This window comes from Oncorhynchus mykiss, chromosome 22 (assembly GCF_013265735.2).
Source record: "Oncorhynchus mykiss isolate Arlee chromosome 22, USDA_OmykA_1.1, whole genome shotgun sequence".
In the NCBI taxonomy this organism is placed as follows: Eukaryota; Metazoa; Chordata; class Actinopteri; order Salmoniformes; family Salmonidae; genus Oncorhynchus; species Oncorhynchus mykiss.
In genome coordinates this window covers 25076643-25188707 of record NC_048586.1, presented here as the reverse complement: position 1 = coordinate 25188707, position 112065 = coordinate 25076643, and the positions used below count along the sequence as shown (strand labels likewise).

Here is a 112065-nt window from a genome sequence, read left to right as displayed (position 1 = left end):
AAAACAGTCCTATTATTTAGCATCTGCCTCATCTGACCACTTTTTTATTGACCGAGTCACTGGTGCTTCCTGCTTTAATTTTTGCTTGTAAGCAGGAATCAGGAGAATAGAGTTGTGGTCAGATTTACCAAACATCACACCTGCGGGACAGGTACAGGATGGCAACAACACACTGCCCGAGTTACACCAGGAACACACAATCAGTGTTCAGACTGTCCACAATTTTATTTATTATTTATTTAACTAGGTAAGTCAGTTAAGAACAAATTCTTATTTTCAACAACGGCCTAGGAACAATGAGTTAACTGCCTTGTTCAGGGGCAGAACAACAGATTTGTACCTTGTCAGCTTGGGGGTTTGAAGTTGCAACCTTCCGGTTACTAGTCCAATGCTCTAACCACTAGGCTACCCTGCCTAGGCTACCCTGCCAATAGACTGAGAGAGGCTGGACTGAGGGTTTGTAGGTCTGTTGTAAGTGATGGGGTCAAATTGGGGTCATGATAGGGGCTGCACAAAATGTTTGGTTTATTATAATAATTGATTATGCTTTTGTTGTATTAATAGAAAGGTAGGGGCTATGGGACCCTCCTCCTCCACATTTATAGAGTCCTAGACTAACAGATTAACAATATATACAGTGGGGAGAACAGGTATTTGATACACTGCCAATGTTGTAGGTTTTCCTACTTACAAAGCATGTAGAGGTCTGTAATTTTATATCATAGGTACACTTCAACTGTGAGAGACAGAATGTAAAACAAAAATCCAGAAAATCACATTGTATGATTTTTAAGTAATTCATTTGCATTTTATTGCATGACATAAGTATTTGATCACCTACCAACCAGTAAGAATTCCGGATCTCACAGACCTGTTCGTTTTTCTTAAAGAAGCCCTCCTGTTCTCGACTCATTACCTGTATTAACTGCACCTGTTTGGACTCATTACCTGTATAAAAGACACCTGTCTACACACTCAATCAAACAGACTCCAACCTCTCCACAATGGCCAAGACCAGAGAGCTGTGTAAGGACATCTGGGGTCAAATTGTAGACCTGCACAAGGCTGGGATGGGCTACAGGACAATAGGCAAGCAGCTTGGTGAGAAGGCAACAACTGTTGGCGCAATTATTAGAAAAGGGTAGAAGTTCAAGATGACGGTCAATCACCCTCAGTCTGGGGCTCCATGCAAGATCTCACCTCGTGGGGCATCAATGATCTTGAGGAAGGTGAGGGATCAGCCCAGAACTACACGGCAGGACCTGGTCAATGACCTGAATAGAGCTGGGACCACAGTCTCAAAGGAAACCATTAGTAACACATTACGCCGCCATGGATTAAAATCCTGCAGCGCACGCAAGGTCCCCCTGCTCAAGCCAGCGCATGTCCAGGCCCGTCTGAAGTTTGCCAATGACCATCTGGATGATCCAGAGGAGGAATGGGAGAAGGTCATGTGGTCTGATGAGACAAAAATAGAGCTTTTTGGTCTAAACTCCACTCGCCATGTTTGGAGGAAGAAGAAGGATGAGTACAACACCAAGAACACCATCCCAACCGTGAAGCATGGAGGTGGAAACATCATTCTTTGGGGATACTTTTCTGCAAAGGGGACAGGACGACTGCGCCGTATTGAGGGGAGGATGGATGGGGCCATGTATCGCAAGATCTTGGCCAACAACCTTCTTCCCTCAGTAAGAGCATTGAAGATGGGTCGTGGCTGGGTCCTCCAGCATGACAACGACCCTAAACACACAGCCAGGGCAACTAAGGAGTGGCTCCGTAAGAAGCATCTCAAGGTCCTGGAGAGTCTCCAGACCTGAAACCAATAGAAAATCTTTGGAGGGAGCTGAAAGTCCGTATTGCCCAGCGACAGCCCCAAAACCTGAAGGATCTGCAGGAAGGTCTGTATGGAGCAGTGGGCCAAAATCCCTGCTGCAGTGTGTGCAAACCTGGTCAAGAACTACAGGAAACGTCTGATCTCTGTAATTGCAAATCAAATCAAATCAAATGTATTTATATAGCCCTTCGTACATCAGCTGATATCTCAAAGTGCTGTACAGAAACCCAGCGTAAAACCCCAAACAGCAAGCAATGCAGGTGTAGAAGCACGGTGGCTAGGAAAAACTCCCTGGAAAGGCCAAAACCCAGGAAGAAACCTAGAGAGGAACCAGGCTATGTGGGGTGGCCAGTCCTCTTCTGGCTGTGCCGGGTGGAGATTATAACAGAACATGGCCAAGATGTTCAAATGTTCTTAAATGACCAGCATGGTCCAATAATAATAAGGCAGAACAGTTGGAACTGGAGCAGCAGCACGGCCAGGTGGACTGGGGACAGCAAGGAGTCATCATGTCAGGTAGTCCTGAGGCATGGTCCTAGGGCTCAGGTCCTCCGAGAGAGAGAAAGAAAGAGAGAAAGAGAGAATTAGAGAGAGCACACTTAAATTCACACAGGACACCGAATAGGACAGGAGAAGTACTCCAGATATAACAAACTGACCCTAGCCCCCCAAATAAAGGTTTCTGTACCAAATACTAAGTTCTGCTTTTCTGATGTATCAAATACTTATGTCATGCAATAAAATGCAAATGAATTACTTAAAAATCATACAATGTGATTTTCTGGATTTTTGTTTTAGATTCCTTCTCTCACAGTTGAAGTGTACCTAAGATAAAAAATGACAGACCTCTACATGCTTTGTAAGTAGGCAAACCTGCAAAATTGGCAGTGTATCAAATACTTGTTCTCCCCACTGTATATACACATTATAAGATTTAAAATTGTTTCACAGTTCTTTTCTAGTCTCCGCCTCTTATAAAGAAACGGTCTGGGAGAAAAGTTACTTAGACATACCACTATAAATCAACTTGAGGAGTGGACATTTACTGCTAAGCCTTTAGATAACACTGAAATTATGTTTGTATAGCTGTGGATGCATGGGCTTGGTCTCATGAGTAGAAGGTAATGATGTAGGCAGTCACATCACAGGGGTTTGACTGCAAGCATGATAAAAGCAACTTGGGACTTTTCCTATTTTGCAGAACTCAGGAGAGACATCAGTTGTATGTGTGATGTTTGATCTTTGACTTCTGTCTACAGCTGTATTTTGATAAAAATTGTTATGATTTATAAGTGCACATTTTAAGTGTTCCTTATTTGTTAAGTAATTAAAACAGAGCACAGAAAAACTAAAAAAACATTTGGCGAGCTTGCCAGGAGGGAGTGAGTGCAACGCTACTGGACGGAACCTGAACCCCCTTCTCTGATCACCAAATTATAATGTAAGCAGTCAACTGTTATATTGAAGTCCGTAATTTATAAGAATTGTGTGTTCAGTGTTTCGCTGGTATGTAAAAGCGCTGCCTCCCTCTTGTAATTGTAAAAGCAAAGGAACCTAAAATGTGCATGTATAAGTCAATGAATGTGTGGTAATTGTTGTATGTCAATGTGTATTATATGTTATATGTATTAAGAAGAGTAGCTCGCCTTCTAGCTTGTTGGGGGTGCTGGGGTAACTTCAAGGGTACTCAAGAGTAGTTAGGGATCAGAAGCTTTATCTAGCGTGAAAGTTCTGAAACAGGCCTATGGGGCACCTGGAAGATGGGAATAATATGTTGTTTGTCCTTATGTGTTTGGTGTGAGTGAAATGCGCAGTGGGTGAGGAGATAACCAATTCTCGATTTGTTTATTTGGTCTGAGGACTGAGAGCCGTTAAGTGGATTTTTGATAAGGAGGAGGACGAGGAACAGTATATAGATAAAGGCATTCAATTGGAATAGTATAAGAAAATGATTTTTGGAAGTGAGGACGGCAGGAAGGAGTTCTGTCATTGTATAAGAAAAGACGAGTTTGATAAAGATAATACCTATAAGACGTATATTACCCTACACCCTGAGGAACTAGTAATAACCTCAAAATATTTTGTATTAGTTGAAATACGACCTATAATTACTTGTTGAATGATAGTTAAGGAGCCTTTTAAGTGGAATTGGTGAAGAGGAGGTTGTGTTTTATGGACACATGAGAAGACAGTGGAGGAAATAGAGATACAACTGATACAACAGCCACTATTGATATTATTACAGGTTAGATAATAGGTAGGAAAGGCTAACATAGGGCACCTACACCAGTATCATTACACGGCTGACTGTCAAATAAAACCAAGCTAACGCTTGTATGACGTCCCTACAATGCCTGGGCATGCTCCTGATGAGGTGGCGGATGGTCTCCTGAGGGATCTCCTCCCAAACCTGGACTAAAGCATCCGCCAACTCCTGGACAGTCTGTGGTACAACGTGGCGTTGGTGGATGGAGCGAGACATGATGTAACAGATGTGCTCAATTGGATTCAGGTCTGGGGAACGGGCGGGCCAGTCCATAGCATCAATGCCTTCCTCTTGCAGGAACTGCTGACACACTCCAGCCACATGAGGTCTAGCATTGTCTTGCATTAGGAGGAACCCAGGGCCAACTGCACCAGCATATGGTCTCACAAGGGGTCTGAGGATCTCATCTCAGTACCTAATGGCAGTCAGGCTACCTCTGGCGAGCACATGGAGGGCTGTGCGGCCCCCCAAAGAAATGCCACCCCACACCATGACTGACCCACCACCAAACCGGTCATGCTGAAGGATGTTGCAGGCAGCAGAACGTTCTCCACGGCGTCTCCAGACTGTTACGTCTGTCACATGTGCTCAGTGTGAACCTGCTTTCATCTGTGAAGAGCACAGGGCGCCAGTGGCGAATTTGCCAATCTTGGTATTCTCCGGCAAATGAAAAACGTCCTGCACGGTGTTGGGCTGTAAGCACAACCCCCAACTGTGGATGTCGGGCCCTCATACCACCCTCATGGAGTCTGTTTCTGACCGTTTGAGCAGACACATGCACATTTGTGGCCTGCTGGAGGTCATTTTGCAGGGCTCTGGCAGTGCTCCTCCTGCTCCTCCTTGCACAAAGGCGGAGGTAGCGGTCCTGCTGCTGGGTTGTTGCCCTCCTACGGCCTCCTCCACGTCTCCTGATGTACTGGCCTGTCTCCTGGTAGCGCCTCCATGCTCTGGACACTACGCTGACAGACACAGCAAACCTTCTTGCCACAGCTCGCATTGATGTGCCATCCTGGATGTGCCATCGCATTGATGTGCCATACCTGAGCCACTTGTGTGGGTTGTAGACTCCGTCTCATGCTACCACTAGAGTGAAAGCACCGCCAGCATTCAAAAGTGACCAAAACATCAGCCAGGAAGCATAGGAACTGAGAAGTGGTCTGTGGTCCCCACCTGCAGAACCATTCCTTTATTGGGGGTGTCTTGCTAATTGCCTATAATTTCCACCTGTTGTCTATTCCATTTGCACAACAGCATGTGAAATGTATTGTCAATCAGTGTTGCTTCCTAAGTGGACAGTTTGATTTCACAGAAGTGTGATTGACTTGGAGTTACATTGTGTTGTTTAAGTGTTCCCTTTATTTTTTTGAGCAGTGTATTACTTTTAATCTACACCCTTAAGATAATATTAGGAATTGAAGTCTAGCATGTAGTTGTCTATGTGAGGCTCGTGTGTGAAATATATTTGAGTTTCGTAGAACCATTTACTATAGCCTGGAGTAAGTGAGAGTAGAATTAGGATTTCAGTGTCACCCACTGTTGTTTAAACCACACTGAAAGGAGATAGAGAATAATTTATATAGGTATATTCATACATATTACACCCACTTTAGGATTACCCTATAGAAATTGCTAAATACATTACACGCAGACTAAATAAAAAGCCGGAGCACCATCGCACAGTCAAACCATAATGAGGAGATAGGCGCAATGAAGCCTGTCACGCCTATTGAATATATGCAAAATAAGTTTCCTGCTGTGGAATTTACATTCACTTTTAAGAAATGGCATGTCTGGACAGAGATGGCAGGAGAACATAGATATCCAATGGCTGGTTCATTCAACAAGACTAGGTTGGATTTAGTCAAGGAGATAATTCAGACAGGAAGAATGGATAAGGAGATGAAGAGAAGTGCCCTTGTATGAGAAACTGTGATGGGAATGATGATGCTGGAAGAAAAAGGAGGCACAGTTCAATCCACAAAAAGGAGTGGAAGACCCTAGACATAGAAGCCTGTAGAAAACAAACTAACTACTAAAGAAGTAAAAGAAAAGTACAATGTGTCACCATCCATGGGTGACCTATTCAGAGACCTGAGAGAAAGGGAAGAAAGAAAGAGAAGAAAGAAGACTGGAAAATGATAAGTTGTATACATTATGAAAAGAGGAAGTTGATAGAAGATCTGCAAGTGCTAATTGCTGATAAGATTTTAAGAGACAATGGACACAGATGATGTGGATGAAAGTAAAAAGCTAAAAGAGGAGGTCAGACAAGCCACGGATATGGTAAAGACAATACCCGAGGGAGATTGAAGAGTGTGACATGAGGACGACTAGACACTGCACTGGAGAAGGCCCAGCTTGCACAGATCGAGAAAGGAAGTGGTGATATTACTCGCTGCTAAAGTTGTTTCTACAGGCTCACCACAATCCCAGCCTGCAAGGTATGTGCTTTTCACCACTCAACATTATGGTGACCCACAAACATGGACTGGGAGAGGAGGTGGGCCCGCCAGAGCCCTTCGTGAATGGAACAACACTCAATGCTGGACCTGTAGGCAGTTGTGGGGGAAATGGAAGAGGTTACAACAGGGGCAGAGGATACTTTGGGTCTGGCAGAGGAAGAGGAAACTCAGCCGTAGTTCCACTCACCCGGAGCTGGAAATGCCCCCAGGGGCTACCTATGGACAAGGAGGACAAGTTAATGATAGAGGACAACCATGGCCAATGGGAAATCAGAACACCAACAGCTCATATTTCCCTCAGAATCAACAAAGAAGGCGCCCGACTCCCCTGCTCCAGTGTCCCTAGTATGGATTCAATGATGGAAGAGAAGAGCCAATGGTTACTCTTAATGTTAATGGATATGACCTACCATTTCTAACAGACATTAGAGCTCACTGTTCCTGTTTAGGCAAACCTGGACAAGTTGTTTGGACTTCTCTGAGCAAATCATCAGTAACAATAACAGGGACATCGGGACAGCCTAGGAATGTGTACTGGACAAAGACTTGTATGATGAACCTCTGCTTGACTCTGACATGGTGCTGTTCGTTGATGGTTCTGCTTATATAGATCAAAGCACAGGGAAGAAACATGTAGGATTAGCTGTGGTAGATGTGGAGGGTGATTGAGGTTATACGGCCCCTACCAGACCATTTATCAGCGCAACAGGCAGATTTATTAGCTCTGACCACAGCTTGTGAATTGGGGGAAGGGAAGGCCCTTACTTTCTACTCAGATTTAGCATATGCTACTGGGATTTGGAAAGCAAGAGGGTTTACTAATACCACAGGCACACCTATTAAAAAGAGACCTTATGTTGAAGAGTTGATTGAAGCTATTTGAAAACCTAACACATTGTTGAGGTTGAGGCACACACGTGTTGGTGTGATTATGCTAGAATTGGTAACATCATAGCTGATGAGACAGCCAGATTGGCTGCTTCCTGTTGTCACACACATGCATTCTATTTATAGTCGTTTGTGTCATCTGAAACTACTGATCTTGAGAAACAGCAGCAGGCTGATATTCTCAATCACTCAAAGTGTGGAGGGAGAGAGGGTGTGCTCTCTGTCCTAGGTCTGGCTTATGGCTACATCTTTTGTCTGGCATGCCCTGTTTACCATCAACCATGATCTTTAATATTTGCAGATTGGCTCATGGATTGCTACGGATTTCATAGACATGGTAGAGCGAAAAGAAAGAAAGAGATACTGCCTGGTGATAATTGACAGGTTTACCAGGTGGGTGGAACCATCCCACTACCAACTGTTATTGCCGAACAGTTGCAAAATTGCTAGTTAGGGAAAGTATACTCAGGTTCGGAGTGCCTTAGGTTTGTCTGCAGACAATGGGACCCATGTCATAGGAGATGTGGTTATCCAAGTGGCCAAAATGATGGGTGTTGACCAGAAGTTTGTGTCAATCTATCAACCGCGGCGTAACGGGAGTTACTGAGAGGGCTAATCAGACCCCGAAAGGCTCCCTTGCCAAACTAAGCCATTCCACAGGAATGACATGGGTAGAGGGATTACCTCTTGTCCTTATGAAAATCTGCAGCAGCCTTAACAAAGGTATTGGCTGTACACCTTATGAAATGTTAATAAGACGACCAATGAACACCCCAGGGGTGAGACCTATGACTGACCGACAGATAGACATAACTAAAACATAGTGTGACCATTTTGAGTAAATGAAGGAACTAGCTTCTGTTGTAAGTGTTCTCCACTCTCACACTAGGAAAGCAGCAGAACCAATCCAAGAGGTCCGGATGGCACCACCTCTCCCATTCCAGGCTTCTCCCATGTTGGCAACCATCCTGCTTGGAGGACACAGAGGTGGAAAGAGGCTGAGATCCACTGATGAGAAGGGCCGGAGGAGAAAAAGGGGAAGACCACAACCAGAGGGCTGAGACCAAAGGCCATAAGAACCAACAGAGGGTTCAGCCACAGAACCTGAAGAGTTATGTATCTGCAACTCAGGGAATGTGGATGTAGGAAACACCACTAATTGCCTGTCTTACACAGGCCTAAAAACAGATACCAATAATTTTTATGTACTTGTTTGGAAACAATTTATATTGAGGGTAAATATGTCAAACATAGGCAAATGCATGGGGACACCTCTGGATCTGTGGGTGTAATGGCTACATTTCCCTCCCCATGGGATGGAAAGGATGTTATCTGGAGAAAACTGAACTGACAGCAGCATCGTTACCTGCTTCTGAGCTGCTGAACAGTTCTTTGCAAATTAGTTTCAGATCGAATGGCAGAGCTAAAAGAGCAGTGGCTCAAATTAATGAGGCTTATGGACACGTGCCGTCTCAGGTAGAGATGGCAGCCCTAGTAATCTTTCCAGGTGCAGGAGTTGTAGTAAGGGTAAGGGGATTAACAATTTGACATACTCCATGCAGGCCCTTACTAATATGACTGTACAGGGTTTTACCCAGTTGTCACGAAATGTGCAGAAATAGAAGGCAGTAGTGACCAGAGACAAAATGGCACTCAAGTATATATTGGTTGCAGGGCCCTTGGAATAGACGATGAGGATTACTGTGTGATGTTGCTTACTGACTCCTCTGACAACACTATTATTGATGACCTGGCTAAATTAAGTTGTACTCTGGGAAAAGCTGACAACTGTCACGGCTGGCTGAAGGACTGGACCAAAGTGCAGCATGGTAAGCGTAAATTTTTTCTTTATTCAAAAATGACCCCGACAGAACAAAGAACAAAAAAACAAACCGTGAAGCTTTGGGCTATGTGCCCTGAACAAAGACAACTTCCCACAAAACAGGTGGGGGAAAAGGGTACCTAAGTATGTTTCTCAATCAGAGACAACGAGAGACAGCTGCCTCTGACTGAGAACCACACCCGGCCAAACACATAGAAATAGAAAATCATAGAACATAGACTGCCCACCCAAATCACAACCTGACCAATCGAAAATAGAGACCTAAAACATTCTCTACGGTCAGGGCGTGACAACAAAACCATCTTTGACCAAATTGGACACTGGTTTAATGGTGTATTTGGAAACGTGATGGGTAAGGTAATGATGTTCCTGTCTGCCATGATTGTTCCACTTCTGGTAGGACTACTGTGTTTTGCTGTTGCTTTCTGTATAATAAAGTACTTGGCTAAAAAACTATTGAACATTTGGGGATGTCAGAAGAAGGGAGCAAATGTACCTAATGTGGTAAAGGGAAGTAGGTAGATTGTGTACATATGGGTCAACTGAGAGACGAGTATAGTGATAGGATAAACTATACTAAAGGGGATTTTAATGTGACTTACAGCGACAGGTGTAAACCTTTCCAGGATAGAGGAAGGCATGACAGCACCTTTTGGATGGATGTGGGTATGCAGCGATAAGGGGTATCTCACTTTACCTCCGGGATGAGGGGGATGCTGTTATTTGGGGAGAACAGAAATGTACATGTTAAGAATTCTTTCCAATGAGACAGGTAAAACCAACTCTGGGGAACTGAAGCATGCCAAACGACTCATCCCAGACAATCAGGAAGCCTATGGTCATGTCCTACACCCGAGAGATTTCTGGTATGCTCGTCATACCCTCCTGGGGTGTGGCTGTCCTGGGAAAGTGGGTAAACAATTTTACCTACTCTCTACAAGCTCATATGAATTTAATGATCCGAGGGTTTAGCGAACTCTCATTAGATGTTCAAAATCTGAAAAATCTGTTTTTGACAAAATTGGTGACTGGTTTAATGCTAAATTTGGAAATGTAATGGGGGAAGTTATGTTGACTTTTTTCATTGTTTACTCCTATACTTGTAGGAGGTTTTCATGATTTTGTCTACAGTTTATATTTGTAAGAACATGACTGACTGTAACTGCTCTTGAACATGCTGGAGTAATGGTGTTGGTGGAAGCATACAACTCGTGCTGGTGCTGTTCTGGTTTCTCATAATCCCATTGTTTATTCAACTCGTGTGGTTCTTCCCAGAACTCAGGAGGAAATGGGAGTATAGACAGACACGCCCCACCCCCACCAGCATTCCAGGAACCTCAGGAGTTGTTTCTACCTTTAGCAGGCCATCCCTGAATTCAAATGGATCCGGAGGATTGCCAAATCTGTTTGATTTCAGAGGAGAATAATATGATGGAAGGTGTAGGGGGAAATGGGGGAATGATGGGGTCAAATTGGGGTCATGATAGGGGCTGCACCAAATGTTTGATGTATTATAATAATTGATTATGCTTATGTTATATTAATAGTAGGGGAGGGGCTATCGGACCACTCCTCCACATTTATAGGGTCATTTATAGAGTGATTTCCTGCAAGACAGGAATGTCAGTGTTCTGCCATGGCCAGCGAAGAGCCTGGATCTCAATCCCATTGAGCATGTCTGGGACCTGTTGGATTGGAGGGGGAGGGCTAGGGCCATTCCCCCCAGAAATGTCCAGGAACTTGCAGGTGCCTTGTTGGAAGAGTGGGGTAACATCTCACAGCAAGAACTGGCAAATCTGTCCATGAGGAGGAGATGCACTGCAGTACTTAATGTAGCTGGTGGCCACACCAGATACTGTTACTTTTGATTTTGACCCACCTTTTGTTCAGGGACACATTATTCAATTTCTGTTAGTCACATGTCTATGGCACTTGTTCACTTTGTGTCTCAGTTGTTGAATCTTATGTTCATACAATTATTTACACGTTAAGTTTGCTGAAAATAAACGCAGTTGACAGTGAGAGGATGTTTCTTTTTTTGACGAGTTTACATAGGGCAAAGCAGTCTCTAAAGTGCAGGGTAGAGTATCGGGTGGTAGCCAAGTAATAACAGTGACTAAGGTTCAAGGCAGGGTACTGGGCAAAGGCCGGTTAATGGTGAACAGGCCATAGCTCGGGTGGCTGACGTCTTGATCTCTTGGGCCTTTCTGTGTCACTGGGTGCTGTAGATGTCCTGGAGGGCAGGCAGTGTGCCCCCGAGGATGTATTGGGCTGACAGCACCACACTCTGGAGAGCCCGGAGGTTGCGGATGATACAATTACTGTACCAGGCCATAATACAGCCTGACAGCATGCTCTCAATGGTGCATCTGTAGAATTTTTTGAGATTCTCAGGGGCCAAGACAAATTTCTTCAACCTCCTTCGCCACACTGTCTGTGTGAAGGGACCATTTCAGGTAGTCAGTGATGTGCACACCGAGGAACTTGAAGCTTTTGACCCTCTCCACTGCGGCCCGTCGATGAAGATGGGGGCGTGCGTGGCCACGCCATCATGAGTGAACAAGGAGTACAGGAGGGGATTTAGCACACACCCCTGTTGGGCACCCATGTTGAGGATCAGCGTGGTGGAAGGGTTATTGCCGACCATCACCAGTTGGGGTCAGCCCGTAAGGAAGTCCAGGACCCAGTTGCACAGGGAGGGGTTCAAACCTGGGGCCCTGAGCTTAGTGATGAGCTAGGAGGGCACTATGATTTTGAAGGCTGAGCTGTAGCCGATGAACAGCATTCTTACATAGGTACTGTATTTCTCTTGTCCAGGTGGGATAGAGCAGTGTGCAGTGCAATCAGAATTGCGTTGGCCGTGGATCTGTTGGGGCAGTATTGTAGTGCATCTAGGTTGTCAGGTAAGGTGGAGGTGATATGGTAGTATTAATTAGCCTCTCAAAGCACTTCATCATGACAGAAGCGAGTGCTTCCGGGTTGATGGTCATGTTATGAAAAAAGTGCCTTTGTTTGTTTTGGTGTTCGCCAGCGTTCAGAGTTAGGTAGCTGAAGTCTACGCCCCTTCATTGGGGATTGGTCAACAGTAGGGATCCTTCAATGAAGTGTTTGTTGTCATTCAATGAGAGACGACCATGTTCATGCTAATTTTTTTCACTTGAAATATACTACACAAAACATCTTAGATGTAAAAGGGTGTGACTAAGACCTCTGCAAACATCAAAATTAATTACAGATTTCTTGAGTTATCTTAGATTATTTCAGACTATTTTGAGGAATTGTACTTGCTGATTTGGCTACAGCGTCTCAAGACGGACAAACAGTAATATTGACTCTTCTTTCTAGTTTTTCAAGCCAAGTTATTTTAAGGGAGTATGCGAGCGCAGATGTTCACTTCACCTAGCTGCATTCTACACACTGAGGCATATTGATGAGACACTAAGAAGACGTTGCAGTTCAGTTCAATTGTTTATTGAAACTTGACATTTAATTAAGTTCCTCTCATGCATCTCCGATCTCACCCTATCACCTGGTCTTGCTCTCCACCATCAAGCTGGAATTGCATCCCTCTCTTATTTTCTCTACATATTTTTCTCTCCTTTCCCTCTCATCCTTCTCCCTCAAGACATTTCTCCTATCATCCCCCTTCCTGCGCTAGAACCTGTCATTGCTCTGGTAACTCCCGGAGTGTTAACATGATTGGCAGGCGTCCCTGGCATGACGGAGCCGGTGTCTGATGTAGGCGGTGTTACTGTAGACTGGTTCATCTGTGGAAGGGATCATCTCACATCAGATCAGTTACTCTCACTCCAAATCAGTTACATTACAGTGCCATGCGAAACTATTCGGCCCCCTTGAACTTTGCGACCTTTTGCCACATTTCAGGCTTCAAACATAAAGATATAAAACTGTATTTTTTGTGAAGAATCAACAACAAGTGGGACACAATCATGAAGTGGAACGACATTTATTGGATATTTCAAACTTTTTTAACAAATCAAAAACTGAAAAATTGGGCGTGCAAACTTATTCAGCCCCTTTACTTTCAGTGCAGCAAACTCTCTCCAGAAGTTCAGTGAGGATCTCTGAATGATTCAATGTTGACATAAATGACTAATGATGATAAATACAATCCACCTGTGTGTAATCAAGTCTCCGTATAAATGCACCTGCACTGTGATAGTCTCAGAGGTCCGTTAAAAGCGCAGAGAGCATCATGAAGAACAAGGAACACACCAGGCAGGTCCGAGATACTGTTGTGAAGAAGTTTAAAGCCGGATTTGGATACAAAAAGATTTCCCAAGCTTTAAACATCCCAAGGAGCACTGTGCAAGCGATAATATTGAAATGGAAGGAGTATCAGACCACTGCAAATCTACCAAGACCTAGCCGTCCCTCTAAACTTTCAGCTCATACAAAGAGAAGACTGATCAGAGATGCAGCTAGGAGGCCCGTGATCACTCTGGATGAACTGCAGAGATCTACAGCTGAGGTGGGAGACTCTGTCCATAGGACAACAATCAGTCGTATATTGCACAAATCTGGCCTTTATGGAAGAGTGGCAAGAAGAAAGACATTTCTTAAAGATATCCATAAAAAGTGTTGTTTAAAATTTGCCACAAGCCACCTGGGAGACACACCAAACATGTGGAAGAAGGTGCTCTGGTCAGATGAAACCAAAATTGAACTTTTTGGCAAAAATGCAAAACGTTATGTTTGGCGTAAAAGCAACACAGCTGAACACACTATCCCCACTGTCAAACATGGTGGTGGCAGCATCATGGTTTGGGCCTGCTTTTCTTCAGCAGGGACAGGGAAGATGGTTAAAATTGATGGGAAGATGGATGGAGCCAAATACAGGACCATTCTGGAAGAAAACCTGATGGAGTCTGCAAAAGACCTGAGACTGGGACGGAGATTTGTCTTCCAAGAAGGCAATGATCCAAAACATAAAGCAAAATCTACAATGGAATGGTTCAAAAATAAACATATCCAGGTGTTAGAATGGCCAAGTCAAAGTCCAGACCTGAATCCAATCGAGAATCTGTGGAAAGAACTGAAAACTGCTGTTCACAAATGCTCTCCATCCAACCTCACTGAGCTCGAGCTGTTTTGCAAGGAGGAATGGGACAAAATGTCAGTCTCTCGATGTGCAAAACTGATAGAGACATACCCCAAGCGACTTACAGCTGTAATCGCAGCAAAAGGTGGCGCTACAAAGTATTAACTTAAGGGGGCTGAATAATTTTGCCCGCCCAATTTTTCAGTTTTTGATTTGTTAAAAAAGTTTGAAATATCCAATAAATGTCGTTCCACTTCATGATTGTGTCCCACTTGTTGTTGATTCTTCACAAAAAAATCAAGTTTTATATCTTTATGTTTGAAGCCTGAAATGTGGCAAAAGGTCGCAAAGTTCAATGGGGCCGAATACTTTCGCAAGTCACTGTACATTAAATACATTCAATTCTAGGGTCCAGAGTTTTTTTTTTGGTCAGGTTACAAGGTTGTGTGAAGCTCTAGGATGTAATCATTATGCAACATACATAACTTAAAATTACATTGTAAATTGAGATTCAATTTTCTCCCCAAAAAGATTGTCAAAATAGTTTACCTGTGCTGTATCTTTGCCTCTTTCTCCATTGAAATGCAACCACAGCCAGCACACTAGTAAGAAACACTGCTGAGCATCCACCCGCTGTGATGACAATCCACAGTGCTACCCCTGTATCCCCACCAACTGACACATCTGGGGTGCTAGATGAAGTGTTGGTTGCAGTCATGTTCTGTGAATCTGAAAATCTAAGAATAAATATCCAGGCCACTAAAACATGCTGGGTTAAAATCAACTACATTTTGATTATTTGGTAACCCAGCGCTGGGTAAATATTGGACAGAACACACACTGGTAAATTTTGACCCAGACAGTTGGGTTGTTGGGATTACCCAAACATGGGTTAATTTAACAATCAATTGGGTATTTTTTAACTCTCATAGTGGGTTGGCTTAGCAGCTGGCTCTTTTTAGAGTAATCCTTAGGTTATTTTCAGGATGTGTGGCTAGTTAGGAGTTTGGCTTTCAGGTAGATCATATTGGCCACCCATGTCATGCCTGTTCATCATGTAAAGTTTACATACAAATTTCCCCTTATTTTGTGTGCATTTTCCACATTCATCTAGAATAGTAAGATTACCTCATTAGAATATGTAATAAACATACTACCTTATTGTATCCCAACAGTGAGATTTACATAGGCTTTTAGGGGAATTCATACACTTCTGTAAGGCTCATTGAAGCTACAAAAATGCTAATGTTTGATAACTATAGAACAGAATAGATGAACATTAATGAATGACATTTACTCTCATGGGTGAATAAAAAGCCACACCCCTACTAAACTATGCCTCCAGTCTTCTGATCTGACACACTGGGTCACATCTTTAATGCAAATTACCTAACTAAGTGACCCAATGCCTGCAACACAGCAGTTGGGTCAACCAAACCACCCAGTATTTTTTGTATAATCTCAAACACAAAGAAATTAAATGTTTTACCCTAAATTGGCAATAAAGCCTTTGAACTTAAATCATTTATAAAGTGCTCAAGGGGTAGACAGCATCCAGATAACACTGAAGATTGGGGTCTGAAGGAAATTAGGACTCAGATTCTGAGCTTCTGTCTGTTCCTGCAAATAACTCTAAGCTAAAAATAGCCTCAGAAAATACAAATAAACTGCTCTTACCGGAGATGACACTGACAGTTGGGTGTGATTCCCTGTCCACCCGCACATTCAATCTAACAATGTGTGTCTGGATGGTTCTGCCTGTGGAGACCACACTGCAGGTGTAATCCCCTGAATCTCCCCAACTGAGACCCTGGATACTCAGAGATCCATTATTCTGGATCTGCATCCGGTTGTTAAAGATGGTTGTCTTGTGGTCACCATCTTTGAAAAATTGTACTATAGACAGCAGCTTATTTTTTCCAGGTAGGCTATATCTCCATTCAACCCGACTTTGAGGTTCAATCTGCTCACTAGGTAAGGTCAAAATGATGGACTGACCCTCAAAGGCTGTCCTTGTCTCAGCCACAGCCAACACCTCTGGGACCTCTGTAGGGAGGAAGGAGGAGATGTTTATGTTAGTGGAAATTTAAAGTAAATAGGTCATCGTAAGACAATCAATAAATGTTTCTTACCTATGGAGAGAAGCTGGAGAGTGAGGAAGACGATGATATGATGGGGCTTCATTTGTCCCAGAAGCTGATCCTATGAAATCTGTGTCAGGTAGGACTGTTTGACGATGCACTAACTGACTAGGTATCCCTCTTTCCCTTGTATCTCTCGCTCGCTCTTCTCTCACACCTCAGTGCTACCATGGGTTTTTCTATTTTACATAAAACGACATCGCTGAACCACAAAATGGTTTCTCTAATGCCATGGCTACAGAGAGCAACACAGTCTCCAATTGCAGAGCCTCTAGAGCATAAATTGCATACTCGTGCCACTACTTCCTGTGTACAAGGATGTGGTTACTAAAGTTAGAACCCTACACAGTATAGGGCTGAAGGCCATTGCCAGCGTGGGTCAGAGGAGATGGTTAGGTTGTGGTTGGAGGTGTGTTGATCTATTGAGTAGGCTCTATGACCTGAACACAACCGTGATCTCTGCAGATAAGCATCATTTATTACATCCAAGTCCATTCTGACTGACATACAGCCCCCAGTGGTTTAATGTTTTGCAAGTTCCTGCCATATGTGTCTGCTAGCTTGTATTGCTCTCTCTATGACATATTAAAGTGAAAAACGTATGAAGCCTGTCATACATCACCGAAGCACCGACATACACAAATAATATTAATTTATGTCAGAACATGTTTGTAATAATTACCTGAATATTGTTAGCACTGCTCACATAATCCATACATTTATGGGCTTTATTCCATGATCATAGAGCCCCACAGTGGAGGTGTCATAATACCCATAAAACCTAGCAGTCAAACAGGACAATGGTTCCAATCATTTTTCCCATAGTGGATTTTTCAAAACACTTAAAATAAGGGCAGTGTTTCGTGTAGGCTTATCCTGGCATGATGTTTTGATAACCATGTAAATCTCTCGGACAAGGTGACTTTTATCAATATATTGGGCTCTGTTTACTCTGACATTCGAAAATGTTAATTAGGTATCAAAGTAGAGATCATGCCAAACTATCCCTGCAAGCTCCTGCATATCATATCTAGCTGTCACCTTTGCTAACAGGTATTGTGCCAATTAAAAACTTGCACAAGACAGTTCACAGAATAAACCATTTAAAGAAATTTAGCAAATGTATTCAATACTACATTTAGCTAACAGTTGATAGTCTCGTCCAGATCACCATGGCATTTGTAGTTCTTTATGATAGCCACATTAGCAGCTAATTAGCATTTCATTTTTGTATGGTAAATACAGGCAAATATATTGATAGTCACCTTGTCCTAGAGAGATTTACACAGTTATCAAAACCATACCGCAGGGTAAGCCTACACAAAACATAGCCCTTATTTTAAGTCTAAAATCCCCTTTGGGAAAAATGAACAGTGGAAAAACGATTGGAACCACTTTCCTATTTGACAGCTAGGTTTTGTGGGTATTATGACTCATACTGTGGTACTCTATTTTGGAAGCATTTGTTTGAAGCCCAGTCAGAAGAGGCCCAACCTAGCAACTACCGCCCTCCTTGTGCATATCATTATGCATATAGGCTATCGATCTTATTGTAGTCATTATCATTAGGCCTAACCATATTTTTTATAAACTATTGCAAATCATGTGTGCTAATCTTTACTCTAAATTACAGGTGTAATTATTAGTCCAAAGAGTTGCAAGAGTTTCTATTAGACGAATTCGTGAAGAAAAGTTTTGCAACAGAATCGGCATAATGAATACACCCCTGGTGTCAAAGTCATTCCATGGAGGGCCGAGTGCCTGCGGGTTTTTGCCCCTTCCCTGTACTTGATTGATGAATTAAGGTCACAGATTAGTAAGGAACTCCCTTCACCTGGTTTTCTAGGTACTCCATGGAATGTTTGACCCCCCTGCTCTAAATCATTGAAATAATAATTGTTTGTAGCCATTGAACACTTGTCTGTTTCCCATCATAATAGTACAGTGGCAAACCTGGGCTATGTTCAGTACGAAAAAACATAATAGAACATTAAATGAAACGGAAATGGTACTGTACTAAACAACCAGTTGAAAAATGGGCAGGGGTTGGGTTAAATACATCACTCATTGCTTCAAGCGACACCCCATAACACCCATCAAATTGAGAAAACGTACCTCAAAGTCTGTTCAAGAACGTTTTGGGAAACAAAACATTCCACAACATAGCAAACGTTCAATTGAACTGAACTCAATCCAGGTTTGGAAGATTTTAAGGTCTTTTAGTGGAGGGTAGAGCTCTAGGTAGACCCTCCCGCCAAACTTCCCGGGGTTCAAACTAAGTATGGTATAGGGGGGAATTTATAAAAAACGTTTGGAATGTAGGTCTATGCTATTGTATGGCTACCCATGTCATGGTCATGTCCAAATCATCCGAAAGTATCTACAATTGATTGTGAAGCTGAACAGAGTCACTTATAGATGCTATGAACATGATGAGTGAAAAATGCTCATATAGGTCCCATGACTTGAATGGGATTTGTGCCACACATGCTAAAATGTTAGCATGTGGGAACAGTGCCAGTGAAACTAAACCAAAGCATGAATTGCTGTCAAACCTTGTCCATCAACCTGGACTCAGGGATAGACGTAACATAGTAAGGATAAATCCGGGACACTCATTTGTCTGATATGTTATGTGTGTATTAATTTGTGTATGTCCATCATCCATTTCATATGATATGCTACGAATTACAATTTGTATGGTATGCTGCAAATTGCAATATGTACAATATGGTATGATTTGCAATTCATACGAATTTGCAAAACTTCTATGTAATGAATTACAATTTGTTGTGGCTAATGTTAGCTAGGTGGCTAACATTAGCTAGGCTAGGGTTAAGGTTAGGAGTTAAGTTAAAGGGTTGGGGTTAGCTAACATGCTAAGCAGTGCACAGTAGCTAAAATGTAGTAAGTAGTTGCTAGTGCTAAAGTTGTCTGTGATGAGATGTTCGAGCTACACAACCAACCTCCCTACCTTTGTTTTTGCCTTAAGTAACCTTCTGTCTTCTGTAACCATACCAAATGTAGCATGTCATACTAATTTGAGTGTCCTGGATTTACATTTAGTATGTTATGTCTAGTCTGACTATGAGACCAGACTGTATCCATAGACGTCTTACATGGTAAGGAAATCAATGGGTGGGTTTGAGCAGATAGCCTAATGAAGCCTACTGTAGACGAAAGTTGACGAGTAAAGTCTGGGGAGGTGCATCTAGCTGAAAGTCGGACACTAGTGGTTTTCCAACAGCAAGGCTCAGCTCAACTTGTCAGTATCAACAAAGCTGATATTGTTGATATAAGTTTTTCTGGATAAATGTCCAAATAAACTTTTTATTTAACTGGGCAAGTCAGTTAAGAACCAATTCTTATTTAAAATGACGGTCTAGGAACAGTGGGTTAGGAACAGTGGGTTATCTGCCTTGTTCATGGGTATTCACACCCCTGAGTCAATACTTTGTTGAAGCACCTTTGGCAGCGATTACAGCTGTGACTCTTTCTGTGTAAGTCTCTAAGAGCTTTCCACACCTGGATTGTGCAACATTTTGCCATTTTTCATTTCAAAATTCTACAAACTCTGACATTGGTTATTGATCATTGCAAGACAACCATTTTCAGGTCTTTCCATAGATTTTCAAGTAGATTTAAGTCAAAACTGTAACTTGGTCACTCAGGAACATTCACTGTCTTCAGGGTAAGTAACTCCAGTGTAGATGTGGCCTTCTGTTTTTGGTTACCGTCCTGCTGAAAGTTGAATTCATCTCCCAGTTTCAGACAGAGACTAGTTTTGGTCTAGGGGTTAGCCTGTGCTTAGCTGTTTCTTTTTTGTCCTGAAAAACTCCCCAGTCCTTAACTATTACAAGTATACCCACATCATGATGCAGCCACCACTATGCTTGAAAATATGGGGGGTGCTACTCAGTATTTTCCCCAAACATAACACTTTGTTTTCAGGACAAAAGGGATATTCGGTGTCTGCTTTTTTATTTTTTTACCCATCTACCAATAGGTGCCCTTTGAGAGGCATTGGAAAACCTCCCTGTCTTTATGTTTTTGAAATTCACTGCTCGACTGAGGGACCTTACGGATAATTGTATGTGTGGGGTACAGAGATGAGGTAGTCAATCAAAAATCATGTTAAATACCTTTAGTCCATGCAACGTATGTGACTTGTTAAGCTACATTTTACTCCTGAACTTATTTAGGCTTGCACTAAAATATATAAGGTTGAATGCTTATTGATTCAAGACATTTCAGCTTTTCATTTTTTATTAATTTGTGAACATTTCAATAAATACAATTCCACTTTGACATTATGGGGTGTGTAGGCCAGTGACAAAAAACATTTGGAAAAGGATATTTAGCTAGTCTACTGGCCGTGACTTTATTTCTGTAGCTAGATGGATTGCTGTCATTCTGTTCCTGGAACTGCCTATAAGACCAGTTGTGAGAACCAGCATGAAACAGAAAGTGACTGATACATCAGACTGATACATCAAAATACTAATACCAAAGCAAAAACAAACAATAATGCATAATAAATTCACACAACTCAATGGTAAAATCAACCAAATTTGATAAGGTGATGCAAGGTTAGTGTTATTGGGGATCTTTTAGAGGACAATGCCTATTCACAATAGTGAAGGTATTCAAAGTATTTGGAGCAAAAGCCAGTGGGGGAGACACTGGTAGTGTTCAGCCAGAAAAACAGCTGTAATTCACAATGACTTGTCTTTCAATCCAATGGCTAAATAGAATTTGAGGATTGTCGATGGCTGCGGATTAAATGAGAGAGGTGCAGGCTACTTAACTTGGGGAAGGGTGAACACGTTTCACCCCAAAAGGCCACCTCTCTGCTTCGATCCGGTTCACACTAGTTTGTTGCATTGAGGTCTGTGTTGTGTGCGGGGCTCATTGTTCTCCGGTCAGGTCCACGCAGCTAGAAATTCAACCCACAGGTGTGCTGTACAATATTTCTTAACATTGTTGATGGAATCTGACGGTTCTGCCGGAAGATATTGATCTCCCTTTGCCATAAGTGCTACGGACTGGATAGTCTTGGAAAAGCAGAAACAAGTTGCACATCTAGTCTTGGGGTTGTTGCCACCAAAACTGAGTCCCAAATCATTGAGTTCAACTTAAGTACTTAAGTAAACAGTATTTATGTTCAAAGCATACTCTGTTTTCTGTGTTACCATATTCTAAAAATAATTGAGTGCCCCAAAAATGTGTGTAAATATTATTCATTCAGAGGAGTTCAAGATGCAGTACCTGAAGAATTTCCCCCCATATTATGTTCTTTGTCACACATAAAGTCATGCAGGTCCCCCCCCACACACACACACACACACATATATATATATATATATATATATGCATTCCAGGTGACTACCTCATGAAGCTGGTTGAGATAATGCCAATTGTGTGCAAAGCTGTCATCAAGGCAAAGGATGGCTATTTTGAAGATTCTAAAATATATTTTGACTTGTCTAATACTTTTTTGGATTTCATAGTTTTGATGTCTTCACTATTATTCTACAATATAGAAAATAGTAACTATGAAATAACAGATATGGAATCATGTATTAACCCAAAAAGTGTTCATGGGGGTAGTCACCTGGAATGCATTTCAATGAACAGGTGTGCCTTGTTAAAAGTTCATTTGTGGAATTTCTTTCTTTAAATGCATTTCAGCCAATCAGTTGTGTTGTGACAAGATAGGGGTGGCATACAGAAGATAGCACTATTTGGTAAAAGACCAAGTCCATATTATGGCATGAACAGCTCAAATAAGAAAAGAGAAACGACAGTCCATCATTACTTTAAGACATGAAGGTCAGTCAATCCGGAGAATTTCAAGAACTTTTAAAGTTTCTTGAAGTGCAGTCGCAAAAACCATCAAGGGCTATGATGAAACTGGCTCTCATGAGGACCGCCGCAGGAAAGGAAGCCCCATAGTTACCTCTGCTGCAGAGGACAAGTTCATTAAAGTTACCAGCTTCATAAATTGCAGCCCAAAACAGACACATCTCAATATCAACGGTTCAGAGGAGACTGTGTGAACCAGGCCTTCATGGTCGAATTGCTGCAAAGAAACCACTACTAAAGGAGACCAATAAGAGACTTGCTTGGGCCAAGAAACACAGGCAATGTACATAAGACCAGTGGAAGTCTGTCCTTTGGTGAGTCTAAATTTGAGATTTTTGGTTCCAACCACTTGTCTTTGTGAGATGCAGAGTGGTGGACGGATGATCTCCGCACGTGTGGTTCCCACCGTGAAGCATGGAGGAGGTGTGATGGTGTCGGGGTGCTTTGCTGGTGAAACTTTTATTTAGAATTCAAGGAACACTTAACCAGGATGACAACTACAGCATTCTGCAGAGATATGCCTTCCCATCTGGTTTGGGCTTAGTGGGACTATCATTTGTTTTTCAACAGGACAATGACCCATAACATCTCCAGGCTGTCGAAGGGCTATTTGACCAAGAAGGAGAGTGATGGAGTGCTGCATCACATGACCTGGCCTCCACAATCACCCAACCACAATCCAATTGAGATGGTTTGGGATGAGTTGACCGCAGAGTGAAGGAAAAACAGCCAAGAAGTGCTCAGCATATGTGGGGACTCCTTCAAGACTTTTGGAAAAGCATTCCAGGTGAAGCTGGTTGAGAGAATGTCAAGAGTATGCAAGCTATCATCAAGGAAAAGGGTGGCTACTTTGAAGAACCTAAAATATAGATTATATTTTGATTTGTTGAACACGTTTTTTGGTTACTACATGATTCCATATATGCTATTTCATAGTTTTGATGTCTTAACTATTATTCTATAATGTAGAACATCGTAAAAGCATCGTAAAAACCCTTGAATGAGTAGGTGTCCAAACTTTTGACTGGTAGCGTGTGTAGTGTTGTGTTGTATTTTGTGTTAAGCCTATTGTTATGTACGTTTGGTTGATTGTAATAATGTGTCTTTGTCCCTCTCTTCACTCTTTCTTTCCTGGACTGTAGGAGCGGATTGAATACTCCAAGACATTCCAGGGGAAATACTTCAACTTCCTGGGTTATTTCTTCTCCATCTACTGTGTGTAGAAAATCTTTATGGTAAGAGTTACAGACATAGTCTGACTGAGACCTAGATTCACCTCGGCCCGACTAGCCACTGGTTAGCTTGCTTGACAGCCTGAGAAAATCAAGTTTGAGTTTGGTATCTGTCAGTTTAGAGAATATTCACTGTCTTTTGATCTCTATTTAGTAACATGTATTGTGTCTAAGTTAAAACATTTGTTATTCTACCCATATTGTTTTTGCTTTCAAATAGAATGACCTTATACTTCACATACAGTCAGTTTATCATATCCACATCAGGCCCCAAAACCATATCTGTAGTAACCCTGTTTTTTGTCCCTCTAAGGCCACCATTAACATTGTGCTTGACTGTGTTGGGAAGACTGATCCAGTGATTAGAGGGATTGAGATCACTGTTAACTACCTAGGCATTCAGTTTGATGTGAGTTCTGCTGCTCATGCACACACACACCTCAAGTAATGTTAATGGTTGTCATTTTATTAAAATGTCCTTCTGTACTCAATCTTCACTTTTATGGGATCATTCCAAATGGAAATAGTAAGTTGTATTGGTGTGTTCTATTGTTGCTCCAGTTTTCCTTACATATCCTCTCCTCGGCAGTTAAAGATCTGGTCTCAGCACATCTCCTTCATCCTGGTGGGCATCATCATCGTCACTTCTATTAGAGGCCTTCTCATCACACTCACCAAGGTAAGCCAACTACAGACAGGAAGTAGTCAGTCTACCGAGGCATGTTATGATGTATCCTAACACTGATCTTGTTTCTCTCTAGTTCTTCTATGCCATCTCCAGCAGCAAGTCCTCCAATGTTATAGTGCTGGTCCTAGCTCAAATCATGGTCGGTATGTGTTTTGTTATATGCAAGATTTGTGACAAAGAGCAGAGGGCATATATTTCAGTTCAAATGCTTTTTTTGTGGTCAGTTGTCTATTCAATCTTTAGATAAGTTAGTGCAAAAGACAACTGACATCCTGCGTGTCTCTCTCTTGTTTCTCTTAGGGGATGTACTTTGTCTCGCCCGTTCTCCTCATGAGGATGAGCATGCCTCTAGAGTATCGCTCTATCGTGACCGAGGTGCTGGGCGAGTTGCAGTTCAACTTCTACCACCGATGGTTCGACGTCATCTTTCTCGTCCGTGCCCTCTCCAGCATCCTTTTCCTCTACCTCGCCCACAAACAGGCTCCCGAGAAGCACATGACCCCCTGACCCCACTTTGAACTTGACCCTTTACCTGGAAGCTCAGCTGGCGTCCAGATCTGAACTTTGAGTCTGTGGGATTTAGATTTTCTCTTTTTAAATCTCTGGTCCGTCTGTGTGGTGGCGAGAAGAAGACGTTTTGCCTGTGTTTCCTGAATCAGGAAGGGCCGACGCTTGGCCATGTGGACCATTGGTGTCGGGGGGATTCAATGGAGGGGAATTGGTGCCATGGAACGCTGGACTAATGTTGGGGTGAACGTGGGGGTGGAATGACTAAAACAATGTGGATGTGTCATCGTGCTGTTGAGCCGTTGGACACAGGTTCTGTCTAGCCTTAAATGAATCTGACCACAGGAGAACTGCATAGTATACAGCACAGACCAGCTTCACTGCAAACACTAGCTTTGTTGTATGAATGGATTGTAAAGACCATCACTACCTGAAGTGTACACTCTATTTTTGATAAACAGAATACTCAAAATTAAAGAAGAAATGTATCCCCAATGTCCATGATGCTATTTGCTAGCATCATTCATTGTGTCCAGTCTGTACATGTACCTAGGGTTGTTTGTTGGTGTATGTGTGCGAATATCTACTGTACTCTACTGTGCTTTCACACAGGTGGGAAAGCTACAGAATAAACCAATTTATGTGGTTATTAGTTACTCCGTTCCCTTTCTTTTAAGTACTGCAATGCCACTACATTTACCAGTTAAACAGAGAATAAGTGAATAGTGACTTATAGAAAGATCTGGGACTGGATACTTTGTCTCTGTGAGAGCGGTATTTGGCATCTGCTAAAATAAATGACCATTTAAATGCTATGTAAAAGACAGCTTTATGATTAAGGTGCAGGCCGATGTCTCTATATGGTTTTTGTTATAGTATAACACATTGAACTGGTATTACTAGTGTTATTTTTCTACATTGCAGGTGCTTGTAATAAGATCATATGAATCCATACGTTTGTTGGGTAACAGTGGCATCTAACTGATCAATGCAATTATACATCAATAAATATATAACAATTTATTACTATTTTAAACCAATTGCATTCATACCTTTAAACAGACTCATCGGAATGTATTTAGTTTGATCAGAGTTTTTATGCCAAGATATCCACATTATCCTGCATGGTACAAAGGTTGACGGGAGACAGAAAAAGTCAGGAAGTTGTTTCTAATTGGTGACTTCTCAGAGTCTCTCATCAACACTCGAGCAAGATGATGCTGCTGAAGACACAGATGGAGTCTAAGGGAGAGAAAGAGTCAAATAATTGTCTGCAATAGAATTGTGGGCAAATACAATTGATACTAACTTGCTTCTGAATACTTTGGTTCTAGTCTATACATTCAGAGTAATTTGAATCTAGTTCAGAAGGTACCAAGGCACTCGAGCACATTTATGTTATGTCACTCACTCTCTCTCGTGTCTGGGGCAGTGGGATGTATGGCTTATGTATGGCTTCCTCCTCCTCCTCCTCCACCTCCTCTCGGACTTCCTCCAGAGTGGCTGGCGTGTCTATCTGGGCTGGTGTGTGTCTTTGGGCTGGGGAGGGGGGTGGGGATGGGGACCTGGCTGTGGGGGAGGGGGGTGGGGATGGGGACCTGGCTGTGGGTGCGGGGGTGAGGAGCTGGGGTGTGATGGCCACCCCTTTGGCTTTGAAGTGGTTGTAGGCCTGCTTCCCAGCCACTAGGAGCACCAGTGAGCTGCCGCTGTTACGGATCAACCCCACCACTTGCTGGTGACTGCTCTGCTCCACGTTTACACCGTCCACCTCCACCACAATGTCATCGTCCTCCATACCCACCCTGTCTGCAGCTCCGCCCTTCACCACCTGAGGGAGAGAACACCGCAAGTGGTGAGCTGAGTTTGGAATGGTTTGAAATGTAAACAGTTGACAGTTGCTGAATGACCGGAGTGTTTCAGAGGTACACAATATATACAAAGTATGTGGACACCCCTTCAAATGAGTGGAATCGGCTATTTCAGCCACACCCTTTGCTGACAGGTGTATAAAATCGAGCACACAGCCATGCAATCTTCATAGACAAACATTGGCAGTAGAATGGCCTTACTGAAGAGCTCCGTGACTTTCAACGTGGTACCGTCACACGGTGCCAACTTTCCAACACGTCCGTTCGTCAAATTTCTGTAACTGCTGTTATTGTGAAGTGGAACGACTAGGAGAAACAACAGCTTAGCCGCGAAGTGGTAGGCCACACAAGCTCACAAAACGGGACAGCCAAGTGCCTCTGGAAGCAACGTCAGCACAAGAACTGTTCGTTGAGAGCTTAATGAAATTGGTTTCCATGGCCGAGCAGCCGCACACAAGCCTAAGATCACCATGTGCAATGCCAAGTGTTGGCTGGAGTGGTGTAAAGCTCGCCGCCATTGGACTCTGGAGCAGTTGAAACGCGTTCTCTGGAGTGATGTCTCATGCTTCACATTCTGGCAGTCTGACGGACCAATCTGAGTTTGGCGGATGCCAGGAGAACGCTACCTGTCCGAATGCATAGTGCCAACTGTAAAGTTTGGTAGAGGAGGAATAATGGTCTGGGCCTGTTTTTCATGGTTCAGGCTAGGCCCCATAGTTACATTGAAGGGAAACTTTAACACTACAGCATGACATTCTAGACAATTCTGTGCTTCCAACTTTGTGGCAATAGTATGTTTCAGCATGACAATTTGTCTGGAATTGTTTCGCTTTGTGCACGGGAGGTCCATACAGAAATGGTTTGTCGACATCGGTGTAGAAGAACTTGACTTGACTTGACAGCGCCCTGACCTCAACCCCATCGAACACCTTCAGGATGAGTTGGAACGCAGACTGTGAGCCAGGACTATTCACCCAACATCAGTGCCCGACCTCACTAATGGAAGCAAGTCCCCGCAGCAACATTCCAACATCTAGTGGAAAGCCTTCCCAGAAGAGTGGAAGCTGTTATAGCAGCAAAAGGGGGACCAATTCCATATTAATGGCCACGATTATGTAATGAGATGTTTTGACGAGCAGCTGTCCACATACTTTTGGTCATGTTGTGTATGAAATTGAGGTTTATTATGTGCTTTGTTCCCTTGATCTTTCCCATATCTGATTAACAGTCTTGTTAAGTTCATGTATTTGGGATGCAGTATCTTATCCGTTCGGCTACCCATTGGGTATAGTAGGTGCTCTACATTGTACTTACCTCATTGATGTACAGGCCACAGACCCCCTGGATACTGTTGAGGTGGAAGCCGTACCCAGCGGAGGTCTTCTCCATCTTACACAGCTTGAGGAGCGCTGTGGTGGCTGGGGCAAGGGCCGGGATGCACTCTGGGTAGCTGGGTGGAGGGCTCGCTGGAAGGAGGAATCCCATCTCTTCCAAGTAGAAAAGAGGAGACACGCCTCCCTGTGGAATATCACAATTAATCTCAGACCTACATCTCAATCCCCACTATAGTCTTCTTTACTGCACTGTCTCTCTGGCCACTTCCTGAGCCTGTAATATATGCTATGATAGTTACCAGGAAATGATTGCCTCTCAGCCTTTCATTTAAAAAACAATTCTGTAGGCTTTTTGTATGGTCTTCAAAGGGCAAAAATGTAGCACAATGGACTTAAGTGCAAAATGTTTATAATATGCATCTGGCAGAAGTAAATAACACATACTTTTACATATATATATAAAATGATATAATTGTGAAGCCTGTTCGATATAGCTTTTTGATTGAAAATGAAAAGCACTCAACAAATGTAATTGAATGTTATTATCATTATTATTAAAGATTAAGTGACATGATCTGGAAGTAAAGTGGAAAAGGAGGTTACTTTCACTGAGTATTCAAAAAGTTTGAGTGCTCATCAGGATCAACTCCCCCCTCTCATTTAATATAATCCAAAAGGAAAAACTGATGCTAGATCAGCACTCCTGCTCTGAGACACTTAAACTGCCCCAGATTTGTTGGCCTATGTGCTTTAGCCAACTCCTTTGACTGTCGTTTCATTCATTTATTTCCTAAATCCAACAGGAAAGATTTCTCCCTGACTACTCACCATCTTGTAGAGCATGTCCGTGTCTTCATCGACCACCAGGAGGCAGCACTTGTTGCCACATTGCCTGATCCTGTCCACCACCTGCTCATGGCTGCAGCTGTCCACTTCCTCTCCCTCCACGGCAACCAGCCTGTCCATCTCCTTTAGTCCCGCCCTATCAGCTGGGCTGCCCCTGTCAATGTCCTTGATGAAATGGCCTGCAGGTGGGACGATATTTACAATGCATGTCCTTATTGTGTAAAATAACGCAGACTGATGACTGCTGTTGGTGAATAGTCAAATATTAATAATCCTATGTGGCTATTAGTAAATGTGTTGTTATAAGGGATTCATACATTCTGAAAAGTCATTATAACCGCATCTTAATGCATTATACTGGTTGACTTTAAGTAAAGTGTAACCAAGTTTTCAAAATTCACACACCACACAAGCACACACACCTGTCTTGTTAGGCTCAGCCTTTAGGAAGTATCCATAGCCGTCTGATCCTTTGAACAAGTCTACAATGCGTGGCTTCAGTGGGAGGAACTTCACTGTGGCTAGCCCCGCACCAAGCTTGATGCGTTTGTTCTTGTAGAACTTGTCTGTGCCCTCGTCCACCAATAGAAACATGATTCTGCTGCCTGATGCCTTGACCTGACAGAGAGGCCACAACAGGGGCTCTTTAAGGATGCTGTAATGTCAAATAATTAGCAGATAGAAATGAATTGTGAAGAATAGACTGATGTAGAATAAAGACTTATGACATCTTTCCTTAACTTGACCAATCACATTTGTTTCTGCTCTCAAGGCAAAGCTGCCCTTAGAACAAAGATTGGAATCAGGAAAACTGATTTGCCGAATTATCATTGTCCCAACTCTTGCATTCTGAGTGAGTCCACATCACTAAGGTATTGCCATGGTCCACACACACCAACACAGTCATGAAGAGGGCATGACAATGCCTCTTCCCTGTCAGGAGGCTGAAAAGATTTGGTGTGGGCTACAGCTAAACCACTGAGAGCATCTTGACTGGCTGCATCACTTCTTGGCATGGCAACTGCTTGGCATTCGAACGCAAAGTGCTACGGATGGTAGTGCGTATGGCATAGTACATCGCTGTGGCCGAGCTCCCTGCCATCCAAGACCTCTATACCAGGAGGTGACATAAGGCCCTAAAAAGATTCCAGCCACCCAAGTCAGACTGTTCTCTCTGCTACCGCACGGCAAGCTGTACTTATACACCAAGACTGGAACCAACAGGACCCTGAACAGCTTCTATCCCCAAGCCATAAAGCTGCTAAATAGTTAGTCCAGGTGGTTAACCATTTAAGTGGTTAACCATTTAAATATCTGCATTGACCCTTTTTGCACTAGCTCTTTTGACTCATCACATACCCTGTTGTTACTCTTTATTATATATCCTGTTGCCTAGTCACTTTATTCCTACCTGTATGTACATATCTACCTCAAGTACCCCTGCACATCGACTCGGTCCTTGTCCCCCATGTATATAGCCACGTTAATGTTACTCATTGTGTATTTTTTTCCATGTGTTATTATTTTTCTATTTCTCTTTTTTTCCCTGTGTATTGGTAAGGGCCCATAAGAATGTAACTGTTAATCTACACCTGTTGTTTACCAAGCATGTGTCAAATAACATTTGATTTGAACATGATGTGTTGACAGGCTGTAGAATAACATGACAGATATTGAACTTAAAGTTCACCACAGAGTAGTGTAAATATGGGGTGAATCCTAACCTTCTCTACTATCTGGTCATGAGTGGCGTTCTCCATATTCTCCCCGTTGACCTCTATCAGACGGTCGTTGGCCTTGACCCCTGCCCTCTCGGCCGCACCCCCTGGGTTCACCTCTGCCATGAACATGCCCACCTCACCTGGATCAGGAAATGGAGGAAAGAAAATGGAGTTTAAAACAGAATCATAAAATCATTATCATTGGATATGCAAAAGACGAACAGTATAACACCCCTACTCTTACGATAAGTGCCATGCGATCTTTAGTGACCAAGGAGAGTCAGGACACCGATCCGAAAGATGGCACCCTACACAGGGCAATGTCCCCAATCACTGCTCTGGGGAATACATTTTTTAGACCAAAGGAAATAGAACCTCCTACTGGCCCTCCAAAACAACTTCCAGCAGCATCTGGTCTCTCATCCAGGGACTGACCAGGACCAATCCTGCTTAGGTTCATAGGGAAGCTAGCAGTGGGATGGAGAGTGGTATGCTTCTGGCTATGCGAGACAATGATAATGTGTTTATTTCTTGCTTGATCAACAAGCAAAACAGAGATGACAAGACTTGCTATGTGTCCTATCAGCTGTATCACACACAATCAAAGAAATAACCAAAGAGATTACATCTGTGTGTGTGTGTGTGTGTGTGTGTGTGTGTGTGTGTGTGTGTGTGTGTGTGTGTGTGTGTGTGTGTGTGTGTGTGTGTGTGTGTGTGTGTGTGCCCCACCCCTCTCACCTTTGACAGAGCGCAAAGAGAAGCCGTAACCCCCGCTAGACTTGGCTAGGTAGCAGAGTTTAGGTTTGGGTGCCTCTCCTGCCACTCCGTTCATGGTGGGCTGGGTGGGTTTGGGGTGAGGGTCAGAAAGATCCACCCCCTCAGTCTTGGCCTGCTTGTAGGATGCCACATCCAGAACATGGAAGGTGACGGATGCACCACTCTCCTTCACCAGGTCCACCACCTAACCCAGGGCACACAGCACAAATAGATGGGACAAAGCATGGTATGTTGCTACAGCAGTACCTATGGCTCTAGAGTTATCTAGTAATTCCACATTTACCAAACCCAAAATGGTACCTACTCAAGGCACTTTACAAGATTTGATAGGTGTGAACAATACCAGAGGATAAGGTTATTACCATACTATTATCTTACAGGACCAACCTTACTATTACTATGTTGCTTACACCTGTAGAATTTCAATACAATAACAGTGGAAGAAGCTAGGGGTTCATGTGTAATTGGACAACTACTAGCCCTGTCAGCTCCCCACCCCTCCTCACCCGTGAGTGGTCCATTTCATCCACGTAGGTTCCGTTGACCCGGAGAATGCGGTCTCCATCCTTCAAACCCGCCAGCTCGGACGGCCCGCCCATCTCAAGGTTCCTGATCAGGTGACCATCCTCGCCTTTCTCCACCCTCAGGAAGAAGCCAAAGCTATGACCTGGCTTCTTACTCAGAACTATCACCCTGGGCTTGTACCCAGCCATGTCCTACAACAGACACCACAGGGTAAGAACACAACATGCCACACCACATACTGATGCACACAGTCACCCTCTATTTTTACCCAGCCATATCATGCAATGCAGACAAGAGTGTGAGAATGCTAATACACACAAACTTCCCTTCTACTCCCAACAAAACTTTTGTTTTCACCCTCAAATCCTCCCGTGTGTAGCAGTGGTAAAGCCGATTTGATCTAATCTCAATGTCCTAAACTTCCACATTGTCAGACTTGCCAAATTACCTCAATAACGCAATGTGCTGTAAAACGTAGCTATTCTGTAGCAGCTCACAGGTACATACTGTACGGTAACTACACCCTCAGATAAATGGAAGTCAATTGGGTGTGGAGTGGAACAATTGCACAACATAAATCTGATTGGTCATATAGAAACAGAGATATGAACAGAGAGACAAAAAATACTAGATTTTACACAGAGATGTAACAGTGTGGGGGTTGTGCTGAAGACCGTGGTCATTGATTACACAGATTGATACTTTACTGACAGACCTCTGGGGTGTATTCTGACAATCATTACGGGCGAGTCCCTAACTCATGCGCACACACACCAAGATCTACACTCTTGAAGACCTTTGTTTTGGATAGTTTAGCCAACTGCTGACATCTCCAGAAGAAGGTTAACCTGCTATGCCAACTTTTCCGTGGCCGCGAGCGGGGTGTTAATGGTTAACGGCAGCCAGGGCCAGCTGAAGGTGCGAAGGGCTCTTTTAACTAGAATGTGTGAACTTTGACCCCCAGATAAAGAATGTCAACGTAGGAATCCTTATAATGTATAATAAATACACTGTTGTCACAGGGAGAAAGAAAGATGTGATGGGCGTAACTGTGTTCAGGTGTAAGTGTAGTGTAAGTCTGGGTGTGGTTCTGTGCTGATATTTATATGTCCTACAGTTTGCTCATCTATTTCCAACTGTTAGATTATGGTGAACACTGTAATATGTCAAGTTGTATCATTTAATCCATCACATAGTCACTGTAGATTGCAGTGTCTGCTGGAAGAAGATGGAGTCCTCAACTCCTTTAAGCTAGCCCAAGATGACAATTGCAAGGAAACTTTATCTACATTTGGGAAGAAACCTTGAGTGGAACCATGATGCTATTTAGAGGGATGATATCCCATGAGTTTGAATCCTCACTTAAGTGTGGGGGTACATGTCACATATTAACCCTAAAGTCTCACCGCTAGAGTGTGATATGGAACCCCTCTATCCACTGCTCCTATATCTCTGATCTTTCTCTATGTCAATTACACTCTTACAGAAAACACCTGCCAACACCTGCCACAAATAAGATAACCAGGACATGCAATATCAAAATAATGAGCAAATCGTAGAATTGACCATGTTAATAAATACAGCATTAATTAGAGAAACAGTAGAACATTCACTCACCTCCTCCTGTCTCTACTCCCAGTCCGAAGGAGGAGCTCACCTAATGCTCAGGTGTTATCTCTATCTGAGTCTTCTCTCTCTCCCTCTTTCCCCCTCTCTCTCTCTCTCTGAAGGACTTTGACAGTCCAAAGGTTGACCTAAATGCTGAGCTATTTAACAGTGTCTCATGGCAGGAGTGGAGATGCATGTCCGACAAGGTAAAAATCGATCTGCCCCTGAACAAGGAAGTTGACCCACTGTTCCTAGGCCGTCATTGAAAATAAGAATTTGTTCTTAACTGGCTTGCCAGGTAAAATAAAGGTTAAAAAAATAAAAAATAAAATGTCTCAACAGCCCAGTCCAGGTAACCCTTTAAAAAACCACTGTCACAATCACAACCCAGTCATCTGTTCAGATGGTCAAAGGTGACAGAAAATGGTGGAGAAAGCTACATAATGCAGGGTTAATGGGAGCGAAGACTAGCTGACTGTGGGCATATTGCCAGGATGGAAGAATTGCGTGTTTTATTATGGAAATTGACTTTATCTGTGGTATAGTCCTCCTTATAGTACGATTTCTCTCCATGGATGATGGAAGTAAATGAAGATAAGGTGCATCAGAACAAACCAAGCCACCAATATGAGGGGAGTCACACCCATCTTATGAATGGCTGAGGCCAAATGTAATATCTTTGAAAATATTTTGTGCGAATAGGAAACTTGAAAATATAGTTTGTACTGCATATTTATACTGTATACATAAATGCAACATGTAAACTGTTGGTCCCGTGTTTCATGAGCTGAAACAAAATATCCCAGAAATGTTCCACAAAAGCTTATTTCTCTCAAATGTTTTGCCCACATTTGTTTACATCCCTGTTAGTTAGCATTTCTCTTTTGCTAAGATAATCTATCTACCTGACAGGTGTGGCATATCAAGAAGATGATTAAACAGCATGATCATTACACAGGTGCACCTTATGTTGGGGACAATAAAAGGCCACTCTAAAATGTGCAGTTTTGTCACACAACACAATGCCACAGATGTCTCAAGTTATGAAGGAGCGTGCAATTGGCATGCTGACTGCAGGAATGTCCCCGAGCTGTTGCCAGACAATGGAATGTCAATTTCTCCACCATAGTTCTCCTCCAACTTATTTTCTGAGAATTTGGCAGTGTCCAACCAGCCTCACAACCACAGACTACGTGTAACCATGCCAGTCCAGGACCTCCACATCCGGCTTCTTCACCTGCGGGATCATCTGAGGCCTGGACAGCTGATGAAACTGAGGAGTATTTCTGTCTGTAATAAAGCACTTTTGTGGGGAAAAATACTTTTGATTGGCTGAGCCTGGCTCCTCAGTGGGTGGGCCTATGCCCTCCCAGGTCGAGCCATGGCTGTGCCCCTGCCCAGTCATGTGAAATCCATAGATCAAGGCCTAATGCATTTATTTCAATTGACTGACTTCCTTATGTGAACTGTAACTCAGTAAAATCGTTGAAATTATTACATGTTGTGTTTACGTTTGTTCAATATATATCCGCAATTGAATAAAGAGAGGCACGTTCCTTTTCAGTTTCAATAGGCATATCATGATGCTTCTGTAGTCAATGGGTGTATCCGAATACCGTACTAGCTTACTACATTCTTAAACTGCATACTCACTTCGGTGTTTGATCTAGTACAATTCACTCATCTTTTCTGACTCGTGTTTGACAACAGCTGATAATCAGATTATATTGACACACTACCAAAATGAATGAATGGCGGGGCTACAATAAGCTCGCACAGTCTCATGTCAGAATTAGATATTCATTCAAATGTCAAATTTCAAAGTTGTCCCAAATGTCAAATTCTGAATTGTTTAAGGTTAAGTTTAGGCAATAATGTTTAAGGTTAGGGTTAAGTTTAGGCATTAACTCTGAAATCTTAAGATTAGGCATTAACTCCAAATGGTTAAGGTAATGGTTAGGGTTTTGGATAGGCTTTGAAACAAAAATCGCAAAAACAACTTTCAATCGATGGATTCAAACATGCAACCATTGGCACCAGAAGTTGTTCCAAAGGTCAAATTTCAAAGTGATTTCAAAGAATATGGACTTGTATCATGGGTGACTTTACTGGGGAGTCAACGTAATCATGAATTAGATGACTCATTCGGAGTACTATTTTCAAAATGTCACATACTTAAAATGTACGATAGTATGAGTATTTGGACAGCGCCAGTGTTCGATGTAATGGTTGATTGATCTATGAAGAATGTTTTATTGTCAGGGGAGCCAGTTTGGTACTACTACTAGGGTGTCACATAGCCTAGCCATTAAGAGCGTTGGGCCAGTAACCGAAAGGTCTCTTGGTATGAATCCCCGATCCGACTAGGTGAGAAATCTGCTCTGGATACAAGTGTCTGCTAAAATCGAAATGGTGTGATCTGGTTGGATGAAACTCTTCCAGTTTCTGTGAACAGCTTAGAACAGTTTAAAAGTAATGAATCCACTCATATCTGTCTGTCTTTTACTCACTGATGGTCACTATAAAGCCAGACACACAGCTTGTCCAATGATATCTAGACGCATCTCAACTTAGTTATCAGTATGACAAAGTACAATCTTTGACAACTGAGTTTAGGGTTAAAGATTGAAATGTGAATTTGCTGGGACTGTTACAATCTGACCTGGACCAATACATACCTTGATGCTGGTAATCTGGGTCCATGTAACAGAGGTTTGAGAGGGTTCCCCCAGCTGATCTCTGCCTCCTGCTGTCAGGACAGAAGAGAAAATAAATAAATATTCACTCAAGGGGAAACCCATTTTGTACGACAACTGCAAGCCAGATTTATGAACTGGTTGTAGTTGTATGGGATTGAAGACAACGAGACAGTGAGATGAGAGAGGGAGAGAATCAAGAAGTGTGTGTTTGTGTGTGTCATACACAGATAGGTGTGTTATTGTGTGTGTTTGTTGTCGATTAGGTCAGAGACAGAGAGTCTGATGGGCAAGGGCTGCCCGAGGTCAGCATTCACTCAACCATTAGTCAAATCTGAAGTGATTTGGTGTCTGCACACGCACACGCACACACACACACACACACACACACACACACACACACATACACACACACACACACACACACACACACACACATACACACACACACACACACAATGCTGGGTGAGAGATGAGGCCCCATACGCAGGTGTGTGTCCCTGGGGTAAACAGTAGAGACAAGATGGAGCGTTGTTCAGCCAGGGAGAGAGATAGAGAGATGACCCTCGATCCAGGCAGGTACTCACCAGGGGCCTGGAGCTGTGTTTGAACAGATTGATGTGAGGGGCATCGGATAGGACAGGAGCCATGCAGGGCCATGAGACTTAGTATGTGAGAGAGAGAGACAGAGATCCTCTTCAGCTTGAGAAAACACTACTGTCTGACTCATTTCTGTTTGTGCGCGTGCGCGTGTGCTCGTGAATAGGTGCATATGTGGATTGGACCTGCATGGTTCAAATACTATTTTAAATATCTCAATTACTTTCACATACATTTTTAAATAACTATTCAGATATGTTTTATTTGAAAAGACAAGTAATTGAATATTGGAATACATTTGGAAATGTACTTGAAATGTGTTGGCATGTATTTGAAAATACTCAGATACACTCCCAGGCATTTAACAAAGGTATTTGAAAATCATTGTTTTAATACGGATTTGAAAACACGTTCAAATAGTAGGCTATTTATAGGAAATAATGTAAGAAGAAGATCCTAGCTTTATCACCCTGTTGCAGGAGAACGTTCTTGCAATGCAGGACATTTTAAACTGTTTAAATGTTTAAAAAGGCTTCCAAAGTTTTTTCATAAGGCTGAAATTTGAAAGTGGAGATTACAATGTATCAACCTCTACAAAAATATCCATTAATTACAATCCACATGATAAATCACATTTCCTGTTGCTGCAGGATTATTTCCCTGATGTACCAAACTGGATCAAATTAAGATCCTATATCTGTACACAGAAAATAAGTATTTGAATAACAAACCATTTGAACCCAGGTCTGGTGTGGATACCGACATCAGTGTTAAACCATTTGGAGTCATTACTGTTATACCGTCCGGGTGTAATCAACATGTCATCCCAGAGAGAGACCATGATGAATAACACTCCTTCCAGCGAGTAACAGTCGTCTCTCTATCTCTCTCGCTCTCTCTCTCTCCCTTTCTCTCTCTCCCTCCTTTGATTGGCACTTTGATTGGCTTGTTTAGGTGGGTAATTGGATCTGCAGATTGAAGTACCAGGCTAATTCAAGCTGTGGATAGTTTGGGTTCTGGGGCCTGGAGAAGTAGCGGACAGTCATCTCTCTCTCTGAGTGAGAGCAGTTTGCATTCTCATCACTAAACCACGGGCCTGTGTGATAGTCCCTTCTCTTCACAGCAATACCACGCCTCAGCAGGCAGCTAGCTGCTACAGTACAACAGGTCCTTTGATTATAGTAAAGCTGGTGTTACAGCCAATCCAGTGGCCCATTCATCTCTGCCTGCTTACTTCCATGTGGAAAATATGTAAGTGATGGAATAATATGGTTTAGCATATACAAAAATTGTTTGTTTTTGTAATTCTAATCTATGGAATACAAAACACCTGTGCGTTTTCTTGATGTATGTATTTTCAGTAATTTATGTAATTCAGGGCTCATCTGTAAAAAATATATTAAAAAAGACATGATTAGATATGTCAATAATAATAGACTATAGATCTCCTGAAGTCATAAAGTAGAAGTCTATCGTAATAAATTAGTCCCTGCAACAATGAGCGTTCCTAACTGCTTTCTCATTTTGAAGGCCTACTCCAATTGTTATTATACTAATCTTATAAAATCAATGTGGGTTATTTGCGCACCACTTGAGGGCGCCATTGGAACACTCAGTTGGCCATTCATAACTTTCTACCCCAGAGGACCATTGCCTCACACTCCCAACAGCGTACCCGCAAACAGAACCAACGACCAATCCCTCGCTCCCCCCACCCCCCATGCACTCAGCCTTTCCCCATATTACCCGACCGCTGCACTCTGCGCTCAGTCCGAGCCGCAGTCACTCCAACGGGCGAGGCGCAGCGGCACGGCGGGGTCCCCAGCCTTCCTGCAGTGCAGAGATCCACTCAACTCATGAACCCATACGGGCAACTGACAACTTCAAGGATACCGTGAATGTGTTTATTAGGAACAAAATAGGAAAATCTACAGACAAACATTTAATTTGGTTGGAGTATTTTTGGAAAGATTTAGGCTACTTACACATGTTTTTAGGGTTTCTATGGACAGTCATATGACCACAGCAAATGCTCACGAGCAATAATATAATGAGTACTTTTGACATTTCTCTTTAACCCTCAAGATGGATTTACAAACCCTGAACGAGACCTCTGTGTTCTTGGAGTGTGTGGAAGCGCAAGGCGCAGCGTCAAATGGAACGCCAAACTCCAGCCTGGAACTCACAAACATCACCACCTGTGGAAACGCTTACGTCGTCCTCAAACCGCAACATGTCAAACAGAAAGGTGAGGAGCCGGGCCACCTATATTTATTTTTATTCAAAAACCTAAATGAAATGACCAAATACGCCAAGCCAATGCATTTTCACGAAGCTGACACAAAACCCAATTCACCATAGCCTAAATTTCAACAGCAATAGGCGCTCAAACTACCGATTCGTTCATATTTCGCTCATTATCCAAATACCAGAGACAAGAAAACCTATTTTAAGCAAAGTTAATCTCAACTGGTAAATGCGAAGTGCAAATGGTCTAAACATTTTACCATGGTTATATTCTATAATTTAATTTAATAACAAATCAAATGATTGATATAATAATAATTGGTTCCCAATTAATATCATTTTAAAGGGCTGGAACATCATGTTTTGATTGTCGTAATCAGTGTCCCATTTATTTCTAAGAATTGTATGACAACCGAGTCAACCCTAGCGCAGATGCGTAGGTATAGCACAAATGAATTACAATAACTTGTCATACAGTGTGTGTACAGGTGGTGTGGGTGTGCCCGCGCGCGTATGTGTACAGTGATGTAGATTATTAATATGGGGACAGCAGAGAAAGCAACAGCGCATTCATGTATCCAGCCTAGCTACAATCCAACCCAATGCCAAAAACCATACCAATTCACACTTATTCAGAAATTCTAACGCTTGGGAATACCCCCCCCCCCCCCCCTTTAAAACCATGACTACCACCCATCCTTTGACAGACATCAATACTGCATTCTCGACCATAAATTAAGCTAGTTCCCATTGATCCAGTGTAGTCAGAAGACTGAGGCTTTACCCTCATACCAAAAGGTCAGCATTGCACTTAGACTAAATGTTTCAGCTGAAGACCTATTTGTCCACTTCTAACAAAGTGTCTCCTTCCCACGCTGTTGTTCACAGCTAGAGCTGTGTGTGTGTGTGCGTGTGCGTGCGTGTGCGTGCGCGTGTGTGTGTGCGCGCGCGCGTGTGTGTATGTGAGAGACCGTCTCTCAGATCAATCATGGACAGATGACGAGAGACATTTGATATCCAGTGAAATGTGGCAAAGACCGCATTCCCTTGCGTTAATTTGCTTCTCTCAGTGATTGAATTTGACATGCTCACACCATAATAAAAATCTACTGCCAATGAGAAATGGGCTGGTGTCAGGTGTCAGAAAATGTAATCAAATAAATGATACTAACCTGGAAATAGCGAGGGGTGATACAAAACAATTATTATTACAAACAAATTTTCGTCATGACATGATTGAGGTTTCTTGTCATACAGGAGCGGGAGTGAGTCGTGCATCGCGCCAACCTGTATGGAATAGAGTCACATCCTAAGGGGGGATGGGAACATTAGTCAGAAATATGTTTTGGGTAGCAGAATGTTAATAGATTTGTGTTTGTCTCTAAATAGGCTATATCTACACTCATAAAAATACAAGTGCAAGTTGTACCCAAGTAAGGTTCTTGAAAGCGATGCCATAGGGGAACCATTATCTGCATGGTTTCTGAAGAACGATACATGGAATGGTTCTTTGAAGAACCATACAAAAATGCCCACGTACGAAAATATTGAGACAAAACATAGCGCACGCATGTTTCCCGTTATAAATCGGATTTGTAAAACTGTGCTCGCGTGAACAAGCCTCCATTCACCTGTATAATTTGGAATTAGTGGAATTATTAGGACAGGGAATGCAAAATACGAATTGTTCTTCAATATTTAGTTTACCAATAGATTATTGGGTTTATATGACCTGCCTTGATATAGTCTATGAGATTAAATAGGCAATAGGCAGGCACAGCGATACTGTAGGCTGCACATGATGTCAAATATTTGACATAAACTACCGGTCTCTTTACTGTATTTACTGTATTAGCAATACTTTATGCTCTATCTGGAAAATGACTGTGTCCGAACGAGTAAACAATGGCAAACTGTTGTGGACCTGTCAGCAGAACGTTTGAATTCAACAATGTTGTATATGAACTTTCCCCCCAAACGAAATATGAGGGACCCCCCGCGAATTCTGAAACATTGTATGGGAGGCTACAAAAAAAATGCAATTGCAGTATTACTGTTTTTGTTCTTCTTTACTTTAAAAAAAAAGTATTATTGATATTCATTACTGCATTGTTGGGAAAGAGCAAGTAATAAAGGCATTTCACTGCACTTGTGCACGTGACAATAACAACTTTAAACTTGATACATAGGCCTACTTCAATGTAAAATATCAACTGTTAAATTCGACTGTATACCGATATTATAAACTGCACTGCCTATGATATTGCAAAACTTGAAATATATTAAACCTATCTATTTACTAGACTACAAGGTACAATTGAATGAGAGATGCACATGGTTATTTGTTCTATGGCTCATTCGGGAATATTAACTCATCAAGGCCAAAAAATGTGAGGAACATACTGCATTCTGCAATGGTTATGAAAATAAATAGGAATAATATTTGTGTCTAATTTCTATATCGATTTATTTTAGACTTCACTTTTCTCACTAATGGCAAATGGTGGCATTCTTGTTAGTATGTTTTCCGGATTTTTGTTTTTTTATGAATAAGCTTTTCACCATTTGCACAAAATATTTACTTGCCAGCTTTCAACACAATATTTCAACCACTAGCAGATGTGCATACACATAGTCTAAAGTTTGCCAGGAGGTGAACACATTCTCACATCAATTACTTAAAAAAAAAAATGAATGCCAACTTTTGCGTGAAAACTGGGGACACACATTTTGGGGTATATTTTGTGCATATTCACGGTTTATAAATGAGGTTCATGACTGGTTTTGAATGGCCCTGCTTTCAGGGTTTTAGGCATTATTTGCATATTTACCAGGGTGCCTTTCGAGTGAATTTGAGAGTTACCAGTACCATCCATGACTGTGTTTGCTACGGATAGAGACATGGTTGTTGCATTCATGAATGTGCAGTCATGAGGACTTCACAGAGTAATATCCTAAGTGAATTTGTTGTATTTAAAATGTAATACAAAGCTTTACCCTAATATGGTGCTTAGAAACGAATAGTTTACTGGCCATATCTGGCCTGCAAATCACATCATGGTGGCTTGCAAAGAGTGTAATTCCTATTGGAATCCAGCCAGAGTGGGCATATCTGACATTTTGAATTTGATTCCGAATGACTGGGTTTGGAAGACTAAGATCTGATACTACCTTAAATATCTAAACTGGAACAACCATTTCAGTAATGGGTGCAATAAATCCACTATTGGAATTGTTGAAAAACATTTGTTATTAATATTTCAGTAGCATAAGATTAATTAATCAATGTACAAAACAGAGTTATGGGAAAAAAGATATGTTAATGATCGGCATGGTTTTGGTTCAACTCTATTCTTAAACAGCAACACTGCGGTTCTTTTACACCAATGTGTGTCACTGTAACTTCTGTGTCGGTTTTCGCGCCCTGATCTTGATAAGGCAGGGTTTACACATACAAAACACACACCACCAGTCCATGGGAAGGGTTAACACGGTTTATTTAAAAAAAAATCAGGTAGGGGCAAGGTTCCTGATGTACAAAACCCAAACAAACAAAGTAAATACGTCGCCATCAGTGGAAGAGCCTCCACTCTTGGTCTTTGGGGTTCACTCCTTGTTGAAATTTTCAGTTCCTTTATTCCGGTAAACCTCCTGCTCCACTGTATGCTCAGTCTCTCCAATAGCCGCCGCCGCCGCCTCCTCCTCCTCCTCCTCCTCCTCCTCCTCTTCCTCTTCCTCGTTCACCTGCCGGGTTCAAAAAAAAGACAAAGAAAGCAAACCCAGGGTGCCGTTAAGTAGAGGACCCTGATTGGTTTCACCTGTCTGCCGTTTAGTCTCTAATTACAGCTGGAGACAGGTGTTGCTGTTCTGCTGCAGTCTGGCAGTTTCCCCTGAGCTGTCCATGGCCCTGCCTCTGGGGATTACTTCCCATTGCTGTCCATGGTCCTGGCAGCCAGACAACACAGATTCCTCGCAGGCACATACCGTCCATCCACCAACACAACCCCTGATATCGCTACACTACATTTACATCGCTCTTGTCCAGAGCGAATTACAGGAGCAATTAAGGCTAAGTGCCTTGCTCAAGGGCACATCATCAGATTTTTCACCTATTCGGCTCAGGGATTTAACCAGTGACATTTCTGTTACGTGCCCAATGCTCTTAACTGCTAGGCTACCTGCCACCCTTGACTCTTTATAGTGTTAATTTAACTCTTGATCACGACTAACATTTTACACTGAAAAATCAACACTAGTGAACTCTGGCCAATTTGCTGTGTGATATGAAAGGGACACATCTGCAGGCTTCCATACATTTCAAGTACCTTTTAGAATTCTGAAGAACCGTAGATGCCACGTCAAGAACCCCACACTTACCTCAACGGTTCTTTATCGGCCAAGAGTTCTCCAAGGAACCTTAAGAGCTGGGGAATAACCATTTCAGGACCTTCATTTTGTTCAGTGTATTCAGTCTTGACACCAGCCAGTACGATACTGGTCCATACCACACCTTGTGTTCCTTTCTGTAGTGGTCTTTGTGTGTGTGTCTGCATGTGTGGTGTGTGTGTGTTTGACCAGCTCTCTGTCAACAACAGCATTTGGTTCAAACTGAGGCTGCGGAGGGAAAGGGGAGAGTTTTGTGCTCTTCACTGTCCTGTCTGTAACAAACACAAAATTTCAACAAGCTCTCACAGTCTCACTGCAGCATCCAACGTTTGTCCATAAACGTCAAATGTTGAAGGTTAATTATAGGCAATCATTCTGAATGGTTAAGGGTTAAGGATTGTGATAGCGTTAAAACAAAAACAACTCAACGGTTAAGTTTAGGCATGAATTCCGAATGGTGAAGTTAAGAGTTAACAAACAAGTGCTCCTTGAACACGCAACCCTCAGAGCCGGACCTCGTGGCTTACGCCCATCCGCCATCCCTATCCACTAATCTGGACCGACGTGAAATTTTGCAGTAGATCTTGAATGACCTGGCTATATATTTAGCATACCCCTCGGGATCTGCCACAAGTTCCAACTGGACCACACAAACATTATCAGACTCGCGCGCACACACACACACACACACACACACACACACACACACACACATACGAGGACTGTGATCGCAGCTGCTGCCATCATCTTTAGTCACTCAGTCACCTTAACAATTTCTCAGTCTGTCCCTCTGTTTCTATCACTGTCTCTCTGTCCCTATGTGTTTTGCTCCATGCAAAGTATTTATAAAGCAGTAGACTGATGCAGACAGACATACAGTGCAGCTGGTTGAATCACATAGAGGGTTGAGTGATTTCATGGCAATCCTCCGTGACCAGAGGACTATCGGATCAGCTCTAACGGATTCAGACTACCCACACCAGCTTCACTGTCAACGCTCTACTCATTGTAAAATAGACGGCCATTCCTGATTTAAACTATTTTTCACAGGACTGGGATCGTTTCCATGTAAATTCCATCACTTCAACATCAATTGACTTCGGTTGCCAAGCAATTACATTTAAATTCATCATGTGAATCGATGGAGTTGAAATGTAGTTGACCCTGGTTTGTGTTAAGGTAAAGACTGCCATCATGCATGACTGTAGACTGCATGGGCTATCATATCAAGAGAAGTGACCCCCACAAGTCATCTAACATGGCAATGAAACACACAGCAACTCAGGTCTTCTGGCAATCTCTCTAACTAGCCACAGTACATCACTACATACAATTTCACAGTGTTATAGCTGCTCATAATGGATATTGTCTTTTATGAAAGTACTTGACAGTTGACACCTGTCGTATCATGCTTATGACATCGTAAAGTAGGTTGGTCAAAAGTAGTGTATTGTGTAAGAATAGGCTGGCATTTGAGACCCAGGCTTTGTATCTGTAAGATATTGGCACACTGCCTCCAGGTTTCTTTCTCATTATTTTTCTCTTGCACATACTCCATCATTCTCTTTCATACTTTCTTGCTCTCATCCATTTTCTGTCCCATTCTCCCCTTTTCCCCCTCTCTCTCACACACTTGCACAATGATTCTCTCTCTCTCTTTCTCTCTCTCTCTCTCCCTCTCTAGCTCTCCCTCTCTAGCTCTCCCTCTCTAGCTCTCCCTCTCTAGCTCTCCCTCTCTTTTTCTCTCTTTCTCTCTCTAGCTCTCCCTCTCTTTTTCTCTCATTCTCTCTCTAGCTCTCTCTCTCTCACACTTGCTCAACCCCCTCTCTTTCACACACATTGCTCAAGTTCTGTTGTATTCCTCTAATGGAGGTGGTCTATCACATCACTGTGAATTTGCAGAGTTATGCTGTGAATTTGACAGTAATTTATAGGCAGCTAATTCGCAAGTAAGTTACTGTATTTCATTTTACAGTATACCTACTGTAATCGTAATACAGTATCAAAGCAAGTACTGTGTAGTGACACAGAGTACAATTCCGTACATTTGACTGTATTATACAATAGAGTATTTTACTGATATTACAGGGGATAGGTGCAAGCAGGTTGGCTTCTTGTTAATGTGTTTACACAGTACAGCATATCAAGGAATATTTTGTGTTTTATATTACTTGCACTTCAAGAGGCCTTAAAATAGGCCTCCAAACTGGCATAGACTACAGGGGAAAAACAGACCTAAAGGACATGGCAAAATGCTCAACCATTAAAGCTTTAAGGCTTGTTGCAACTCCTGTCTTCCCCTATACATTTTAAATCGATGGGGCACTATAACCACAAAATAGCAATTATTTCCCCGCCCACAATATTCTCCCACAATGCACAATAATTTACACTATCATCGCTTCACAGTATTTTACTGTTGATAAAACAAAAAATGACAGTTTTCGGTTACAGTGTACCCTGCTTATACAGTAGATATACAGTGGCAAGAAAAAGTATGTGAACCTTTGGAATTACCTGGATTTCTGCATAAATTTGTCATCAAATTTGATCTGATCTTCATCTAAGTCACAACAATAGACAAACATAGTATGCTTAAACTAATAACACACGGTTTCATGTCTTTACTGAACACACCAAAGGGTTCACTCCATCTCCCTCACTGGCTGAACGGGTCTATTTAAGTAGAATTTTGGGTTAGAAGAGACAGATATGACATTTACTGTGGTAGATTAGCCATTAGCTATAACATTTACGTGTATCTTACTCTCTGAGGAGAACCTTTCTTCAGCTAAGCCCAACTGCGCATTTGGGTCACGGCACCACTGTTACGGATGTCACGTTGCTTGCTTAGCGAGTACCACATCCCCTTCGATTTGACTTATACCTGGCTCGAACTCGGAACCTCTGCTTTGCTAACACATGTGACCGCCCTCCTTGACAACGTTCCAACAGTTTGAGACATCCAAAAGGTACTAATTGGATGGCTCCATCCACTACATTTCAAGATAGCTGTGGAGTGAGCTTACAGTATGCTCTTAACTCCATTACATTTGCACAGTGTGATGAGGGTGAAAAGAGCAAATTGGGAACTAAACAAAGGAACTCACAGCCTTACAGCCTTTATAGCCTTAGTAGCTGACATGATCAGGTGTTCATGAAAGACATCTCACATAAAACACAGAAAAAAGCTGTAATACAGTATAATTTATGTTAGGCGAGAAACAGGCAATTTAAAATACTGTTGTTGTGTTGTTGAAATTCATAATATATTCAACCACATGTTTCATAGTAATGCTAATGTTATTTGAACCATGCAGATGTTCTGGGTATGTGTGTGTGTGTGTGTTCTGTATGTGTGTGTAAGTTACAGTGGTGTAAAGTACTTACGTACTTGGGTATCTGTGCTTTACTTTACTATTTATATTTTGGACAACTTTTACTTTTACTTCACTACATTCCTAAAGATAATGATGTACTTTTTACTCCATACATTTTCCCTGAGACCCAAAAGTACTGATTACATTTTGAATGCTTAGCAGCACAATACAATGGGGTAATTCACACACTTTTTAAAAGTACATCCCTGGTCATCCCTACAGCCTCTTATCTGGTGGACTCACTAAACACATGCTTTGTTTGTAAATTATGTCTGAGTGTTTGGAGCATGCCCATGGCTATCTGTAAATAAATAAAAAACTAACAAATGATGCTTAATATAAGGACTTTGAAATTATGTATACTTCAAATTTTGATACTTAAGTATATTTAAAAGCAAATACTTTCAGACTTTTACTCAAGTACACTCTAAAAATAAAATATTCCTTTCGGGTTTATTCAAATTAAAACTGTTCTTTGGGGTTAATTTTTGAACTACCCCCTCTCCCCTAGTATTATTGTTATTGTTATTACTACAAATAATACTAATAATATGCAAAACAATAACCCAATATTTTAGTTGTCAGTGTTTATTATGATTTTAGTGGCAAAGCTGTATTCAAAAAATCTAAATATGGATTCACAAACTTCACCCTCCCTCCACCTCTGATGAATATAACAGGAAACCTGTTTGATCTCCATGCACTGCAAAATCATTCTGGCTATGGATACAGAGAACATCAACACATTAACATCCACATGCCAGAGGATAAACCCATTGGACTTGAGGCTCTTCTGGGAGTTATAGTAATTATACAGATGATTAACAAAACATGCACATGACAGAATTCATACTCTAGTTTATGTAGGTAAATGTGAATGAAAAAAAAATATTTTGATAATGGTTTTCATAATAATACCTTGTCCATAATGTAGAGGCCCATGGGATATTCATTAAGGGAAGGGAGGAGGATGGTAAATGTGATCTGCATAACATAACATACCAATGCCAATAGACATACCTTTGTATGCCAAATCATCTATATACTGGAAGGCACAGATACAAAAGTGAGCAGTTCAGTCATCTGCTCCCAATACAGCTGGCCTTCAACAAATTCTTATAGCCTACACATTCTTAGCTATTTGTTGATTGATATCCATTGACTTGTGTCCATTTTCTGTTTTAGAAAGATTTGAACAAATTTTAAAAGATAGATGGTGTCATCATAAAACAACCTTACCTTAAATTGAGATCTTTACGTTTTTCAGTTAGTGCCTGCACCTGCTGTCCTTTCAAATTCAAATCCAAATGTTTCAGTTGGGCAGTTCTTAGAAGAACCCTCTGGGGGCAGTTTTCAGTGCCAAGAACCCTAAGGTTCTTCTAAGAACTTTGAGGATCTTAGAAGAACCCTTGTCGAACCCCTCGTTTTTAGAGTGTAGTATTTTACTGGGTAACTTTCACTTTTACTTGAGTTATTTTCTATTAAGTGATCTTTAATTTTACTCAAGTTTGACAATTGGGTACTTTTTCCACCACTGGTAAGAATCGTATGATTCCAACGAAGCAGACTCAGTTGGTGTCATGTTTATCTGCTACCCTGTTCCCTGCTGACTGTTTAAGCTAAGCACACTGTGAAAGATATCTGTGCAGTGCAGTTCTGCATGATCAATCCAAAATATGCAGTGGCCATACAGCATTTACTGTGATATGGCCTCTGCAGAAGTCAGTGCATTCATACTTCTTGCGCTTCGCGGAGCACGAACACGATGGTGTTCTCCATTTTGCTCTACAACCCCCACAAGTGTCACAGGACTTGTTTGAAGGTAGCCTATACAAACAAATGGAAGCATTTGTGGCAACAAAAATAAGGGGTTAAATATGTGTCCAAAAAAAAAAATATTTCTCCTAGATATAGGACAGACACTTCAAAACCTTATTACTTAGGATTTATTCTTTGATTGTCTTTTTTTGCCATTTATGAATGTGTTAATCAATGCGTTTCTATGGGCTATAGTAGTAAAGGCCAAATTCAATTCAATATGTTATCAAATATATATCTATATTTTTTTAATTGGATACCTAAAGGAGTCCTAAAATTCAACAACTTAGACTTTTAGACGTTAAAAGATAGAGTTTGGGAGCAGCAAAACAGTGAGCGGACATCCACTTTTTATCTATGTATTGTACATTATTTTAGCCAGCTCCTGTTACATTTTTTTCTGAAGCCAGAAGCAGGCTAGTATCAGCTACATTTATGCCTTTACTAGACTATGGGGATATTTGATATATGAATGCTTCCACTAAGTAATTGAGATCAATTGACACCGTTTACCATGGCACATTGAGATTTTATTTAAACTGCAAAACCCTTACACATCACTGCACTTTATATATCAGGGTTGGCTGGCCTTCTCTAGTCACTCGTAGGCTCAGTCACTGGTATACTTTTATTTACAAAGCCATTTTGGGTTCACTACCATTTTATTTGGGCATTTTTATTGTTCAGAAATGTGGTGGGTACTCTCTTCGTTTGCAGGACTTCATCCTGCTAACTGTTCCAAATGTCCAAACTGAATTTGGTAAAAGGGCTTTTATGTACTCTGCGCCATCGGCTTGGAACGCCTTATAAAATACTTTTAAACTGGAAGAACTTATCCCAATTTGTGTTTTTAAATCACTGTTGAAGGATTTGAGGCTGATTCCCTGACCTGTCAATGTTTTTAATTAGCTGTTTTATGATTTTGTTATACTCTTGTGAATTCTATGGTTTTAACTAGATTACTTGTAGTTTTTCATGTTGTCTGTCTGTAATTGTGTAATGACTTGGTGCTGCCTATCTTGGCCAGGACGCTCTTGATAAAAAGAGACTTCAAATCTCAATGAGCCCTTCCTGGTTAAATAAAGATAAAATGAAAATAAAAAAGGTGTTGGATGTGCGTAAAACCCCCTCCATGTAGGCTACATGTCCATATGACAATCATGGAATGAGAGGTGAGCCAAGTGCATTAGCCAAGTATCCTCATCACCGTTTCCAAAGAGCGCCTCTTGTAGGCAGCAGGTAGTTGGCAGGTAGCATATCGGTTAGAGAGGTGAGCCAGCATAAAGTTCAAATCCCGAATCAGACGTTAAAAGAAATCTGTTGGGAAGTGGAGGGTTGCTGGTATCAGAGGGTTGCTGGTATCAAATCCTAGATGCTATTGCCTGCCGTTGTGCCCTTGAGCAAGGCATTTAACCCCACACAACAACAGTTTGCCCAGTTTGGCAGTCCCCGCACCTCTCCAAAAAATGTAATGTGTCTTTTGGAGGGGTTAAAAGTGGAAGTCAAATGTTTGTTGGACCTTGCAATTGCAATTGACCAATACAGTGATCATAATCGGAATCTTGTCTGGTAACCAAAGACGCGCTCCTCCAAACATATTCAAATTATTCAGTCCTAGGCTAAACTATATGGCTTATTGAGAATGTGCCTCACACATACAATTTATGGGAGCCTAGTATTTTTTATTTGAGGAGGTGCGACACATGCAGTATTAAGCCATGAAATGTGTTGATTGGCCAGTGAGTGGCCAGGCCTTCGCCACACCTACAATTTTCTTTATTCATCGATCCCAGCCCTTTCATGCCACCACCACCTATTGAGCTCCTAATTCCTAAAAACATTCGGATACTCCCCTGGACCTATAGCACCACCGCCAACGGTAAGATTTACCATTGTGTCAAAACAAAGCCCTCTGTCTCAGTGCCATAAGGATGAGTTTGTAATGGGCTGTATTGATTTTTATTTTCTACCTATGTCTCTGTTTCCCTCCACCCCCCCAAGTTGTATACCAGGGGTGATTAAGGAGAGAGGTTTCTCCTCTCCTCTCCTGGTACAAACAGCAGGATGACAGAAGTAAATGTGGTCAGGGAGTTATGGCTGTTCCCTGCACAGCCACTGAGCAAACAGGAAAGTAATTGGCTTCGATTAGGCTGAAACCTGTGTAACATATTTCATTAGGGAGACAGAAAGAAAGAACGAGGGAGAGTGAGAGAGAGGAGAGGCTGAGTGTATTTTTGTTGTCTTCCCTCTCCATTACCTGATTGTGGTGTGCATGTAGGCACAGACATAAATACACGCACGCACACATAAACACCACAAACCCAAACGCATAAACACACACACCCTACTTAGGCTCAACTTATTAATGCGAATGTGTTTCATTGCAGGTGCCTCCAAACACATTCTGAGCCAACACTGAGGTGCTTCCAAGTTAGAGCTGATACAGCATCAGTGTATTGCGAGAGAGAAAGTGTGTGTGTATGTGTGTGAAGATATTTTTGTTATTGCATATTGTCATCTTTTAGGACATGTGTTGTGTAATAGGAGTGTGTGGGTGGATTCAAACTTCCTCAGCACCACATAAGCTCCTGAAGTTACTTTCACCGTCGTCAAAGAAAGTAGGTGGAATACTTCCTCTTAAAACCTCAGTGTGTGATATCAGTGGCACACAGCTGTTCTGATGAAACAGAGAGAGACCTCCTCCTGGAGTTCTTCCTAAAATTCCTGTTGGGTTTTCAGTATCAGGTAAAGTTATGTCTTTAGCCAGGAACAGGAGGGTAGGAAAGAACAGGTCTGAAGACAGTGGATAAGAATGCCTCAAGATGAAAACATAATATTTAATATCTGTAAATCTGAGTAAATATTAGCACTTCAATCCACATACTCGTACATTCGTGGGAAATAACCTTCAATCTGGATAACAAGAAAAAATAAATTATAAGGCTAGAGAATTTGTTCGACCAATAATACCAACACAGTCAACTCCAAAACATGTCAGAGAGTAAGCATGGAGAACCAATTCCCAAAAGAAAACCAGACTCCTCGACTGACACTGACGATTTATGCTTTTCACCACCTGGAATGGTAAGTGTAGAAACCGCCTTGCTAAAGAAGATAAATAATACATTTTGAATACTTGAACTAGTCAGTAACGATATAAAGGAGTTGAAGGCAAGCCTCGAGATGAGTGACAAAAAAGCTGCGACAATGGAGAAAGAAACAAACAAGCTAAAAGGTACAGTCAATACTACTGAAATGGACGTTACTTGAAATACAGACTAGATCTATGCGAGAAAATCTGGTACTTACCGGTATTACAGAGAAGCCGGGTGAAGATCCAGAGTGTGGTGAAAGATATCCTGGTTAAAGCGCTACAGATACCATCAAAATAAATCAAGCTCGAAGGTGTACACCATTTCGGACAGAAAGGATATCGATACGAACGCCCAATCGTTGCCATATTTGCATTTTTAAGGATAAAATAATGGTTAAAAGCCTGGGCAAAAGACTCGCTGGCACGAAAATAGGCATGGATGATCAGTTCCCGAAGGAAATAGCGGAACCCACTCTTCAAAGTGAATAGACTAAAAGGGAAACATGTAGCTCTTGTAGTCAACAAACTGTACATTGATAACCAACTGTTCTGAGACACCAAGACTACTCCAAGGCCATTCTAAATAATACAAAGTTCCCATAGAGGAGACGAATAATGGAACACCCAATACTATCCATGGAAGAGAATACAACAATTGATGAAGAAATAAACTAGATACACTATACCATTCAAGACAGGTAATGTTATAAAATAATTAGTGTTCAACTTTATATTTACATAATTTATAGAGTGCATTCGGAAAGTATTCAGACCTCTTGATTTTTTCAAATTTTTTCCCCCTCATCAATCTAGACACACCCCATAATGAGAAAGCAGAACAGTTCAGGGGCAGAACAACAGATCTTTACCTTGTCAGCTCAGAGATTCGATCTAGCAACCTTCCAGTTACTAGTCCAACACTCTAACCACTAGGCTACCTGTGGTCACCTTGAGTCTTGAGTATGACGCTAGAGGCTTGGTACATCTGTATTTGGGGAGTTTCTCCCATTCTTCTCTGCAGATCCTCTCAAGCTCTGTCAGGTTGGATGGGGAGATTCCCTGCACAGCTATTTTCAGGTCTCTCCAGAGATGTTCGATCGGGTTCAATTCCGGGCTCTGGCTGGGCCACTCAAAGACATTCAGAGACTTGTCTTGAAGCCACTCCTGCGTTGTCTTGGCTGTGTGGTTAGGGTGGCTGTCCTGGTGGAAAGTGAACCTTCGCCCCAGTCTAAGGTGCTGAGTGCTCTGGAGCAGGTTTTCATCAAGGATTTCTCTGTACTTTGCTTTGTTCATTTTCACTCGATCCTGACTAGTCTTCCAGTCCCTGTCGCTGAAAAACATGGTGCCAGGATGGTGCCAGGTTTTATCCAGACGCGACGCTTGGCATTCAGGCCAGAGACTTCAATCTTGGTTTCATCATACCAGAGAATCTTGTTTCTCATGGTCTGAGTCCTTTAGGTGCCTTTTGGAAAACTCCAAGCAGGCTGTCATGTGCCTTTTACTGAGGAGTGGCTTCCGTCTGGCCACTTTACCATAAAGGCCTGATTGGTTAAGTGCTGCAGAAATGGTTGTCCTTCTGGAACGTTATCTCATCTCCACAGAGGAACTCTTGGAGCACTGTAAGAGTGACCATCAGGTTCTAGCGCACCTCCCTGACCAAGGTCCTTCTCCCCCGATTGCTCAGTTTGGCCGGGCAGCTAGCTCTAGGAAGAGTCTTGGTGTTTCCAAACTTCTTCCATTTAAGAATGATGGAGGCCACCATGTTCTTGGGGACCTTCAATGCTGCAGAAATGTTTTTGCACCCTTCCCCAGATCTGTGCCTCGACACAATCCTGTCTCGGAGCTATGCAGAGTCCTTTGACCTCATAGCTTGGTTTTTGCTCTGACATGCACTGTCAACTGTGGGACCTTATGTGACCGAATGCTTTGATTTGGTCTGTAGCAAAATTAGAAATAGTGTTTTTTACATTGGATAAAAGTAGAGACTCAGAGCTAGAAAATAGTGTATCATACACTGCAGTGAGGAACAATAGGAAATTAATTCTGCTTTGAAAGTTGATGAATTTGTAACCCCACTTTTGAGAAAATGACACTTGAATATTTTGGTATACCTACAGGAGAGCTCTTCTTTGTCTACACCTATTTAACATCAGTCACACCCCCTTAAGCCTTAGCCACACCCATCTCTTTAACCTCTACTGACTCCCCATCCCGCGGAGCGTAATCATCGCCTGACACTAATTAGTATAACGCAACGGACATAAATATCTCTAGAAAATATTCCTATTCATGAAAATCACAAATGAAATATATTGAGACACAGCTTAGCCTTTTGTTAATCACCCTGTCATCTCAGATTTTCTAAATATGCTTTACAGCCAAAGCTAGACAAGCATTTGTCTAAGTTTATCGATAGCCTAGAATAGCATTATGCCCTGCTAGCAGCAGGCAACCTTGTCACAAATCAGAAAAGCAATCAAATTAAATTGTTTACCTTAGCCGCCTACGGCTATTCTTCAACATAAATGCGTAAAACTACGTAAAATGCTGTAGACACCTTGGGGAATACGTAGAAAGTGTAAGCTGGTTGATAGCACATTCACAGCTCAATAGGGACTCATTGGAACGCAGCGCTTTCAAAATATGGGGCACTTCCGGATTGGATTTTTCTCAGGCTTTCGCCTGCAACATCAGTTCTGTTATACTCACAGACAATATCTTTACAGTTTTGGAAATGCATATTCTAGCATCTTGACCTGACAAAATATCCCGTTTAAAACGGGAACGTTTTTTTTTTCAAAAATGAAAATACTGCCCCCTAGAGTCGCAACAGGTTTTAAAGATTCACATGTGAGGCCTTGTGGCAAACACAATTGTCTAGATATACCATATTTACTGAATATTCTTCACTTATTAGATGATGCTTACCCAACACCCTTGTCTAAATTGATGGGTCATTTGACGGAAATGCTATAACCACCCCCCAGCCACATCTAGCTAAGTGGATGGCTCACTATTGTCTAGACATGTACACATGTTTATGAAATAAAATAGATGGCCGTGTTCACCACCAGACACACCTGGCTAACTTGATGGGTCATGTAATAATCCGACCGAAGTGGAGTCTTTTGATTAGACGTACAGTAGCTAGCTAGCTACTGTAGCTAGCTAAACAATGAACTGGCATAATCCCAAATCATACTAATACAAATACAAACATTGTCATAGCTGTAGTATGAATCTACAGGTAGCTAAAGCTAACAAACTAGGTTCAATGTTAGCTAGCTAGCATTATTCTATAACTAACAATGCAAATCATTTTCTGATTAGAATATTACTTCACAGATCATAGACGTAACATTAGTTAGCGAGCCAGCATGCAAACATTTTCTAACTAACTAACAGTACTCTTTACCTTGCAATGAAAACACCTATCTGACAAAATTAGAAATGTGTATTTGAAAATGTAGCTAGACTCTTACCAGTATACATGGATGAACACTTCACAGCAGACTGGAACGATTTAACTCTGTTATGTTTGTCACTACATCTTGTTTGGCCAGCAGTGTGTCAAGTCATTTTAGTTCACACTGACCGTGACGTGTGCATTAAGTATCCCATCACTTTTTCCAGCTGATCTGTTGATAGCGCCTGATGAATTCAGGGCATCAATGTTTTTGAGAAAAGTAGCAAAACCTTTTTTGTTCACAATGTCTGATGTTATATCTTTCAAAAACGGCACAGTAGAAAGGACTATCAACACATACTGAACAGCTCACATTATAGACAGAAGCATGCTACATGGCAGACCAATCCAAACTCTCGGCATGTCCAGCCCATCCATTATCTCAGCCAATCATGGCTAGCGGGAAGGTTCCTGTATTTTCTGTGTCTAAACCAACTTGGCTCCTAAGTTAACAATTGTATTCATATTTACAGATGAAATACACGTTTGTTAATTAATAAGGCACATGAAAGTTTGTATGTTCCAAAAGGCATTTCTGCCCAAAAAACACATTTTGATAAAAAATGAAAGTTTACATTCAAATGCCTCTCCTGTGAAGTAGTGAAATGTGACGTTTGCCTTGTTTCCTGAAATGAGTCACATATAGACCGGTATGTGCCTTTCCAAATCGTGTCCAATCAATTGAATTTACACAGTTGGACTCCAATCAAGTTGTAGAAAAATTTGAAGGATGATCAATGAAAAGAGGATGCACCTGCTCTAAATTTCGAGTCTCATTGCAGAGGGGTCTGAATACTTACAGTATGTAAAAAAGGTATATTTGTTTTTCATGTTTAATACATTAGCCCCCCCCCCCCAAAGAAATGGGGTATTGCGTGTAAATTAATGAGGGAAAAAATGTATTTAATCCATTGCAGAATAAGGCTGTAACGTAAATGTGGAAATAGTCAAGGGGTCTGAATACTTTCCAAATTCCCTGCTAATAGATTACACAAAACATAATTAGAAGAAAGGACAATTATTGAAATAATATATTTTCAAATACAAGGAACTAGAACACAAAAGTACTCAAAAGCCCGAAATTGGGTAGGAATCAACATGGTAGAGATAAAAACACAGCAAACAGAGGACATTGAAGGCACAGTACTGTATGTGGGTATGTGCGGGTGTATATGTGGGGGGAGTGTGTTTGTGATTGAAGATGGGGTGTGTGTTTTTGTGATTGGAAAAGTATGGTGAGCTAAGTGAGTGGAAAAGGAAAATAGTTGCATATGCCATAGTCCATGTGTGTCTGCGAGCATGGGTTGTGACAGAGAGTTTTCCATTTTGTGCAGATATGGGATATACATTTTAAAATAAATAGCAAATATAGTCTATTCATTGTCTTATGATGATGGAGCGGTCCCCAACCCTGTACCAGTAGACACCCACCTGAGCGACACACACACTAAGGAGAAGTCCTTATCTGTTTTATAAGCCAACTGGAAGTAGCCTATATGCAGCCAAGACAAAAAGATAAACACGGTCAGAGACCCACTAAGCAACTAAGAGTCTGAGCCTGCCTGGCAGGGCTAGTCCAACAAAGCCAAAGCCCCTGGGTGGGAATTTTTCAAAGATGTTGATGAGAACCTTGACGACCTTATACCTAGCTTGTGGGAATTCCGGTGGAGACCCCCACCCAGTTCTGGCAACACTAGATGTAGTAGCCCATGGGGAGGGGGTCACAGTCCGACAATAAGTGAGGGGGTAAATTATTGTGGCCTGGCGGCACAAAATATTCAACAGGTCTGACTGCTCAGAGATGCTTGGGAAAATGGTCACAACGGGGGACCAGCGCGTGTATGTGTTTTAGGGGAAAGGGGTGCATCTGAGCTTCGTCAGCTAGGATTTGACTTTGGTTAAGCAAATGTCCCCATTCTTACATGCCTTCTCAAACAGCTATATCTGTACACGCATTTGCATATTAAGTCTTCTCTTAAGTTGGACTCGTGGATGGAACAACTGTTGAACATCTGAGCTTGTGGTTGTTTGTGGGGGAAGGGTGGGGGGCGTGTATGTATCCCACATCTGTTGTTAAGGGGTAATGATGTTAGGGACAGTATAGGATGAATTTCCCAAATAATAATTGCTGACCAAAATCTTTTATTTTTGTAATGTCAGACCTGGTTATAGTTCTAAATCCTTCGTATTAACTGCATACATTATTACGCATATTATTAGTTAATTGTGGAAATAAATTTTGATATGTATATCTTTAAAGTAACAGTATGCAATACAATCGAAGTGAGGGCGTTGGAAAAGCTTTTTGCTGTTAATCTCCAATCTCTCAAAGGTCCTAGGATCCAGGTGGACAGGGGTGGCCTACCAGTCACTGGGATGACAATCCAATATGGGGATGGGGGTAGGTTTCAGTGGGTGGAATTGTGGATAACTATTGGAGGTTTACTCAGTAGCAGTGCAAATACAGTGCCTTGCGAAAGTATTCGGCCCCCTTGAACTTTGCGACCTTTTGCCACATTTCAGGCTTCAAACATAAAGATATAAAACTGTATTTTTTTGTGAAGAATCAACAACAAGTGGGACACAATCATGAAGTGGAACGACATTTATTGGATATTTCAAACTTTTTTAACAAATCAAAAACTGAAAAATTGGGCGTGCAAAATTATTTAGCCCCCTTAAGTTAATACTTTGTAGCGCCACCTTTTGCTGCGATTACAGCTGTAAGTCGCTTGGGGTATGCCTCTATCAGTTTTGCACATCGAGAGACTGACATTTTTTCCCATTCCTCCTTGCAAAACAGCTCGAGCTCAGTGAGGTTGGATGGAGAGCATTTGTGAACAGCAGTTTTCAGTTCTTTCCACAGATTCTCGATTGGATTCAGGTCTGGACTTTGACTTGGCCATTCTAACACCTGGATATGTTTATTTTTGAACCATTCCATTGTAGATTTTGCTTTATGTTTTGGATCATTGTCTTGTTGGAAGACAAATCTCCGTCCCAGTCTCAGGTCTTTTGCAGACTCCATCAGGTTCTCTTCCAGAATGGTCCTGTATTTGGCTCCATCCATCTTCCCATCAATTTTAACCATCTTCCCTGTCCCTGCTGAAGAAAAGCAGGCCCAAACCATGATGCTGCCACCACCATGTTTGACAGTGGGGATGGTGTGTTGCTTTTACGCCAAACATAACGTTTTGCATTTTTGCCAAAAAGTTCAATTTTGGTTTCATCTGACCAGAGCACCTTCTTCTACATGTTTGGTGTGTCTCCCAGGTGGCTTGTGGCAAACTTTAAACTACACTTTTTATGGATATCTTTAAGAAATGGCTTTCTTCTTGCCACTCTTCCATAAAGGCCAGATTTGTGCAATATACGACTGATTGTTGTCCTATGGACAGAGTCTCCCACCTCAGCTGTAGATCTCTGCAGTTCATCCAGAGTGATCATGGGTCTCTTGGCTGCATCTCTGATCAGTCTTCTCCTTGTATGAGCTGAAAGTTTAGAGGGACGGCCAGGTCTTGGTAGATTTGCAGTGGTCTGATACTCCTTCCATTTCAATATTATCGCTTGCACAGTGCTCCTTGGGATGTTTAAAGCTTGGGAGATCTTTTTGTATCCAAATCCGGCTTTAAACTTCTTCACAACAGTATCTCGGACCTGCCTGGTGTGTTCCTTGTTCTTCATGATGCTCTCTGCGCTTTTAACGGACCTCTGAGACTATCACAGTGCAGGTGCATTTATATGGAGACTTGATTACACACAGGTGGATTGTATTTATCATCATTAGTCATTTAGGTCAACATTGGATCATTCAGAGATCCTCACTGAACTTCTGGAGAGAGTTTGCTGCACTGAAAGTAAAGGGGATGAATAATTTTGCACGCCCAATTTTTCAGTTTTTGATTTGTTAAAAAAAGTTTGAAATATCCAATAAATGTCGTTCCACTTCATGATTGTGTCCCACTTGTTGTTGATTCTTCACAAAAAAATACAGTTTTATATCTTTATGTTTGAAGCCTGAAATGTGGCAAAAGGTCGCAAAGTTCAAGGGGGCCGAATACTTTCGCAAGGCACTGTATAATGGTACAGCTATATGGATACTCAATCATAATGGTACTTTTTAATGGTAAGTTTACAAACATATATTATGATACATAGAATTGAAACATGTATCAGCTATAATTGTAATGGCTTAGCAGATAATAAGAAAATACAATAATGTTTACTTGACTAAAATAGAAGGAATATAATGTATATTGTTTACAGGAAACTCATTCAAAATTTGTAATATACTCCTCCCATGGGCAAAGAAACTCAAAGGGGTGATGATATTAATTTACAATAATTTTGATCCGAATTTGTACATTACCCAATCAAATCCGCAAGGTAGATGGATTATTTTAAATATGTTATTGGACCATAAACACATTTGGCTCATTAGACTATGTGGTCCAAATAATGATGATCCACACTCCTGTGAAAATATATATAATAATTGATCAAGCCTACAAGCAATACAATACTCTATTATTTTGTTTGGAGACTATAATATCGTTTTGAAGACCTAAATAGGTCATAAAGGAACTCACATTACAAACTATCACCCTCATGCACTTAATAATATCACGTATGTATTGGAACTAGTGGATATATGGAGGCTTAAATATCCTGACCGAGTGATATGGTGGAGGCTCAATTGAGCTAGTCGTCTTGACTACTTTCTTATGTCATTCTCACTGGCACAAAAAGTTTTAAACATTTTAATAGGGTACAGAATGCGATCGGACCATCAAATAATTGGCATATACCTTACTCTTACAGAATTTTCACGTGGGCAAGGATATTGGAAATTTAATTAGCCTATTGGATGACAACTTGTTTTTAACCAGGACAGAAGGATTTATAACTGACTTTTCCAACATAACATAGGTACAGCAGGTCCCCTTATTGTATGGGACACTTTTAAAAATGCCTTTGGAGGCAGTGCATTTCAACACTCAACTTTAAATCAAAAGCAATTTAGGTAAAAAAAAGAGTTCATATTAACAAATGAAATAGACAGATTAACATTACAGATAGAAAGCAAAAACTGTATGACAGAGACATCGAAAAAGTTAGAGACAAAATCTAAAAGAACTGGAGGAAACTATTCAAGAAATATCAAGGGTAGTATATTATAAAAAAGAAAGCGAACTGGATGGAAATTGGAGACAAATGGAGTGGTTTATTTTCTTCAACATAGAAATGCATAGAAGTGCTACCAGAAATAATTTACTGAAACTTGTTACAAATGAGTCACCCATGTCTCACCAAAATATATTTTGAAAGAGGAAGCAAAGTACTTTAATAATGTGTTTTTTTGTTTCTGTTTCCTCCATCTCCACCAATTGAAGTTAATTGTAAGGATGGCATACCAGTTGAGGTATATCAAACCTTTTTTTATGTACTCAGAGGACAGTTATTCGCATGTTTTAACCACTCCTATAAAATGATAGATTGTCAGATACTCAACAAGAAGGTCAGATTTCACTATTACTGAAACAGGACCCAGGTGGTAAATATAAAGATCCAGTTCATTTTTAAAAAATGAGGCCACTAACAACACTGAAGTGTATGCAAAAACTCTAGAAAAATGCATAGCGCATAGAATTAAAAAAGGTATTCTCTGATATTATTCATCCTAATCAGACAGTTTTTTTTTTACATGGACAATACAGTGGAGATAATATAAGTCTAGTACTGGAAACAATAGTACACTATGGAAAATCTGGTTAACCAGACCTGGTATTCATAGCTGACTTTGAAAAGGCTTTTGATAAAGTACGACTGGAATTTATATTTAAATGCCTGGAATATTTCAATTTTGCAGAATCTCTTATAAAATGGGTTAAAGTTATGTATGGTAACTCCAGGTGTAAAATAGTAAATAATGGCTACTTCTCAGAAAGTATTAAACTGTCAAGAGGAGTTAAACAAGGTTGTCCACTATCGGCATATCGATTTGTTAGAGCCATCGAAATGTTAGCTATTAAAATCAAATCCAACAATAATATCAAGGGGCTAGAAACCCAGGGCTTAAAAACAAAGGTGGCATTATATGCTGATGATTCATGTTTTCTTTTAAATCCACAACTTGGATCCCTCAATAGCCTCATAGAGGATCTAGATAATGTGTCTAACCTCTCTAACCTCAACCAAATTATGATAAGTGTGCTTACTATATTACATATTGGATCACAAAAAATACAAATGTACTTACCAATAAAGAAGTGGACATACTTGGTATTCATTTCCCGAAAGAAATAAATTCTCACTACAATACATTTTAATAGAAACATAGCAAAAATGGATAAGATCTAGTAGCTACCATGGGAAAGGAAAATAACTGTCTTTTGTGGAAAAATGACCCTGATCAACTCTTTAGTCATACCCAGTTTACCTATTTGCTTATGGCCCTGCCTACAATTAATGACTTGTTTTTTTAAATTCTATTAGCAAAAAGAAGTTTTATTTGGAATGGCAAAAGTTTTATTTGGAATGGCAAACCAGACAAAAATAAACATGCTTATTTATATAATGGAAATGAATTTGGTGGAGGGGGGGGCGGACATTTTTTATATTAAATCATTAGACCTCTCACTAAAGGCTTCAGTCATACAAAAGCTATACTTAAATCGGAACTGATTGTTCAGCAGATTAGTAAGAATGGTTCACCGCATGTTCAAGAATGGTCTTTATCCATTTATTCAGATTACCTCTCACTTTCGGTTATTTGAATATGAAATAATCTCAAAAATATCGCCATTTTGAAAACAAGCCATAGAATGTTGGTTGCAATTTCAGGTTAACCCACCATAAAAATATTACAACAAATATAATGGTTAAACTCGAATATACGAATTGATAAAAAAAATATATTGTCGACTGTGGTTCAAATAATTAACTCCACTAATACGTCATCAAAGCGCGCAACAGAACATTGTACTGTCTACACTCGGTTTGTTGTATATAAACATTTTTTTCATTAAATAGATTTTTAATCAGAATTAATGTTTTGTTGCTAAGGATTCCACGATGTGGTTAGCCTTTATGGCTGGGACTGCAAGTTTGTGTTCCATTTTTTTGCGTGGATTCCGCGAGTGCTAGCTGGCTGTACTACAGACACCTGTCATCGTCATGGGAAAGACTCATTGTTATCTTTTCGTAAAACAACTGGTTGCAGTAAAGAGCCAACCTGGATTCTATGGAGATCCTGAGGGAAATCAACGAATACCAACAGCTTTACGCTCGAGTACCAACAGCTTTACGCTATGGAGGAACAACATACTCCATCATGGAAAGATCCGACTACCTCACAAAAGAACGTTAACTTCTCTAGGGTTATTGACTTGTTAATTGTCTACTCCATGTGTAACTGTGTTGTTGTCTTTTCACACTGCTATGCTTTATCTTGGCCAGGTCGCAGTTGTAAATGAGAACTTGTTCTCAACTAGCCTACCTGGTTAAATAAAGGTGAAATAAATAAATAAATAAAAAAGGGGGCAGCATTCTGAATTTTGGATGAAAAGCATGCCCAAATTAAACTGCCTGCTACTCGGGCCCAGAATATATGATATGCATATAACTGGTAGATGTGGATAGCAAACACTCGAAAGTTTCCAAAACTGTTAAAATAGTGTCTGTGAGTATAACATAACTAATTTGGCAGGCAAAACTCTGAGAAAAATCCATTCCATAGTTTTCTATTCAATGCCATTACAGTATCCATTGACTTAGGACTCAAATTGCAGTTCCTATGCCTTCCACTAGATGTCAATAGTCTTTTAGAAATTGTTTCAGGCTTGTATTCTGAAAAATTAGGGAGTAAGAGCAGTCTGAATGAGTGGACCCTGCCGTGTCACAGAGCTTTTTCATGCGCGCGACCTAGAGAGTGCCTTTCTTGTTTACCTTTTATATTGATGACGTTATTGTCCGAAATATTATTGATTATTTAGGCTAAAAACAACCTGAAGTTTGAATATAAACATCGTTTGACATGTTTCTATGAACTTTACGGATACAATTTGGATTTTTTGTCTGCCTGTTTTGACTGTGTTTGAGCTTGTGGATTACTGAAGAAAACGCGCAAACAAAAATAGGTTTTTGGATATAAAGAGACTTTATCGAACAAAAGGAACATTTATTGAGTAAATGAATGTCTTCTGAGTGCAACCATATGAAGATCATCAAATGTAAGGGATTAATTTTATCTCTATTTCTGACTTGTGTAACGCTTCTACTTGGCTGGTTACTGTTTGTAATGATTTGTCTGCTGGGCTATGTTCTCAAATAATCGTAAGGTATGCTTTCGCTGTAAAGCATTTTTTAAATCTGACACCGTGTTTGGATTCACAAGAAGTTAATCTTATAACCTATGTAAAATATGTTTTGTTTTCTGAATTTTTATAATTAGTATTTCTTTATTTGAATTTGGCACTCTGCAATCTAACTGGATAGCGTCCCACATACCAGAGTTTAAACCCCAAAAAATAAAAACAGATTCATCTACAGACACGGACGATTTACTTACCGTTGAAGTAGAGGCTAGTGCTCTTGCTGGAATCCATGCAACACTGGAAAAGTTGTGTGTGGAGGTAGCAGGGCTGATGGGGAGTTTGGAATTTAGCTAGAGTGAAATTCTCACTCTCCAAGGAGAAAACAAGGCACATAGCCAAGGTAAAAATCCACAATTCCAACAAGGATTGTCTACTCAGGGAAAACAGGGTGATGAAGTAGTCGCTACTAGATATACAAACTCTTAGTAGGCGTAAAAATAAATAAAAAATCTGGGATTCCTGAGGACGCATCCAATAATCCAGAGGGCGCAATCAGAGAATTCATGCAATCTGCTCAAAACTTCCTATAGAGAGTGTAAACAAGGTAGCTTTCCACCGAGTACACATACTTGGAGCTCGGAGCAACAAGACCAACGGTCCCCGACCGATCACCGCAAAATTTGAACACTACCAACGAAAGGAGCTGATCAAATGCAGGGGAAGGGAGCTTAAAGGGACCAAATTCGGTCTCAATTACCAATTTCCAAGGGGCATAAATTAACGTCATAAAAGACTGTATCCGGTACAAAGGCAAAAAAGGAGAAGGGTAAGCGTGCCTTTCTCATTGTGGACAAACTCTTTATAGATGGACAGCTATTCATAGACAGTGCCATGACACCATGGCCTTACTAAATTCTACAGGGACTTCAGGTTACACATTTTTTTTTTATGGGAACTGTAAAAATATCTGAACACTACGAAGTCGATATGAACACACACATACTCAATTACGTGCTCGCCTTACACATACAGACTTACACATATGCACACACACCTGATCTCGCTCTCTTCTCTCACTCTCTCTTTCTCTCTTTTCTCTTCTCTTCTCTCCTCTCTCTATTGTCGAGAACTGTTTTATAATTGAATACGTTTATTGTTTGTCTATTTTTTATGTATTTGTCTACAAGTTTATATATGTTTACAACAAGCAAGGGGAAGATATCAAAATAGGGGCATTGGGGAATAATAACATATAATACATTTGTACTGTTGTGAAGCCGTCTCTAGAGTAATGCAGGGTCTTTTTAATGATCATGTGAAACGTCAATTGCTCTGTAAATGCTGGGATGTGTTTTTCAATGATTTTAAAGGTAATTATGATGCAATTATGACGGTGACACGATGGACTACAATTATCATCATGAATATTAAAGCTATACGCAATACATGTTACACACACAGACACTCAACCATGCAAATTGGCGGAGTTATTATATATTTGGACATCACATATCATAGTCTTATTCTTATACAGACATTGTACACACTCTCACTAAATCACATCCAATATCATACACATCAACCTACTCAGATTTACTACACATGGAAAAAGAAATGGAGTGGTGAAATAATTTTCTGTCATGGACAAAGGAACTCAAAAGGTGTGATGATATTAATTAACAAAAATGAATGTGCAAATAGTCAGGAATGATTTGCAAGGAAGGTGGATCTTTTTTAAAATGAAATTGGACAAAAAAGAGATTTGGCTCATTAATCTATATGATCCAAATCAGGATGATCCATACTTCTTTGAAAACATTTTTCTAAATTATTGAATTTACAGGCAACAAATGATCAAATCATTACGGTAGACAGAGTTAAGTATCTCAATGGACCGTAAAGGTAATTACTCTACAAACTATCATCACCGTGCCCTTAAGGAAATCACAAATATTATGGACACATTAGAAATAGTGGATATTGGAGACTAAAAAACCTGACCTAGTGAGATATACATGGAGGAGACTTAATCAAGCTAGTCTTGACAACTTTCTTGTCTCTTTCTCTCTTGCATCAAAGGTTAAAATAGTTTTATTAATAGTAGACAGAATGCGATCGGATCATCATCTAATTGGCATTCACAAAACTCTTACAGATTTTCCACGTGGATGAGGATATTGGAAATGTAATCAAAGTTTACTGGAGGACAACTTATTTTTAAAACCCTAGACATACAAAAAAACCTAGACAATACAAAAACTAGCGTATCCACCCTAGTCACACCCTGACCTAACCAAAATATAAAGAAAACAGAGATATCTAAGGTCAGGGCGTGACACAGATGTTCTCTTTCCTGTCTCATCCTCTCCCACTGAATGAAGATTACAGTAAGGAATTCTTTCCAAATAATATAAAAAATAGAAAATTAACAAATGTACAGAAAGATCAGTGCGAAGGTGAAATTACAGAGGAATAACTTTTAGAGGCTGTAAAATCATTTCAGCCTGGATAAACCCCAGGGCTTGATGGCATACCTGTCACACCCTGACCTTAATATTCTTTATTTTCCTTGTTATTTTGGTTAGGTCAGGGTGTGACATGGGTGATGTATGTGCTTTTTGTCTTGTCTAGGGGTTTTGTATGTTTATGGGGCTGCCTCCTTTCTAGGTATATTGTATGTCTATGGTTGCCTAGATTGGTTCTCAATTAGAGGCAGCTGTCTATCGTTGTCTCTGATTGGGAACCATATTTAGGCAGCCATATTCTGTGGGTACTTTGTGGGTGATTGTTTCCTGTCTTTGTGTTCTCTGCACCAGATAGGACTGTTTCAGTTTTGCCACGGTTGCTATTTTGTATTTGTGTAGTGTTCACGTTATCATCTTTTATTAAATATGTTGAACACGAACTACGCTGCATTTTGGTCCTCCTCTCCTTCGACGGAAGAAAACCGTGACAATACCTGCAGAGGTATATCAAGCCTTTTTGATATACGAAAAGCTCCATTGTTAGATTGTTTTAACTACTCCTATCGAAAGGATAATCTGTCAGGGACTCAACAGGAAGGTCTGATTTCTCTATTATTAAAACAAGACCCAGATGGCAAATATAAAGACCCAGATGGCAAATATAAAGACCCAGTCTATCTAAAAAACTGGTAGCCCCTTACACTTCAATGTTGTTATGCGAAAATAGTAGCGAAATGCATAGCACTCAGAATTAAAAGGGTTTTATCAGGTATTGTTCATCCTGATATGACAGGTTTTTTTATATGGGCAATACATCAGAGATAATATATGAGAACTACTAGAAATAATAGAACATCATGAAACATTTAAGAAGCCAGGCCTGGTATTTATAGCGGTTTTGAAAAGGCATTTGATAAAGTAAGTCTGGATATTATGTATAAATGCCTGTATATTTTCAATTTTGGTGATTCTCTTATAAAATAATGTCACCATATCTATTCGGCATGGCCATCGGAATGCTAGCTATTAAAATCAGATCCAAAGTTGTCCATGTATACCGATGACTCAAGTTTTATATTAAATATGAAAGCTAGATCCCTGCAATGTCTCTAGATAACTTTTCTGTACTCTCTGGACTAAAACCTAATTATGATGAGTGTACAATATTACATATTGCATCTTTAAAAAATACAACTTTTATATTACCCTGCAGTTAACCTATAAAATGGTCTGATGGTGAAGTAGACATACTCGGTATTCATATCACAAAATATATAAATATGCTCCCCACAATGAATTTCAATAGAAAACTTGTAAAAATAGGCAAGATCCTGCAACCATGGAGAGGTAAATACCTGTCTATTTATGGAGAAATTGCCCTGATTAACTCCTTTGTCATATCTCAGTTTATTCGCTTATGCCTACTCCTGATGATTTGTTTTTCAAATCATATGAGCAGAAAATATTTAGCTTAATCTGGGTAGCTAAACCAGACAAAATAAAGCGTGCCTATTTAGAAAAGTAATATGAATTGGGTGGGTTGAGATTATTAAATATAAAAGCACTAAACCTCTCTCTAAAAGCTTTACGTATTCAAAAGTTTTCCTTGAACGCTAAATGGTTCTCAAGTAGATTACTAAGAAAAGCTTATCCATTGTTTAAAAATTGCCTTTTTGCCTTTGTGCAGATTGCCGTGTCTCATTTTTGATTAATTGACAATGATACCTTTTTCAAAGTATCTCGCTTTTTCAAACAAGCATTGCAGAGCTGGCTACAATTTCAATTTCATCCCCCTGAAAAGATAGAACAAATATTATGGCTCAACTCATGTGCTGGTTGATAAAATACCTGTATTTTTGGGAAAGATCTTTGAAATGGGTATTTTGTTCTTAAATTGTATTGTACATTGGAATGATAGAGTTATGTCCTTCATGGAGTGATCAGAATTGTACGGGAAGGTCTGCATAATCCAAGAGTACAACCAATTGATTATAGCAAAAAAATGGAGGAGGCAGGTGGCAATGGGAGGAGTTAGGGAACTAGTCTGTCTGCCCAATATAAAGGATCAAAACTGGTGGAGGAATAAAAATATCATAAACAGGAAAGCATACCAGTTTCATTTGAGGACCAGGATGTTGACAACTGTGCCATACAGATTGCAAAATAGTTGGGAAGAGATTTTTGATGTACCGACTCCATGGTACAGGATGTATGAGTTGATATATAAAACAACGCAAGATTAAAGACGTCGTCTTTTTCAGATTTTTTTTTTGGGCGGTACTGGCGCAGTGGCTTCTTCCTTGCTGAGCGGCCATTCGGGTTATGTTGATATAGGACTCGTTTTACTGTGGATAAATACTTTTGTACCTGTTTCCTCCAGCATCTTCACAAGGTCCTTTGCTGTTGTTCTGGGATAGATTTGTACATTTCACACCAAAGTACATTACATCTCTAGGAGACAGAACGTGTCTCCTTCCTGAGCGATATGAAGGCTGCGTGGTCCCGTGCTGTTTATGCTTGCATACTATTGTTTGTACAGATGAACTTAGTACCTTCAGGCGTTTGGAAATTGCTCCCAAAGATGAATAAGACTTGTCAACAACAAAAAATTCTGAGGTCTTGGCTGATTTCTTTTGATTTTCCCATGATGTCAAGCAAAGAGGCACTGAGTTTGAAGGTGGGCCTTGAAATACATCCACAGGTACACCTCCAATTGACTCAAATGATGTCAATTAGTCTATCAGAAGCTTCAACAGCCATGACATCATTTTCTGGAATTTTCCAGGCTGTTTAAAGTCACAGTCAACTTAGTGAATATAAACTTCTGACCCTTTTGAATTGTGATGCAGTGACTTATACTTGAAATAATCTGTCTGTAAACAATTGTTGGAATAATTACGTGTGTCATGCATAAAGTAGATGTCCTAACAGACATGCCAAAACTATAGTTTGTTAACAAGACATTTGTGGAGTCATTGAAAAACGAGTTTAAATGACTCCAACCGAAGTGTATGTAAACTTCCAACTTCAATTGTATATAAAAAAGCCAGACTACGGTTTGCAACTGCACATGGGGACAAAGATCGTACTTTTTGGAGAAATGTCCTCTGGTCTGATGAAACAAAAATAGAACTGTTTGACCATAATGACCATCGTAATGTTCGGAGGAAAAAGGGGAGGCTTGCAAGCCGAAGAACACCATCCCAACCGTGAAGCACGGGGGTGGCAGCATCATGTTGTGGGGTGCTTTGCTGCAGGAGGGACTGGTGCACTTCACAAATAGATGTGTGAGGTAGGAAAATTATGTGGATATATTGAAGTAACATCTCAAGACATCAGTTTAAAGCTTGGTTGCAAATGGGTCTTCCAAATGGACAATGACCCCAAGCATACTTCCAAAGTTGTGGTAAAATGGCTTAAGGACCACAAAAAGGTATTGGAGTGGCCATCACAAAACCCTGACCTCAATCCTATTGAATATTTGTGGGCAGAACTGAAAAAGCGTGTGTAAGCAAGGAGGCCTACAAACCTGACTCAGTTACACCATCTCTGTCAGGAGGAATGGGCAAAAAATTCACCCAACTTATTTTGGGAAGCTTGTGGAAGGCTTCCCGAAACGTTTGACCCAAGTTAAACAATTTAAAGGCAATGCGACCAATTTTTTAAATGTTTTATTTAGGTAGGCTAGTTCTCATTTACAACTGCGACCTTGCCAAGATAAAGTAAAGCAGTTCGACACAGAACAACAGAGTTACACATGTAATAAACAAACATACAGTCAATAATACAGTAGAAACAGTCTATATGCAGTGTGTGCAAATGAGGTAAGATAAGGGAGGTAAGGCAATAAATAGACATGGTGGCGAAGTAGTTGCAATATACCAATTAAATACTGGAGTGATAGATGTGCAGAAGATGAATGTGCAAGTAGAGATACTGGGGTGCAAAGGAGCAAGATAAATAAATAAATACAGTATGGGGATGAGGCAGTTGGATGGGCTATTAACAGATAGGCTATGTACAGGTGCAGTGATCTGGGAGCTGCTCTGACAGCTTAAAGCTAGTGAGGGAGATATGAGCTTGAGTGCCAGCTTCAGTGATTTTTGCAGTTTGTTCATTGGCAGCAGAGAACTGGAAGGAAAGGCAGCAAAATTAGGAATTGGCTTTGGGGGTGACCAGTGAGATATACCTGCTGGAGCTCGTGCTATGGGTGGGTGCTGCTATGGTGACTAGTGAGCTGAGATAAGGCGGGGCTTTACCCAGCAAAGTCTTGTAGATGATCTGGAGCCAGTGGGTTTGGTGATGAGTTTGAAGCGAGGGCCAGCCAATGAGAGTGTACAGGTCGCAGTGGTGGGTAGTATACGGGGCTTTGCTGACAAAACGGATGGCACTGTGATAGACTGCATCCAATTTGTTGAGTAGAGTGTTGGATGGTATTTTGTAAGTGATATCGTCGAGGATCGGTAGGATGGTCAGTTTTACGAGGGTGTGTTTGGCAGCATGAGTGAAGGATGCTTTGTTGGAGATGCTTAATGTGAGTCTGGAAGGAGAGTTTACAGTCTAGCCAGACAGACAAAACTTCTAATTGAGGGTATGTAAACGTCTGACCCACTGGGAATATGATCAAAGAATTGAAAGCTGAAATAAATCACTCTCTACTATTATTCTGACATTTCACATTATTAAGCTTCTAGTGACTCCCCATCCCGCATGAGGGAGCATAATCATCGACTGACACTAATTAGCACAATGCAACGGACATAAATATTCCTAGAAAATATTCCTATTGAAAATCACAAGTGAAATATATTGGGACACAGCTTAGCCTTTTGTTAATCACCCTGTCATCTCAAATTTTCAAAATATGCTTTACAGCCAAAGCTAGACAAGCATTTGTGTAAGTTTATCGATAGCCTAGCATAGCATTTTGTCCAGCTAGCAGCAGGTAACTTGGTCACGGAAATCAGAAAAGCAATCAAATGAAATCGTTTACCTTTGATGAGCTTCGCATGTTTTCACTCACGAGACTCCCAGTTAGATAGCCAATGTTCCTTTTTTCCAAAAATATTATTTTTGTAGGCGAAATAGCTCCGTTTGTTCTTCACGTATGGCTGAGAAATCGCCCGGAAATTGCAGTCACGAAAATTTCTAAAAATATTCCAAATTAGCTCCACAATATCGACAGAACATGGCAAACGTTGTTTATAATCAATCCTCAAGGTGTTTTTCAAATATCTATTCGATGATATATCCGCCGGGACAATTGGTTTTTCAGTAGGACCGATTGAAATAATGGCTACCTCTGCATTTTACGGGAGAATCACTCTGGGAGCCATCAGGTGACCACTTGCGCAATGTAGCCGCTTACGGGTATTCTTCAGCATAAATGCGTAATACTACGTCACAATGCTGTAGACACCTTGGGGAATATGGACAAAAAGTAATCTGGTTGATAGCCCATTCACTGCTCAATAGGGATGCATTGGAACGCAGCGCTTTCAAAACATGAGGCACTTCCGGATTGGATTTTTCTCAGGCTTTCGCCTGCAATATCAGTTCTGTTATACTCACAGACAATATTTTTACAGTTTTGGAAACGTTAGAGTGTTTTCTATCCTAATCTGACAATTATATGCATATTCTAGCATCTTGTCCTGACAAAATATCCTGTTTACTATGGGAACGTTATTTTTCCAAAAATGAAAATAGTGCCCCCTAGTCACGAAAGGTTAAAATATAGTGTTGATCCTAACTGATTTAAAGACAGGGCAGTTTTACTAGGATTAAATGTCAGGAATTGTGAAAAACTGAATTTAAATGTATTTGGCTAAGGTGTATGTAAACATCCAACTTCAATTGTATATATATATATATATATATATCATTATTTTTTAGAAAGAGTGTTTATAAACAGTATAATCTTTGAAAATTATATCAGAAATACCACTGGTGGGGTTATGTCACGCATGCAGCTAACAAAAACGTGCAAATGTCTGCTCTATCCAAAATTACAACCAACTATTTGCAGCATTACATCAAAAATGGAAGAGGCAAGCGGAAGGGGGAGAAAGTAAGAAACTTGTCTGTCACCCTGCATTAAATACCAAAATAGGTTGAAGAAAAATTATGAGAAATTAAAAAGAATACAAGTTTCATTGAAGGACCAAAAATGTGACAGTTGTGCCATACAGATTTTAAAGTAGTTGGTAAAAGATTTTCAACGTACCGATTCCATGGTATATGGTATATGAACGACGCCTGATTCAAAACAGAGTTTTTCTATTTTGTGAAACATCACAGCACAGTTGAATATGGCAAATAGAAACAAAACAAATCAAAATTGGATAGTGTTCAGAGAGAGATGGGAGGGGTTGAGGGGATCTGAAGGGTGAAAAATATAAAATAAAAAAATACAAAATAACTCATGTAATATTTTTTTTTATGTCTGGAAAATTTCTATGGGTTTAGAACTTTTGTGATACATTACAGAACAATCAAAAAATATGTGGCAAAAAACAAACAAAAGATAACTCATGTAAAATATACTGTGTCCATAAATGTATATAGTACTGTATGTATAAGCTGGAAGAAGACCCTTAATCTATAACAAATGTTATCCTCCCCCCAAAAAGTATTTCACCAGGGCACAGATATCAGAACTGCATTGAGATAAAGAGATTGATGCAGCTTGCATCTCAGGTGGATGATAAGCAGGGAGGTCTCAAAGAGAGCGAGAGAGAGGAAGTGATAGACATGGAAAGAGATGGGTAGAGGTTGTGAGATAGAGAGAGAGAGAAAGACAGAGAGAGAGAGAGAAAGACAGAGAGAGAGAGAGAGAAAGAAAGACAGAGAGAGAGAAAGACAGAGAGAGAGAGAGAAAGAAAGAAAGACAGAGAGAGAGAGAAAGAAAGACAGAGAGAGAGAGCGACAGAGAGAAAGACAGAGATAAAGACAGAGAGAGAGAGAAAGAAAGCGAGAAAGACAGAGACAGAGACAGAGAGAGAGAGAGAAAGATGGAGAGAGAGAGAAAGACGGAGAGAGAGAAAGACGGAGAGAGAGAAAGACAGAGAGAGAGCTAAAGAAATACAGCAATAAAGAAGGAGAGGAAAGACCTGTGATATAATAGCATGCAGAGAATGAGAGCTAGAGTGTACTGTATGTGTGAAAGACAATCAGAGTGAGCAGCAGAGACAGTTTGTTAATTGGGGTGCAGTCTTGCATAAGAGTAAATCCAAACCCTATCTGCAATACCAGTGTGTCAGCTCACTAGCACCACAACCAACAAACACACACATGCCACGTTTACGCAAACATGCACACACGAGCACACACCCACCCACACACACGAACAAACACGCAGGCCTGAGGCTGTCAGGCCCGGAGGGTGAGTGTTTGTAGTTGAACATACAGAGCGGCTCTTATCCCTTGGGCATGGATGCCTTGGAGCGTGCTTAGATGGTCTATGTGTCAGCGGGGGACGGGTGGGGTGGCAGGCTGAGATTTGAGTGACAGGCAGAGAGACGGGACTTCAACAGGATATGACCCGCTGGAGCCCAAAATACACTGGGGCTGCTGTCGCTGCATCTTCTAAAACCTGACTAACCAAACACCTCTTTCTCTTTCTCTTTCTCTTCTAAACCTGAGCTGCATTTCATTTCAAACAGTTGCACCCTCAGCTTTGATCTATTCCCTCCCTCATTGACTCCCCTTCACTGGTCTGATAATTTTGCAGGTGAAAACAACATGGTGGAACGGACTGGAGGTTTTTTATACAGAGGAAGATGGGGCACTAACAGGATACAACCCACTGGGGATCCTAATCCTCAGAGCTCATGCTGGCTCTCCTATAATTTGACCACCCAAATACTGTACTAAGAGGAGAGAACATGGACTCTTTGCCAGAGTCAGTGGAGGGGAGGGAGATACTCACTGGGCAAAGACGTCAATTCAACATCTATTCCACATTGGTTCAACTTAATTTCATTAAAATGATGTGGAAACAACGTTGATTCAACCAGAGTGTGCCCAGTGGGTAGTATGTCTGAGTGGAACAGAAAGGCAGAGAAAGCATTGGTACAGTAGGTAGGACATTTGTTTGAAAAAGGAGGTTGCATGAACTCTACATAGATATGTAAGTATGTTATAATCCCATTAATATTTGAGTTGTGCTAACTAGATCTGATCTGGCCCACAGTGAGTTTGTGTCAGAGACATACATGATAACATACTCTGTGACATTCAAATAGTGTTTTACTGTACACTATCAGCACTTCTCTCCAATTAACATTCCTTATCCCTTTTAATTAATCATTATGGGAAACATTCTTCTCTTCACAATTACTTTCTCATCACTAACCGACCCCGTTGGAAATGTAATTGTGTAATTCATTGCGTGCATTAGGCCATGGTCTGTAAGTGAATGGTGTCCCATTCACTCCCTCCCTCCCACCACTATCACTATGGTGCACCCAGAAGCCAGTTAGATGTAGAAATCAATAGAAACACAGTGAAACAGGCTGATTGTATTGAGCTGTATGTTCAACAGTGCTGATTAATCTGTTAAACTGGACCAGGGCTCCTGTCCTCACTCACTTTCTCGCTCGATGGGCTTCTATAAAGAATTTACCTGACCTCCTCCAGGCTTGGCAGGGGGAAGAGTAGTGTTCTGGTGACATGACATAATAACCATGTATCTAACCACCTGTGGCTGAAGAACACAACACAAATACTGTGTTGGATTGTGAATGGTGGGATTTTATTGCTTTAATCAGGTTTTGTCAACCCCTCTCTCTCATGCTCCCCCCTCTTTCTTTTATACCCCCTCTCTATCTCTCTCTTTTTTATCCTCCTCCATCTCCTCCTCCCTCCAGAGGTGGACTCGCTGCGTATCCTGCTCTACTCGGTAATCTTCCTCCTCAGTGTGTTTGGCAACCTGCTAATCATTGTGGTCCTGACGGTCAACAAGCGCATGAGGACGGTCACCAACTCCTTCCTGCTGTCCCTGGCGGTCAGCGACCTGATGATGGCCATCTTCTGCATGCCCTTCACCCTCATACCCAACCTCCTGGAGGACTTCATCTTCGGGCCCACCATGTGCAAGATAGTGGCTTACCTCATGGGTAAGAATGGGGGACTGGAAATGTTGAGGGCGCGTGTGGGAGATATCGAGGCTGGAGTGACAGACAGACGGACGGACGGACGGACGGACGGACGGACGGACGGACGGATATCTGTCTAACTTTCTGATCCACTCTATCTAGCCAAATCTCCCAATCATGTTTTACTAACACATCCATATGACCTTAATCACATCTTCATTTAGAAGTCCACTGTGCATACTGATCTCTGATTCACAAGCTGCAGTTAGGGTCACATTTAATCTGATCCCTGATGGTTTGAAAAGTTTGAACTTTAAGACTTAAACAATTGCTGAAAAAATGACTTGTGTCATCCACAAAGTAGATGTCCTAACCCACTTGCGAGAGCTATAGTTTATTAAGAAGAAATTTGTGGAGTGATTGAAATATGAGTTTAAATGGCTCCAACCGAAGTGTTTGTAAACTTCTGACTTGAATTGTACATACATACACTTACATACAGTTGAAGTTGGAAGTTTATATACACTTAGGTTGGAGTTATTAAAACTCATTTTTCCACCACTCCACAAATTTCTTGTTAATTAACTTTAGTTTTGGCAAGTCAGTTAGGACATCTACTTTGTGCATGACACAAAGTAATTATTCCAACAATTGTTTACAGACAGATTATTTCACTTATAATTCACTGTATCACAATTCCAGTGGGTCAGAAGTTTACATACACTAAGTTGACTGTGCCTTGAAACAGCTTGGAAAATTCCAGAAAATGATGACATGGCTTTAAAAGCTTCTGATAGGCTAATTGACATAATTTAAGTCAATTGGAGGTGTACCTGTGGATGTATTTCAAGGCCTACCTTCAAACTCAGTGCTTCTTTGCTTGACATCATGGGAAAGTCCAAAGAAGTCAGGGAAGATCTCAGAAAAATAATTGTAGACCTCCTCTGGTTCATCCTTGGGAGCAATTTCCAAACGCCTGAAGGTACCACATTCATCTGTACAAACAATAGTATGCAAGTATAAACACCATGGGACCACGCAGCCGTCATACCGCTCAGGAAGGAGACGCATTCTGTCTCCCAGAGATTAATGTACTTTGGTGCGAAAAGTGCAAATGTCACGTTCGTCGTATGAAGGAGACCAATGTGTAGCGTGGAATGTGTACATTCTCTTTATTAAAAGAATGATCACCGAACAAACTGACAAAATAGCAAACGAAACGTGAAACTATACAATAGAGTGGTGACAGGCAACTACACATAGTCAAGATCCCACACCAGAAAGTGGAAAAAAGGCCTGCCTGAAATATGATCCCCAATCAGAGACAACGATAAACAGCTGTCTCTGATTGGGAACCATATCAGGCCAACATAGACATACAAAAGCCCTAGACATACAACCCCCCCCCCCCCCCCCCAAAAGTGCGGACTCCCGGCCACAAACCTGAACCTATAGGGGAGGGTCCAGGTGGGCATCTACCCTCGGTGGCGGCTCCGGTTCTGGACGCAGTCCCCGCTCCCTACACTGATCCCTCCGCTTCTGTGGAACCGGACCGTGGATCGTTGTCGGAGGAACCGGACCGTGGATCATCGCCGGAGGCTCAGTACTGGGAACCACCGCTGGAGGATCTGGACTGCAGCTCTTCGCCGAAGACTCTGGACTGCAGCTCGTCGATGGAGGTCCCAGACTGGGGACCGTCGATGGAGACCCCGGACTGGGGACCGTCGCTGGAGGTCCCGAACTAGGGACCGTCGCTGGAGGCCCCGAACTGGGGACCGTCGCTGGAGGCCCCGGACTGGGGACCGTCGCTGGAGGCTCCGGACTTCGGACCGTCGCTGGAGGTTCCGGACTGTGGACCGTCGCAGGAGGTTCCGGACTGGGGACCATTGTTGGAGGTTCCGGATTGTGGACCGTTGTTGGAAGCTCTGGGCTGGAATCTGTCGCTGGAAGCTCTGGACTGGGAACTGTCGCCGGAAGCTCTGGACTGTGGAGGCCCACTGGAGGTCTGATACTTGGGACCGGTACAGGTGGCACCGGGCTGATGACACGCATCTCAGGGCGAGTCCGGGGAAGAGGCACAGGACGTACTGGACTGTGGAGGCACACTGGAGACGTAATGCATGGGACCGGTACAGGTGGCACTGGGCTGATGACACGCACCTCAGGGCGAGTGCGGAGAGGAGGCACAGAACGTACTGGACTGTGGAGGCGCAAGGGAGACCTGATGCGTGGGACCGGTACAGGTGGCACCGGGCTGATAACACGCACCTCAGGGCGAGTGCGGAGTGGAGGCACCACCCTTCCTGACTGGATGCTCACTCCAGCCCGGCAAGTGCGGGAAGCTAGCACAGGATGCACTGGGCTATGAATGCGCACTGGTGACCTGATGCGTGGGACCGGAACAGGCAACACCGGGCTGATAACATGCACCTCAGCACGCCCGCTCTGCAGCGCTCTCAAAACTAGCACCTCTCCCCGGAATCTTGCGTTGAGCTCCTCATCCAACTCCCTGACTTGCTCTGGTTCGCTCCTCGGCCCCGCCGACTGCTCTCCCCCCTAAATTTTCTTGGGGTTGCTTCTCATGCTTGCTCTGTTGAGCTATCTCCTCGTATCGTCGCCATTCCGCTTTTGCTGCCTCTTATCTCCTCCTTACGTCGGCGATACTCCCCGGCCTGCGTCCAGGGTCCTTTTCCCTCCAGAATCTCCTCCTAGGTCCATTCCTCTTGAACATGCTGCTTGGTCCATTTTTGGTGGGATCTTCTGTCACATTCGTTGTATGAAGGAGACCAAGGCGCAGTGTTGTATGCGTACATTCTCTTTATTAAAAGAATGAACACCAAACAAACTGACAAAATAAAAAACTAAACGTGAAGCTATACAATAGTGTGCAGACAGGCAACTACACATAGTCGAGATCCCACACCAGAAAGTGGGAAAAAGGCCTGCCTGAAATATGATCCCCAATCAGAGACAACGATAAACAGCTGTCTCTGATTGAAAACCATATCAGGCCAACATAGACATACATAACCCCTAGACATTCAAAACCCATAGACATACAAAAAAAACCTAGACATACAAAAACCTAGAGTACCCACCCTAGTCACACCCTGACCTAACCAAAATATATAGAAAACAGAGATATTGAAGGTCAGGGCATGACAGCAAATCAATCCCAGAACAAGAGTAAAGGACCCTGTGAAGATGCCGGAGGAAACAAGTACAAACTATCTATATCCAAAGTAAAACGAGTCCTATATCGACAGAACCTGAAAAGCCGTTCAGCAAGGAAGAACCCACTGCTCCAAAACCGCCATAAAAAAGCCAGACTACGGTTTGCAACTGCACATGGGGACAAAGATCATACTTTTGGAGAAATGTCCTCTGGTCTGGTTGAAACAAAAATAGAACTGTTTGACCATAATGACCACAGTTATGTTTGGAGGAAAAAGGGGGAGGCTTGCAAGCTGAAGTACACCATCCCAACCGTGAAGCACGGGGGTGGCAGCATCATGTTGTGGGGTTACTTTGCTGTAGGAGACACTGGTGCACTTCACAAAATAGATGGCATCACGAGGGAAGTAAAATTATGTGGATATTGTTAAGCAACGTCTCAAGACATCAGTCAGGAAGTTAAAGCTTGGTTGCAAATGGGTCTTCCAATTGGACAATGACCCAAGCATACTTCCAAAGTCGTGGTAAAATGGCTTTAATGACAACAAAGTCAAGGTATTGGAGCGGTCATCACAAAGCCCTGACCTCAATCCTATAGATAATTTGTGGGAAGAACTGAAAAAGTTTGTGCGAGCAAGGAGGCATACAAACCTGACTCATTTACACCAGCTCTGTCAGGAGGAATGGGCCCGAAATTCACCCAATTTATTGTGGGAAGCTTGTGGAAGGCTTCCCGATACGTTTGACCCAAGTTAATCAATTTAAAGGCAATTCTACCAAATACTAATTGAGTGTATGTGAACTTCTGACCCACTGGGAATGTGATGAAAGAAATAAAAGCTGAAATAAATCCCTCTCTACTATTATTCTGACGTTTCACATTCTTAAAATAAAGTGGTCATCCTAACTGACCTAAAACAGGGAATTTTTACTAGGATTAAATGTCGGGAATTGTGAAAAACTGAGTTTAAAAGTATTTGGCTAAGGTGTATGTAAACATCCGACTTCAACTGTATATAATCTAAACTCTTAAATTTTGTTTGTTATCTAGTTTATTTTTCTTTATTTTCCAACAGGTGTTTCCGTGAGTATATCCACCTTCAGCCTGGTTGCCATAGCAATTGAGCGCTACAGCGCCATCTGCAACCCGCTAAAGTCACGGGCGTGGCAGACCCGTTCCCATGCCTACCGGGTGATTACTGCCACCTGGCTGCTGTCTTTCATGATCATGAGTCCCTACCCGGTGTTCAGCCACCTGGTCCATGTCCCCCTGAAGGACAACATCACCATCGCACGCATGTGTCGCCATATCTGGCCCCACAGGGAGGTGGAGCAGACCTGGTGAGTGTGTGTGTGTGTGTGTGTGTGTGTGTGTGTGTGTGTGTGTGTGTGTGTGTGTGTGTGTGTGTGTGTGTGTGTGTGTGTGTGTGTGTGTGTGTGTGTGTGTGTGTGTGGGGTGGGGGGGGGTTTGGGTGGGGAGTGTGGGTGTGTACATACTCATACTCATCTTACTTTTTGCTTACTACTGTTTTCCTACTACTTCATTTTATGGGGTTTGGGTGGAACTGTATTTACAAAGAAAGGAAAATCTTCCTACACTTATGAATTGATGATACAGAAATATTGTGTTTGTATACACAGTAGAATATAAAACAATCACTAAAATGCTCTCAACAGCAAAATAATTTAAACTTGTCCTTCAGCTGACCATTTCCCACCAGAGAAGCCATTAATGTGTCATTGTAGTAGAAGTGCATCCCAGGTCACCAGGTGCATTGTGGATGACTGTAGGGCTCCTCTGGGGGAGGAATTAGACACAGCCTGTGTACAGTACAAGACGCACTGCTGCTCTCTCATTATTATTTTATATTGGTAGCCTACTGCCATAACCCCTTATTGGTGGAGTGCAGTCCTGTGAGAAAAAGAAACTTGAGGCTTTCCAGTCTACAGAAAATAACAACTATAGTCCAGTGGAGGCTCCTCAGTTGAGGAAGGGGAGGACCATCCTCCTCAGTGAATTTCATAAAAATAAAAATAGTCACCTTTTTTGTCCTTTTTTTCACTTTCACTTACTTAGCTAGCAAATGCAGCTAGCCAGTTTTGCCAACTCAAACAACCAGCTCATCCAGATGGATGCTATGTTAGCAAGCTGGCTATGACTATTCAACACTGGAACTCTTCCAGGTAAGCTTCTGGTTTGACTAAATTATTGCCCGCCGTGTAACTGCTAAACTACTTACTGTCTGTACACTGTACTGCATGATTGTAGCGGGTTTACTAATGCATTAGTTCTATTAGCTATGTTATTTTAGCCAATGTGGTGACAACAATGTAGGCTGTCTGTAGCGGTTATGATATGAAGGTTTGATTTTGGAAAGTTTTTTTTTGCCTGGTCACAGACAGCTGATGTGTTGTGCATTGAAGTCCACAGGCAAAGGGAAAGGCGAGAGGAGGAGACCACGTAGATGCGAGAAGGAATACAACAGGCTGTTTCTGTGGCTATGAAAGTGAACTATTTGCGTTTGATCAGGGGTGTGTTCATTCCGTAGATTCTGTTGAAAAACGTTTCTTAAATGGAAGCAAACGTAACGAAACGGGGATAAACATACCTGAATTCTTTCAATAGAAATTCTCATTTGCAACTGTTGGACTAATGATTACAGCCTAGGTCAGCTAGATGCAGGCAAGAGTGTGCAAGGCAGTATAGAATGTGTCACTGTCTGTCCATCTGTCAATGTCTGTCACCTCAAATCTTTCTCTCGACCTGTGTGGACCTATGCTGTAAACTTTCATTCCTAGGCTAGGTTCTAGTAACCTCATGATGGGTATATGGGAAAGTTGAGTATCAATGATGTTACATTAAACTAGGTGAATGGAATATGAATAACAGTCATCCAATATGCTGTAATAGAAATAAGGCCATGTTCATTAAAAAATTTTTACATCCTCCCTCATCTTAAATGGCACCGACTGCCATTGTTATAGTCAGTAAAAGAGCCTTAAGAGAGAAACACACCTCAACAGTTTTGTTTTGTTTTGGTCTTTCCCTACAAAGCAGGCTCAGGGGTAGCCTAGTGTCTCACGGTTTATGCATCGCCCTCCAGTATCTCCACCAGTACTAACTCCGCTCTCGGCCTCGCTAACCTCTCAACCCCTTACTCTCTTTCACATCTTACGATCTCTCTAACCCTCTAATTCTTCTTCTCCCTCTTCTTCATAGCCCTCTTTCTATTGCCTCCTCATCCCTTCTCCATCTGTTTGTCTGTCCATCTGTCTCTCTCAACCCTTCATTCCTCATCTCCTCATTCTTCATCCCTCATCCCCGCTCTCTGAGGAACTCTGACCTAAATCAACCATACATGTAAATGTTAACTTGTTAAGTGTGTTCTCTCTTCCACTGTGTGTTAACATCCAGTGCTGTCATTCACAGGGCTCTCTGGGGTTCTGTCTTCCACTGTGTGTTAACATCCAGTGCTGTCATTCACAGGGCTCTCTGGGGTTCCTCTCCAACCTTTCGGTTGTCAGACATCCATTTGAAACCACTATTGAGATGAATCAAATGCACAAAACGTTCTCTTGACCTTTTCTTCCACTCAGGGTTTAATTGTGAGTTACAAAGTCTAGAACACTACGAACCAAATATGAGAACAATTATTGCAACGGAAAATGCATGCAAATCAAATTATTCTAAATTGCTACCGGCTCTCTTATGATTGAGGAATATAATTATAATGGCCGTGGTAACTCTTCAAAGGAAAACCCAACATTTTTTCAATGAGCTATTGAGGCTCTCATTCATGTGACTTTCCCCAGAGCGGTAGTTAAATTCTAACAATTCCCATTCTCAATTCACCAGATCAATGTTTCTAGGAAGATGTAGCCTTGGTTTTGGCACTATTACTTGTATTCTGAAATTGTATTTAGTCACTAGTATTGATTGTACCCGTTTAAGGCTTTTAGTGTGAAGCACTTAATTATTCCCAGAAGCCACCTGCTTGTGTCAGAGTCAAGGAGAAGGAGCTATTATGTTGATGTGATTCCTGGCTGTTCTTGTGAAGGAGAACTAATACAAGACTAAATACTTTATCTGTTGTAACCTGTGAGTTATTTTATTCTAAGTCCCACGTGTCCTCTGGAGAAGAGACTATAATATATAGAATATTCACAATCAAGACATTACGCTTACAAATGTATTTAGAGTTCCTCTTTCCAGATATTTTGTCCTTCATGATGACAACTGGTTGGAATGGATAGTATAAGAAACAACATCGTGGTGTCTTCTATAGTGTTAGAGTAGTAACCAATATTCCTTTTTTCAGCACTGAGCAAATTTCAGATCTACTGAGCATAAACTCCAACATTGTGAACATTCTGTGCAACTTCTGGCATGTGTTTTTATTGTGAACAGTGAGGCTGTACCTGCTTTAAGTTACCAATAACAGTGGCGAAGTAGGCTACTGTGGCTATTTGATAACAATGTAGGCCTATCAGAGTGGCCTACCATCAAAAACAATGGTGAAAATGCATCCCACAACATTTATGGAAACAGCTGTTCTATAATTCAGCCTACAGCAGCAGCCAATGTGTGGTTGGCCTACATTCTATGAAACTTTAGGAAAAGATATGTAGGGCTTGACAATAACCTGTTTAGTCATGATGAAAATGTGTTGTTTGATGTAAGAAACCCCTTTACAAAATAAAGCTCATTATTATTCCCATACATTTATTACAGAGAATCAGACAAATTATGCTACCCTCTGTCTATTGGCTACTTAGTTTATTCAAGCCTGCCTTAAAATGTAACCCTGCCCCTTTGACATAGAAAAAATGCTCTTTACCTGACTTTTCAAAGATGGCTAGAAATGCACACGTTTTGTGCTCTTGTAGGAAGCAAATACTCCCCTTTGCTGACTAGAAATTAGCTATAACTCGGGTAATAACTCCCTTACTAGCAAAGAATATGAACAAATGTGAACACATGGCTACATGCAGCTCTCGCTTTGATCTCACAACAAGTGCATCTACTCACGACCACTCATGCTGTAAACACAGTCCAGTTCAAAGTGAATGGCACAGACCATATATAGCAATGGTCTATTTGCATATAGGGGTACTGCAGCTCTGATTGGTTATACTGCACTGGTCTGTAGAGTACGGGCTGAGTTGTGCCTGTCAATGCAATAGAATACTACTCTGGTGCATTCTCCCTACAATAAAATCTATTGCATAGATCAATTTGCATACTAAGTCTTGCAAAGTTCGTTTTGTTTTGGTATGTTGCATTGAAAGTGGCTAATATTGGCAATTCCCACAGTAGAGGGAAACATTGATAGTCTTAACTAAAGGGGAAAACTAGAAAGATGAGTGGAGTTCAATCTCGTGCTTCTCAGCACGGGCTGATGTATCTTCTGCATGGCAGTCCAAGGGGAGCTGCAAGCCCGCACACGCGCACAGCTTAGAGGAAACATTGGTAGTAACCATTATGTCATGTCTCCACCGGTTGTATCCCAGCATAGATATTCAAGAACTTCCTCTACCTAACCTCTTTCTGGAAGTCTCCCGTGAGCAAGCCCTCTTCTTTTATGCATCTACCATGGGCTCCCGAGTGGCACAGTGGTCTAAAGGCATTGCATATTACTGCTAGAGGCATCACAACAGACCCTGGTTAGATTCCAAGCTGTATCACAACCTGGCTGTGATTGGGTGTCCCATGGGACAGTGCACAATTGGCCCAGCATTGTCCAGGTTAGGGTTTGGCCGGGTAGGCCGTCATTGTAAATAATAATTTGTTCTTTACTGACTTGCCTAGTTAAATAAAGGTTAAATAAAAAATAAAATATCAGTACTCCTTGTGGAAGCTGTCCTCAGGCACAGATCTAGGATCAGCTTATCCTCCAAAAATCCTAACCTCAATCATTAGAGGGGTAAGGTACAACTGACTTGTTAATCCCAGTTCCTGTGTGTGTCCCAGGAATATGATGTTGCTGCTTACGCTCTTTGTTGTTCCGGGTGTGGTGATGATCGTAGCCTATGGACTTATCTCCAGAGAGCTGTACCGGGGAATCCAGTTTGAGCTGGGTCAGAAGACATCATCCCCCAGTGAGTCCTTCATTACTGCTATTTAATTATTCAGACATGTATTCACTTCTTTCAGCAGCTGGGTAAGTAAGAAGACATTAGAATGCGGAATTGGCATGAACAACAAATGTTTTAATTTTAGTACTGAACATATTGTGTGTCTTCTAGTTTCTGCCCATTAGTGCTTCCCAGATGTTTTTATGATCCAGATTATCTTGGATTTGAGTGCACTCTCTCTCTCTCTCTCTCTCTCTCTCTCTCTCTCTCTCTGATTTATCAGCATGATAATCCTAATTATGGTCACACAGAATAAACATTTTATTAGCAGTACAATCATGGTCATGTGTTGCAGGTGTGAGCAAAATACTCTTTAGTCAGTACGAAAGGGCTCAGTTCAGATTTACAAAACCTTTTTTACACGTTTTGATTTAAGCACTTATTAGAAGTTGGTATTCAGATTTACTATATGCAGGTGAGTAACAGGCTTTGCAGGTGGGGCTCCATGGCACGCACTGAATTAATTGAATTCAACTGCTGAAAACTCTCCCACTTTCTGTCCAACTGATTTTCTCAAGGAGTTTTCATTCAATAGTGTTTTCAGTACATTTACTGTATCTAAAGCCATTCCTTTAAATATGGTGTTCCATTAACTTGAATTCTCATGTTAGAATTTTCTAGAAAGACAAACTAGAATATATATTGAGAAAACGGGTTCAGAATAGGGATCAATGAAAGAAACCATCTAAACATGCACATTTGTCTCCTTTTCAGTACCAATTGGTAGATACTCTGAGCTTGTATATTATTTAGGGTTAGGAAAGTATTTATGAATTTTAAAAAATGGTTTAGAGAGCTTTTACACACAAAATATGTAAATGAACATAATATATATCCTGAAAGTAGCTATATTCAATTGTTTCTTTCCATTAAATATTGTAAAGTGATTAAAGTGTACAATAGGGGTTGACCAGTATTCCTATATATCTACCTTAATAATCCTCACTAACCATAGAACTGTGATGACAACTGTTCAGTCATAGGGAAGCATATACCAGGCTCCAGGGTTTAAACTGCTACGTGTGGTCTACGTTCCAAAAGGATTCAAAAGGTTACATGTTCCAAATGATTGTACAACTTGTAATCCGTTGTTAGAAATCCTCAGGAACAACCACACAAATGTGAGGAAAGAAAGGTAAACGAACAATGTAATGGGATGACGCAAAATGTAAGGAAACTAACACTAAAGTGACAGTTATTAATGTATGTTGGTATAACTGATGGTGGCTACCGATAGTGGCTAATATTTAACATAATACAAAATGTAAAAAATACAGCGAAAGGTCTGGGAATATAATTATATAATTAAAATATTATAGAAATCATAAATCAACTCGGTAGGTTGGCATTATACTGGCATTTGCACATGGCTACAGAAGCCTATAGCTTGGGTTTCCACATTTCATATCTGCAAGTTATAAGGCCAGCATTTCATAAACTTCACTGTGGAAAAGGTGATATGTTGATGTGCTTCAGTCTGCTGCCATGTAGCTGGTTTCACATTTGTCTCCAGCGATCATAAGATAAAATAGATTAAAACAATTGCAATTTATATTTACAATCCCCTTATCCAAATGGCTTACTCATGTACCTAGCTCTTATCAATAGCTACTATCAATTTGTAAATTACAGTGCATGGAGAACGGTGTTATTTTTATCATAAAAAAAAAAGTAGATGTTGTTCCACTTGGAACCAACAGGTTGCTTGACCTTATTCATCTTTTCACTGTGGGCAAAGGTGGAATTATTAGGGAATTAAGTCAAGGTCAAAATATGGCGTATCTATAGACGCACCTCTGCCACACCTTAACTTCTTTGATCTAGTGGGTGAATAGTATGCTATTCTCGTACCTGTTCAAGGTCAGAATACGCGTAGAAGGAAAGGTGCATAAAAAGGAAATGATGTTCCATTTAAGCATGTTTAACTCAGGTCGTAATCGGCCCCTAAGTGAAATAGCTGGGATGATCAAATGTGTAGAGTGTATTTGCTGCTGATGCTTCATTAGAGGATGAAACTGGCTGATGGCAGTATGCCTCGCCTTCACCATCTGTCGGTCCAATATGAGAGAGTGAGGGACAAAGGGAGTTGTGATATAGAGAAAGAGAGAATGCGAAGGCACATTAGCCCTCAGATGTAAGATGACGCAGGTTTTTTGGTGATTCATCGCCGTATCAATTAAGGTGAGCGACTGTTTTTAAGAGGCATGATTCACAGAAACAATTTCCACTGGGATCTTTAATTGTGCCAATTATCAGACACGGAAGAGAAGAAACCTGGTACAGGTGGAAAGTACAGATAAGCAGGGGATATGTGTGTGTGTGTGTGTGTGTGTGTGTGTGTGTGTGTGTGTGTGTGTGTGGCTCGTTTTGCCTCAATTCAGATGTATGGGGTGTTAAATGGATCATAGACTTTTGTGAACTTCTGAAATGATTAGTTACGGAACGTAATTGATCTGACCCCTCACCACAGTTTTGGACCTCTACTTACTCTTCTTTGCTCGCCCCTTCACAGGTCTAAAGAATGGCCTGACCGGCACCGTGTCTTGCGGCAGCGACGACGGCGATGGTTGCTACGTCCAGGTCTCCAAGCGTCCACACTCCATGGAGATGTCCACCCTGACATCATCTACTGCGAGCACATCCAAAGTGGAGCATGCCCGCAGCAACTCCTCAGAGGCCAAGCTCCTAGCCAAGAAGCGTGTGATCCGGATGCTGGTGGTAATCGTGGCTCTGTTCTTCCTGTGCTGGATGCCACTATACTGCGCCAACACCTGGAAGGCTTTCCACCCAGCCTCTGCCCGCCGTGCCCTCTCTGGTGCCCCCATCTCCTTCATCCACCTACTGTCCTACACCTCGGCCTGCGTTAACCCCATCATCTACTGCTTCATGAACACTCGCTTCCGCAAGTCGCTGCTTGCCACCTTTGCTTGCTGCTGTCGTCCTCCCTGCCGACGCCAAGGGCTGCGGGATGGAGAGGAGGACGCAATGGCTTTGGGGGTGTCCATGTCCAAGTTTAGTTACACCACAGTCAGCACTATGGGGCGTGCTGAGGGAGGGACCACTGACTGACTGGGGGACAGGGGAGACCAGAGAGATATGTGGTTATGTGATCGGTTTAGTCATTTCTATAGGGGAAAACATTAACCTGTGGTCATTAAGTATGGGGGAGATTAGGTTTGGGCGGTATCCAGATTTTCAAACCTTCCTACCATTCCTGTACCATACCGGGGTACAAGTTATTACCGGCATTGCACACAAGGGGGGCTATTTATTTTCGAAAGCAAAAAACAACACCAACAAAACATTTAAACAATTCTTATTTTTTTTACTCACAAAACAAATTTGGGCAGGATCCAGGAGGGGATTGACTTATTTAACATATAGTTATGAGCAGTGGCGTAGCATTTATATATTTACGGTATTCAAAATCATACTGTCGGAATTTCAAAATTCCCCCGGTATACCGCCCAAGGCTAGGGGAGATGCACCCACAGTCTATAGGGAAGTCAACACAAGACCATGACTGTAATGCTAATGTCAAGACCAATTGGCTCAGAGATGTATTATCTAGTTAAACTAACCTACTGTATGTCAATGGGTAGATCCAACCTGTAGTCCTTTAAAAAGGGAAAATACTCATGGCCTATGGAAAATGAATACCCAACATACCCAAAGGAAAAGGACAGTTATACACAGTTCAATAGTTGAAAAACAAAAGAAAATAATGGAAATATAATAGCACTGTTTTTCATTAGCATTTGTCCCAAGCGATGGAAAACAATGTTTCATTTAATGGTATGTAGCCTATGTAGTTATTTCGTTATCATCTGGGACTCATTAAAACAGCTTGCATTCATTTTTACTGTTGAACCCCTGATAGAGGATGGGAACTAACATCAGGGTAGAATAAAAGGGTTATGTGTTGGTATGGGGGTATATTCCTGAATGATACGCTATGAGGTTGAGGTGCAGTAGCTTGTGGAACAGGTATTAGTAATACCATTTGCAAAGTTTCTACTTATTTTCACGTTGCTTTGGGTTTTTACAATGCTGATGATGTGCTTATTATTAGTGTTGTCAATGTCCTGATGATGAGAAACTCTGTTGTGGACTATAAGTGCGTGCCTGCAAATGCTGATCTTTCTTCGAGTATCATCTGTTTGCTGTGCTGTGGACTATGTATTTCATGACGGACATTGTAAATACGGTGTTGCTACATCATGGTCTTAGCCAGACTGGATTGGATGTGGATTGGAGGCCAGACTCAACTGCGACCAAACCAACCCAACCTTACCGAAGACAGCAGCGATAATGAAAGTAAGTAATGTGGGGTATTAGGGAGGTACTGTTACTGTATATTTAGGCTGTTAGTCTGGATCCAGCTCATTTGTCTCTTTTAGAGGTGCATCCTTGCTTTTTCAAAAACAGCTCGGTCTCTGCAGAAAACTGACGACACAACAACTTGTGTTGCATATCATTGATCTGCTGTGTACAGTGTATGTGCTCTGTTGCCATCTAAAGCGCCATGTTGTCCATGTATCCACTGCACTGTTGGTGTGTGTGTTTGTGTTGCTGCTAACAGGGTGTGTAAAGTTACTCAGCTGAGCAGGGGAAAGATTCAACAGACATTACTGATTGGCTTCAGCAACATCTAAACTGTCAAAAATGTCCTGTAATTCATACAGTAAAACACTGGCAGCACAGAAGCCTGTAGATTTACAGGACCTTTACTAAAATATCAATTTACAGCATATTACTGGAACACCTGACTACAGCCACATGCTGTATTTCTAGAATCTACAGTGTATATGTGACAATAAAACATATACATTGAGTGTACAAAACATTAATATGGAGTTGCACCCCCTTTTGCCCTAGGAACAGACTCCATTCGTCGGGGCATGGACTCTACAAGGTGTCAAAAGCGTTCCACAGTGATGCAGGCCAATGTTGACTCCAATGTTTCCCACAGTTGTGCCAAGTTGGCTGGATGTCCTTTGGGTGGTGGACCATTCTTGATACACATGGCAAACTGTTGAGAGTGAAAAAACGAGCCACATTGTCGTTGTTGACACACACAAACTGGTGCACCTGACACTTACTACCATACTCCGTTCAAAGGCACTTAAATCTTTTGTCGTACCCATTCACCCTCTGAATGGAACACCTACACAATCCCTGTCTCAATTGGCTCGCCTTCATCTACACTGATTGAAGTAGATTTAACAAGTGACATCAATAAGGGATCATAGCTTTCACCTGGATTCACCTGGTCAGTCTATGTCATGGAAAGAGCAGGTGTTCTTAATGCTTTGTACACTCAGTGTGTATGTTCGTGTTTATCTCGTTTTTACGCAAGTTTTTAGACAAAAAATATTCTGTGAGATATAGCATTCTCACCAATGGGAGATGCCTCAATACAGTATACAGTATGTAAATGAGATTCTTTCTCCTCCTACGGCAATTTGTTACAGTGTCGATTTAGCCCAAATCACCTGCTTATGCAGCTGTGTAAAAATGACATCATGTTGTAGATTATACTATTTGGAGGCTGACGTTTTCAAATTCAAATCAGATGTTGTTGACTGGACATGACTGCTCTCTCTGAGTTACGAACATACCCTTATTATGTCTTGTCTTTAATCTGGCTACAGAATGCGACACCTTATTCTTCATATTAGATGGTCTCTTTTGGGCGTTTCTCTTGGTCAGGTTGGCGGTTTCCTTCATGCATGTGGTTGCGTCAGAAGTGGCATCTTATTCCCTACAATAATGCACTATGGCCAAAAGTAGTGCACTATTTAGGTGATAGGGTTCCATTTCAGACAAACCCCTTAGTCTCTGCCTCATCCACTCTGCTTGTACTAATTGTGTTGTGATCTATTGTGATCTCAGCCCTTGAGAGTGGAATGCTGTCAATTTCACAAAGAAAGATGTATGGTGTGCTTTTGTGAGGTAATATTTGACGAGCGCAGGTCCATAATGTATTTGAGCAGTACAGACTGCCTGCCTGTTCTGTGTGGCTGCCCCAAATGCATGTATGGAATCTAAAATCTCTCATGATTTGATTTAATCTCCATTGTTGATATTGTGTTGTGAGTAGACCATGTAGAAACAGAACTTTGCCTTAATCTAGGGGACTGGGTCAAGAGACGGTGATTAGATGGCATGGGGCCTTCATCCTTCATCTCTGAGGCTGAGTGTAGGGTATAGGACAGGTTTTCTTTGAAAAACAATTATTCAGTATCTCCTTGGCTCAACATTATCGCTGCTGAATAACAACCATCTGCTGCTCACGCTCCTCCTCCTCCAGCAAAAAAACAGAGTGTGTTGTGTTAAAAATCGTCCCCTCCAGGGAGAGAGGGGGAGAGGAGTCACACTCAAAGCCTTCCCCAAGCTTTACTCACATGGACACTGTTGACTAATTACTACTCATCCTCAGCGCACCGGAGGCACTCAGATCTGCCCACTGACCTTCTCTGCCTCATCCGTTTCTCTCTGTTCCCCTTTCATCTGCTAACTGTGGCATAGATGTCAGAGTCGTGGGGAAGGCTTCAGCCTGGAGTGTGTATGCAGGGACAGCATGAGAGAGCAGAGAGCAGAGTAGTGAGCAGAGAGGGTTTTCAGGCAGACATACAGGCTGGAGAGAGAATGTACTTTAAGCAGATGTCCCCCAGATGTCAGAGCAGAGCCCGGGGAGCATGATAGAGTGTGCGGGGGAGAGAGAGGAACATTCACCAGATTCAGGCAAAGGTGTAAAGTAACTTGGCGGGATGTGGCTCTGATTTATACACTGCGATCTTGATTTTGATTTCATTTTGTGAGTGCATCTTTGCATTACATCTTGTAGGAAGATAAAGCAATGCACTACTACAATGACCTCTCTAGCTCCTTCCATTATGATTTTTTATGAGAACAAAGACAAATAACACAGACTTACTTACTCTCTATCCCAGTGGTAGCGTCATTCTGTGGAACAGATTGAAACAGAGGTAAATGAGTGGGATCTCTCTCTCTCACACACACTCACACACACCCACCCACACACACAAGAGACATGAGATATTAATGCCTCTGCTGGTGGCGTGTGCCTACAGAATGCTTAATGCATTGGGGAGGTAGTCCAGGATTGGAAAGCCCTCCTTAACGTCCGATAAGAGATGCTGATTTTCCAATGGTGGCAGAGAGAATGTTCAGTGTTATGACTTTGCTACACACACTCACACTGTCTCCTTTCTTTCTTTTTTTCTATATTATCCTCCGTCACAAAGATAGCAAAACAAAATACACTGCAGTACGTAAACAAGAAGTATGTGGACACCCCTTCAAACTAGTGCTATTTCAGCCACACTGTTACTGACAGGTGTGTACAATTGAGCACACAGCTATGCAATCTCAATAGACAAACATTGGCAGTAAAATGGCCCGTACTGAAGAGCTCAGTGACTTTTAATGTGGCACAATCATTGGATGCCACCTTTCCAATAAGTCAGTTTGTCAAATTTCTTCCCTGCTAGAGTTGCACAGGTCAACTGCAAGTGCTGTTATTGTGAAGTGGAAACGTCTAGGAGCAACAACGGCTCAGCCACGAAGTGGTAGGCCACACAAGCTCACAGATCAGGACCGCCATATGTTGAAGCGTGTAGCACGTAAAAATTGTCTGTCCTCGGTTGCAACACTCACTACCGAATTCCAAACGGCCTCTGGATGCAATGTCAGCACAATAACTTTTTGTCAGGAGCTTAATGAAATGGGTTTCCATGGCCACACACAAGCATAAGATCAAAATGCGCAACGCCAAGCGTCAGCTGGAGTGGTGTAAAGCTGGCTGCCATTGGACTCTGGAGCAGTGGAAATGCGTTCCTGGAGTGATGAATCACGCTTTACCATCTGGCAGTCCAATGGACAAATCTGGATTTGGCGGATGCCTGGAGAATGCTACCTGCCCCAATGCATAGTGCCAACTGTAAAGTTTGGTGGAGGAGGAACAATGGTCTGGGGCTGTTTTTCATGGTTCGGGCTACGCCCCTTTGTTCCAGTGAAGGGAAATCTTAACGCTACAGCATAACCTTACATTCTAGACGATTCCGTGCATCCTACTTTGTGGCAACAGTTTGGGAAAGGCCCTCTCCTGTTTCAGCATGACAATACCACCGTGCACAAAGCGAGGTCCATACAGAAATGGTTTGTCGAGATCAGTGTGAAAAAACTTGACAGGCCTAAACAGAGCCCTGACCTCAACCCCATCAAACACCTTTGGGATGAATTGGAATGCCGACTGCAAGACAGGCCTAATCGCCCAACATCAACGCCCAACCTCACTAATGCTCTCATGGCTGAATCGAAGCAAGTCCCTGCAGCAATGTTCCAACATCTAGTGGAAAGCCGTTCCAGAAGAGTGAAGGCTGTTATAGCAGCAAAGAGGGGACCAACTCCATATTAATGCCCATGATTTTGTAATGAGATGTTCGACGAGCAGCTGTCCACATACTCCGATCATTATACACATTATAAACTCTTCCAATGTGCTGTAGACTGAACAGCCTGAGGAAGCGAATAGGAAGAAAACATAGTAGAAGTCCTCTAAAGGTTAGTGATAATGCAGGACTTGATTTCATATGGGAAAGCTATTAGAATAATATCCTTAGAAAAGGTCAGTGTCTGACACACACACAAAACAAGACGCAATTCATTTGGTCCTCACAGTGGCATTTAAGTGCACCAAAAACACAGGATATGTCCGGTCAGACCCACTGTCACAGGGATTCGACAGATTCACAAACAATTTGCCCTTTATTATTTTCAGAAGTGAACAAAGGAAATGAAAATGACACCGAAAGTCATTTGCATGTACACACGCACACACACACACACACACAGCCTTGTTTTAATCTACAGATATTACATATATTTTGTGTTTAATTTGTATAATTTCCTATGTCAGTATCAATGAGAGATAGAGATGCCACTGCTCCACGGCAGAATGTCATTCATCATCAGGGTTATTTTAAAGGAGGAGTTCCCTCAGAGACATGTTAGAACACTTTACAGATTCTAATCTCAGTTGTTCCTTTGTATAATGGGGCAGATACACTAATTGCTGCTTTTACGGGATGATTCATTGGCTTTGTGAAGGATGATTCATTGTACCTCCCAATCAACGTATGCTGGCACAGAATGACAATGAAATTGCCTGTTTTCTGAATCCATGTTTGGATAGTTAATGGCCTTCTGAGAAAACAAAACATATTTGGATTGAAACTGGGGTGTGTGTAAATCTATAATGCCAACAGGACAGAAAACTGAACCCAGGGGAGTGTCAGTAATGTCTAGCCCACCTCGGTTGCAGTGGAGAAGCTTTAGTCATTTGGTTGTCATACAGTTTGAGGGAGAAACACAATGCACAATGGCTGTCAATGCACCATACTATATGTATGGAATTGTAGATGTCCATGTGTGTGCATATGAGAATAGAATAGAATTTACAATCGTTCAAACACGTTTGGGGATATTCTATTTGGGAGGTGTCTGTCTAAAGTCTCAGTGATGTAGGGTAGACTGTAACATTGTGGGTATGTCTAAGAGTCTGAGTGGACTGTTGTACTGCAGGCAAGGCTAAGAGGATGAAGTGTTGGAGGTGGAGAAGAAGGGGAGGAGATGAGGAGAAGAGGGGGAGAAGATGAGGAGAAGAGGGGGAGGAGATGAGGAGAAGAGGGGGAGGAGATGAGGAGAAGAGGGGGAGATGAGGAGAAGAGGGAGAGGAGATGAGGAGAAGAGGGGGAGGAGATGAGGGGGAGGAGATGAGATGAGGAGAAGGGGGGAGATGAGGAGAAGAGGGGGAGGAGATGAGGAGAAGGGGGAGGAGATGAGGAGAAGGAAGAAGGGGGCATATTTAGATCTACTCCATTGGTCACAGTTTCAAGGCCACCATTGCCTTAAGTGTGTGTGTGTTTGTGTGTGTGATTGTGTGTGTGTGTGTGTGTGTGTGTGTGTGCGTGTGTGCGTGTGTGCGTGTGTGCGTGTGTGCGTTTGTGGGTGGAAGGGTGGATGGGTATGTGTGTCTTTGTGTGTAGGTAGGGGGCATGTGTGTGTGTGTGTGTGTGTGGGGGGGGGGGGGGGGGGGGGTGTTTCTGACTCATTCAGTTCGAGGGGAGGAGGGGTAGATGCGAGGGGTAGATGAAGGCATGTGGGAACTCCACCATAGAATGTGTGGGGGCTGCTTGTGTGTGCATGCTTGTGTGTCTCTATGTGTGTATGACTGCTGTGTAAGTAGCCTGCTCTGTATGAGCGTGTTTCATACCAGTGAGACGCTGTGACTCTCACGGCCAGACATGTGGTCGTGGTTGTGTTTTTCTGCTGCTGTGCTGCAGTGCATGTGTTTGTGTTGCTCTGCAGCGGTAAAGGGCCCTGGATGTTTACATACGCTTCAGAGTGTCTCGTTTTCCGTTCTGGCTTAGGCTACACAGCTCTCTGTTGGGAGAGGCCCAACCTGCTCTGCCTCTCTCTTTCTCCTGTGCCAGCACTGATATATAGCTATTATGATTGTTGTTACAGCTACTGCCCGATGTTTCTGACTTGGCAGAGACACAGAAGATGCGCTATCGCTCCACTTGAGGTTTGTCTGGTTTGCATGTAGGCTTTTGCAGATGTTCTAAATGTATGTGTGTTTTTCTGTGTGCATGTGTGCGTGCAGGGCCGGCCCTAGGCGTAAGCAACATAAGCGATCGCTTAGGGTCCCCGGCCTCTAGGGGCCTCGACCTAAAACATTTTTAGGAAATCTGTCTGGATCTCAACTTACTGTCGTAGTAGAATAGTAATGTAGAATAGTAATAGTAGAATAGTAATGTAGAATAGTAATAGTAGAATAGTAATGTAGAATAGTAATAGTAGAATAGTAATGTAGAATAGTAATAGTAGAATAGTAATAGTAGAATAGTAATGTAGAATAGTAATGTAGAATAGTAATAGTAGAATAGTAATGTAGAATAGTAATAGTAGAATAGTAATAGTAGAATAGTAATGTAGAATAGTAATAGTAGAATAGTAATAGTAGAATAGTAATGTAGAATAGTAATGTAGAATAGTAATGTAGAATAGTAATGTAGAATAGTAATAGTAGAATAGTAATAGTAGAATAGTAATGTAGAATAGTAATAGTAGAATAGTAATAGTAGAATAGTAATGTAGAATAGTAATGTAGAATAGTAATAGTAGAATAGTAATGTAGAATAGTAATAGTAGAATAGTAATAGTAGAATAGTAATGTAGAATAGTAATAGTAGAATAGTAATAGTAGAATAGTAATAGTAGAATAGTAATAGTAGAATAGTAATGTAGAATAGTAATGTAGAATAGTAATGTAGAATAGTAATAGTAGAATAGTAATGTAGAATAGTAATAGTAGAATAGTAATAGTAGAATAGTAATGTAGAATAGTAATAGTAGAATAGTAATGTAGAATAGTAATAGTAGAATAGTAATAGTAGAATAGTAATGTAGAATAGTAATAGTAGAATAGTAATAGTAGAATAGTAATGTAGAATAGTAATAGTAGAATAGTAATAGTAGAATAGTAATGTAGAATAGTAATGTAGAATAGTAATGTAGAATAGTAATAGTAGAATAGTAATAGTAGAATAGTAATAGTAGAATAGTAATGTAGAATAGTAATAGTAGAATAGTAATAGTAGAATAGTAATGTAGAATAGTAATAGTAGAATAGTAATAGTAGAATAGTAATGTAGAATAGTAATGTAGAATAGTAATGTAGAATAGTAATAGTAGAATAGTAATGTAGAATAGTAATGTAGAATAGTAATGTAGAATAGTAATAGTAGAATAGTAATAGTAGAATAGTAATGTAGAATAGTAATGTAGAATAGTAATAGTAGAATACAATTTCGAAACTTGGTTGTGCATCAGCATTTTTTTTCTTGTTATGTCAGTCACTGACAGTCTAGTGACTATAAAAAAAATATAACATTTTTGTAGCCTGACGGCCATCAGCTAACCTTTTTTAGATTGGTAAATCAGTCTAGCCAGCTATCTAAACTTGTAGACCTCCAGGGGGCCCCCATTGATTTTCCCTCACCCTCAGATATCATATTAATGCTATAGGTTATGGAAAAATGTGTAGAATTTCAGTACATTAGCTTTAAACTACAAACATTTCTCTCTACCCCATGGCAAAATGTGTAGAATTGCAGGAAATTAGCTGTACAATTTAAGAACAATGTATTTCTCTATCTCTATTGGTGTAAACAGTGTTAGTGACTGCAGAGACTGCTTATGCTGCATTTACAGTTTTTAAATATGTATTTGAAACTGGTCACATCCAGCTGGAACTACTTTTGCTTTCACGTGTAATGTTATTGAATTAAAATAAAGCCTCTCTTTGCCAACTGTCTACTATACTTCCTTAGTCTACCATCTAACAACCCCTCATGCTATAGTACCATTGTCATATTGCATGCTGAGTGCAGTGAGAAGTCACTGGACTAATTATGTCAAGTTATAGCCTGTACTGTAACTAACGTTGCTGTTTGTACTCTCTCTGTGAAATGGTGTCTTTCAGAGGAATATAGAGGAGATCAACTGTATCAGTTAGCTGTAATACGGAGCTTTCAGAAAGTATTCATACCCTTGACTTATTCCACTTTATTATGTTACAGGCTGAATTCAAAATGCATTCATTCAATCTACTCACAGTACCCTATAATGACAAAGTGAAAACATGTTTTTAGAAATGTTTCCAATTTTATTGAAAACAAACAATACTAAGGGAAAACATTGAGACATCACCAAAGTAATGCTTAGAAACTAAGAGCCCCTTTATAATGCATGCAGAATACAAAGCAGGGTTCATTTAATAGAGAACCACAAGCTGGGTCAACAACACAATGGATGGAAAATTAATTAGAGAGAGACAGAGAGAAAGAGAGAGAGAGATCGCAAAATGGGTGAAGAGAGAGAGAGAGAGGAAACCCTCGACACATTCTGTCAACCCTTTATAGGTCTCATACCAGAGTATATCCTAAAGAACCAATGTAGCATTACCCTGTTACAACCTAGTAGGTGTACTGTTGTATTGCCTCATAGTTACTTTGGAGTAATGCCTATACAGTGTTCCTAATTTGGATCTATAAAGACATAGTAATACAAGCATGTCTAGAGATAGTTAACCTTGTCCCCAGTCTGTTGTGAAGTAAGTGTATGTGAAAGAGATGTTGAGAGCTAAATGCATATTTCTGCCTCTAGACAGGAAAAAATAACCACTCAATCACAGACATTAATTTGGGCTCTCAAGCTCTCTTATGCAGACGATGAACATCACACAGGAACGTTCTGACAGTTATGGATTGGGTCTATCTACTGTATTTCTACAGTGATAGATTGCGCTGTTCAGTAAGCAGGGACATATAAATGCGGTGCTTTCAGAAAGTATTCATACCCTTGACTTATTCCACTTTATTATGTTACAGGCTGAATTCAAAATGCATTTAACATGTATCAATCTTTCCAAAATGTCAGTGCTGTAAACATATTTTTTAATGTTACGCAGTCACTATTAGTTTTGTCTTCCCAATCATCCCAACATCAGTCAGAAAAATTGTCTCCAAAGACAGTCAGAAATAGAAATGTATTTTTCTCTCCCATTTGGATCCCTCCAAATCACCCAATCAAACTCTACAAATCAAAAATGAGGGACCTCTGTGTGTCCTCTGACTCTAAACTCAGTAGTCTGACCCTGGAAGCCAAAGCCATCTCACACACAACAACAACCACAACAACAGCCATTTACGTCTCTAAGGAACATCTAGTAATGACCAGCTAATAACAACCCCTCTGAACTGAGGGCAGAGAAGAAGAGATGATAGAGGGATGGGGGAGAGAGCAGAGGAGAGAGGAGGGAAAGCATCAAAAACACATTTCCGTCTGAAGTCAGGGAGGGAATGGTATAATGATCACAGGAAGCAAAGTTGTCCAAGATTAATGATGGAGAAAACATAACCTCTGACATCCAACTTTGGAACAAATCACATCCTATATCAGCAAGGCAATGTGTGTGTAAAGGCATGCTTGCAGACATCTCTCTCTCTCTCTCTCTCTCACTCACTCACACACACACACACACACACACATACACATACACGTACACGTACACGCATGCAATCATGACATTCCTGTCTGTCTGAATGGTACGACCTCAATTATGAGTGTTTTGACCTTGAGAAAATGAGCGAACTAGGAAAAAATGCTAGCTACGTTTTGGGCTCTACAAAGAACTAAATAAAACGTTTCAGTGTATGTACAGCACATGCTGATTTGTATACCAATCTATTTGAAGGGGCTTATTTCCAATTTCCCCTAGGGAGAGACAGGGAGAAAGAGCCTGCAAATGTGAATAGAGCAAGAGAATGATCGACACACATCAATAAAGGTATGGAAGGGGAGTAATTTGGGGGGGGCCAGAATATCTACTGTAAAGTCCTCTTCCCCACATCCCTAACACCCCCCCCCCCCCCCCCTCACCAGATCATTACGTCCCAGTATCCCTCTCAAACAACACCGCCTCATTCTGTTTGCAGATTGCTTTCCTCTGGGCTGAACCTATGAGTAGCAGGTTGGCTTTATTGTGATGACTTATATACTCGAGGCAGCTCTGCAAGGTAGTAAACAGCCACAAAGTCATGAAGTCAGATTTGAAGTATATCCTTAACCCTTAACCACACTGCTAATCTTATGCTTAACCCTAACCTTAAATTAAAACAAAAAAGCACATTTTGGATTTCATAAATGTTTACAATATATAGCCAACTTTGACTTTGCAGTTGGTCCATCTAATATAAATCGCTCAGCTCTGCTCTGACAAGATACATCCCAATAAACGTCAACCTGCCTATCAGTACTCCGCCGGAACACATTATCGCAGGGTAATAATATAAGACTTAATGCCTAGCAAGTTGAACCAACGGCGGCCAAATGAAACGTCAAAATGAAACAATGAGCTCCAGATGTGGTGCACACGTGTCACGTTCTGACCTCTATTTCCTTTGTTTTTGTATTTATTTAGTATGGTCAGGGCGTGAGTTGGGTGGGCAGTCTATGTTTGTTTTTCTATGTTTTGGTCTAGTTCTATGTTCGGCCTGATATGGTTCTCAATCAGAGGCAGGTGTTCGTCATTGTCTCTGATTGGGAACCATATTTAGGTAGCCTGGGTTTCACTGTGTGTTTGTGGGTGATTGTTCCTGTTTTTGTGTTTGCACCAGACAGGGCTGTTTTGAGTTCTCACGTTTCTTGTTTTTTTCGTTAGTTTGTTCATGTATAGTGTCGTCAATAAATACAATGAACAACCACCACGCTGCGCTTTGGTCCGCCTCTACTTCACAAGAAGAGAATCGTTACAGAATCACCCACCACAACAGGACCAAGCGGTGTGGTAATGGGCAACGGAAAAAGCAGCAGCAGGAGCAGCGTGAGGAGGTATGGACATGGGAGGACGAATTAGACGGTAAAGGACCTTGGGCTCAGCCAGGAGAATATCGCCGCCCCAAGGAAGAACGGGAGGCGGCGAAAGCGGAGAGGCGCTGGTACGAGGAGGCAGCGCGGCGTCGTGGATGGAAGCCCGGGAGTCAGCCCCAAAAATTTCTTGGGGGGGGGCTAACAGGGAGTATGGCTACGCCAGGTAGGAGACCTGAGCCAACTTCCTGTGGTTACCGGGGGGCTAGAGAGACCGGGCAGGCACCGTGTTATGCTGTGGAGCGCACGGTGTCCCCAGTGCGGGTGCACAGCCCGGTGCGGTACATTCCAGCTCCGCGTATCGGCCGGGCTAGAGTGGGCATCGAGCCAAGTGCCATGAAGCCGGCTCTACGCATCTGGTCTCCAGTGCGTCTCCTTGGGCCGGCTTACATGGCACCAGCCTTGCGCACGGTGTCCCCGGTTCGCCTGCATAGCCCAGTGCGGGCTATTCCACCTCGCCGCACTGGCAGGGCGACCGGGACCATTCAACCGGGTAAGGTTGGGCAGGCTCGGTGCTCAAGAGCTCCAGTGCGCCTGCACGGCCCGGTCTATCCGTCACCACCTCCACACCCCAGCCCTCCGGTGGCAGCTCCCCGTACCAGGCTGTCTCTCCGGCCCATCCGTCCAGAGCCTTCCTCCTCTCCAGCTCTGCCGGAGCCTCCCGCCTGTCCGGCGCCTCTGCCGGAGCCTCCCGCCTGTCCGGCGCCTCTGCCGGAGCCTCCCGCCTGTCCGGCGCCTCTGCCGGAGCCTCCCGCCTGTCCGGCGCCTCTGCCGGAGCCTCCCGCCTGTCCGGCGCCTCTGCCGGAGCCTCCCGCCTGTCCGGCGCCGCTGCCGGAGCCTCCCGCCTGTCCGGCGCCTCTGCCGGAGCCTCCCGCCTGTCCGGCGCCTCTGCCGGAGCCTCCCGCCTGTCCGGCGCCTCTGCCGGAGCCTCCCGCCTGTCCGGCGCCTCTGCCGGAGCCTCCCGCCTGTCCGGCGCCTCTGCCGGAGCCTCCCGCCTGTCCGGCGCCTCTGCCGGAGCTTCCCGTCTGCCCGGCGCCTCTGCCGGAGCTTCCCGTCTGCCCGGCGCCTCTGCCAGAGCTTCGCGTCTGCCTGGCGCCATCGGAGCTTCCCGTCTGCCCAGCGCCGCCAGTGCCGCCCGTCTGCCCAGCGCCGCCAGTGCCGCCCGTCTGCCCAGCGCCGCCAGTGCCGCCCGTCTGCCCAGCGCCGCCAGTGCCGCCCGTCTGCCCAGCGCCGCCAGTGCCGCCCGTCAGCCAGGGGCCGCCAGTGCCGCCCGTCAGCCAGGGGCCGCCAGTGCCGCCAGTCAGCCAGGGGCCGCCAGTGCCGCCAGTCAGCCAGGGGCCGCCAGTGCCGCCAGTCAGCCAGGGGCCGCCAGTGCCGCCAGTCAACCAGGGGCCACCAGTGCCGCCAGTCAGCCCAGCGCCAGCGCCGCCAGTCAACCAGGGGCCGCCAGTGCCGCCAGTCAGCCAGGGGCCGCCAGTCAGCCAGGGGCCGCCAGTGCCGCCAGTCAGCCAGGGGCCGCTAGAGCCCCTCCGCCCGGAGCAGCTGTCCCTCCGCCCCGAGCAGCTGTCCCTCCGTCCCGAGCAGCTGTCCCTCTGTCCCGAGCAGCTGTCCCTCTGTCCCGAGCAGCTGTCCCTCTGTCCCGAGCAGCTGTCCCTCTGTCCCGAGCAGCTGTCCCTCTGTCCCGAGAAGCTGCCCCTCTGTCCCAAGCAGCCCCTCTGTCCAGTGGGGTCATTGAGAGGGGTGGGCATGGTGAGTAAGCCACGGAGGCGGACAATAAGGCGGACTGAGACAATGGCGAAGTGGGGTCCGCGTCCCGTGCCAGAGCCGCCACCGCGGACAGACGCCCACCCAGACCCTCCCCTATAGGTCAAGGTTTTGCGGCCGGAGTCCGCACCTTTGGGGGGGGGTACTGTCACGTTCTGACCTCTATTTCCTTTGTTTTTGTATTTATTTAGTATGGTCAGGGCGTGAGTTGGGTGGGCAGTCTATGTTTGTTTTTCTATGTTTTGGTCTAGTTCTATGTTCGGCCTGATATGGTTCTCAATCAGAGGCAGGTGTTCGTCATTGTCTCTGATTGGGAACCATATTTAGGTAGCCTGGGTTTCACTGTGTGTTTGTGGGTGATTGTTCCTGTTTTTGTGTTTGCACCAGACAGGGCTGTTTTGAGTTCTCACGTTTCTTGTTTTTTTTCGTTAGTTTGTTCATGTATAGTGTCGTCAATAAATACAATGAACAACCACCACGCTGCGCTTTGGTCCGCCTCTACTTCACAAGAAGAGAATCGTTACAACACGGCTGCAGTGGCTGTTTTACAAGCCTGAGTTATGCTATGTTTCATTGAGCCGCACTGTGTGACAATGCATGTAATGGGGAGACATTTTGTAATCCGTTACCACTGGGGTAACCTGACCCTGACCTAACCAAAATAATAACGAAAGCAAAGATAACTAAAGTCAGGGTTATAACTAAAGTCATAACTAAAGCCCCCCCCCCCCCCCCCCCCCCCCCCGGAAAGGTGCGGACTCCCAGCCTCAAACCTAAACCTATGTGGGAGGGTCTGGGTGGGCATCTAACCTCGGTGGCAGCTCTGGTTCTGGACGTCACCCACTTTCTTTACATTGAGTCCGCTCTTGTAGCACTGACCCGTGGATCATCGTCGGAGGCTCTGGACTGCGGATTCTTGCCGTAGGCCCCTTGGCTGGGGACCCTCGCTGCATGGATCATCGCCAGATTTTCTGGACTGGGGACCGTCGCTGGAGACCCTGGACTGGGGACCGTCGCTGGAGACCCTGGACTGGGGACCGTCGCTGGAGACCCCGGGCTGGGGACCGTCGCTGGAGACCTCGGGCTGGGAACCGTTGTTGGAGGCCCCGGACTGTGGCCCGTCGTTGGAGGTTCCGGACTGTGGTCCGTCGCTCCGGACTATGGCCCATTGCTCCGGACTGTGGCCCGTCGCCGGACGCTCCGGACTGGGTACTGTCGCCGGACGCTCTGGACTGTCGAGGTGCACTGTAGGCCTGGTGCGTGGTGCCGGCACTGGTGTCACCGGGCTGGTGACATGCACCTCAGGTCGAGTGCGGGGAGGAGGAACAGGGCATACTGGACTGTGGAGAGGCATTGGAGATCCAGAACATAGAGTTGACTCAATACGTCCTGGCTGGATGCCCATTCTAGCCCGGCAAATGCGAGGAGCTGGAATAGAGCGCACCGGGATAGAATAGGGCACTGGAGACACCGTGTGAATCTCTGCATAACACAGTACCTGACCAGTTACACGCTCCCCACGGTAAGCACGAGGAGTTGGCTCAGGTCTCCTACCTGACTCATGCAATCTCCTCGTGTGCCCCCCCAGAAAATTTATTGGGGCTGCCTCTCAGGCTTCCGTGCTAGCCGTGTCCCTTCATATCTTCGCTGTTCCTCTATTCTCCTGTATTTCTCCTGGTAGTATCACCGTTCCGCTTTCGCTGCCTCTAACTCCTCCGTAGGACGGCGATACTCCCCCGGCTGTGTCCAGGGTCCTGCTCCATCTAATATCTCCTCCCAGGTCCATTTCCCCATTAAACGCTGTTCCTTCTTTTTACGCTGCTTGGTCCTGGTTTGGTGGGTTATTCTGTCACGTTCGTCATAATGAGGGGATTGGAATACATTCTTCTTTTATTTAACGAAGAACACTTAAACAAACTAAGAAAACAACAAACCAACCGTGAATCTATAAACAACTAGTGCTGACATGCAACTACACATAGGCAATAACCCACAAAACCAAAATGGAAATTGGCAACCTAAATAGGATCCCCAATCAGAGACAACAATAAACAGCTGCCTCTGCTTGGGAACCCATTCAGGCCTCCATAGACCTACATTTACCTAGTCATACCAAAACCTCATAGATATACAAAAAACATGTTTCTACAAACTGTAATAGGAACTTTTTTGACTTTTCATCTGGACTTAGTGCCCGCGCCTTGTGCATTTGGATTACTGGACTAAACGCCCAAACAAAAAGGAGGTATTTGGACATAAAGATTAACTTTATCAAACAAAACAAACATTTATTGTCTAACATGGAGACCTGGGAGTGCCATGAGATGAAGATCATCAATATTAAGTGATTCATTTTAACGCTATTTCTGACTTTTGTGACACCTCTCCTTGGTTGGAAAATGGCTGTATGGTTTTCTGTGGCTAGGCGCTGACCTAACATAATTGCAAAGTGTGCTTTCGCCGTAAAGCTTTTTTGAAATCTGACAGGACAGTTGCATTAAGGAGAAGTTGTTCTTTAATTGTATGTTTAACACTTGTATCTTTCATCAATGTTTATGATGAGTATTTCTGTAATTTGACGTGGCTCTCTGCACTTTCACCGGATGTTTGTTTGAGACAATGCATTTCTGAACATAACGCACCAATTTCAAATTAGGTTTTTGGACATAAAGATGAACTTTATCAAACAAAACACACATTTATTGTCTAACATGGAGTCCTGGGAATGCCATCCGGTGAAGAACATCAATGGTTAGTGATTAATGTTTTAATTTTTGGAAAATGACTGTATGGTTTTCTGTGGCTAGGCGCTGCCTAACATAATCGCAGTGTGCTTTCGGTGTAAAGCCTTTTTGAAATCAGAGACTGTGACTGGATTAACAAGAAGTGTATCTTTAAAATGGTGTATAATACTTGTATGTTTGAGAAATTTTAATTATGAGATTTCTGTTGTTTGAATTTGTCGCCCTGCAATTCTACTGGCTGTTGGCGAGGTGGGACGCTACCATCCCACATATCCCAGAGAGGTTAACACTCTTTTGGTTACTATATGATTCAATATGTGTTATTTCACAGTTGTGATGTCTTAACTATTTTTCTACATTGTAGAAAATAGTACAAATAAAGAAAAACACTAGAATGAGTAGGCGTGTCCAAACTTTTGACTAGTACTGTACAATAAGACGCACTCTGTTTTCTAAACATCTCTTCAACAATCGTATTATATACTTATTGAACTCTCTGTAAACCATCAATCTTTTTCCATTGACTTCTGGGAAATGTCATATTGATTGGTTGACTTATTGACACAAAGACAAATAGACAATAACAATGACAAATAGAAAAACCAATGTTCTAAAACCAAGCACCACTTAGTACATTAATGTGTCAGACACCATTTCCGTCACAGTGACACCAATCAATCCTCCTCCAGGACAGAAATGAACCAGGAATCAACCTTTGACCCCTTGATGGGGGTATTTGCTGCTATGCAGATATACTCTGAATTGCCCCTGGTGTCTGTTAGGTAGTATGGAACCTTCCTCCTGACATCCTGTGTGTCTCTAAGAAGCACAGGTCCTGCTATGGTTTTTCTGTACAAAACATATCATCAAAAGAAAACGAACTAGATGGTCTTAAATATAGTCATTCCATACTGTTTAATGACAGAGTAAAAGGTGACGGTGAAATGAAAGACAGAGCAGAGAACAATATAATTATGCTAATCTAATGCTATAATACCATAGGCAATTGCTAGGCTATCTACTGGTGGTAGATTTAAATTATTGATTTTAATCTACAAATAAATTATTGAACTAGGTATAGATCTGATGGTCTATGATTCAAAAGTCAAGTCAACCATTGGCCAGTCTTTACCATCAGTGTTCCTGACGCCTACCAGGAATAGGATGTGTACGGGGATTCGATTCATCTTGCCTGGGCGACCATGTACACGTGTTTTGCACCAGCTGAAAGTTGATTGCATTGAATTTGGAACCGGGTTGCCTCCCGGACTTGAGCCAGGTGGCCCAAGACACTGCATGTCAGTGCAGGAGGCATCACTGCAGTACCCGATTCGAATCCAGGCTGCATCACATCCGGCCGTGATTGGGAGTCCCATAGGGCGGCGCACAATTGGCATCGCGTCGCCCGGGTTTGTCCCGGGGTAGGCCGTCATTGTAAATAAGAATTTGTTCTTAACTGACTTGCCTACTTAAATAAAAACAATTTTAAAAAAGATACCAGCTCTGTCTGACGGCAAAGCCGGCTCAAAACCAGTGACGTAATTAAGCATGTGGAGGAATGAGTAGGATTCTGTGTTTTCTCATACAAAATAGATTGCTTTTAATAAATTACTTTAACTGCCTTCCCAATGAAAAATGGTTATAAAATAACAACATTGGTTTTATGGTAATGACATGTGGCATGTTTCTGGACGATGCACTATGCTGCCTTGTTGACAACATGACAGAGCACCGCAGATTACTGTTTGATTTAAGAAGGGCACTCCTCCATCCCGTATTTCGCACGATTTCAACCCGGGTCAGCATAAAATAACTCCCTCACTTTTAAAGGTATGAAGGCGTGTCCTCATGAATCACCTTTCTCAACCAATCAAAACGAGTTTCAGAGAGAGTGCTTTTTCAGTCTCTGCCCGGTGTGTAATACTGACAGTTTCTTGGAACTGATGGCTTTTACGGTTGCGTCTAGAGCTATGGTCATATGGACCAATAGTTGCATGTTCGAGTCGGGGACAGCTGTAGCATTTTAACTAAGCCTAACCCCTTTCCTAACCTTAAGCTAATTCTCCTAACCTGCCATGCTAATTCCCCCCTAAACTTCTGTGTTAGTTCTCCTAACCTAGTATGTAGAAGCCATCAGTTCTGGGAACCCATCAGTATCACCACACCGGTTTGGCTGACTGGCTGACTGACTAGTAAGTTTAGTTCTGGCTAGCCAACTTTGAAACTAGCAACAAAACCAAAACAGAACCGGACAGACCGACACCATCCCTTTTTGGACAATAACCAGCAACTATAGAAAGTCTACTCCAGGTATGTAGACTATAATACACATTTACTACTAGCAAGCTGTCTTTAGAGCCACTAGCGCCACACATTTAATTAATGTGCTTGCTTCAGCAACAATTATTACAGTCATAGGTCTTCTACATAGGTCTCTTACAGACAGCTGAAGCAAGCACAGTTTTACTTCAGAAAATGTTCCCTTTCTAGTCTTGAATTATTACTTGGGGTTCATGTTTACATGCAGTGCGGTGTAGATGCAGTCGATGTAAATAACTTTGAGATTTAGAAAAGCACTTTAAAGAACAATGGAGGATCCCACAATTACACTGGCCATGTGAGGCAAGGTAAAGGGAGAACACGTTGTGTCTACCCAGCCATTTGTCTCCGCATGTGCCTAGTGTGAGAAGGTTATGCTGCACTAGGCTAGGTAGACGACTGCTTTCCACTTTCCTACTATCCAACAGTCCAAAAATAGATTCATCCTAATAGTCTTTTCAAATGGTACAGTAATTATTGCTACTGTAATTGTCAGACATTCAAAACTATTACCACAATTTTATCCCAAAGTAACAATGTACAGGCTTTTAGGATATGTCAGGACAAAATGAAAGGACATTAATAGCACAACCCTCAGATGATCTTTAATAGCTCCTAGAGTGTGTGTGTGTGAGAGTAGTGTGTGTGTGTGTGTGTCTGTGTGTCTGTGTGTGGAGTGGGACAGGACAGGCCATGTCATGATGGGGACTCATAATCATCTTTAGTGATCTAGCCCCATCAGCTCTGCACTCTATCATCTACCTCCTGTAATAAACACACTCCTGCCTATATTTATGTAGTTTTCCAAAACACTCCCTCCATTTTCCATTCACTATTTTCATGCTGCAATTGGTAGATAAAGGAGTCAGCACTAAGCTCTCCCTCTGTCCGTATCCTCTCCCTCTTTATTCTACTCTCCCTCTCCATCTGTCCCTCCCTTCCGGTCTCTTCCCCTCTCCCCTCTCCCTCTCTTTCCTTTACCGACTACTTTCTCTCAGCGTCTCTCTGTCTCTCTCTGTAGGAAAGTCCAGGTCGGTCTGTATTGAGTGAGTGGAGGGAGAACTTTCCACTTAGTGGTCAACCTCTCAACAGCATAGACCTTTCATCATCACCTAGCCGGTAATTGGGCAGTGTCATAACGTATGTGTGCGCACACGTGCATGTTACGAAGCTCTGTCAAACTAGCCCTCAAAGAGCAGGAAGCTGTGTGTAATGAGTCGCAGACCAGGGAGCAGTTTGAAAGCTTTTAGAGAGAGTAGTTCTGATGGGATTGGTCCATAATTTCCCATGACACACACACATGCAAACACACTCGATTCAGGGGAAAAATGAAGATGAAACATATTCTGACGTCACAGTGTAACTAACTGGATGAGTACACTATCCAAACAACCTCAGGTTCCAATTGAGCTGACCTGTATGCATCACACCCAACCTGCCATCAAAAGATCTGTCTGTCCTCAGAACCTCAGCACTGTAGATTGGCACTGATCTCAGCATAGAAGGCTCCATAACAGGAATTGTAAACATGGATTTGATTTTACCAAGCTATTCAACCCACCAATGCTAATCAGTGAACTATAATTTTGCAATCTATTCTACTCTGTACGCTGGCAGACCTCTCTGTGACCTGTGCCCATAATTATCAAACGTTTTAATGAGTCATTTCAAATGAAATATAAAATTACATCAAAAATTGACCTGGGGAATATAAGGACATAGATTTGTTGGCCAGTAACCAAAGCACATGTCTGTGGCTATTTTTTCTCCACAATTCTTATCAAATTCTGTGGCGCACCATTAAGTCCTTGGCTTTAGTAGCCTATAATCAGTTGGAATACCAGGTTTGTTGTTAACATCATGCTCAGAGCTTTTTTGCCTTCAAGTTTACTCTTTTTCAAATACGAAATCTATGGCATTATTTAGGATGCTTATAACAGAAATGTATACTATACTAAATAACAACTGTCACGTCCTGACCATAGAAAGCCTATATTTTCTATGGTAGAGTAGGTCAGGATGTGACTAGGGGTTTTAGTCTAGTTTATTATTTCTATGTGGGGTTCTAGGTTTCTTTTCTATGTTGGGGTTTGTGTATGATTCCCAATTAGAGGCAGCTAGTAATCGTTGTCTCTAATTGCGGATCATACTTAATTTGCATTTTTCCACCTGTGGGTTATGGGGTATTGTTTGAATGTATGTGTTTTGAGTTTGTGCACATAGCATATCTGTAGTCACGGTTCGTGGTTAGTTTATTGTTTATTTGTTTTTGTCATTGCTTAGTTTCACTTTCATTCAAATATGTGGAACTCAACATACGCTGAACATTCGCCTTGGTCCGACCATCATTATTACAAACAACGTGACAACAACAGTGTAGAAAGTGTGGTTTCACATAAACCATTTTCTATTATTGGAGCTTCAACAGTATTCAACCTCATACCCTCACATCCCTGAATGTTCCATAGTTCCCTACTCTACCTGCTAAACTACCAGTCAGGTGAAACTTTTAGTATAAAATCCTAGCTATATTTGTCAGTCTTGCAAAGTACTTAAGTAAAAGTACTTTAAAGTACTACTTAAGTCTTTTTTGGGGTATCTGTACTTTACTATTTATATTTTGGACAACTTTTACTTTTACTACACTACATTCCTAAAGAAAATAATGTACTTTTTACTCCATACATTTTCCATGACACCCAAAAGAACTAGTTACATTATGAATGCTTAGCAAGGCAGGAAAATTGTCATATTCACACACGTATCAAGAGAACATCTCTTATCATCTCTACTGCCTTTGATCTGACTAAACACTAAACACAAATGCTTTGTTTGTAGATGATGTCTGAGTGTTGGAGTGTGCCGCTGGCTATCCATACATTTAAAAAACAAGAACATGGTGCCGTCTGGTTTGCTTAATATAAGGAATTTGAAGTGATTTATACTTTTCCTTTTAATACTTAAGTATATTTTAGCAATTACATTTACTTTTGACACTTAAGTATATGTTAAACCAAATTCTTTTAGACTTTTACTCAAGTAGTATTTTACTGGGTGACTTTTACTTTTACTTGAGTCATTTTCTATTAAGTTATCTATACTTTTACTCATATATGACAATTGGGTACTTTTTTCACCACTGAGTACGGTGTCTAGCAGAGGTTGGTGTTTAAAAACTCTACAGGATCAGTGTCCCGTTCTCGGGAAGGTTGAGCTAACATATGTTAATGTGATTAGTATGAGGTTGTAAGAAACACAAGAAATTCCCAGGACACAGACATATCTGATATGGGCAGAAAGCTTAAATTCTTGATAATTGGACTGCACTGTCCAATCTACAGTAGCTATTACAGTGAAAGAATACCATGCTATTGTTTGAGGAGAGTGCATAATTATGAACTTGAAAATGTATGAATAAACCAATTAGGCACATTTGGGCAGTCCTGATACAACATTTTGAATATATTTGCAATGTATTGGCCGTTCTCTAACTAGGCCTTTATTTTACTAGGCAAGTCAGTTAATAACAATTCTTATTGACAATGACGGCCGAGGAACAGTGGGTTAACTGCCTTGCTCAGGGACACAACGACAGATTTTTACCTTGTCAGCTCGGGGATTTGATCTAACAACCTTTTGGTTACTGGCCCACCCCCTAACCACTTGGCTACCGGCCGCCCGAGGTACAAAATTACAAGTCTCAGAAACCTCACAGAGGACTTGACTGAGTTATTGTGTTTACGCCACTTGTCTGCTGAGGGATTTAGAATGGATCTGAATAGATACAGCCCATAAGCAAGGTGTCATTATTTAAAGGAAGTGAAATCAATAGATCCTAGCAGGATGAATGGCTGAGTTAGTGAATAAACAGAAGAAGAAGAAAACACTCATCAGAGTTGCAGTGGTAACTCAGGGCTTGAAACATACTTACTGTAATAGAATGGACCCAGCTGAGCCCCATTATGGGTTATGTCATGTATTTTTTATTTATTTTTATTATTTATTTTTATTGAAAATCTGAAACATACAATATACTTGCAGTGAAGCCGCTCAACAACTACACCACACAAGTCATCAAACAGACTCCCATTCAGAGTGACACACAAAAACATCCAGGGTCAATGCCCTGCTCAAGGGCACGTTGACAGATCTCCCACCAGGCCAAAAAACGTGAACCCGAACCCTCCGAGATTATCCCCACAGGTCCCCAATAGCTGTCCCCATTCGAGACCCCTCCCACAGTCCCCCCCCCCCCCCCCCACCAAGAATACTTTTTTTAATGAAAAATACAATTAATTCCATTCCTCACCCCCAAGAACCCCCCAATGCACCAACAACCAAGAGAAGGAACTAAAGAGAAAAAAGAAAAAGACAGAAGAAAACAGCAAACATCAATGCAAAAATAAAAACAACTAAAGACATCAAGAACAACTAAAATCATGACAGCAATGCCAACTGTATGTGTTTGTGTACATGTCTGGCACTATTACATGTATGTGTGTGTTCTTGTATGTGTTTATTTGAATGAGAGTGTGTGTATATGCATGTGTACAAACAACTGCACGGCATCAGCCTCAGGCAAAACAGCATTTGTTGTAAAAACACTGTCCCTCATTGTCATTCAAACATTTTGTCATGTTTTATTTAGACTTTAAAAAAAACTTTTATCTTTGACCATCATTCTATCTCCCGCAAAGCAACTCCACTCCCACTTGTCTCTAATTCCACATCCCAACCCTCAGCTTCCCTCAGATTCCCTCAGTCCATCACATCTATCTCTGCTGGCCACCCTCTTCGGGTATCTACGCAACACATATCTTTCAACTATGCTGTGATGTTTAAAGTACAATTTCAATTTATCTAATAGAATAGAATCCACAGATTGTGAGTTGAAGATAAATACTTTTACTAAGAGTATTAGTATATTAGTAATTGACTTATCCGGTCTCTCCAGATCTCCTAACCTAATTATAGATCAAAGATATGCATTTTCAGCCATTCCTGAACCTGAGACCCGAAACAGGCTACCTGAGGGCAATACCAAAATAAATGGTCTATTGATTCTGTATCCTCACAACAAAATCTACAAAACTTTGATGATTTTATGCCCCAAATATTCAACATTTTGTTGGTGGCAGTAATGATATATAATACATTTAGCTTAAAAGCACAAAGTCTTGAATCTTGCGTTGTTTTATATATCAACTCATACATCCTGTGCAATGGAATCGGTACATCAAAAACTATTTTGCAATCTGTATGGCACAGTTGTCAACATCCTGGGCCCCAAATGAAACTGGCATACTTTCCTATTTATGCTACCTTTATTCCTCCGCCAGTTTTGATCCTTTACATTGGGCAGACAGACCAGTTCC

At 42.0% G+C, this 112065-nt stretch overlaps 3 protein-coding genes across 4 annotated transcripts; 2 read left to right on the top strand and 1 right to left on the bottom strand.

The window, feature by feature from the left end:
* Nucleotides 1-11902: 11902 nt before the first annotated feature.
* Nucleotides 11903-25519, top strand: LOC110501612 (Golgi pH regulator). The gene is given in 6 exon segments (XM_036959587.1): nt 11903-11962; nt 23507-23599; nt 23910-24005; nt 24186-24275; nt 24358-24423; nt 24585-25519. Coding segments are annotated over 6 exon segments (612 nt in total). The 3' UTR covers nt 24792-25519.
* Nucleotides 25520-25868: 349 nt separating this feature from the next.
* Nucleotides 25869-33611, bottom strand: LOC110501611 (Na(+)/H(+) exchange regulatory cofactor NHE-RF3). Of its 2 annotated transcripts, none has more exons than XM_021579295.2 (9): nt 33480-33611; nt 31844-32053; nt 31299-31521; nt 30564-30700; nt 29262-29457; nt 28822-29018; nt 27974-28177; nt 26203-26619; nt 25869-26033 (listed from the first exon to the last, which is right to left on the bottom strand). In XM_021579295.2, exons 2-9 carry the CDS (start codon nt 32048-32050, stop codon nt 25977-25979), a joined length of 1638 nt encoding a protein of 545 aa, XP_021434970.2. In that variant the 5' UTR covers nt 32051-32053; nt 33480-33611; the 3' UTR covers nt 25869-25976. The 2 variants fall into 2 exon arrangements, with proteins under 2 accessions (XP_021434970.2, XP_021434971.2); XM_021579296.2 differs by lacking the exon at nt 33480-33611 and adding an exon at nt 32311-32334.
* Nucleotides 33612-38851: 5240 nt separating this feature from the next.
* Nucleotides 38852-89267, top strand: LOC110501610 (cholecystokinin receptor). The gene is made up of 5 exons (XM_021579294.2): nt 38852-39014; nt 74808-75056; nt 79286-79550; nt 84181-84308; nt 86857-89267. The coding sequence occupies exons 1-5, from the start codon at nt 38852-38854 to the stop codon at nt 87411-87413; spliced, it is 1362 nt and encodes a 453-aa protein (XP_021434969.1). The 3' UTR covers nt 87414-89267.
* Nucleotides 89268-112065: the final 22798 nt, after the last annotated feature.

What these genes read in the sequence shown, in the direction of transcription:
- LOC110501611 (XM_021579295.2), bottom strand. Translation starts at nt 32,050, where the DNA reads ATGGCTGGGTACAAGCCCAGGGTGATAGTTCTGAGTAAGAAGCCAGGT. An exon ending in ATGAAATGGACCACTCACGG is followed by an intron (nt 31,522 to 31,843) that starts GTGAGGAGGGGT and finishes GCCCTGGGTTAG; the next exon opens with GTGGTGGACCTGGTGAAGGA. An exon ending in CTCTTTGCGCTCTGTCAAAG is followed by an intron (nt 30,701 to 31,298) that starts GTGAGAGGGGTG and finishes TTCCTGATCCAG; the next exon opens with GTGAGGTGGGCATGTTCATG.
- LOC110501610 (XM_021579294.2), top strand. Translation starts at nt 38,852, where the DNA reads ATGGATTTACAAACCCTGAACGAGACCTCTGTGTTCTTGGAGTGTGTG. An exon ending in GCAACATGTCAAACAGAAAG is followed by an intron (nt 39,015 to 74,807) that starts GTGAGGAGCCGG and finishes TCCTCCCTCCAG; the next exon opens with AGGTGGACTCGCTGCGTATC. An exon ending in TCAGAAGACATCATCCCCCA is followed by an intron (nt 84,309 to 86,856) that starts GTGAGTCCTTCA and finishes GCCCCTTCACAG; the next exon opens with GTCTAAAGAATGGCCTGACC.